Source organism: Diadema antillarum, unplaced genomic scaffold (assembly GCF_040938485.1).
Source record: "Diadema antillarum isolate AM-2024a unplaced genomic scaffold, OU_Dant_1.0 seq00001450_RagTag, whole genome shotgun sequence".
In the NCBI taxonomy this organism is placed as follows: Eukaryota; Metazoa; Echinodermata; class Echinoidea; order Diadematoida; family Diadematidae; genus Diadema; species Diadema antillarum.
This window is the reverse complement of record NW_027272196.1, coordinates 32,642-160,000: the sequence shown is the minus strand read 5'-3', so window position 1 is coordinate 160,000 and position 127,359 is coordinate 32,642. Positions and strand designations below refer to the sequence as shown.

Genomic DNA, 127,359 nt, shown 5'->3' with positions numbered 1-127,359 from the left:
TTTTTGTGTTAGAGCCGATTTTCCGCGACACATTACGTCTATTTTGGACCTTGCAGCCACTCAGGAATGCTGTTATATCATACGGGGCCGCATGAGGGCGGCATTTTTGTAAAATTTATTATTTTTTTCTCGCACGTTAAAGGCACAGAAACATGAATTACACTGAAAAAGAGGCAAACAAATTGTATAGGGCTAGTCTGGCACCTAAAAGACCCCTCCTCAGACGATAAAAGAGTACATAATTGCACATAGCCGAGGCCATATAGCCTATTGTTCATAATTGTCATAGCCACTACTGTAAACATAGCTATTTCCACTGCGTTACATACTGTGTGGACACCTAAATACTTCGATCCTACTCTTGACATATGCAGATAGAACGTTATACACCAAAACACAGAGATTTTATTCTCATCGATCACTCGTTAGAAACAAAGTCTATTGCTTTCCGGCCGCTCAGCAAAGTGTATAGGATCGCAGTTTGTGAATCCGATTGCAGGTGATTGTCAGACATTGCTCGCGTGATCCTCATCGGACGATCTTGCCTCATCGGATCATGCCTGATATGTCTGACATTGACCTGATAGGCGACCAATACAAGTCGGATTCATCAGACTGTGATCCCATACACTTATGGGTTGTCGGAAGCAAAAAAAAAAAAAAAAAAAAAAAAAAAAAAAACAACCTTTGCTTCCGACGACTGATGAGAAAAAAAAATCATTGTGGAACGTGGATGAATTAAAAATTTCATATGATAGTGATTCCGATGAATTTTTCATCCAAAAAAAAAAAAAGCTTTTCCAAGTATTAAACTTTTATACACGGCAGATTCATTCTTGGCTGCTAAATCATAACCTTTCATTTTCCTGATTACTGACTTCACAATTTGTTATTTTTCCAGTAAAATTAGACAAAATGGTTTTTGCGCTTGTAATCATGAATTGATATGGCATAGGCCTAAGGTTATAATTATGAAGTAGAGAGATAAGAACTATATCGGAGATTGATTTTATATCGCACATTTTATTTTATGTCCTGCTAGAATAAAGTGAATAAATTCACCCAAAAGTACAGCGTTCATACATCATAAACTTATTTTGTAACTAGTTTACATGGACAACAGTATCATTTTGCAGTACGTGTGTAATATGGAACTTTCAGCATAAATTCGATTCTTTTAACGAAACCCGAATGTTTACACACTTTCTGTGACATGTAAGCATCGTGTATTCAATGGTAGTATATAAGCAGTGTCAGTGAATGTGAAAAGATAAATATTAATCTTTAAAGAAAAAAATAACAGCCTAGGATTTGCATTGCTTTATTCGTCATTTACACAGATTTTTGGTAGCCAATGAAAAAACAGCATCACAGTGACGTCATATGAGTTTGAAATTATGTTCAATCAATTCTACGCCCCAAATTACCCCTAGACACCAAATTTGGGTAAAAAGAAACCACGGAATATAATTTTGGCGCACTTTGAGCTCATTCTGGCCCACTGTGGGGCGTCCTGAATGATTCGAACCATCACCGCATTGCTTCCATAGCCATTCCGCAGGATAACACTGCCCACATACTCCGTGAAGTAGTTGTTTACTTGGATATGATCTCCAAACAAAGCAAAATTCCAAGATAAAATGATTCACCACGGTTTCAATAGATCAAGAAATGAAGGAAGTGATTATTGATAAATAGATAAGTAATAATCACAAATAAATGAAAGAACTATTGTAAGGTACGTAGGCTATTGCCATTACCTTATTACTGTGGTGAGCTTGCGGATATTATCTCACAAAAGAAAAAAACAGAATCCTGCAGGATTCTGTTTTATGCTTTTATGCTTTTTATGCTTTTATGCTTTTATGTTTTTTATGCTTTTATGCTTTTATGCTTTTATGTCAGCATAAAACATGTTTTATGCTGACGAAAAAAGAATTAATTACACTATATAGTCAAACGACACATCACTTGAAAAGCAACCCCCTAATCGCCGAAAAGAGTGAATAACTGATTATCATTACTATCATGGCCTATTGTTATCACCATAATTACTACTATCATATTTAGCTCTACTCCGGTGGCATTATAGGCTTTATAATGGCAACGAGAACACTCTTGAGAGACGTGCTGAAGATGAGAAAAAAGAGCGCTTGGCTGAAGTAAACTAAATTTTTTTCATCCCGAATCTTTCCTTAGAAGTTCGTCTTCATCACCAACTCTCTTACTCAAAACCCCATCCCAAAGGATTGACCAAAAATTTTTTAAAAAAATCTGAAAGCCAGAGACTTGCCAAGCAAGCTCGGTGTACGTTCCTGCCTGATAAAGTTGGATTCTTACAGCGTAGAATCGCATCCTGTAGTCGATACGCTGTCATTGAAATCTGCTCGGGTCAGAGGGCAGCGGTTGTAGCGCAGGGTAATGTAGGGTAATCTTCAGACCCAACTATGCAAGAAAGGTCTAAAATCAGACATACAACTTGTAGTTATAAATGATGTATGGTAGTTTTGACTATCCCACAGTGATTCTATTAAAAGAATGGAAAAGTATTCGTCTTTAAGATTGAACCGGTGATTTTATCAGCCAATCATGGCTAATATCAATCAACATCTTGACGAGAAATTATCTTATGTGATAGGAGAAGGGACCAAGGAGCTTGGAAGAGACTAATACCACTGGTAGAGTCGCAGTGAGAGCGATGCTGAGGGTCTCTGTGGTGTTGGGTGTGGGAGGCCAGTGCGGCACATAGCGAGTGAACTCCCATCAACTACAGTTCTGGAAGTTGGCAACTCCTGACGACAAGCGACATTCAGGGCCAGGGCAGGGATGAGAAAAGGTAAGTTCGTACTAATGATATTGATTTGAACTTGTTATGTATAAAGAGTGTGAGAGTGGAAGGAATGAGTCTACGTACTCAAGTGTAACATTGAGTCTCTTAGCATAGTTGGCGTCATCACTTATGTACTGGTAGTCGCCCACTCTCGGAGCAGACTCTGCTGGTAACCTAGGTGGTTACAGTTTTCCCCTCCCCTCTCTCTCCTTCTCGCGTAAGCACTGCGCTCCTGCACACAAAACTCTGCCATCTTACGACTTATCTTCCAAAATCGGCGGATGAAGTGTTAGGTTACGAGGTCGGTTTGTCGCATACCAGTTCTTTTCTATCGCAATACACATCTCGGATCGGATTCCGCTGCCACTCCCTTTTTAAGTGGTGTCTCCCCGAGGCCTTTCTCCCTCTCATCAATGCACATGTCTGTTCTCGACTACCTGTCCACTGTCTGAAAAAGCATTTTTTGTACAAGTTACCACGGATACGTTGATCAGGAGAGGAATGAAACTTTATATAACACAATGTCTGCAGCTGTATTACACCAGGGAGGTGAGCACCTCCCTGATTGCACGTATGAACCCGTGTCAGAAAAGAAAGGCCACCTATTATGAACAAGTGAACTCTCTGTAATGGTAGCGCATGACTATGTTGGCATAAACATTCTGAAATCAGAAACTCGAAAGAAACGTAACTCTGGACGTTTGAAAAACGCAGGGAAATGACTTCCGCGGAGTACATGAATAGTTCTAAATTTTAGGCGAAGGGAAAGTTTATGAAGAAAACGGTATCAATAGTCAAGAGATGAGGAATTGTGGCCCAATCAAGTTCTAAAATGACTACGAAGACATGAATATTACGTGATGTTTACAATGCTGGTCATAAATCAACTACAACTTTTCTTGAGTAACAATTGAACTCTCTCATCATAAACTCTGCTTGTCGTAATTGAAACTGCTTGTATTTAAGATGATAAGGTATCTGATACCTGATTACTGTTGTGATCACTTGCAATTGGTACGGGAATCTCCACATTTTCTATGTTTCATCACCATGATACTGAAATATTTTCAGGGCTGTTGTCTCCGTGAGACGCCATCCTCTCTGTGACTTTTGATAATCTTATTTTTTGGAATTCCATCTTGTCTGGTACTGGTTCCAAAGGAGGAAAGGTATTTTGGTGTAAGCCTGCATTGTATGAATGAACCCGGAAGATGGTCGAAGAGCAAGGTTTTCTCCTCCCCTATCCCCACCTCCGTGTAGTGTATGAACTTTGAAGTCCATCATACCACCTATGAGAACTGTTATTAATCCTATAAGGCTGCAACAGGCATGCATCTTAAAGAGATGGTCTACAGTTTCGGTTGAGATGGGGCTTCAGGTAACTTACAACTTTTTTTAAATGATAATTTTTTTGAGATAATGAGAAATCTTTTATGAAATATGAAAGAGTATATAGTTCTAAAAGGAATTCAAAGTTTATTCGATAAAGATTGGTTTTGAAATGGCCGAGATATCATTCATTCATTCATTCATTCATTCATTCATTTTTCATTTCCAACAAAAACATATAAATATATTACAAAAATTGAATACAGTGCATTAATTTCATCATACAAAGTAAAGGATAAATTTACAGAAAACTTGTAGGTATAGGAAAATGTTGGAAATATCCGAAACAAATCGATCCTAATAGAAAGTGTATGGGATCAATGGCTTTCATTTGGGTTGCTTTGTTTTACTTTGTTTTTGGATATCTCAGCTATTTTTTTAAACCGATTTTCATCAAATAAACTTTGAATTCCTCAAAGAATTGTATGCTATTTAACATTTCATAAAGTTGTTTCTTATAGTATCTTGCAAAAACATAAAAGCTGAATCCTCGCCTCTATCAATACGATACCATCCCTTTAATGAGAGGATGCGAAAGAGCTAATGGGGTGGGGCAGTGACTTCAGGCTCCCATCAGTTTGTTATCACAAACACAAACATCGTCAGGAGACCAATTAGTCCTCTCTGACATTGACATCCACAAACCATCGAGATAAAGTCAAGCGTGCGGCTTTTGAGAGGATGAAACAAAGGAGAGAGAGAGAGAAATAGATGGATAATAAATGGACGGAAAACAGCGCGTGTATCTTCAGTAACGAATAGCAATTGTGTTAATTCTCGCTTCATCACGCCGCCATTGGCTCACAATGGCTGCAGTTTGTTGACCTTCCGTGGTTCGTCTGCATTGCATAGAATCATGTAGTTACTTTCTAGCTCCATCATTGAATTAAAAAAAAAAAGAACACGCCAATGCACATGGGAGCAAGTTCTGCTCCCCCCCCCCCCCGGAAAATGCAGTATCTGCATACAGCTGTATTGGGTCTTCATTTTCATCAATAGCTTAAAAAATAATAAAAACACAAAATGATATTTGTATCCAGGAAAACCGATAGCTAGATCTCGACTATACATAATGAGGGAAGGAGTACACGTTCTTGGTTTATTCAAGGAGGTACTAGGCTTGTGTAGTACTTCCTTGGTTTATTCATGGAGTTACTGGTCTCGCCTATACCTCCTTGGTTTATTTGCCACCAAATTCACTTCCGTCTTACTCGTTGCACACTCATTTCTGATGCTGGTACCTATAACGAGGTTCCTCATCAGTTTGTTCATGATAAAGAGAACCGTTCGGGAAATACAGCTGTATGCGAAAAAAAAAAAGAGAAAGAATTCTGTTAGGAATAATGCGTCCACTTGCATCACTTCAAAAATGTGGGCATTCGCATCATCATTTCGAGGGGTTTTCTATGCTCTTATGAATGTCAATCGCTTCCGCGTTCATCTCTGGCGATAAAGTAAAATCCATCATGTTCACATAGAGAAACATCAATCATTGTTTTCAAACGGAATCCCGCAGAAGTTTCTTCTTCTTCTTCTTCTTCTTCTTCTTCTTCTTCTTCTTCTTCTTCTTCTTCTTCTTCTTTCTATAAGGTTCACTTTGCGAGATGTCGAAAAGAAAAGATCAGGATGTATGAACGTACAGTGACACTGAATTTTCCCTAAAGCACTTCCTAGGTTGTGAAAATGTATTTATTTCTATCAAAACACTGTAATATGTCGTGTTAGTTGAGTGATTATCCATGTAATGGGTCGTTTGCTTCAAACTCTGTCACTTCGAACAGCATCATTGGCTGTCGTTAGGCGGTCGGTCAACTGCCTTTTGACATCATCCGGCAGTATTAAGTACCTCGGGCGAAAAGTTGACATTCAGGAAATAAACTTTCTCAATGTCTGCTCATGTGGGTTGAAACTCAACGTACACTCGTATTGGAGCGTATACTGCCCCATGCGGCTCCACCAATTTATTTTCTCTACATAATTTACACTCCTTGTAAATTGAATCAACTAGGACCCTGTGGCGGTGATATAATAAGAGCTGTTCAGTTGATATACATGATGTGTTTTATTTCCTTCTGAAGTGGTATGAGTATGAAAGAAAAACAAACGAATAAATCTAGGCAGTGTTGATCATTGTCTAGCTTGTAGATTTATCTCGTAATGATAATAAACATTCTGACACAACTTGTCTTATAAGCAAGCCGCTAAAAGCCGTTTCAAATTACCTCGGTTCTTGGCATTTCTCTTGGTCTGTACAGCAAACTTCATATCTTACATAATCATATATTATATTTCTCTTTCTCTTTCATGACTCATCAGGGAAAAGAGGTTCACCACAGGGGAACAAAATCACTTAATGAGATTACAGTCATCGAAATGAATGGATTAGAATGAAAATGTTTTTGAAAGACTCATCCAAGAACATCGTGATGCCGTATGTCCAACTGAATTTCTGAATTTTGTTATGTAGCCGCCAAAGAAGCAATGAATGAATGTAAGCGTGCCAGCAACCGCGAGACCCACGGCTGTATAGATAAGCGAGAAAGTTCATATGAAGTGAGATTTTTTTTCATTGTTTGTTGAAATTTTCACCTTTTTTATCAGAAGAAAGGAGGGAAAGGGGAAGAAGGAGAATTCTTCGCTCAAAAATAAAAAGAAGATGTAAATTCGTTATCATGGTTTTACGATCATATTATAAGGCAAAAGATCTTGTGTCATGTCAAATTTAGTGAAGATTTCGGTGGAGGTCAATGGAAGCTGTAGTGAGAGGAGAGCATCATCACCTCTGCCAATTAGTTAAGTCTGTGATTGAGACTGATCACTTTTATGGGGATGAAATAGTATAGGACCTACCTTATATCCGTATCTTTTTCATTCTTTTCAGCTGATTGCACTATATGTATTAACCAAAGCCAATTTGAACATGGTTTTGGAGTTGCCCTTTCTATGCCACGTTTGGACGGTGTGTACAAGGCTCTGTTTTTTTTTTTGTGCCAAGCAGCTGCACCCGAAGCATAGGAAGGGTAAAAGATATTTGGGTGCCCAAGATAAATTTCTCACTCCTTCCCCCATAAATAAATAATTTTTAAATAATTTTTTTTGAATAAATAGTTTCATTTTATAAATAGTTTCGTTTTAAATAAATAGTTTCCTTGTCTAAATGGTCAGCTTGAAGGCCTGATCTTCTCCACTAGCCACAGTCGGCCCACTCCCAATGCCAAGTGACCTTTCGGAGTAACAAGGTCAATGGTTTTTTATTCCCTACTCGCAACATCGGTCTTAGCATGAATGCACATTGCTTGAATATTTTTCAAGCATTACGATATTGTTCATGATTTGGTAATCTGCGTGATACACAAAACGGACGATGAATCCGGGAGGTGGGAGCTAACTCCCTGGTTGAATGAAGCACAAACACACTACTTGTGTGAAGATGTGAAGGTTGGGAATAGTACCTGACTCTTTGGTCTGACAGGATTCCCATTCTTTTATTTAAGACTTATCACGAAACAATATTTCTTATTTTGCGTTCGGTTTTTAAAGAGCCATTGTGTGACAATGACTGTTTTTTTTTCCTCGAATGATGCCTTTGTGAAGGAGAAAACGTATCAGTTCTAATGCTCCCGTCTTTTCTCTTTTTTTTTTTTCGGGAGGAATTTAAATTAGAATTGGATTCAATTATACAAGTAAGAATTACATAATCGATTGCCACAATTGGATCGTTTCGTGTTTCAGTTAGGAAGTTTTAAAGGTCCTACTCTGCGAAAGAATTATACAGGAAAGGCGTATATTTTTGTTCACTATCTTCAAATTATGCAATTTTGTTACCTTGCACAGTAATATCAGTTGAGATTGCTGTCCTAAGTATTTTTTTTCTAAATGATCAAAATAAATAAAAATAAAAATGTGTTTGTGGAAGTGTGTACGTTTTGTATTGTTTGAAATGAATGGTTTGTAATAGTTATGCTGTCAGGTAAGAGTGGTATGATGAGAACACCCCGTCTTTCCTCATACATCGAACAATTTTTGGACCATTGCCATTGGCTCCCCTGTGACATCGAACACCACTGTTTACATACCAAAAATGCAAGTTAATCGGAGAGAATGGAGCAGAATTCAAAATAACCCACAACAATTATGTGTTTGTGTTGAGAGAACCTTTTTGTAACAATAATACGAGATGATAACGAACGCTGTAACAGTTCCCTGCTACTCTGTTTCTTTTTTTCTGCAGGAATTCTGTCATTATTTGATGATCTTCCCTTCGTGAAACATGTCCGGGATGTCGACCAAGTTTGGTGCCTTTATCCTTGTCGTATTCAGCTGCCTTCTCCCGCCTTCAACGGCTGGTAAGAATATTGAATGAATACAGGGGCTACAATGAACTTGCAAGTTAATCGCTATATTCTTGTCCATCAGCCATGTACCTTAAAACGGTATTTTCAAGTCAATGTTTTATGTCTTTGTATTGTGCAAACGGAAACGCGACTCACTCATTTTCTGTTTTTGCACTGCTCTCACTATTTTGCAACATTCTAGAATGGTGCTATGAGATACAACTGAAAGACGAAAACATAATTGGCAAGGAAATCCACCTCCGTCATGTTGATAACTATTTCAATGTTTGTTTCAGTCCCTGTATATAGGCTTTCCGTGCCCTATCTGTTCGATTTTAGCTCTCACCTTCTTTCGCCGTATCTATCTCATTGCCTGAATTCCCTGACACAATAGCCTATTTTATTCTAGTTAGAAGTAAATGAATGAATAAATAAATCGGTCCTAAATGCTTTAATGTATTCATATTTAGTATATACATGTATTATATATAGTTATCATATACGATATATCAATTACATAAATCATAACTATATGTAATTGTAATGTGTGAGTGGTGTATGCGTATACTCTCCACAGTTTTGTCCCCAGAGTGAAGTTGTAACATCGTAAGCAGGACGCGTCGTTTCAAAAGGCAGTTCACACACACACACACACACACACACACACACACACACACACACACAATGCGATATGTAGAATACATAATTGCAGTTTCAATGAAAGCGGCTGAACAGTCACCAGTCAGCTAATTTCTTAGTTCTGCAACTACAATACTGCAACTTTCAATGCTTGCAAACTTGACATCCTAGATTATCCTATTTTTTGTTTGATCCAGATTGTTCAACGAACTAAACGCTATTATCGCTGTATAATGGGAGAATGATCCAACTTCTGAAAGGGTCCCCTAACGTCATTTTGCTGAATTGCAAGAATCAAATTACCATAAAGACCCTTGGCATATTTCTAGTCTCTAACCGTCATTTGTGCCTGTTATTGGTAGCACATTGAAATAATCAATGCTTACTATAACGACAGTGAACAAATATTGAGGAAAATAAATGAATTAGGGCCATTCTCATTTGAACAGAAAATCAAGATGTTAGAAATCGAGCCAAGTTACAGTGAAAGTTACCTTGCAATTAGACCTATTGTATTCCAAACTCCACCCGAACCTTCGCAAGAAAACTCGTAAGTCAGAGTGCGATTTGATATTGCGAGTGAATCCTTCGCTAAGGTTTATTATGAAACACTACGCCAAACGTCATATCTAAATCACCAGTTGCTTGCAGAAGACACATTGTGTAATTGGGCTCTAGTGGCATATCAAGCGTAGTAACATTGACTTATATCGTCCTTGACTTTTCAACGATGTCTTCAAAGATGGAGGTAAGGCGTTGACTTTGCTTCAGGGCACCCGCTATCTTTGTGACAATTAGCGAGCCCCGCCCGGTCCCGACTGACAGCTCCTTGACTGGTGCGTCGCTTCGGCGACGATAATGTTGGGCAAACATTTCGATCACAGTCATGACGTCCGTAAAATTCTTGATGATTTTTTGATGTCGCATGCACATGTAGGGGACAATGATGGACAAACTACAACTCTTACAACGACAACGACAGGTTCATGTTATACGTAACATACTTTGATATAATTTATTATTATTCTTGGTGGATATTTGAGGAATACCAACAATTAAATCGCGTCAAGGTGCTTTCGTTTGTCGGTATACCAGGGCGCTTAGTCAATGATTTTGGTACTTATATTTTGTTTAAAATCATCCTGTAAAGACGCTATAGTGGTGTTTTAACCCACCAAGCTTCAGAAATCACAGCGCTCCAAGTGGTTTAAGTCCTTTTGTGTGTATGACTCAGTGCCAGCAAAACTTGTTTTTAATTTGAGCCATATTCTGGTCGCATGTCATTGTTCATGTCAGTTATAAAGTTATCAAAAGTCTTTAAATGTACTCATGGTCCTTTAACTGCTAATAGTTGAAATATGAGATGCGGTTAAAATGGACGTTCTGTATTAAACTAAGGGATGGTATAGTAGTGGTTGAGGTGCCAGTGAGGATTAAGCTTTTAACTTTTTGGGAGATACAACGATGACACTTTAAAGAGCATGCGTTTCTAAGAGGAATTTTAAGTTTATTTGATGAGAATCAGTTTTGAAATGGGTGAGATATCCAAAAACAAAGTAATACAAAGCAAATGTTCTAAAAGGTGGGTCCCACCTTTTATTACGATTACTGTGTTTTGGATATCTCGGCCATTTCAAAACCAATTTTCATCAAATAAACTTTGAATTCTTCTTACAATTATATGCTCTTTCATATTTCATGAGAGGTTTCTCATTATCTCAAACAATCATAAAAAAACACACACAAACAAAAAACAAACAAAAAACGTAGGAAACCTCAAACCCCATCTGAACCAAAACTGTACGGTAACCATTCCCATACCTTGGCGTTAGAATGTGTGACAGATTCGTTATTCCGAAGGTTCGCTTTTCCGAATTTACACACGAATTTTGTATAAATACCAAGATGATAGTTAATCCGAAAATGAAATAGGGTTTAATATTATTCGAACATTGTGGCCGCATTCCGAAGGTTCATTATTCTGAATGTTTGTTACTCCAAATATGAAATAAAGTTCAGACTAACGAACCTTATGACCCATATGATTTTATTCACCTTATTGTAATACAGTCATTTGTCACTTCACACAACGTATATGTTACTTTCATTCAATTTGGTCTTATTATTTCGTTCGTATGTGAAATGACTACTAACTGGTGAATATCTTGATACAGTGCATAAGTAAGGAATATTCACCTATCACGCTACTACGGAGCTACTACGGTGTTTAGTAGCTCCATGGTTCAACAGACTTCTGCTAAGTTACTAGTGAGTAGGACGCCATTCTCTCTGCCGCAGGTGTTCTATCGCATGATTAATGACTTCTGAAGATCACATCGCATAAGCGCGCCAAACCGATATTTCTCCGGACGTGTCAGTATGCAATATGTGTGTATTATAAAGATATCAAAAAGAAAATCCTGTGCCAGGAAAAGACAAAGAACTGCAAAGGTGTGCTTGAAGTTATGCAGTACAGTCATGATGTCTCTCCCCCACCTCCCTGGTACGTTTGCAACTAACTGGGTAGTAATAAATTTCTTGTCCTTGAAGCCTTACTCACCATTTCAATTATAAACTTTCCGTGGATATTGTCACATTGTTGATGTGTTTATGATTTAAAAAAATTGGCCCTTATAAAAATAATTTTCCCCAGATAATAAAAGAAAAATGGGCCCTTATGAAAACAATTGTCCCCAGATAATACTGGCTTCAAATCAGACAATATCGTAAACATTAAACATTATTACAGTGGACTCCCGTTATAACGGAATCCTTGGGACCGGCAGCTTCTTATCGAAAGAGTGCACTGTATGTGACATGGGGTACTATGATGTAACTAAGCATGACAATGTAATCATAATATCCAAGGAGGTAAATGCACTAAGCTTGCCTAGTAGCTCCTCACTAATACTAGTCATTTGTGGTAACGTACACGTATAATGTGCACCATGTATACGCGTTTGCCCTCCATTTGCCGGCGCTCTGCAAACTCATATTTCCACTTTTTCTCCATCCAACCTTGAAAAGAAATAAGTTTATCATTAATTTCCAAATATTAGGAATGTGGTTTCCTTTCACCACCTGTTCTCGATTAACTCGCCCTTGACCCCGTGTACGGTGTATGCCAGACTAGATTCGACTGACGTGACCGCCAGTATGTACTTCTTCAGTCGTCAGGGTACATGCTCAGTGGGATGTAAGTCAGTGACAGACGACGTATTGTCTTGGTTATTTTCATGAGCCCATTTAACCCCCAGGACCTCTGACTCATAAATATCATGGACATGTAGTACATTGTAGTTTCCACTGGTGATGACAGGGTTAAACCACGACATCATCCCCGAAGCAGCGAAAACCTCAAAGTCATAAGAATGTCACGAGGAGTTTCAGATCTTGAATGTGTTTCAGCTCATCATGGCAAGATGCAAAATAAATGTTTCATCCACTATGAGCTTTTTCCAAACATTACGAACAATATTGAAAAGATATGCCCAAGGATAATGCAACGATATGATTTGATATTGTTTTTTATATTGTTGTGATTAAATACAACAATTATTGAGCCAGTGAGGTTTTAATGTTTTACAGTAGTAGTAGTAGTCTTATTTCTAATAGTGTAGTTATACTTTGATGATTGTTCATTCATCACGCTTGAAAGGGAATTTCTCACTGTTACCACGCGTAAAAAGATTTTGTTGAATCTCTATCCCTGATATCCCATTTTACTCGTTAAAGGAAAACTTGAATTGGTGAATATATCGGGAAAATAGAAAGAGAATTACTGACATAGATATTAATCCCCTTGTTTAGAGGTAAGACTTTTTTTTTCATCATTTCAGAAAAAAAGGAAAACATAGAATTCTCTTTCTTTTTCAATTTATATTGTTCCAAAATCCTGCTATGATGTTACGAGCTGTTGCAGCCTTTTTATTCAGCGATGTCGGCACGAGAACTTTACAAATTCATTGGAACTTTTGAATGGATTGTCCAATTTTCTTCAAACTTCACTATGCGTCCTACGAAAATTGCTGTATTTGCTGCGTTTCTCATATAGGGTTAATTTCTCTGTACTTGTACTAGTAAATATGTGAAAGATTCACACGTCAATGTGTACGAATGTAGGCCCAATAAGGCTCAACGCGGACATTTTGTTGTGGTATAGTTGTTGCCAGAAAATAAAGGAAAACACAAACAATTTAATCATTTGATAAAACATTCAAATAATGATAATCATGTGCAAATTAGCAGGTATTTCGAAGTGCTTCAGATACCCCGGTACTGTGATTAAGAAGTAAGGGAGAAACCCATTCAAATTATATAATGTAATAAAACATTAAACTAATTATAAACCACGACAGTTGCGACAGGTATTTGAAAATTGATTCAAATAAAATACCACATGTATAACTATTAGTAATTCTTTAAGTCTTACGTACAATTGAGGCATAAACATTATTTTTCCATGACAGTGCACATAATATCAATGAAATGATTATATTTAACATGATGGGTATACCTAGTCCTATACAAGGTCACTAATTATTATGATTATGTTGTGATGAATTGTTGAGGTCTGATGAATATTGATATTGATAACTATGTAAAACGGATTTTCGGAGATTAAAGTGTTATCATTAACTTGTAAATGTTGTGTGTGTGTGTGTTTGTGTGTTTGTTTCTTTGTTTGTCTGTTTGTTTGTATGTTGTTGTTTTTGAGGGAGTGTTTGCGTTGTAATGTGGGCAGGAAGAGATACGGTGATGATGGCAGTTATTAAGACGAGAAAAAGTAAATTCCCGCATTCCCGTATTTCCCCTTTCCGTAAGGTTACTGACGGAACGGGCAAGATAAAGGCTTTGTCCTATCCACTATAATTATACTGAGCGAATGAGCATTGCTGCTTCCGTCATATTCTTTCTTGTGAACATGTCGTCAACTTCTCTCCCTTTACAATCGGTACGTCATTATTATTTATTTTTTAAGAAAAAGAAAAAGAGGTAAGCGCGTATGAGCTCCCTCACTTCAATCTCATCTGACTGTTATTGTATCCTCCAGTTTATATTATTCTTATAAGGGAAAATTACCGAAGACGAATCCACGACAAGTTGTTTCTAAATGTAGCCTTCCCTTCCAGAACTCGCACATGTATTTATTTGCGGGGCAACTTGGTAATCTCGCATATCTGTACTGTAGATAAATTCAATGTATGGATGCCCATCTACCACAAACATGCATCCAAACTTGCTGATGTCCGGAGAAGCCTCTCAGTGAGACACGTTAAGAGACTGGTACGTCCACCTATGGTATCTCGTGTTACCCTTTTAGCATATTTAGCGTTGTTCTAATTTAATTGTAAGCTGCCGTTGACGCCGGCAGCGAATTAGGTTACCAATCAATTAGGATTAAGCCCGTCTTCTCAACTTGTTTACGCCTGACTTCGACGGTGACCGATTATCTCCGAGTGGAGATTGATGCATCGGCAGATGTTCGGAAATGTTCTTCGCCATCTACTGACGACCATCTTGGAAATCTTGATTTGAGTTGGGATTTATATTAATTTTTTGTCTGGCCAGCAGTGCACCATTATGCCATTGGAGATGCCATGTATATGAGGCTATTAGCCTATAAAGCTCATTGATTATTCAAGTATAGGCCAACGCGATGTTAGGTACCATCATGCTATGCATGCCACTATATATACAGCACATCTACCGACCGAGGACATTAAGAAAGGAGATATTTCCACATCAAAATTGCAATCCTTCACCATAATATTAAATTTGACTGTACTAACGATATTGTAAAAAGAGGGGGGGGGGAATCAGAATTCGTTTTAAGGAGGAAAATGAAAAATATGCTGAAAGTGAGTAGTCAACTTCCAGTGACTGACTTGAAATATGTCGCACAACATGGGTTAGACTCCGTGCTCACACTAACCTTAATACTTTCTGAGTTCGCGATTGTTTGCGAGGAATGTAAACAGTGGAGATGATACCTGTGGACCTGCAATGCGATTGGTTGGCAGCTGAGGAGGGTGGTCGGCCTATCGAACGTTTATTGTTCCTAACGATGAAAGTGGCCATAAATTTTGTTGGATTCCGATGATGTCGCTGTAAAGAATGCATCAAGAGTTGTGAGAAAATGTTTTTCAACACTTAATAGTTTATATTAAATATGCCACAATAATCATACTACATTGTTGATTCTGAGACACCTTTTCTGTTTACAATAGTTTATCTTTTCTTTCTTAGTTCAAAGATAAAAAGGAGAAAATTTGCAGAGTATTCGTGGAAGAATTGTCCAGTTGTGGATGTGTATGCTAGTGTCTTTGGTGTGTTTCAAACGCAGGAGGGTGAATGTTTTATGTCTTGATAATGATTAGGTGGACATCCATTGTAGAATGTGTACTTTTCAAGATGTTATATTTAATATTTTGCGTATAATTGTTTAAATGTCTACAAATCAAGTGCAATATGTTCAACAATATGAACAGGGAGGCGAAATCACCTCCCGGTATAAATGTTTGTGATAGTATAATTACATACAAATTTCGTTAGGAGCGTTGGTTTGCATCGACTCGCCCCTTACATCGTTGTATTGAAAATCTCTCACAGTAGCTTTCATCTCGTTGATAATTATGTTTATTGTGTTGTCTATTTCTTTACTATTGAAAATTCAAATATCGATAGATTGCTCAATAATCTGTGAATAGGCTAATGCTACCACCTATTTTGTAATCGTAGTTTTAGATTGTAATCAAAGATATGTTATTACACAGATTGACAGAAGAATTAAATATTCCAGTTTGTTGAAACCCTTGTAAAGTAATAAAATCGATTCTTCCAGGGAGTATAGGATAATGCTGACTGACATTCTAGATATCAAATAAAGAAAGTGGAAGGACACTCTCTTTTTGAAGTTGACCAAAATGAGTAAGAATAATTGCAAACAACGCGGAAATCTTAAAAGATTCACTAAAATCGCCCATAAATCAGACTACGGAATTTTAACATCCCAATGTTTTCATGAAAAGTCCAAAAGCTTATTTGATATGCAAATCAGATGAAGTGAAGCTTTCATCACTTTACCGATCTCCCACTTAACAATATTGCACATTTTCTCCCGCCATCGCTGGCATTGATATTGCTACCCAGAAGAATTTGGTTGTTGGTTTGTTGGCTGATTGGTTGTTGTTGTTGTTTTGTTTTGTTTGTTTGTTTGTTTGTTTGCTTGCTTGCTTGTTTGTTTGGGGGAGGAGGCTTTTTCTGCCGATGAGTCATTTCGATCTAATGTATACATCATGCATACCGTTGTGTCTAACGTGCATGTTTGTTTTTTTTTTTTTTCGCACGTCGATCTTACGGTCTGTCTGTTATAGAAAGTACTCTCCGATCATTTTCCCGATCATTTTCCCCATCATTTTCCCCATCATTTTCCCGATCATAAAATATATCATGCGGGTGTGTCTGCGAATCAATTATGTCGCTGTCCATCACTTGAATTGTAGATCAGCTGAAAAGCACCACGGAAGTTGGAACAGACTTCGAGGAAGCCACAGTGTACTTCGTCACTCAAGATGTCAGTACAATGGCGGGAGATGAACTGGGGCAAGCCGAAACTACTGTCGCCATGACGACAGTAGACGCTGGAACAATGGACCGAGGTAACTTGAAAGGGATGTTATTGGTGGAGATGAGAACTGGGCTTTAAACTCTTTGCGAGATACTAAGAAAACACTTGTGAAATAGTACAGAGCATACCATTTTAAGAGGAATTCAAAGTTTATTTGATGAAAATCGGGTTTGGAATGACTGAAACATCCAAAAACAAAGTAAAACAAAGCGATCGTAATAAAAGGTGGTTCCCACACTTCATTACAATCGCTCCGTTTTGGATATATCTCAGCCATTTTAAAAACAAATTTCATCAAATAAACATTGAATTTCTCATAGAATTACATGCTCTTTCATATTTCATAAGAGGTTTCTCATTACCTCACCAAAAGATGTTAGAAACTTGAAATAAAGTCTCAACCATAACTATACAATCCCTTTAACTAGCAAATAGCGTTACGCCGTAGTATTTAATGATAACACTTACAGGGGAAATACACTCCGTGTCATCTTAGCATTCAAGAAATCTATACAAAATCATATACAAATGGAAATTTCTCAAAATAAAACTGAACTGAATTGAACTGAACAAATTTCACAGAGTGATATAAAGTTACAGAATTATACTTTCATTCTTATTTCTACTTAGATTCTTTTGTATGATTATAATTAGTTCCTACTCATATGTTATTGTTTTAATTGAATTACTGATTTTCTCAAAGCAACGTTGTCGACCACATTTATTACAGATGCTATAAAACAGAAACCAATGCATATTTTCATGGATACGTCTTGCACACCCTCGGTAGTCAGTGAACAGTAAAACGAATAACAGTGAGTCCAAACGAAAGGCAGTCCCAGAATATGAATATTTTTTCAGTTGTTTCTGTTGTCGGAGAATCTGCTATTTTTATTATTGTTCTCATTAGTTGATACAAAAACGTCAATGATTACATCCGTCATTCAATTAGACTAGTTCATTCAAGTTTTCGAAATTCAACGTTTTTAATACTTGAAACTAAGAAAATTTTAAAAATCTGTTCCTTCTTTCGTCCTATTTCAAACAGGGTATATAATCGTGAATGGTTGTACGCTGTTATTCATATAGGGGCCCTACATGACAATATAACATAGGAAGGGGCCTGCATCACAATAACATAACATAACGACGAGATAACTATTTTTAATGAATGCCGAGGGGTATGCTAAGTCCGAGGCCATGCTAAAACACGCATTTCCCTAAACAGTTGCCCGACTATACTCGGGACCCGTAACCAACGGGTTAATTAATAATATATTGTGTGTAGCCCCTGTGAATTGAACTCGTAAGGCATAAAGGATGACGTAATTTCTGGCACACGGCTTTGTCCTCGAGCGGTCCGATATACAGCGGCGGTTGTCTTTCACCCTTTCACAATATACTGGGAGACTTCCTCTCGAGGATGACGCATGTGTATTGTTTATTTTCCTGCATAAATTTACAGATGGCGACCAAAATGAACCAGTATGGAGGAACCTCAGAACTAAATTCACTTTGGTGGGAAAGAGAGAGAGCTCAGCTGGTCCCCTTTTGAGAAACGTCATTACATCCTCGGTAAGAACACTTATAGTCCTATGGATAAGATTCCTTTTTTTGAGCGGCCCTTTCCTCTGTTATGAATGGAATTTTATTTTGTTGCGGCCCTCTTGGGTTGATTTATCAGGGGCATCCCACGAGACCGACACCCACGAGTCATACGGTCCACGAGACCGACATTAATAATAGGTCCATGAGTCATACAGCCCACGAGTTATACGGCTCAGGAGTCATACAGCCCATGAGTTCGACACTACGCACAAAAGGCTCATGAGACCGACACTAAGCAAACATAGCCCACGAGACCGACACTAAGCAATAAAGGCTCATGAGACCGACACTAAGTAAAGAAAGCCCACGAGACCGACAGTAGGCAAAAAAGGCCCACGAGACCGACACTAAGCTAAAAAGGCTCACGAGGCCGACACTAAGCAAAGAAAGCTCACGAGACCGACAGTAGGCAAAGAAGACCCACGAGACCGACAGGATAAACAGCGCCATCTACATGTCAATCACCTGTACAGGGTGTTCCATGAACGGAAAAATAACATACTGGCGGTTGTAATTTGTAAATTTTAATGAACGACATCAAGCATGTATTTCTACATACTTCTGGGGGGGGGGGGGCAAGTGTGTCAGGGAGCGACATTGTTATCAAGTAGAAAAATAGAATTGTATTCTTCATGCCCCCCCCCAAAGAAATAGAAGAATTAGTATTCTTCATCACCCCCCCCCCAAAAAAAAAAGAGACCAAAAAAAAACCCCACAAATGAATTAAAAAGAGGGCAAGAACGATGTACGGATTAATTTTAGAGCTTTGATAATGCCATCGTGCTATTTTAATAGGCTTTCCCAGTTTTTAGCTAGAAGATGGACAGGATATAATTTTTACCTCTTCTCTTTCCCGATTCACTAGTTACTTATTCTATTTTAGATTTTCTACCCTCCTGCTTGGAAGTTTTGCAGTAAGATCTATTTGTAATTTTCTCTGTAACTGTAATGTAATGCTACTGATTAAAATGTTTTATATCGGAAGGATTCACCTCAATTTGTGGCTTGTGTTATTCTCCTCCAAACAGTACATTTTTTCGTGAAATACAATAGCTGTTTTCATGGATGCATCTAATTTTTTCCGAATCCCTTACGCTACCTTAATAGACTATTACGTTATTTTTTATTTCTAATTAATACTAATTCAACACCCTCGCAGGTTTACTATGGAAAGATCTGTAACACACTTTTACTGTACTTTGTTCATTTTTTTTTCACAAACAAACACCCATGCAAACACAATTAAAGATCCTGATCATTTCAGGGGGGGGGGGGGGGGGGGGAGCAACTGATGGGGTTACACCCTGCCGGAGATGGCAACTCTTCTTTCCATCTCTCATATCTTCCTATGCTATTATCAGGACACCCTATACAATTTATTGGTCCATAGGTGGCGCTGTTCATCCTGTCGGTCCAGTGCCGTATATAAAGAGAGTCTGGCCAACTCGGTTTTCGGCATATGAGATTTGAAGCCTGTGATTGGTCAAAAGCTGGTCCCATGATCTACAGGCGCCATGTCGTTACCAAAGTCAATTACGCGGGCGCGAGCATAGCTCACACGCAGTGCCCATTGTTCATTTCGCGCAGCTACGCGCTAATGTTGCTTGCCTTTAGGACGTCCCCAATATTGGTCACGGTGCAGTGGGTATAATAATTGTCATTGCCGTTGTCTACTTTATCGAAGTAGAAGGTATACACGAAAGATATTTTGATATTATTATCTTACCGCGATAAACTAGGGAGGTGACTCCCTGGATAAACTGAAGATTCGTCATGCCTTCCTGCGCAGCATGGCGTTGCATGAAAGAACCTGGCACAAGTGTAATTGCACACCGCTTTCCGACAGATCTAAAAGGAAGGAAAAAGTGGGAAATCGGAGTGCGACGAGAAAGCAGATCCAAACACAAAAGGAAGGAAAAAGTGGGAAATGAGAGTGCGACCAGAAATCTGGTCATCGAGTAGCAACTCGTTTCTGTTCCAGGTGAGATTCATTTTACAGGTCAAAGGATCAAAGTTAGGAAAATGTTGAAATTCTACTATCTACAGGTGTGATCTATTGTTGAAATATTATTACATAGTTCCTCCATACCTTGGGGATTACCCAATGTATATAAAAAAAAAAACAGTATTGGCATGCCACCATCACTCCAAATTGACACGTACGGAAAGGTTTTGGCTATGATGGTCAAAGGTCAAGTGAAATACTAACATGACAGGATTTTCCCTATATTTTTAAAATGACCGCTCAAAGTATTTGAATTGTCATAAAGATAGATTAGTCAAAGTAAAAATGCTCAAATTCCTTAATACTTGCTCAGTCTGCGAGTCTTTAACAATAAAATTCCATCCATTCACACCTAGTTTAAGGAAAGTAAACACTCGACGCATTAAATTTTGTGACAAACACGCCATTTTTTTTTCTACCAGGTATGTGAAACTTTCGTGTAACATTGGAAAGACGTACTCCAGACCTGTTAAGAGAACAATATGGCGGAGGTCTACCAGTCGCCGTTATCTTGTATAGGACATTTTCATTTGTTTTTTTACTTACTACATATCTATTCAATGATCATGGCAGTGTAGTTCTAATTTGGTGCGGGTGCCACCGAGGATATCCCTCATAACGTAATCCAGGTACTGTCTTGTGCTTAGTTCAATTTCAGATCTTTCTCTTAACAATTATTTTTAAACAATTTGAGATCATTTTACATACCTTAATACGCACTTATCGATGACGTTGCCATGTTGTACATTGTACATAAGTGTATTCCTTTTGAATTACATACTAATGTGTACTAGTAGGCCTTCATGCCAGTTTCATACATATGGGAGTAAATAGGATGGTAATTGATGGTTATGTACGTGCGAATCATTAACAATTGTGGAATTCGTCTATCGTCTGTGCACAGCTAGAATTGTAAATTTATATATCATTTTGTTATACAACAATCTTGTTACCTGGACAACTTGCTAAATACAATATATTTATAGCATACAGTCTGGTGACAGATAATGACCCCGCCATTGTAACTTCCTTTTTTTTTTTACAGCAATTTATCATGATATACCTATAAAGGAATTATGCCTATTATTCATCAAGTTTATGTACCTTTGTGTTTGTGTCTATATGAATGTGTAAGAATGATTGCCATGACAGTTGGCTTTGTTCAACATGGTTGGAATGAAAGAATGTCCCTCCCCCAACCTACCCCCCCCCCCCTTCTCTCTCTCCCTCTCTAAGAAAAAAAAAAGTTAAGCATTGCAGACAGTATGTCCCTTGCGCCTTTGGGACGCCTGCGCGTACACGCTAGTTCCCCAAGCGCACGCGCTAAAACCTTAAAGCGCACTGTCCGCTGGGTAACGACATGGCGTCCAATTCATGAGTTGGCCAGACTCTCTTAATATACGGCACTGTGTCGGTCTCGTTGGCCTTCTTTGCTTTGTGTCGGTCTCGTGGGCCTTCTTTGCTTAGTGTCAGTCTCGTGAACCTCTTTTGCGTAATGTCGGTCTCGTGAGCCTTGTAAGTGTAGTGTCGGTCTCGTGGGCTTTGTTTGCTTACTGTCGGTCTCGTGAGCCGTATAACTCCTGGGCTTATTTTACTTGATGTCGAACTCGTGGGCTTTATTTACTCAGTGTCGAACTCGTGGGCTGTATAACTGGTGGGCTGTATGACTTGTGAGCTGTATGACTCGTGGGCTGTATGACTTGTGAGCTGTATAACTTGTGGGCTGTATGACTCGTGGGTGTCGGTCTCGTGACGTGCACCCAATTTATCAGGTGTTTGTGAATGTGGAAGAATGCAAAAAAGAACCAGTTTTAGTGCAAGGGTCTTATTAAAGGTTAAAAGTGCATCACAAAACGCGTGGCTGAAAAGAAAATAATGACACTGTAAAGATTTGAATAATGTCACTTCCCACTGGCTGGTTTGATTTTTGACTTCTTTTTTTTTTCATTTTGAATGTGTCTTCAAATTTTACCACCATGTGGAAAGTTTAGACATTGTTTGTGTGTGATGACAATCATGGTAACGTGTATTCATAATCATCATCATCATCATCATCATCATCATCATAATCATATTGTATATAATAATTGTTTCATGTACATGTGTAGAGTATTTTTCAGTTCTTCGATTTCCAAAAGACTTTCATATTACGATCCCATAATACGTAGCAGTTCATGCATGTGATGCGGGGCAGATCAGGGTGCATGGTAGTTAGAAAAAGCCAGCCCTATGGTATGTGACGAACAAAGAAATGGTTGATAAAAGATTTACGTACTTATTCTTTTTTTTTTCACTTTGTGTTTAATTTTGTGTTTATTGGTTTAATTCCGGTAGAATGTCGATAGATCCAGTAGGTGGCATTACACTTTGATTGATTTAAACATGTAAGCGATGGGTTAAAAAAAAATTATAACAAAGGCCAAGTCATTGCAATGGTTGAAACGTTCGCGAAACCTAAAACCTATACAGCGTACGAATACTTTTGCGCGCTTTGGTCACGAGTTCACCAGAAGAGATCAAAACAGAAAATGTTATTCTTTGCAAAAGCTTGTTTTTGATCAACTGATATACAGGAATGCAGCAGCAATTATCAACATTTCCTCGAATTACTTGCCATCAGAGAAACTACAATAATATACCGATACAGTTTATCCTCTCACTTTGGAATATAGTGCTTGAATGGAGAAGTGCATGCTATCGCATTCTTAAAAAGTCCCTATTCACCATTTGCAGATGAAAAAAAAAAGCTTTAGTGCTTCAAAATAGTTCTAAAATGTGACTTAGAGATAGAAACATCCAATGTAATTTTTTTTGATCAGTATAATCAATATTAAGTATGGTTACATATACAAAATGTGAACGATAGTTTTATCAAAATGGTTTTCTCGAATTATCTACAGTTATGGTTTCATGAGAAAATTACTGATATCTCCTTATATTTTAGGAATAAATGCGAAATTTTATATGGTATGATGTTTTGTGATCCAACTGAACTGTACATATGCATCAGAATGTGATGATTCCATAATCGGTGCGCTCAATGATAAACAGTGTTTACCCTCAGGACCTAAGGCTTTCTTGCCTACCCTATAGTATAGTGTCAGGATAGGGCGCGGTAAGCCAAGAAGGTCACCCGTCTAGCCCTTGAGACCTCGCAGGTTGGCTAATACGTTGGATTAAAACAATGTCACGCATGATTATACCACCCCTGTTTGTAAGGGACCCATCATGCAGCGGGCGCAAAAACAGCAGTGTTCTACCTCAGTACTTCCGATCTCTCTTCGTGTATATGGAATATGTACGTCTCCTATTTTCAGCGTATGAAGTGTAGTGACGAAGCAAATGAAACAAGAAAACTGTGTAGGCTTACCTGTTGTAGTAGCCATCAACCTACAACCTGGTCAAGGTTAAGCTACATGGAAACGTGGGGACTTTGTCTGTGAGCTTCGAAGCAAAGGTCCGGGCAAAGGTTACGCCGTATAGGGCCTATAACATTGGTATCGTGAAAGTAATGAGGGCATCTTCCCGAGTGGACTGGTAGCTAAGAGAGAAGGCCACTTCAGATAGCCAGGGTCTGTAATAAACATTCATAAGCAGATAGTCTCATCCCAGTCCTACAATCAAACTGCTGTACTTGTTCCATAATACATGCTTTGATGTATTGTTTCTTGATATTGTACAGCAGTGCTAACACAAACACAGCGCAGATACAAATTTAAAAGGATAAGATAATGGTAATGATTGCATGGTATACTCATTCCCATGTGACACCTAATACCAAATGATATGAAATTGAAAGCCTGTTAATCTTTACTCATACGAAAAAGACTATGAATTTAACTTTCTTAAGAGAGAGAGAAAGCTTTGCGTTATACACCATCACGTTATGATGTTACCACAAACCCCTCCCCGTCATTCACTTCACCATGCAAACCTCCAAACAACACATACACAGTCTTACTGTGGCCAATAGAACTCGACGAATGGTTGTTAGGTTGTTCAATTCGTTACCACAGCATGCAATGCTATCAAGTTGCTTAAGAAAGTTTAATTCATCTTTTTCGTATGAGTAAAGATTAATCTACGAGTGCGTCATCATCTCTCCATGCCGGGACAAAAGGATCTAAGACCCTCATTGTTTCATTTCATTACATTTATTTTATTTCCACACAGTCACTTGTTTCAGCGACAGGCTGTTCTTCCACAAGTCCGTGCATCTTAAAAACAGTGACATCACAATACTGTAACAGGAACACAACATAATCCACAAATCATACAGAAAAAAGGAAATATACAATAAAAAAACACACAAAACAACATCAAAAAGACAACATCAACAGTTGAGCTCACAGGCTACCAATCCCATTCCCTATACTTCCACCATTGTTGTTGTTGTTTGTTTGCTTCTTTTAAAAGATAGTTTTCTCAACTGAAATACATTCATTTTGTGTGAATGTTGGCAGCGCCTATTTACATTGATGATGTAAAATTATTGGTGTTACATTATTGATGTGAAATGACATTATTCAAGTTCAATATTTACAACTTATGGCCAGCATTAAAGGCAGGTTGCAATGAGTAGATTCTGAGATATTTTGTCTATTTCTTTGTCTTCCAGCTGGATGCTATATTGAGGGAGCGGATTCCCAACTTCAATACTACCTCAAACGTTACTGGGATTAGGTGAGCCAGTGTTTGATTTAATTCGAAACCGGTGAACCATATAACAACTGATTTACACGATGTAATTGCCCATCTCTTCAGAGGAACGTTCGTGATTTATACCTGTGATGATTTGTATAATCTTAGTGTATTCCCATATCGGTACTAACTTTGATGAATTTCACTCTTTTGATGAACACTTGCCACTATTAGATAATAAGGGGTTAATTTTGTTCATTGCTTTATCTCATGCAAGTATAGCCAACAAATAATCCACATAAGAACTACAAGGAAAGAACATTGGTTATAGTTACTATTTATCCAACTATACGTGATAACCACCTTGTAACAAACTTTATGAGAACGAAGCAAACCATACGAGCTTTGCACTATACACTCGTGGTTATGAGAACCAAAGGCAGGTGTGGAGACATTTTATGAATAAAGTAGATTTATTTGCAAACTCATCATTCACACTGTTATTTTGACAGAAAATCATTGCTTTTGATTAATTTTAATGTATTTTTATCTCTGAACATACCATGCACTCACTATGGATATTCCTTTTCACCTAAACCGACTCCATGTTACAGACATTTTCCCGAATATATTCTGTCTTGAATTGGGATGATTTTTATCAGACAGACTTTCTTTAGAGTTAAATCTGCTGTGGCTGTATGGACTAACTAATGCAATAACTTATCCATTTCTCACATCATGTCGGGTATGATTTTGTAAAAAATACATCAAATTAGCTAAAAATGACCGCAGAAATGTGATGATCCTTTCAAGTAAACGGATCATGCTTTAAAAGATACAGAAAGTAATGTGTTTCTTGGAAAAACATATTTTCAATGTTGTACAGGACATCCCAGAGCAATGGTAAGTTCGTATAGTTGGCGTTGTTTGAATAATTATTGTTCCGTCTCACTTTCCCTTTTGAATTGGTTCAAGCTCTGGTCAAGACAATCATCTGATTGCCTTTGTGACGTTGGAGTTTAAGCCTCATCTGCCCGACGATGAGCGAAGAGAGGTGATTAAAGTCCTTTATGAGATCGTGGAGCGGAACCACACCCTTGGTACCTTGAATGTCACTGAACTTCACGTCAGTGCACCTTACTCAGGTAGAATCCTTTGCGTCCGTGTCATTATCATTATTTTTCAATACGTGAAGGAGACCACATGGTAGTAATTGCATGGGCAGTATACAGACTAGACTCTCCTAAAAGTGTGCACGTCTCGAGACCGACACCCACGAGTCATACAGCCCACAAGTCATACAGCTCAAAAGTCATACAGCCCATGACTTATAAAGCTCACGAGTCAGACAGCCCACGAGTCATACAGCCCATAGTTCGACACTAAGCTAACAAGGCCCAAGAGACCGACACATTAAGTGCCATGTTGTATCTATCGAAGTCGTAGGCTATTTTTACCTAGTGTCGAACTCATGGGCTTTTTGCGTAGTGTCAAACTCATGGGCTGTATGACTCGTGAGCTTTATGACTCGTCGGTGTCGGTCTAGTGGGATGACCCCTCCTAAAATGGTTGCTTGTTGATAACAATTTCCGTTATTATATGTGTGTTTGTGTATGTGCATTTGTGTGTGTGTGTGTGTGTGTGTGTGTGTGTGTGTGTGTGTGTGTGATTTGGCTAGTTAATACAAACGTAAGTTTTGACTAATTGCACAATCGTTGACTCATCCCAGGGGCGGATCTAGGGAGGACCTCAACCGGCGCACCCCCCCCCCCTTTATTTTTTTTTTTAACAAAAGAAATAAAAAGAAAAAAATGGGGGAGGGGTGCGTGCGCCCCCCCTTTAATTTTGCAAACACGCCCCCTCTTTACGGAATTCCTGGATCCGCCCCTGCATCCCGACATTCTTGCGGATCGTGATGTAAACACGCATACTATATTCAATACAGATGTGGTTGTGTGGAGCACAGTTTCTGTGCCGAAAATGTCATAAGCATTGGATTTACTAAATGAACGTTAACTATAGATCCTACTCAGAAACTAATGATTACAAGGAACGTAGACAGGCCTTTAATATCTCATAGAGAGACAATCATGCCATTATTACAATATTGGACGTTTATCCTGCATACTCATTGCACTTGTATCACACATACTCATCGTGAGAAATTGATTTCACATTCACACTTAAAGAAGAAGAGAAATTGTCTGTAATATCATTTTTGTAGCAGGGTAAATTGGATTGTCATCAACGATCTGCATGTTTTCTTGAATACACGTCACAGCCAAATTTGTGCGGATAAGCGATGCCTGCAAGATCACGGGCTGCCCGCGGGACATGAGCTGCACGTCAGTGGGCAACGAGTGCATAGCCATGTGCGCCAACAACACGAACTACTGCCTCAACGATGCTAAGTGCATAGACGAAAGTTTCCCTGTCACTTGCATGTAAGGCTCAAAAACGTCATTATTTAGAGTGCAGAGAGCTTTGAATTTCTTTGCAGTGCAAATACTTTAAGAGAGGAACCCAAATCATGTACACCATTTGGGTGAAACCTTAAAGGACAAGTTCACCTTCATAAACATAAGGATTGAGAGAATGTAGCAATATTAGTAGAACACATCATTGAAAGTTTGAGGAAAATCAGACAATCCGTTCAAAAGTTATGAATTTTTGAAGTTTTTGTGCAATACCCGCTGGATGAGAAGACTACTGCAGTGTATGAATAACTTAGATGTCACATGCGTACAACAATATAAGGAAAATATAAAGAGAATTTCACAAAATTCCATCTTTTGAAAAAAGTACACATTCCCCTTACTCGTTACCGATAAATGTTATGGGTAATATTATTCCCCCTGCCTTTAGAAAGAGGCAAGTCAATTGCTCTTTTATTATGCGAAAAAAGTGAAAATATGTTGAATTTTCTTTTATATTTTCTTTATACTGTTGTACGCATATGACTCACAAGCTGTAGTAGTCTCCTCATCCAGCGGTTCCAACACAAAAATTTAAAAAATTCATAACTTTTGCATCGATTGTCCAATTTTCCTCAAACTTTCACTGATGTGTTCTACTAATATTGTTGCATTTTCTCAATCCTTATGTTTATGAAGGTGAACTTGTCCTTTAAAAGTTCAATGCCTTTCCATGTTTAAGTGGACTGCAATAATTTGATTAAAAATGAAAATCTATAAACCAACACAAGTATACAAGAACTATGTTAATATAAAACACTGAAAGTTATGGTATTAGTATGTAAAGTTCACATAATTTCTAGCAGTGATGTTGGTCGAGGCCACTTACAGTATGTGAATTGATGAAATGATGTCATCACCACACTAGCCTCCCGATGATCTGCACACATTAGTCAATTCTTTTTAAAACAAAATCGAAAATTTTCTGTATCCTTCTCATCATGTTATTATAGTGTTGCAATAGCATGAATGACAACTTTCAAGGGATTTGCAGTTTTATTTGTTAATTATTGACTAAAAACGTGATTTCTTTTGTTTATTTGTCCCTGTTCGTGTAAAGCTACTATTCAGTTCGAGAGGAATTACTAAATACATGTATAATAAGGAAGTCCCCCTTCCCCCGTTTTTGTTTTTCTTTGTTTTTGGTTGTTTTTTAAGTAAAATTGTTGATTAGAGATTGTTTGCGACATTAAATTTTACCTGTTTTATCTTGCTTCTGGAATTCCTTTCGTTACATCGTGCAGGTGCAGAGAAGACTTTAGGGGACCGCGTTGCGGACACAAGATGTCGGACGATGACCATGCCAAAAGTGAGAGCAGTAATATACCAGCTTTTAATATTTCAAAATGTATGAATGCCTATTTTGAAAGATTAATCTGCCAAACCAGAAAGGCTTGTCCGAGCGTGACGTTTGCCCGACATAACGCTTATTCGTGCAAAGTATATTTGAGACCTGCAGTGCATTTAGTAAGTATAGATGGATGTATAATAGCTTACTACTCGGTTAATAGAGGAAATTGGTATTCATAAATTTGAATGCGTTATACTCGCCTATAGAAGCGTGAAAACATATCTGTTGCACAATTTGGATTAAAATGATAGAAAATATATTGAGTAACATTTTGTCGATATCGAACATAATTCTGGTAGTAGACAAATGGATAAGACGCCATTTAGGTTTAGTGTTCGAATTTGCCGTCTTGGTTAGGATTTGCTAATGGCGCTGGACATTTTTAATTTCAAAAGTTTTAGAGATTAATTGCAGACTGTAGGAACTCGTTGATCGCAAAGCATGTGTACAAGTGCAAAGAAGAGCTTATAATAAGTATTGTCTCGCAGTGAAACTACATGAATACGTCAGGAACAGTCGATAAATTATATGATGTCAACATTTCTTTTTCGTGTTTTCTTCGCTCTTGATGGTCAGGTTTTCAACCAGTCAATTCTAGTATAATAATTGTTAATTATTCGCTTTCTGTGCAAATGTAAAGACATTTTTTTTTTTGTCAAGTACATTTATCAGGAGTTTATGAAGGTATATACACTGTGAGATAAATGTTAAGGTGAATTTTGAAAGTTGTTGAATGTTGAAGCCTCGTCCATTACATTATTGATGATTCTTCTTTGATATGCAGGGATATTGAAATTATTCATTTTTTGCGTGTGTGTATGTTTTCCGCAGCAAATCTCTATGTTGGTATCATCGCGGCGAGCTCGATTGCAGGCATCATCGTTCTGGCCATTATCGTTGCGAGTTGCATCAACCTATTCAACAAAAGGGGCGGCCGAACCGGAAAGTATGTCTTTCATACAGTTCACAGTTCAGAGTTAAAACGGAGACGTGACAACTTATGAAATGATTTTCATTGTTACTTTTAATATGACGTTATTTTCTTTTGTTATTTTGAATGTAATTTGTTAAATTTGTTTTTGTGATAACGTGATTGTAAAATGGATTCGAGTTATTGTAAAGCGTGTAGGGAACATTGATTTGTTATATGTTTTATTGAAGCTTAATTATTGTTATCATTATTATTATTATTATTATTATTATTAGCTCACCTGAGCCAAAGGCTCAAGTGAGCTATTGCGATCGCCCTTCGTCCGGCGTCCGTCGTCCGTCGTGCGTCGTCCGTCGTGCGTCGTGCGTCGTGCGTAAACTTTTTACATTTTCATCTTCTTCTTGAAAACCTCAAGACCGATTTTCATCAAACTTGGCAGGTAGCATTTCTAGGGAGTTAGGAACTCAATTTGTTAAAATGGGCACCATGCCCCACCCAGGGGGCCCAAACCCCCCAAAATTAAGGAATCTGTAAAAATCTTCTTCTCTAGAACCAGAAGTGATAGAGCTAAGTCAGGGCTCGACACTAACGGTGGCCCGGTGGCCCGGGGCCACCAAAAATGAAAGTCGGGCCACCAAATTTAAAAAAAGGGCAAATTTGGTGGCCCGCCTCGGGCCACCAAAATTTTTTGAAAAGTATATGTCAATAAATTCGTAACTTTTTGCGCCGGAAATTAGCAGTTAATTTGTTTAAAGGATGGATGAAAAGGACTGAATGAGTGCCCGAGAGTGAGTGTTGCAAGTTTGTTGAAGTTTATTAATGAGTAGATATGTCCAACTTCTAATTCTTACTATCATAAAACTTGAATATTTGACTCATTAAAAGACTTTTAATGTTTTTTATTGTTTCTTTTTTCGGGACACCAAATTTTTCTCTCGGGCCACCAAAAATTTGAAATTTAGGATTTTGGTGGCCCCATCGGGCCACCAAACAAAAAAGTTAGTGTCGAGCCATGGCTAAGTTAATACTATGAGTTAGTACATTGATGACTGTTGTTTCAAGTTTGTTCATGGCAGAATCAGGGATGCCCCCCTTGGGACCCAGGGGAGGGGGGTAGGGAGGGGTTGTAATGGGGCCTAAATTGCACATTTTCATCTTGTTCTTGAGAACCCCATGACCCATTTTCACCAAACTTGGCAGGTAGCATCCCTAGGGGGTTAGGAACTCAAATTTGTTAAAATGGGCACCATGCCCCACCCAGGGGGCCCCAGGGGGCCCAAACCCCCAAAAATTTTGGAATCTGTAAAAATCTTCTTCTCTAGAACCAGAAGTGATAGAGCTAAGTTAATACTATGAGTTAGTACTTTAATGACTGTAGTTTCAAGTTTTTTCATGGCAGAATCAGGGGTGCCCCCCTTGGGACCCAGGGGAGGGGGTGAGGAGGGGTCCTAATGGGGCCTAAATTGTAAATTTGTATCTTCTTCTTGAGAACCCCATGACCCATGTTCACCAAACTTGGCAGGTAGCATCCCTAAGGGGTTAGGATCTCAATTTGTTAAAATGGGCACCATGCCCCACCCAGGGGGCCCCAGGGGGCCCACACCCCCAAAATGAAGGAATCTTTAAAAATCTTCTCTAGAGTCAGAAGTTATAGAGCTAAGATAATACTTTGAGTGAGTACATTAATGACTGTAGTTTCAAGTTTGTTCATAGGAGATCCAGGGGTGCCCCTCTTGGGGGCAGGGGTGGGAGGGGGGTGGTTGGGAAGGTCCAAATGGGGGGCTGAATTGTACATTTTCATCTTCTTCGTGAAAACCTCATGATGGATTTTCGTCAAACTTGGCAAGTAGCAGCCCTAGGGGGTCAGGATCTCAATTTATCAAAAAGAGCACCATGCCCCACCCAGGGGGCCCCAGGGGGCCCCAGGGGGCCGCAATCCCCCCAAATTAAGGAATCTTTAAAAATTTGGGCCCTTATTGTACATTTTCATCTTCTACTTGAGAATGCCTGGTCAAATTTTGGTAGAGCTGTGAATAATTTAGATTAGTGTCTGCGTGAAAGGTGAACTTGCGATACTCAGGTGAGCGCTAGACCCGCGGGTCTCTTGTTATTATTATTATCAGAGATGAGGACGTAGTAAGTTTTCTAAATTGAATATGAAACAACAAAATATTGTCCTTTTCATCGATGTTGATCATGTATCCCCATTCCTTCATCTTCAACCACAAGATAAAGAGCGCGATGTATAACCATGATTCACGTCAGTAATGATTTTGCATTGTTGTTGTTTTTTTTTTTGTCGAAATTTGCTTTATCTTCCAATCAAATATCCCAGCAAATTGAACGATACTTTCAATGAAGAAAGTCCACTGTACTTTTACTGTATGTAAATATTTTGTTAGGTCAGAGACTGTAAATAATTCTAGTGAACCATCTCACTGTGTGGTGGTAGATCTGACGAGCTGTTCGGCATCGAGAACGTGGTCGCTTTGGAGCTGAGCGACGAAAAAATTGAGATCGACGGAATCGGCACCCAAACAGACGAGAGTTTCCTCCTTGCGCGATCCCACAAGGATGGCGTCCCGCCAAAACAAGGCTACGCCCACAAGATCATGCAGACAAACGATTCATTCCTGTTGACGAAGGCACAGCTGCTCAGGTCCCACGGAGTGGTATCTCACAACAGAGGGGCGGGGTCTCCGGTGGGCGTGGTCAGCGCCAACACGGGCCGGTTGAGTGGGCCGAACAGCAACAGGGTGATAGAGGGTGGAGCTACGCCAAGTACGAGTTCCAGCAGCGCAGGTGAGCGCCATGTCACATCAAAAGTACCCGATGTTCTGACAAATACTTCAACATTTCATTACTGTTATTGATTGTTGATTTCAATGTAGAATGCATGTATTTACTTCATATCGAGTGTACTATGTTTGCTTGTTCTTTAATGTGTGTGTGTGTGTGTGTGTGTGTGACATGAAAATATTGCCTTTCGATTTATTTATGCTGAAACTTTTCCTTTAATCCGTTCAGAGGATGCAGACTCCAATTCAAACTTTCACCACAGAATTCTTTTTTACTGAATATTCTTTTTCTTTCTTTTTTTTTTTTTGGTCGTTTTTAAAAGTGATATGGCTACAATGTTCTTTCATACATAAACGTTATTGTTTGCAGCCAATGGGAAGCCGAGAAAGGCGTCAACCAAGAAGGAGCGCGCTCCATCTTCACCCGACGGTGATGCATCCACGTCGAAATCTGACGCTAGCACAGTCCCAACCAGCAGTGGGAAAAGTGAGCAGCCGACACCGAGCCGAGAAAGCGCGCCCATTCGCTCGGATGACAAGAAGGCGGAGCATCGCGCTGACGAACTGACCAATGGTAATTCTCAAAGCGGGGCGGAAAATGATGTCAAGAAACCTTCCCAAGTGAACGCGGATCAGTCGAATGTGGGTGAGCTCTACCCGGGCAGGAAAATTCTCAAAGTTTAACAATGCATTGCCTCGCTAGCTGTCCTCCTTGCTACCTTGAAACATGTGGAAATGTAGCAACCAGCACATGCTAGTGTGCCTCTAGTGTATGTCATTTTACTTTCGCGTTCGCTCCTCATACTACTTACTCACACATTGTGGTGGTTCATGTTTTTGTGTTGTTTTTGTTTTATTCCGATACATTTGTTTCAGATGTACTTTTTTTCTTATTCGCTTTCAACAGATTGACTAGAAGACGTTCTGTATTTGTATATCTCATCATTAGTTTATCCATAGAACGTTGCTCTTTTCAGTACTTTCAGATTCTGTGTGCCAAAGACGGAAATTCGATGAGTTTTTATATGAGAGTTATGCGCGTGGTTCGTTAGAGCAGTGGTGTCACTGAAGAGACAATATCACCGTGATTAAAGAGGACCTTATCATTATCATTATTGCATTGTATTCTACAATGTTCTGCAGCTATATTTGGCGCTCAAACAGACAATGGTTGACCGAAAGTAGAACACTTTGCTCCGTTTCTTTGTCGTTTACAGACACATGCCTCTGAAGGCAGCAGTGTCCTTCTGCATGTGTCCTATTTTTCTCTGTTAGAATAAAAACGAATAGAACCCCCAGCGGTGTTCATGTATTTTCATCTTGTCTATTCAGTATATATCGCAAGTGTGTTTTTGTCGGTCTTCTTCCGAAACCACAGTGAAATGTAGACAGCATTATTTTTTTTTTCATGTTGTATCTTGGCACATCTGAAATATTATTTTGATATCAGTGTTTCAAAATTTTTAAAACAAAATTTCCATAGTTTGCTCACTGTTATAGGTAAGATGCTGTATCGAAATTAATAAAGTAAGATCCATTGTTACTTCTGACAAACCATCCATCGGTTTTTTTTTTCACTTAACCCGATGATCATGTTTAAAAAAAAAATTCTTTCATAAATGTTTTGAAAATACCATTATTACATGCTTTGCACAGACGAATTATTCATCCTTCAAATTCAGTCAGGTAAAATTGAGAAGTATAGAGTACTCCAACGTAACGCAATTTTATAAAAGATTCATTTTCGTTCATACTTCTACCCGATTGGTAGATCATAATCATTAAGAACATATGCATTATTTGTGATGATTCTAATGTGTGTGGTAGATCTGCTAAATGCCATTAACACAATGTATGCCATTGCATTATGTAACTTTGAAGAAGGTAATAGCTTGTCTTATTTCTGTCGGGGTGCGTATTCCGTAACGAAACTTTTGATGCATTGCCGCGTTACAGTCTATTCTTGCCAAGTGGAATATTAACTTTATTTCCGACTCGCTATTTTTTAGACTCTGGCGAATTTTATGCTAATAAAGATGTGAATGTGCCTTTTTGTAACATTCAGTATCTCACCACGTCCACCTATCGAATACAGTGTATGTATGTAAAATATGTTACTTTGTGTGTATCATATTCGTTTTGCGATAGTAATCCAATTTCTTTCCATGTACTTACCACTTGTAGTTTCCGTCGATACATGTATATTACGCGCGTTTTGTATTTGGATATACTTAATTTTCATATTGCGTTTTGCATGGTAATTATTATTTTTTCTTTTTGTAATGCAGTACATGATTTTCCATAGAGTAGTACTTGATCTTTATGATGACCAAGCTGGAGTTTTGTTGCTGACGTATTGGCAACTAAATTCAAAATTTACGTACTTACGAACGAGTTTTGTTCCAAAGTATTTTGATGGCTTGTTATGACGATCATGTATATACAGTGATCATGATACGAAAAAGTTCTTGTGTGTGTGCTGGGATGGGGAAATTACTTCTATGGTATTTTGTTAAGACTTTTGATATGCCCTATGAATGAAATATACAGCATATAGGTCAAGGTCAACGCGCAATGCGTCAAAGTAAACGGCTTCCCAACAATTTGGCAATATTGACTTTTACTGATAAGACATTCGCCTGGTGAAAATACCGCACTGATAAGACTAAGAACTTTAATTAATACAGTATATTCCAGGTGACAGAACGGCGTCTGAAAACCGACGTCTATAGTTTCCTTACTCACCTTTTTTTTCTCCGTTATTGTCTGCGCCTTGTTCAGCCGAGCTTATGCCGTGCACCCTCACTAGCGTGAAATTAGTTGTTATCAATTTTATTTGTTTAAATACTGACTTAAAAAACAATCTTGAGCTTCTGTGATTGCACTGTAACAAATACTTTTACTGATTTAGAAAACAAACAAACAAAAAAATGAATGTATATGAGTGAGACAATACAATAAAGTTGGGTAAAAAGAAAGAGTAATACTGATGTGCTTGTCTTTGCTTCGTGCTCCACCATATCCATTGATAGCCGCATAAAATGTGAGCCACGTACTGTAAAACGAGGAATTTTCGCGTGCATTTTAATTTCGCGAATTTCGCGAGCGCCGAAATTCGCGAAATTAAAATGCACGCGAAAGCCTCCCCTTTGCATTACCATTTAAAATAGTGTGAGCCGTCATGTATTGGTTGACTTCGTTAATCTGCTCCCTCAGGGTTTATTGGTAACTTCGTGAATGCATTTGTGAATAAAGTGCTGTAGATAGAATCGCATGTTTATACATGATCATTATGTTCCATGCTCCCTTGATCAGATAGGCCTAATTGGGACATTTTACTGGATTCGACCACCACCTTTTTTTTTTTGGGGGGGGGGGGGGAGGGGGAGGGGTTGTTGTTCCTTCAGTGCATTAGTTCTAGAAACGAAATCTAATCGCTGAAATTTGATAATACTGTTTCCCCAGGGAGTCTCTTTGCCGTATCGATATAAAAATAAGTTCGTATGTCGATCTGATTCATTCATATAGAAATTTTGATCTCGACACAAATTATTTTTTCCCGCTGTAACATGCTGCGCTCTCACGGGACTAGACGATGACCCTGAAGCGCCGTGCCCTTCTAGGGTATAATAGAAAATCTTGTTATTTAAATGTTGGTACGTGTATAATATATACTGTAGGAAAAAAGTATAACATTAAGGCGAAAATAAAGGTCGTTGTTTTTCCCCCTATTTTGCGCGCTACATGGCGCCGTATGAAACCAGGCCGTGGAAAATTGGGCAGCAATTGTTTCTTTGAATACGACCCAAATGATAGATCATGGCGTGAAGATAATCCTGTTTTCTCGAAACAAAGTTTGATGAATGGGGTCACAGTCACATTATGCACATTTGAGAGAGATGTGATGTATTTGTGTAGCAACTTTTTCATTGGTTTATAGTTAAGAACATGTCAGTATTTGGGCAACTTCAATCCTCCTAAAAGAAGCGATCAATGTTTTTAAATGACTACAACTCTAAAACAATGCGATAATGGAAGGGTTCGTATAAGTATTTCGGAGTTCATTTCATGATTTTTTTTCTCGAAATCTGGTGAGGATTGCTGGGCAAGGACAACGGGCGACATGCGAGATGACGAAGTCATCCTCTTAGCTGATTTGAATATTCACTGTGATTGTGACCGACATCAGCGCTTCCTGAAAACAGACAAGACTTAATCAAAAGGTGAATAAATTCCTGGCCTTTCTCCGACATCGGTGAAACTTTCGTTATTCTCTCCGATGTTACTCTCCATACTAAAGAGGACAAGAATAAAGTAGTGTCAGGTTTCTGTTAAAATTATTTTCCGAAGTAAAGAGTGAAAAATTGGAGGAAGACATGGTAAGGATCACCTGAAGGGGAAACAATGATCAAGAGTTTCCAGTGTCTCGATTCCCACACATCAGGAGTGATATAAACACATACACACACACACACACACACACACACACACACAAACATACACACACACACACACACACACACACACACACACACATACACACGTACACACATACACACACTCACACACACACACACACACACAGACACGCATTAATTTACACAAGACAGACATCAAAGACAGGATTGTGCATATTGCGAACATTAAACTTGAACTGTACCTGCATCATGCAAATGTGAGGGTTGCTGATAGCTTGAATGATATACAGCGGTACAATGCAGTGCCATTACAGGGGCTCTCCATCCGCACAAGAGAGGAGATGTCGGTACCAGCACATTGTACCACTAGTAAAACACTTGGAAAGCGTGACGATACGAGCATTGGGACAGGTATATAGCAATATTGGCAATTCTTTTTGCACGAAAGGGCAGTACATGTATTTGCATCGAAAGGTGCGTTTTCAAGCATTCGTTTCTACCCACTTGAAAACAATACCAAGGGTTTGTTGATAAGATGGCGACCAGTCGGCGGTGGTGGCCTTCCTGTCTTCTTCTTCTCTGCTGCCTCGGCATTCTCTTGAACCTAACATGTGGGGAGAATCTCTGCTCAGCCCCGTTGATACGAACTTCATCAGGAGTCGTTCGCGGCACGTGTACAACTTTCAGCGCAGACGACGTGTCTGTGGAACGAGATGTAGCCATCTACAGCGGTATGCGCTACGCGGAACCCCCTACTGGTCCTCGTAGATTTGGTCCACCGGTCTCTCGGGAACTGGCCAGGGAGGTCGATGGTTCGAAGCCCGGGATGAGCTGCCCACAGGGACCACATCCAGTGTATAACACCGAGTGGGGAACAAGTGAAGACTGCCTGTTTCTCGACGTCTTTGCACCTCTACCCTTGGTAAGGTTAAGGGTCAAGACGAGTTGGAAGAGGTCATTGCACTTCCCCCAACGCCATCGTAATTATAATCTCAGCAGTTGGCAAACATGTGACAGTTGACCACCTATGTCCACATGTAGGCCTTAGAAATGTCGGGTTTCGTTAAATACCGTTTTTATGTCTTAATCAATGATCTGAATCAGCACCCCTGTGTCACGTTATGGTTACAACTTAATCGTTTGCGATTCTTACATATTGTCATGAAGATAGCCTTTCACGTTAAAGCTATAGGTCCAGAACACAATGCATTTGAAGATACAAAATTGGAAAGCCATCATAGGGGTCGCTCTTCGTGTACCGGTATGTGTTTACTTGCTACGCACTCGTGTAAAAAAAAGGTGACGTCAGGGTCTGCTTTTAGATATAAACACGTCGTCGTCGTTTGTGGATTAGATACAATTAATCTGATATCTGTTCTTTAATACGCCATCTAGGCATTTCTGAGGGGTTTGGACCCGGGTGGGTAGCACATTTTGTCTACCCCCCATGAACCATGTCGAATGATCGAATGATATTACTTTATGTAAACTCACTCTACTAGCCCGAAAGCGCTCCAGTTATGGTGTGGCTACACGGTGGCGGATTCATGTTCGGGGCTGGGACGGTCGACATGCTGTCACCCTTGCCATTGGTTGCCCTTGGTGACATCATCGCAGTGACTATTAACTACCGCATCGGAGTTCTTGGGTTTCTTACAACAGGTGAGTAGCTTCTTTGCTTTATTATGCCGATATACCAATTTTACAGACAATTATTAATGCATTAGAGTGAGCTGATACGCAGTTGACTGGTTAATTTTCAACGTGGCCCTAGCTCGTCATCGAATAAATATAGGTATTGAAGAGTGCAGCCGATATTTAGGAACCCTTAATTCGTTTTCGCATACGTGATATCCCTATACTGGCTTTCTTCTGCACGACGGACTTTACCTGGGTGGAGCAGCACGCTGAAAGTTATTATACCTGCCACAATATCTCACCTGCCAACGAGACCAACTATACAGGATAGTATCTAGTCCGATAACAATTATCTATTATACATATTCATCAAGTTTGGGGGGGGGGGGGAATGAGCCGTAATGCGGCATACAGGAATGCTCGACATGACTTTGTCAATTTTTTGCTGAGAAGCAAACTGACTGGAAATGTGGCTTAATGTGGCTTGATTAGTGTTCAGTTCTCCTCGTTTGCGACTGACGATTAGGTTCAGCAAGTACTTCATGTATTGCAATATAATCTTTCATGACATAGTGAAAATGCCACGTATACTTCCCGACACGTACCCTCTAAGTGTCAATAAGAGCCTGATGGTCTTTGTCGACGGTAATTTCCGTTGGTGATATGACATACCAGGTACTCTAATGTTAATACAAATTAAAATATTCGGTGATATTATATTTTGCAGGCGATGATGAGATCCCACCAAATCTAGGCATTCTGGATCAAATTGAGGCCCTCCGATGGATCCAGAAGCATATATCATGTGAGTAATGTGAGAAACGTCGAAAGAATAAATTGCAAGCCTAACAGCGGTAATAAATTTGGTTATACATGTAGTTTATCGGAAAACAAAGACAAGGATAATCAGTACACAGTGCATTAATGGGATTTGTATGATAATACGATATGCTGTGGTTTCAATGGGGAAAGAGATTACTCATTAGACATACCGAATATTGAAATGTGAACTAGGGCCAAGACAAGAAATGAGAAGAACAGTGGACTTTATGTAAGCAACCCAGTGGCATTTTTTTCGCCTTCAAATAATTATTATTCGATGCGTCGAAAAGGATATTGCAGTTCAAATTACATACACTTTGTATCTACATGAGCTAGAGTTGTCGAAGATACATACTGTATTGCCATTTGCTTCTCAAATCCGTTCTTCAGCCGATGTCCTTATCTTTAATAGCTGGTTACAAAATCAGTATCATGATGGATTGATGGCATGCAAGAGGCATGAGAGCAGAGGTGCCAGCTGTACACCAAGTTGACGTAATTACCATTGTCAGAGTAGTGGGGGGGGGGGGGAGGGGGGAAGTGTCAAGAATCGAGCTGTCGACTTGTTATTGAGAAAAGTATGAAGAGAAGTGATATCGTAATTTTACCTGCATGTGTGTATGTAGGTATTTTCTCTCTTCTGCTTGTCTACCTCTATAACTCTTAATTCTCTCTTTCTCCCTTCTATTCATTTTGCTGCCATCATGTCTTTATATATATAATATATATATTATAATACATATATAATTATAATATATCTATATGTATATATATATATATATACATACATATGTATATATATATATATATATATATATATATATATATATATATATATAAGGTCTTATTTATCCTGGGTAGCCTCTTCAGTGTTGCCACTGCTCTACCAGAGGGCCCTGCCATTATCATTACCCTAGCGTACCTTATATCCTCAAACAAAAGCATGTGATAATTTGTATCATAATCGAACCATTAAATCTGTACTCTCAATTTACAGCCTTCGGCGGAGATCCCAGTAGGGTGACGTTATTTGGAGACAGTGCAGGGTCTTCCAGCGTCCACATCCACCTTATGTCCCCCATTAGTAGTGGACTCTTCCAGCGTGCTATAATGCAGGTGAGGGCTACCGTAGCAGCGTCGAGTCTACCGTATATCGACACGTTATGTGATAACATCACTGATCATGTGCGATAGCCACCGACAATATAGTAACCTACATCCTTTTTTATTCTTCGTGACCTTACTAACTTACTAGCTACTGAGTTGCATTTGTATGGAAGCTTATGAGTGCCACCGAGAAGACAAGAGATCTCCTCTCCTTCTCCTTCTCAACCGTTTCGGGTCCGAGAATGCGAGGAGGCGAGATCTCGTGTTCTCGGGTCCGAAAAGGCGAGGAGGGGGATCTCGTATTCTTGGGTCCGAGAAGGTGAGGAGGGGAGATCTCGTGTTCTCGGGTCCGAGAAGGCGATGAGGCGAGATCTCGTGTTCTCGGGTCCGAGAAGGCGATGAGGCGAGATCTTGCGTTCTCGGGTCCGAGAAGGCGATGAGGCGAGATCTCGTGTTCTCGGGTCCGAGAAGACGAGGAGGCGAGATCTCGTGTTCTCGGGTCCGAGAAGGCGATGAGGCAAGATCTGGTGTTCTCGGGTCCGAGAAGGCGAAGAGGTGAGATCTCGTGTTCTCGAGTCCGAGTAGGCGAGATCTGATGTTCAAGGGTCTGAGAAGACAAAGAGAGATGTGTTAGATCTCGTGTTCTTGACCTCTTGGATCCGAGAAAGGGAGATACAATACAAAGATCTTTTTGAGATCTTGGATTTCACTTTCTCAGCATGCTGCTCTTACCATTAAATCACAAATATTGTATATTTTTTAACGTAAAATATTTGCGCTCATACGGTGGTGTCACATAAGTAAGCTACTATAAAGGATCAATGCACAGCTATGAGTATTATGTAGGCCCAGTTTCAATGTTGACGTGTTAAATGCACAACACAAAATAGTCAATATAATCTTAGCTAACTGACCCGGAAGTATTAATACCAACAAAAATGTTGAATATTCCATGTTTAATGTTTCCTCAGAGCGGGGCGGCGACATCTTCGTGGGCCCGAGGGCCCAGCATGGAGAGAGCGAAGACTCGAACGAGCGTGTTGGGCACTCTGCTTGGGTGTGACACGGTGTCTCCGTCGGCTGAACTCAAGGCGTGTCTCATGGGGGTTCCTGCCGACGACTTTGTTGGGATGCAGCAAAAGGTCAACAGTGACTTTGACATTCGTAACATATCTGTCACTATTCACTGTTTCTCTCACGTTTTGACAAACATTATGCACGTATTTTGTACTATATCTACATTTCTACGAGTGGAGAAATATTAACAAACGCTGAAAAGAGTATACCAGTAACAGTTTGGATGTAAAAATGTATGTACAGTGTATCTATTCATGCGTGTGTAAATATTCGACCGCTCTGAAGAAATATGCTGAATGCAATATTAGTATTGGTGTTGCTTGTTAGACTTTGGCTCTGCCGTTTCTGAATTGTTCTTCTGATAATTGATGGATGAACAGGTGGATTTTTGTCGAATTTAGACCACACCACTCAAAGGTGTGAATAAACTCTTTTGCACCAAAAGAACTGCATTAAGAAAAATATCCTATCCGAGCTCAGGGCAACTATCCTCCAATACGTCCGCCAATACGACGTTGAAAATGTTATGTGCAACAGCACTGTTCGAATGCTGAATTTTGTTGTTATGGCATTATTGTAACGACTGTAACCAATCATTATATTTTCGATCACATTCAAGGTCCTGGAAGAGATGGGGGATACAGCTGACATAGCATTTGTTCCCGTCGTCGACCACGAGGTGATTCCGGACTGGCCAGACGTCATCGGAGAGGCTGGTAGATTCAATAACGTCAGCCTTCTGATCGGCGCCAATGCCGATGAAGGCATGATGGCGATGATGACGCTTTTTCCGAACCACAATTCCACACCAGCCGTCAACTACACTCAATTTCGGCGGCATCTGTCCAACATGTTACGGGTTGACGATCCTGCTCTTCTAGATTTAATCGAGGTGCTGTATAGATCGTTTGTGCGTGACACCAGTTTGGCAAACGCGGGCCTGTGGGACAAACGTACCAATGATAACTACGATAGCAATGACGTGATACAACGGGATTGCAATGGCATATCGGATGAAGAGTCTTGCCATAGCTGTGATCTGGATGAAACTACGAAATTCTCTAAAAAACACAGCTACCAAAGTGAAAATCCTATCCAGAGCAACAGCGGTGTGAAGAATGTCGACGGAGTCTTTCTAAACAATGGCTCTGCGTTCAAAAACAAATTTGATTACTTTGACGCACTCAACGAAATTATTGGAGACATGAGTATGTTTTGCCCAACTCGTGCTGTCGCAGATTTTGCTGCAAACGCTGGTTTGGAGGTCTATCAGTATCACATGACACACAGGTAAGAATATTTTATCGTTTGAAATAAGTCTAAATTATATTTTGTCATTTTTTTATTTTCCTCCTTAAAGATAAAGGCATACACTGTGTCTGGAAAAAAATGCAAAGACAGAGACAAAATGAAATAATAACCAATCATATTTTCTTTGAACGTACTCTGTTATGAAAAGTTTCGTTCATTCACACAGAGCCATGCAGGTTAGGTCCAATTTTATACCACCAGAAAACAATTTGGACTCCATAGCCTGATAAACAAATATACTACAGTCAACCTAACTGCCTAAATCGAATCCAAGGCGGAAATTTTCGACTTTCGTGAATTTTGACTCACACAATAGAATTAACGCATGTTACTATCCACCCGGGGTACAACTTTTATTCGACTTAGCCAATTTTTCGACTTGTGCAAGGGCGACTTATGACTTTCTGCTCGCTTGTTTTAGGCCCAGCGAATCGTTTTGGCGCCCTCTAACATGGACGCGAGTTAACCACGGTGAAAATCTCCTGTTTGTCTTCGGCGTACACTTCATGCCCAAGCTCAACTGGACCTTGACACCAACCGAAGTGGATATGACGTTGCAGGTTATCCAGTATTGGACCAACTTTGCGTCTACCGGGTGAGATTGTTCTATCATGCAAAATATAGCAAGTGTTTAGCTGTCTATTATCCTTCCCTGCAGTTGGACTGGTGGAAGACGGGACTGGCGAACTAAGTTCGTAAATGATGACGTCCAAAGACTTCGTGAGAGTCCGCAGAAATGCAGTCTATCCTGCTAAGACTCATCATAAAATGTTTACGTGGTAGTGACGTCGGGGGGGGGGGGGGGGCTACAAAATCAGCAGACTGATTTGGTAAGAAATGTGTTAATTCATGTGCCTGTGAAACTTTCGGATATTTGAAGTGTGCAACTATTTCCTCAATGATAAGGAAGATGTCAAGTTCAAGGGAAGAACAAGTTCCCATTACGACTTATCGATCCCGACCGATCAGAAGTGCACCCAGTGCTACAAGACAACTTTTTTTTTTTTTTTTGTAGTCTTCTATTTTCCAACAAAAAGACTATTATCTCCTTTTACTATAATTAATGAACATCTCCAGCGGCATTATGCCTAAATACAAACATGTCTTTTATAGATTGTAACATGCAATTTCCACCTAAGGCCCTCTAAACACAGTGTGGAGCATATAATGCAGAGTAATAGTTCGACGTCCTTTGAGATGCCTTTCGCTTCCACCCTACTCATCATTGCCGATCTCAATTTCTATTTCTAGAGATCCGACTGGAACGAGAGATCACAAACGCCTTGTATCCAACTTGCCGCCCTGGCCACGTTACAACACACAGACAGAGGTCTCCAAGAATCTCTCGCCTGCGATGACGAATGACGTGGGTGTTAAAACGATGATATGCTGGTTTTGGAATTCCATTTTGCCACGTTTACAAGCGCAAATGAATGCAGAGTAGACTTTTAAGACGATATCCATCATTTGTCATGGAGTGACCAGAATGTAGCGAAACAATCTATCTCTACCACTTTATCCTGAATGAATCAATCTACCATTTTGTATGTATATATCAGAGAAATTTTGCATAGATATGTACCTAAAAAGTGGTGTAATAAAAGTTTTGTTGTCAGTGGTTAAAAGATGACATATTAATGGAGAAAGTTTGCTCAGATTATAAATTACATTCTCTATGCAAGATATTGTCAAGTATAGGACCAACGTTGGCTTTTGCGAGTTAAAAAATAAAATTGGGAATTGACAAGAGATGGAAATACAAAATTGTAATATTTGTGTCGACTCCTGTGCATCTCTCTCTCTCTCTCTCTCTATATATATATATATATATATTATATACTAGTATATGTCTATCTACCTCTCTCTCTCTCTAATATATATATATATATATATATATATATATATATAGTGTATATACTCAACAAAAAAGTAAGTTCCCCTACAATTTTTGGATATATCTCAAAAAGTATTTTACCGATTTTCATAATTAAAAAGGGGATGGATAGGGAATTTTAATTCTCATAGCAGAATAGCTTATCATTGCCACCAGATATCATTATTGATGTGAAGAAAAAAAAACTTTTTATGTCAAAATGCATAGAAAAGGAAAAGTTGCACTTTAGTGACTTGCATTGACTTTTGCACAAATAATCAAACAATCACTCATGATTCTGAACTTTCAAGCATTTCCTGAAACTTTGCTCTAAGTTTCCTTACGGCATTGGGCGAAACCCCTAGTCTCCTGGCCACCTCCTTGACCGGAACCCCAGCTTCAAGGAAAGCTGTAGCTCTCCCTCTTTCAAAAATTTGCAGACGCGGCATGATGAAAAATGGCCATAAGCACATTAATGTGATCAACCCAAATTGGAATTGAAAGCACATGGCTTCGATCAACATTTTCATATTGAAAAGGCCTATTGTTTAAAAAGTATGCATAACATCTGTTTAATAGGTAAGCACATTGTACTTGAAGAAATTCCTGAGAATTACATAACAATTTAAAAGGGTCATTTGCTAACTTGAATAGGAAATGTACACGATATGCTTCATATTACCTTTAAGTGCAACTTTTTTTCCCATGCATTTTGACATAAAATGCATTTTTCACACTAATAATGATATCTGGTTGCAATGATATGCCATAAATATTATGGGTGATGAAATTCCCTATCAATTTCCTTTTGAATTATGAAAATCGATAAAACACTTTTTGAGATATATCCAAACGTGCTAGGGGGAACTTAATTTTGGTTGAGTGTTTATATACATGTATATTATATAGTGTGCGTGTCACACATGTACTGAAAATCCACAGAATAGTGGTGGAAACGAGAAAGAAGGTTGTGCTTGAGTAGAAGTGTGTGTCGAGCTTAAAAAGGGAGACATTTTTAGGAGTGGATAAGGTGGATGAGATTTCACACGAGTAGAGGATTTTTAAGTACAAGTAGTGTAATCACGAGGAAACCAGCAGCATGGAGTTCTCCGTAATTTACTTCCTACATAATCGATCACTACAGTGATTTTCATACACTTCGTTGTTTGTAGGATTATGATACATGATACATGATACATGTATTCCTTGGTATATGAACTATAGTGTATTAAATATGTGACGGATGTTGTGCCATATTGGGGGGGGGGGATTGGTGTAAGGAGGTATCGTCATACTGTAGTCCATGACTGAAACAATCTACAGGGACAGATGTATAATTGTGTAGTGCTGAATTACATGAATAGGCCTACAATGTACGTGTTGTGTGATTTTGTGATGGCGGTGAATACATGTACCAAATAAGAGCTAATTACTGTATCTGACTACACCGCTGGCAAAGTGTTGCAAGTGGGCGGGTCATTTGTGGTGTATCATCATGAAACCCCATCTATCAACCCCACCGTGTTGTTATGCTGTAACCAGCGCACAACACACCACACTTACACACACATCACACTCCCACATGTCAGAGACTCCAACTCTCCCGTTCTCGACGGGAGATCTCCCGCCGAAAGCCCATTTTTGCAAAATCTCCCGTTCTCCCGCTTGAGATTTGATTTCTCCCGCCCTGGCACTGTGTCTCCCGGTGGAAAGGATTTCTTACTTATTGCTGTCGTATGTTGAAGAAATAAGCCTTAGATAGCACCAGAGAACATCTAGAACCCTAGGAACTTCGCGCTTCGCACACATCAACTTCGAGTCTCCCGTTTGCTAGGGGTTTCGGGCGGGAGAATCTCCAGATCAGAAGGTGCTTGGGGTTGGAGTCTCTGACATGTTGAACAGTACCTTTCATCATTGTATCAAACATGTAAGGTATGTGAACTAATTGATGTCCTTCAACAACTGCTTTGTTAATCACTCCTCCCCCCCCCCCCCAAAAAAAAAAAACTACAAACAAACAAACAAACAAACACAACTAGAGAGGGGCCGTCAAAGGCGGCAGACCCACGCCTAAGTACAAAGTCGGGGTAAACATAATGTGCATTCGGTCATCTACCAGAATTCGGCCACTTAATTGCCAGTGTGCTTTATCACCAGCCAGTGAGTTCTACCAAAGATCGTACACTGAAGTGTACGATCTTTGGTTCTACAGTCACATCACACGCAAATCACATAATTACACATACGGTATTAACACTCATTCACGTACAGGAAAGTCCTTAAGTCTCCTCCAAAAATCCATCGAAAATCCCAAATTCCACCGTCAAAAGTGCAGAATCGGAACTTTTCCAAGCGCGCGCGAATTAAGTCCAGTTTTAAGAGTATTGTCTACGCGACGGGTCGCGGAAAAAGCGCTAAAAATCGAGAAATACGCCGTTTTCTTGCGGGATATTTTGATTATAGCAAGCCGAGAGTGTGATGATATCAAAGGTCGTATGAGTGTACGATCTTTGATGGTATCCACAAAAGCGCAAAAGAAAAACAAAATTTACGTACCCCCTAGGCAATTACCCCTATGATTAGTGTCTACGGGAATTATTCAATGCAAGGGTTGAATGCAAATGTCTACTGCACCAGTATTCGGCCACCAACGAGCGCCGCAACGTCCCCGGTGCAATTTTGCACCAACAGTGTAGAGCGCGATGCATTTTCAGCGGCCTTGCACACGCATTGACATTGAGCACGCATATCGTGCAGTGTGACTGCGACCGAGCAAAATGCTCCTCCAACGAAAAAAACAATCAATGTTAATTTGAAAAATCATCAAATATCAAAGGTCGTATGAGTGTACGATCTTTGATGGTATCCACAAAAGCAAAAAAGAAAAACAAAATTTACGTACCCCCTAGGCAATTACCCCTATGATTAGTGTCTACGGGAATTATTCAATGCAAGGGTTGAATGCAAATGTCTACTGCACCAGTATTCGGCCACCAACGAGCGCCGCAACGTCCCCGGTGCAATTTTGCACCAACAGTGTAGAGCGCGATGCATTTTCAGCGGCCTTGCACACGCATTGACATTGAGCACGCATATCGTGCAGTGTGACTGCGACCGAGCAAAATGCTCCTCCAACGAAAAAAACAATCAATGTTAATTTGAAAAATCATCAAATATCAAAGGTCGTATGAGTGTACGATATTTGATGGTATCCACAAAAGCAAAAAAGAAAAACAAAATTTACGTACCCCCTAGGCAATTACCCCTATGATTAGTGTCTACGGGAATTATTCAATGCAAGGGTTGAATGCAAATGTCTACTGCACCAGTATTCGGCCACCAACGAGCGCCGCAACGTCCCATGTGCAATTTTGCACCAACAGTGTAGAGCGCGATGCATTTTCAGCGGCCTTGCACACGCATTGACATTGAGCACGCATATCGTGCAGTGTGACTGCGACCGAGCAAAATGCTCCTCCAACGAAAAAAACAATCAATGTTAATTTGAAAAATCATCAAAATACGGGCCAGTTTGTGATGACGGAGAACGAACTTTCATAAATCTAGAAGGACATAGTCCCTCAAATAGGCCTAAACGTAAATTTCGGAATTCTTACGAACATTTGAGCAGCGAAGTCGGATCGTTGGGGAGTTTATGTCTTCGTATGGTAGCGGAAAATCGCAAAGTGAGAAACGGGAAATTTTCGGAATGGTCACTATACCATGGGGTCAAAACTTCAAGGTCACACAGAATTTGCAAGGGTCAACCGATTATCACCAAAATCTAATCGATTCTTTCCTGTCATTATCCAAACATTCCCTGAACATTTCGTGCAAATCCGTTTACCCGTTCTCTTGTTATCTTGTACACAAACAAACAAACAAACAAACAAACAAAAAAACAAACAAACAAACAAACAAACAAACAAACAAACAAACAAACAAACATACGGAACCCTTTACATAACCCCCTGCCGATTTTCATCGGCGTGGGTAAATATGAAATTTGTTCATCAAAGTACATGAAATATGTCACAGTGCCTTGCAATCACCCCTGGAACTTACGGATAAAAACTATTCTCAGGAAACAGATAATGTCTACATTGTACAGTGCACTCCCATTATAACGAAGTCATCAGGACCTTAGGTTTTCTTTCGTTACTCTGAAATTTCATTATAACCAAATGGTAAAGAATAGAAAGGAAAGATGTAATGCTCATTACTTTGGGACCTAAATTTTTGCGTTGTAATGAGAATTTCATTTCGCTTTTTAATGGGAATGCACTCTAAATTACGTTTGTTGCGACACGGATTGTCGCCCCTACACGGATTGTCGCCTCCTGCTCGGGGCGACAATCCGTGACGGGCGTTGGCGGCACGGATTGTCGCCCCCGTCACGGATTGTCGCCCGCCCTCGAAGCACATTTTGCTGGGTAATATCGTTCTGGACATAATCATTGAAATACTAACACATAACTTACATGGCTACATCCATGCAAACATGGCATGTAAAAAGTCATGGTGAGGTTTCAAGGAAGTGTGTATGTGCGCGTGCACATGATAATTTAGTGTCCGTTTGTGCGTGTGTGTGTGTGTGTGTGTGTGTGTGTGTGTGCCGATGGAAGCGTATGCCGATGGAAGCGGACGTGTAGCTGCTTAGCTCCTCAGCCGACGCCCCAAAATGTCACTTTTTACACATCTTGCTTAATTTATCAACGGAATTGATTTCATCTATGTTTGGATAATACGCCATTTTAAACGCTTGCTTTGCATATCGGCCAAGTTTCCGGAAATTTTGTGACAATTTGATGACACAAACTGAGTTGTAGTAAGCTTGAAGTTATACGCAGCAAAGAGAAGCGGCCATGATGACTCGCACGAAATCCATAGCAAAGAATAAGTCAGCGGGCGGCGCTGGAATGGAAGCCGCTGCACATGGCGCCACTGGATCGGAAGCCGAGGACTCGGCCGAGGAATGCATGGCCCCGCCCAGTCAGCTGGACCAGCCCACCCTCAGAGACCTGCATCAGAGTATCGTGGATTCCAAGAACTTTCTTACCACGAAATTAGACAAGATTTCGGCTGATGTGGTAGCCATCAATCAGAAGTTTGAAGAACTTAAAACCACTGTGGATTTTAACTCAAACCAAATCTCAGACATTGAGAAGAAAAAGTTGCCGGAGTTAGAAAAATCGCTTCAGACAAAGATTGCGTTATTAGAGGAGAAAATCATCTTAATGGAAATCCATAATAGGAAATCTAACCTGCTATTTTATGGATTAGAACAAACGGAAGGAGAAAATGTGTTTGACGTGCTTCAAAAGGCTTTCGTGGCCCTTGGAGTTGATGCCTCAGCGGCCTCCGGAATAGCGTTAGCCAACGCCCATAGGCTGCCGAGGAGGGAGGATGGTTCCCAAGCTGCCCGGCAGCCGCCTGTTCCTATCATCGCCCGATTCGCTTTTATGCACGACAGAAACCGGATCTTAGCGGCCTTTGAAGACAAGCAGAGGAGGCGCACGAGGGATACCGCCCAGCCTGGAACGTCCGCTAAACCCCAACCCCCAGCCCCCAACCCCCAACCGCGGGTTACCGTTCGGACGGACCTGCCGCCCAGCATGAAAGCCCGTCGCGCAATGCTCGCCAAAGAAGCGTACAAGCTCCGTAAGGAAAAAGGCCTCGCAACCAAGATTTTTGTGAAGGGAGTAAGTGTCATCCTGCAGTGGAAGGAAAGAGGAACAACCAGATGGAATGATTTTACGGATTAATTACATCAATGTGTGAGTAGATAACATCTTTAGCACCAATTGGAACATTCATTTTCATGCAGCTTTCCATAGTTCATATTATTGCGTGGTAACTGAATTACTGAAACTTGAAAGCAAATTTTACACTTGGAAGGAATAAGGCATTGCAAGTGAGGCTTAATCTCTATGAATAGTAGTTTGTATGATCTGAAAATTTCATCATGAATATGACTAAAAATTGATTTTTATTAATTGGATTAAAATGGCAGTGAATTTGATGTGAATATATGCAGAGATTAAAAAAAAAATATATACATAGAAACCAAGTTGGGAGTCACCATCTACTATTGAATAGGTGCCTGTCGAAATTTGCATTTTTTTTTTCAGATATATTATGGTGTTGCTTTATTTTATTTAATTTTGACACAAAGTTTAACTACAATTTGCCGAGTCATGACAGCGCCAGACTGGTAAACCCCACTGCCACAGACTCACTTTGAGAGTCTGCATGTATGTATCCTTATTTCTACTACCAACAATGTGTTCTGTAATTTAGGCCGACTTATTTTACTAACCTGGTTATGCCTTAATTAAATCTATAACTATTATAAAAGGTGTGGAATAGAGAAGTCTGGATTTGAGCGAGGATCAAGACCGTAAATATTCTGATTGGATGTAATGAGATAGATTTTTAGATAGACGAGCAGTTGGTTTGCGGGCATAACCGTTATTAAGTATATTTTGTTGGTAAATCTCCAATTTTTGTACCCAAGGAGCTATTTTGAATGAGTTCATGAATATGAATACAAAAAATGGATCTCCAAAGTAAATTGGGTCATTGAATTATAGTTTTTGCTTTACGGAAGTTTTGAAAACACACAGTTTCATGGAGTACCTTTTTGACATAACCATCTTCGACTGATTTTATTTGTGTGTATAGCAAGCAACTAACTGCGTATGCTGATTATTCTTCCTCTTGAGAGAAGGCGAAGAAATATGTTGATAATTATATGATCACTTTTCTGTATTAAATTGGGCTGCATAACATGCATCCTGCATGAGGTCTTTATTATACTCTGAACTGTCACCAAAATGGCCAAATAATGATATTGGTAGCTAGACTGTGTCAATATGTCTATTTCAAAAGAAAAGAAAGGAAAAAACCCTTTCTGGGTTTTTTCTTCTTTTTTTTCTTCTTTTTTTTTTCTCTTTGATTCACACTTCACCTCGAGAAAATTCAGGTTTGACTCATACTTGACTGGTCTTTATTTCAATAGGTCGATCATTTGGGATCCATGTTGGGATGCGAGCGATGCAGGACTTTGCATTGGAATGTTGATAGCATTGTTGAAAGCATTGTTGCCATGCTCTGGCGCTCCAATCTGCATCCTTACTTTAACTGCATTCTAAATGCTTGTCCTGAAACACTTTTATAGATATCTGTTTATAATACCAAATTTCGTTAGAATACTGAGGCATAATCTCTACGTTCCTTATCATTTTTTTTTCCAGGACCTTGATAAAATATGTGCTTTTTTGACAAAATTGTATAGAATCTGATACTTTGTATAATGCTTTTGATTCAAATTGGCACTTAGACCAGAGTGGCATGTATTTGAAGGACCTATAGACAGAAGCTGTTTAGCCAAAGAAAGCGACTATAATATACTTTGCATGTTTATGTAAGTACACATTCTTGGAAGTGGAATGGTTACCCATCAGGACAATTGATATTCAAATGAAATCATGTTTAACATAACAAAAGTTATAAGTTGTTATATGTGTAGGAGCAATGTGATTTGGTCCTATTTAGTAGGTACAACTAATACGTGCTGGTTACAATGTAGGTCCCAGGTGCATGCCTGGAATGTATTTGGGAGATGGGTCGGTCGAATGACTCCAGCCCGACTAGAAAGGTTCAATTGGTAAATTTGAGACCCTGGAAACGCACATATCTCTGTCAACCTTTTATTAGTGTGCATCCTTTAGGTGAAAATGTGCATGAAAAGATTGATGCATCATGAACTACAGCAGTGTATGTGTGCAAAGGTATTGCAACTGTAATTCTTGGCACAGGGATGGCGGGTGAATTTTTTACTTTTTTTTTCTTTTTTTGTATTCAACCAACTTGTGCCTGAAAGTGTATTATACATTAATATTGAACTGATGTATAATGGGCAACCATAAAAATGTAACTATTGTTTAGATTTGAAAAAAAAACGGTAATGACAGTGCGACTGGGTGTCATTCTTGATAACCCAGGTTATGTATAAAACACAAGCTCACTGGGTGTACCTCACCGATGAGAGTGTGTTTGTGTAATTATGATTTTGTATTGCATGTTGGTTTTCTTTTATATAGAGGGCAGATGTTTAATGAATTTTACATTTTGCATTTCAATGCGGCACACACCCAATGGTTGACTCTGCAGTTGTTTGCCCCTTTCTGTATAATACTCATACCCCCGTTTACTCAGTGCGGTACTGGGCGGAATTTGTAGTGCATCTGATGTGACCGTGCACCTCGGGGTGAACATGGGGTCGCACACGCTGTTTTTTTGCGTGGGGACTGAAAGTGAGTGGGGTGGGTCGGCTTGGCCGGACTTGATTTTTTCATGAGGGAGCGGGTCTTCTTTTGCATCATGCTAAAATTTGGTATCGTGGGAAGGGCAGGAGGGTGTGTTTTTGGCGGTTTGTCTCGAACATTTTTGGTAGAGTGATGTGATTGGGTGTGTTTTTGGAATCCCTTTTTCATTTAACATCTAACATAACAGAACAAAGTCTATTTGGTTTGAGTTGTACATCTTTAAGGCTTAGGGTCTGCTCTTTCAGAGTGGGGTCTTATGTGGAAACTCATGTTCGCGACTTTTTGTTTTTGTTTTGAGGTGCAGAGTCACATATTTTATTTATTGCGATTTATTTCGATTGGAAGGACATTATAAATTAATTAGTTTTTCCTTTGTTCTGCTGGTTGAAATACATGTATTGTTTTAAAAAATATTTGCTATTGGAAAGGGTTGACGTACTTGAATATCATAATGAGATTTACTTCATTGCGGTATATAAACTACGTCATTACCATGTCCTTCACTACTATGCGGGTTTCGACTTTCTTTCTATTATCTAAGATTTTATGAGGTTTAGTTTTGCAACTGTCATAAGCTATCTAGGCTATAGGCAAGATACTCATAAAAATGAAAATTTTGTTGGGGCGGGTAGGCTGAATGTCAATGCAAGTCTGCATATATCGCCACTCGCCAGCTACATATAGTTTTTTTTTTTTCCACTTTTTTTTTCCTCAATTTATTGGCTGGGTTAGGGATCGGTATCTAGGGATATGGATAGGGCGTGGTTGAGGTATGTTAGATGTTGTGTGTTTGGAATGTTTGTACCACATGTGCAGTTGGAAGGAGACATAGGTTCCTTTTCTGTGATGGTTCTGCTATTTGCTCGCACTCAAACTAATTACATGTTTATACAAATCAGCTTTGCTCTCTTTGTACTCACAACTCGTTGGAAATTCTTGGAGAGGCCTGAACGGGAACGCATGGGAGAGGACTTTGTATTATTCATGTCTTGTACCAATGCACGCTTTATCATTCATAATGAGAATCTAGTTATATAATGGAAACAAATGAGCATCTTACGTTAATTTCTTTGAATGTTCGGGGAATAAGGGATAGGGCTAAGAGGAATAACATTTTTGCATGGTGTAAAAGCAAAGGAAGTGACATTGTTTTTCTTCAAGAAACTTATAGTACTGTTGATGTAGAGGAAAGGTGGAGCTCAGAGTGGGATGGCTCAATGTTTTTCAGCCATGGATCAAACCATAGTAGGGGAACTTTAGTTTTGTTATCCCCAAATTTAAAGTTTAAATTTGAGAATGTTTTATTAGATAAAGATGGGCGTTATATATTACTGAAGGGAGAACTGAGAAGCGTGAAAATATTAGTAGGTAATTGTTATTTCCCAACTAGAGATAAAGAAAAAACACAGTTTGAATTTTTGGATAAGCTAAATACTAAGATAGCGGAATTGTATGATCCTTCTCAGTTAGTAGTTTTAGGGGGAGATTTCAATATACTCATGAATGGAAAATTAGATTATATGGGGCAAAAGAATATTATAAAAACTAAGTTTAATGAGAAATTGGAAGAATTTTTGAGAAGGTATGAGCTAGAAGATGTGTGGCGAAAAAGAAACCCGGATAAAAGGGAATTTACTTTTAGGCAAAAGTGGCCAATCGTTCAAAGTCGTTTAGACTATTGGTTTTTTTCCTCTAATGCACTTAATTTGGTTAATAAGTGCGATATCATTACGTCAATTACACCTGATCATTCTTGTATTTTGTTACAACTTAAGAATCTAGCAGATAAATTTTCATTTGGTAAATCTTATTGGAAATTTAATAATAGTTTATGTGCAGATCTTGAGTTTGTTAATATGTTGAATGAGAAAATTTATCAATTAAGGGAACAATTGATTCCAGAAATCCAGGATAAATTACTTTTTTGGGATTTTTTAAAGATGAAAATGAGAAATATTATAATCAGTTATTCGAAGGAGAAGGCAAAACGAAGGAGAAAGGAAATAGAAAAGTTAGAATCAGAAATAAGTCATTTACAAACTCAATTATTGACTTTACCTGTAAAATTTATAACGGATGAAATTGAAGAGAAAAAAACAGCACTAAACAATTTGTATGATTATTCTCGCCAAGGTCTGAGAATCAGGTCAAGAGCAGAGTGGTATGAAGAGGGAGAACAGAAAACACAGTATTTTGAACAGTTGTTGAAATCTAAGAAAAGGAAAAGTGTTATTAAAGAAGTATACAATGAAAAGAAAGAAATAGTGTCAGATAAAAATGAGATTTTGAAAATTATTAGAATATTTTATGAAAAATTGTATTCTGCTTGTGATATCCTTGAAGATGAAAAGTTGATGTTTTTATCTGGTATTCCCAAATTAAATGAAGAAAGTAGAAATTTATGTGAAGGTGAAGTAACTAAAAATGAATGTTATGAAGTTTTGAAGGAAATGAAAGTTAATAAGTCTCCGGGAAATGATGGATTTACTGTGGAGTTTTATAATACTTTTTGGCCAGTTTTAGGAGATATTTTAGTTGAAACGCTAAATGAGGCATATAATAGGGGGGAACTGTCTACATCTCAAAAGCAAGGAGTAATTACACTTATAGAGAAGGAAGGTAAAGATGGTATGTATGTTCAAAACTATAGACCTATTACTTTGTTAAATGTTGACTATAAGATTTTATCAAAAATATTAGCTAAAAGGATTCAAAAGGTGTTACCGGAAATTATTCATCATGATCAAGTAGGCTATATGAAAAACAGAAATATCGGAGAAGCTGTAAGAATAATAGATGACATTCTTTTTCATGCATTGGAACATCCTTGCGGTTATCTAGTTGCGGTGGACTTTGAGAAAGCATTTGATTCGGTAGCGCATATCTTTTTATTTAAAATTCTGCAATTATTTGGTTTCGGGAATTCATTTCAATTTTGGGTTAAAGTCTTGTACACGGATATCAGTAGCTGTGTTATGAACGGTGGAAACTCAACGGGGTACTTTAATATCAAACGGGGTGTGAGGCAGGGTGATCCTCTGTCTCCATATATATTTTTATTAGCTATGGAAACTTTAGCTGGAGCTATTAGAAAAGATAAGGATATTAATGGAATTAAATTTGGTCAAAATGAAATAAAACAAATTTTATACGCGGATGATATTTCTTTGTTTGTGAAAGATGAGGGTTCAATTAAAAGGTTACAATTTTTATTTGATGAATTTGGGAAAATAAGTGGTCTCAAAATAAATAAAGGGAAGACTAATTTCTTATGGCTTGGGGAGGAAAAAGATAGGCCAAATATTCATTTGTTTGGGAATTTTGTTCAAGAAATCAAAATATTAGGAATTTATTTTTCCTTAGATGTTAAGGCAAAAGAGAATTTAAATTTTAAAGAAATATTAAGTAAGATAAAAAGTCTTTTAGGATGGTGGAAAGAAAGAGATTTAACACTTATGGGAAAAATACATCTTATGAAAACATTCGCCTTGTCAAAATTGAATTATGTAGCATCACTTATTGTTGTTCCTCAGTGGGTATTTTCAGAAGTCGAAAAAATTACCTTTGATTTCTTATGGCATGGCAAAGACCGTATAAAGAGAAATATTATGTATCAAGATTATGAATTTGGGGGTTTAAGAATGACGAACTTTCGGTTATTTGTTAAGGCACAACGTATTATGTGGCTAAAACGCCTTCTATATGGAGAAAAAGAAGTTGGGTGGAAATTATTTTTTGACTTCTGTTTTAGTACTGTAGGAGGTAGATTCCTGTTTATGTGTGACTTTGATTCATCTATTATGACAGATAATGTACCACCGTTTTATTCGGAAATATTGAAGGTTTGGCTCGATATCTATAAATATAGACAATTGGAAAATGAGGTTGTAAATCCAATAATATTTAATAATAGGAGTGTACGCATAACAGGTAGGATGTTTTTTCATAGAGATTTATTTGATGCAGGAATAATTACAATACAAGATATATTAGATAACGGTCATTTGAGATCTCAGTCACATTTTCAAAGCTTGGGTCTTGGTTTTAAGGTAGAAGAATTGCTTAAACTGAATGATATATTTAATGCTATACCCCAGAAATGGAAGGATTCTATGAGAGCAGGTACACTTCAGCAAGTTGATTCCACAAACTTTGACTTAAAATTGATTTTTTCTGGTCAGAGAGTAAATTTGCAAGTTTTAAAATCGAGAAAAATATATGAGGCTATGGTGGAAGATTTACAGTCATCTTATGTTTTACAAATCAAAGATGACCACAGTAGCTATGATTATACAAACAAAGAAATAAAAGATCTTTTTATTAAACCGAGTAAGTGTACATTGATAAGAAAATATAGAGAATTTCAATTTATGATGTTACATGGCGTAGTTTACACTAAGGAGCGTTTAATGAAGTTTGGTTTTGTAACAGACAGCCTTTGTTCCTTCTGCCAACATGAGCCTGAAACTTATCTGCATTTATTTTTACACTGTGTTAAAGTGAAACCGTTATGGGAATTCATAATTAATTATTTTGATATAAATGAGTTAAGGAATATGAATTGGAGAGATATATTTGGGGGAATTTCTGGTTATTCAAATAGATCAAAATGTGTAAATACTTTGATTATCTTAACAAAATACATCATTTTTAAATCTAGAACGGGAAATAAGTTACCCACTGGAGAAAAGATGCAAAAGATTATTGTTGAATTAATAAATGAGGAAAAAATCCTTGCGACCAAGGCTGGGAAGCTACATGTACATTTACAAAAATGGGAATATTTTGAGACTTCGTTGAATAAACCAGTCTGAAGCTACGTGCAACGTCTGTGACTTTTAAGAAAATAGTAATGTTTCCATAGTATTCCACTCTTTCTTTTCTTCATTTTTTTCCCTTTCCTTCATTCCTCCTCCTCTTCTTCTTCTTCTTCTTTTTTTTTCTCTTGTGTTGTTTTGTATTTTCTCCCCCTCCTTTCCCATGCGTTCCTGTCAGCCTGTTGGCGGGCTGATTATATAACTATATTTACTATATTGTGATGTGTAGGCAAGAGCAGTTAACCAAATTAGGTGCATGTGTATGTGTGTGTGTATGGGTGTGTTTGTGTGTGTTTGTGTGTTGCATGTGTACAGATAGGGGTGGGGGAGGAAACAGGAAGGGAGGGAACTGGTGGGGGTGGTCATAGGGACTCAGTAAGGGATATGAGTTAGTAGGTGTATGGGCGGGTATTGGTTGATAAATAATATGGTTCCATTATTTATTACTGTATAATTTTGCTGCATAATTCATTTCGATGATTATTAAGATTAATGCTAGAAGAATTGAATTATCACTGTTAAATTTAAGCAATTTTTTTGAGAGCATAGGGGAAGTGACTGTATGTAAATTGATAATTGTTCATGAAAATGTAATTTTTGTTATGTCATTATGTACAGCAATAGCAAATTTGCTATTATGATCACAAATGTATATTTTCGTCATTTCAATTGTAGCAAATGAAAATTGTTATTTTTTTTCTATTACTTTGAATGGAACAGAATAAACATCGTTGAAAAACAAAAAAAAGTGTGTGTGTGTGTGTGATGGAAGAATGTGTTTATTATGTCAGTTTTTTGCGTATGTGTTTTTTAGCTGCGCGTGGGGAGGGATACATAGTAAGCTGTTGCTGGCATAAATGTTGATATTGATTTTATCAGCAGCTTTGAATTTGATGAGTTTGTTTGGCAGATTTGTATATGAATTCGGAGTGGAGCTTGCGTGCGGGCGGATGCTGCTTTTCTGCATACGGTCCATTATGTCTTATTTATCAACATTGGGAAATCGTTTCATCAGGAAGGAATGTGGTATCGGTTCGGGTGTGCGTCGGTATGTGGGAAGGGGGTTACATTTCGTTATTGCAAAAGTTTGTTATTCTGAAGGCTCATTCGTCCGAAGGCTCATTCGTCCGAAGGCTCATTCGTCCGAAGGCTCATTATTCCGAAGGTTCGTTATTCCGAATTTCATTTTTGGATCAACGAACCTCTAGGTATAGGGAATTGTGTGTTTCGGATAAATGAAGCCTCGGAAAAAACGAAACTTCGGAATAACGAACCTTCGTGTGTGTGTGTGTGTGTGTGTGTGTGTGTGTGTGTATGTATTTGGGTTGGTGAATGTGGGTGTGGGATGATTTAGGTTTTGTTTGATCAGGGGTTGGTGGGTTGGGGATTGGATTTGAAGAAGGATAGTTATAAATGGTATGACAGATGTTGGTAGGATTTAATATTTAGGATAGATGTAGGCCCTAGATTTGTTTCGGTTGGGGAGGGGAGGGGGTGGTCGGGTTTTTTTATGACTGATTTCATTCTAGATTTGTGTAATGTATTTGTGTTTTTTATGTATATGCCCTTGTAAGTAAGAAGGTGTTACATGATCCAAACCAATGTATTCAAGGAATATAGGTTTGGTAGGGCCCTACATGTCAAAACTTTCTCGTGAAGAAATTGTTAGTAGGGTTGGTCTATAATCGAGTTATCTATGTTGAAGTGAGATTATTTGTGGTATAGATTGACAAGTGGATTTGTTTGTGTTTCGAATTGCCATTTGTAACTTTTTTTGTTCATGTTACACCCAGAATGGGTCGATTTATGAATGATTTGAATGAAATCAATAAATATCAAGGAAAAAAAGTGTTGTTGGTTTATTTGCATTATGAGGATTTGTTTGAGTGTTTGTTGATGTTTGTTTGTATTACGTATGTATTAGCGGTGTGCAATGGCAGTTCGTTTGTGCTAAAATCAACCAACGATTGACAAATTTTTTACGGCGTGTGGAAATTATTCGCTCATGCATAAAGCATGCCAAACCTATTCTGGGAAGAATAGTGGTATGGACGTTCTAGTTTATAAGACTGATGGAAGAAAATGACTGCAGTGAAAAATAGAACAAAGACAAATAACATTTGGGGAGGGTACCTCCCTCGTATGTATTTTCTCTCGGTCTCTCTCTCTCGCCTTGCCCGCCTCACCGCTGATATTGGTTGACACACCCTTACTATTTTTAGATCAACGCTGGTGTGAATTTTTCAAACACGTGCTCATACACTCTGAAGGCGTTTGTATTGCCACAGTAGCGCCACTATATTCCACATACACACGTAAGCATACAGGCACACGTATACACACAGACAAACAAACCACTACCACTATACAACCACCACACATGCACAGTTTCTACATATTGTATTATTATACTCCAAACACACAACAAATCATACACATCATATATCATGCAGCTCACAATACACACACACACACACACACACACACACACACACACACACATACGCATAACTTACCAGTCATACCCATCCCACCAAAGCTTAACACCGGAGGAACCACCCCGAGCCCGGGGCGACAATCCGTGACGGGGCGACAATCCGTGTCGCAACAAATTTTTTGCCAGCACGGATTGTCGCCTTCGAGGTCAAAAACTGGGAACTGCGACAATCCGTGCCGCCAGCGCCCGTCACGGATTGTCGCCCCGAGCAGGAGGCGACAATCCGTGTAGGGGCGACAATCCGTGTCGCAACATACGTTCATGAAACAAAGTTCTGGTACAGTGGACTCCCGTTATAACGAAGTCCTCGGGACCGGCAGTTTTCTTTCGTTATATTGGTATTCCATTATAACCGAACAAACAAACAATAGAAATACATAGAGTGGATGACATTGCAGCCCAAATTTTTACTTCATTATAACCGGACTTTTGTTATAACCATGTTCGTTATAACGGGAGTACACTGTAGTAATGCATTGCTTGACAGAAAAGTAGAATGCATGTGTAAGTACATGCATGGAAAATTTCTTAAATATGAAAATAACATATCTCATTCATGCAACTCATTCAAGATGTGAAAGCCCTTATACACACACAAACACCAAAACATTCATGGACATTGCATACCATATTTGGTGGTACAAGCACAAATACATTCATTCACATTTACACTGCAAAGAAAGAAATTTTTTGTGGCATGTAATTTTGCAAATCTTGGCTCTCCCTAAATTTGCAAAATTAAAAATGCACAAGAAAAAATTTCTTGTTTTACAGTAAGCCAGCACATTCTATCTCAATGGCCCACTATCACAGTGCCTGATCAGCCCTGTTCCATATTATCAAACAAGTACAATGTATGTTTGAAATAAGATGTTGTAATATTAATTGACAGCAACAACATCCAGTAAAAAAAAAAAAAAAGATCAGTTTTGCCTGGCTGAAAAGGCTATATAAAACATGTGTTAGATCTGCATCATTTTTTTTAAGTTTATGTAACAGGGCCAAGGACTGAAGAGCATTTCAACAGATTGAAACAAACACCACACAAGACAATATTACTCCAAATAATTTCAAAGTAGTCTGTGTGTTGACATCAAAATAATTTTCCCTCCAATAAATTTAATCTTCATCATTGTTTCCCCCCACCCAAACCCTCATTATCAGACATAATTGGCATCTTTAATAATAAACATAACTTATAATCCTTACTCAGTAATAAACAAACCAATAAAAAATAATAACAACAAGAGAAGTGAAGCCAAAACATAAGTATTGGAGTGATAGCTTGGGCAATGGCTTGAGAGCTCTTCTCACACACATATTCAGCTATGATACAAGAATAGTACCATCTATTACATTTCTGCAGGTTGCCATTGCAAAGTCGAATAGTTGCACTACGTGGCTACAATCGCAGCACATTATACCAAACTACATTTTACTACGGACAAAGGAAAAAAAAACTAGATACACTTTCATACAGATGTGATGTTAGTCTTGCTAGAAAAGTATGTTAAACCATCAATATGTCTTATCAAAATCAATTGTTACATTCACAGTCGGTGAAATCATAGCAACATGCATTCATGGTATACAAAATTAAATCTATTCCTACTTCCACAGCTGTCTGGCTGCAAGATTTCTTTAGATGTTTCGAAGGTATGCTCTTATCTAACAACATAAATCATTTGCATTCCAGGAATTCAAACATCCATTCCAACTACACATCAGTTATAAGTGGATTTCTTCACTGGCCAATCAACAGTTGCTTTAATATCAGTTATTGGACAGTCAACACAACCGTAGATAAAAAGTAAGTTGCTCTTGAGTCATCTGTAATAATACATGTGAACATGAACATCAGTTCTTAACTTGCAATCAAACTTTTTGCCTGGAAATCACACAACACATCCAACCTGACCCCCACCCCCTAAAAAAGCAATTTATAACAGAAAATGTGATTACATATATATATAGCACTAAGACAATTGCAGGTGAGGTTCAGTGTTGTATGCATATTGTTTCGATAAACTAATAAATGATCATAGACTGGTCGATATTCTTCCGTTTGTAAGTGACTGTCTATACAATGTAGAGTTGAGATTTAACGGAATATCATAGGAAAAAAAAGCATGATGCGAACTTGTAACAACTGAAGTGATGATAAAATGATTGCTTGTCAACAGTTTCAAAAGACATACAGACATGACCAAATTTACTACTGTATCAGACAGAAAACACTACAATGAAGTCTGGAATAAGGCATGAAGATGTGTGATCTCCACTAGCTTATTTCTCTTCTTCCTCTTCCTCTTCATCAGACTCTGCAAGAGGAAACAATTGGAAATGAAGAAAGGATTATTCCAAAAGATGAACGACAATATAACAAAACATTAAAAGCTAAAAAGCACTACATACTCATACCATGACCACTAAAATATCTTACACCGATCTGCAAACTATTACACAAATCATTACACATTCAAAGTGGAATATTTTATTTCTTTCCATAATTACTGCTGTTATTGTAAAATCTTGGCCTTTGACCTCTTAAATCAACATCTAAATACACACAGTCTGACAGACTAATGATATGAGCAAAGCAAGTGGAAGCTCCACAGCAAATGTGGGACAGAAGCATGCTGATATTAACAAACTTTCATCTTGTCAGCACGAATGTACAAATATTCCTTCATTTCCTCCTATTGTTATCATCAAATTTTTCATGACGGCCATTTCTCCTAGATCAAGTTGGAAAATAATTGTCCTTCATTAAAACAAACAAACAAATAAACAAACAAGAGACCCCATGGGTCTAGCACTCATATGAGCAGCACCCTTCACCTTCATGGCATTCCACCTGAGGCAAACAATTAACTTAAAACAATTTAAGAATAAAACTCCATATTCAGGGATTGCTGTGTGGCTGCTGGGCAACATGCTTCCAATTTGGGATTTTGGGGATACACTCTTGGGGCCCCCTGGGGTCAATAGGGTGCACCACCACCATTTGTACAAACTATAATCTCCTCTCTCCATTAATTAATGTTCAGTCAAAATTCAGTCACCAGTTTAAAATTGAGGTGAAATGTGAAAAGGATTATGCACAATGCAAGACAGATGCTGAACACTGCAACATATCACATAAGCTTAAAGTGTTGCTTGAATTTGGAAGGAAGCTCATACAAACCTTCTTCAGCAGTATTGAGCCATTCGACAAACTTTTTCATCTGTTCCTTGAAGTGCGCCTTGCCTTTGGGGTTATCATTGCTGTTGTACCACTTCAGAATCTCGTCCTCTGACAGAATGTCGGCTGCAAGCAGTGAAAGACAGAAGGGTGATTAAAATACTAAAAATTCCCTGAAATTCAGGGCCTGAAACTGGACACTGTAGAACCCTCTATGACTTTGTGTTGCCTTTTCTTTCACTGTAATCAAAGTTTACATGTACAAGGCAAAAGATAAATCCTTGTCACACAACAATGAGACTTACACAGACAAGCCTTCATCCAGAGTAATTGCTATATGATACAAAGTGATCACAGTAACAGAAAATTCCTAATATACTGAGCTGAACTTCACATCTAATATGACATACAATCAGGGACACACTATTCAAATTGATCTGGCATGAGCCGATATTACATTTATCACTATTATTTGTTTCATTTCGCTTTGTTTTGTTTTGTTTTATTTCATTTATTTATTCATTTATTGTATATAAAATGGAAAAGCTTTGTGAATCAAGAGTCATATAAGATACACATATTCATTTCATTTCAATTATAAATGGAAAAGCTTCATGAATCAAGGGGCATATTAGATAAACATTTTCCTGCAAAAGCATTTTAATGTTATCAGAACTTTACTATCCTTCATTGCACACAATCAAGACAATTCCTTCTATAGCATAACAATGAATAAAGTAGAAAATCCCACTGCATATAATCATATAAATTGTGCATTTCCTTGCCCTTACTAACCCTATAACACTTAACAGTAATGAGGACAAGATCTAACATCACTTAGAATACTGTAAAACATGATATATTCGCGGCATGAAATTTTCGCGAATTGGAGCCGACAGCCTTTTTCGTGGCATGAAATTTTCGCGAATTGCCACTGGCGTTCAATGCATGTAGTGTAGACAAAAACTTTCGCGTGCATTTTAATTTTGCGAATTTTGGCGCTCGCGAAATTCGCGAAATTAAAATGCACGCGAAAATTCCTCGTTTTACAGTATTACCTTGGTAAAGCCAAGTGACCATCTTTGTGAAGACCTTGCGCATGACAATGTTCGTGTGACAGTACTCCTAAGACACAAGAAGAGAGGACAAAGGTTGAGTGATTACAAAAACCTGCGAACTACAATACAATGTATATGAATTCTCCCCTTACTACAAAGACACGATACATTTCTGTGAAACCTTCAAGAAGTTATAGTGCATCATATTCAACTGGATTCTGTGTACGAATGGAAGAAAATAACAAACCAAACGATACAAATATCAGCACCAGTGCTGGAGACTAGCTCAAAATCAATGGGCATGGATCATTAACAATTTCTTCTGAAGATAGGTTCTGTAAGTGCTCTGTTATGAAAGCAGTGACCAATACCTCATTTCACATCAAAGTATCCCCACATCTACTAATTAAAAACGACAAAACTCCTTGAGAATTCTTATATTTCACTTGACAAATTGATTTTTTTTTTCTTTTCAATCTGCTACAATATTACTTTCTCAAGATGTCCTGTATCTACTACAAGAGCAATCTCGTTATGCTACAAAGAACTTGGTTCCGTCCAAGAGAAAATTCCTCTAATATCTGCATTTTGATTGTTTAACTTACTTGCATCTTCAGCAGCAGTTCAGCTTCTGTGCGGTTGTGGGTGACCAAGGTCTTGAGAAGAGGTATGTATTTCTGTTAACACAAACAAACACAAAAATAGACCACAATGACTACGGTTTCATAGGGAATTTTTTAATCCTTCTTGCCTTTCATACAAATTTCCAAAGTTACATCTGCCAAGTCTTCTGATTACTCAAAATGCAAATATAACATGAAAACCTAGTTCTTGCTTGAAGTTTTTTTTTCTCTCTTTCATAAAAAGAAAGGGAAGAGTTATATAAACACATTTAAATCTTGCATAATTGGCAGTAATAAAATGGTAATATTCCATTTCTACCATGTAAGAAGTTACATATCACTAATAAGTTTGATGCTGCTGCATACTTGTACTTCACTGCCGCACAGCTTGGTTTTCGATGGTGGATACAAACTGTATTGTGATTGACTTACAAGCAGTGTTACCTACTGGATTTGCATGTAAATTCTTAGTTTTTGTCACTGTTATGCGTGGAAAAGTCATGCCTTTACAGTAATTTAGCTACAAGTCAATTAAAAGAAAAACAACCATAGATTTGTCAAACAATTTACATAAAAACAAAGCTTGGCATTTTCTCTATAACTAATAACTAACTATCATTTTAGCTTTACAGAAATCTATAGAAGTAATGTAGGTTTGAAAGCAGAATGTTTTCTCAAAGCATGACAACGTTGGTGTCTCAGAATAATATGGCACACAGGGGGTTTCCATCATGGCACATAAAGAGTTCAGCAAAAAACACAGACCTTGAAACACCGTCCCACTTGTTCAGGAACCAGATCCTCCTTCTTGGGCCATTCATTGGAGTTCATCACCACTTTGAATACCTGGAAAAGAGCAAGAAATACTTTGTCAATTGCCATGGACACATATGCACTCAAACACTACACTGGCATCGGGAGCTTTTTTCACTCCGCCACTTGAACTACCTATCTCTCCAAGTAGTCAAATAACATTTTGAGGACTTAAATAATAGCACAGGCAGATACCCACTTAACTTTATATGACCAAACACAAATCTAACAATTGCAATACATATCTTTTTTTTTTAATGACCAAAAGTGAACATGTTTGGCAATTCCCTAATCACATACAAGCACAACTATGCGTAGGAGGGAAATCAAGAAGCGCTTGAATTGTTTCATTTTTTTAATGTGACTGCTAAAAGAGACAATGAATGCTTGTGGGCAGGCAACCACAGGACCAACAGCTTCAAGTCGCCTCTACAGGACTGCACAATGATGATGAAGTGCCTTGCCTAGGGCACACCAGTTGAAGCCAGGGGACTTGAACCATGGACCTTGTGATTCATAGTCCAGGACATATTCTGCAAAGTAACAGCCCCTCATTCAAAGTTCAAAGATCAAACTAACAGCAATTAAAGGCACATGGTCCCGGTGGTTTAGTCAAATGCGTACGCAGGCGCACGGCGAAAGTTTCCTATAGAGACCTACGCTTTATCGACTCCTCTTTAGCGCTTACGCGGTGACCCATTTCCCCCGAGTCCGAAGAAGTCCGATCCACTGTAGTCAGTGGTCCGATCACAGTTCGGTTCATGATTCGGCTGAGGAGGATGACAGCCTGAGCAAACTTCTTTTGTGATGTCATAATAAGAAGCACATATGCACGCACCCTGGCATTACTACAGATTGCGTGATGCGCAGACAAGACAGCGAAGGCAACGTTACTTAGCAACACCTTTACTCTTGATGACAGCTCAACTTCGGCAATTTTCATATCAATGCTAACGGTGTTCGGCAGTATCATCAACAGCGCCCTCTACACTACAGGGACTATGTGCCTTTAACCCTTTCTGTGCAAATGAGTCAAATGTTTAGAAGTATCGCACACAAACCTATGAGCAGGTATTATGATGTGGCAAGCAGAGGGTTAAATTTGAGACATGGCATTCTTGCTTTGGGCACACTACCATAAAACAGCTGGAAAAAGATACTCACAACACCAATGATGTCCTTGCCAGTGAATCCGTTCTTCTTCATCGTGTCCACGATAGTGTTCTCCATCTGTGACAAAAAGATTTATTACATGAAGTGTCAATACCCAGCCATCCTTTGAAATCTCATGTACTGATGACCATTAATCCATCTTCAGACTTAACTACTACGAATTAGACCAAGTCCATTTCATAACAAGCAATTTCAAGATATATGTGAACTATTTCATGGGACACCTCACAATTACATACTACATACAGCATACAGCACAGTATGAAACAACATTACAAAGCCCTTAAGATAGGTTACTTTTCAGTAAGCTCAGTAAACAGAGATCATACGAGTTCAGCTACAATTAGAGATGTCGGCTCATAAGCCATCCAAATAAGTTTTAGTGCAAGATTTACTTTCAAGGTAACGATGTGTCACTGAAATGATTCATACATTATTTTTTTTTTGGTTCTGTTGTTGTTGTTGCTTTTTTTTCTTCTGGAGGACAAAGGACGGTGAAATGTCACTGAAGGTCAGGGAATGATGATCACTTTATTTTTGAAAACCTTGAGGCAGCCAGAAGCAAAATGTAATCCCTGGCTGATATTTCTTCAGGAAGGAGAAGCTATTACCCTTTCTCTTAAGATTATATTACCTCTTTGATGTCTCCAGTGTCATGGATGATCTCAGACAGTTCTTGGTACAGCTCCTTCTTGCTTTCAGCATGAGCTCTTGCACGCTAATGGTACATCATGAGAGAGGAAAACAACCAAACATCCCACATAAAGGTTATTTTGGATTCTAGACTCCATAAAAGGGTAATTGGCAAAATGTTCTTAAACTTCATATGGATAATAAAACAGATGTTATCGTTTCATGAAACTGCAAAAATAATGTGCTGTTTCAATTCTTTTAGCAATGGAAACATTGGATACCTATCTATATTAAGAAAGTACAAGCATATTCCTATTAAGTGAATCTTCATTATAAAGCAAGTATCAGAAGGGATAATAAGGTTGTATTTCTGTATTTCTAAAAAGCTACTACAGTCGAACCCGTTTATAGCGACCACTGTCTATAGTGACCACCTGTCGTATGCGACCATTAAACCCAATTCCCGTAAGAGAAAAGCCATAATAACCACCCTGTCTACAATGGCCACTCTTTAGTCTCCCTTGGGGTGGTAACTCTAGACAGCTTTGACTGTACTTCAGAACATTAGTCAACACGATGAATAACACTATTTAAATCCCAGGAACACATCAATTTATAAGTCAAGCTTATGCCATGATGTCATACACAGGAAATTATCTTGTCAGGTGTTCTTCTCATGGCATGATTCAAGTCTTATCAGATTAAATCAGTCACAAGTGACTTCCACATTACAAGTCAAGGCTCTAGATACATCACTTAAGACTTGAACACAACCACTTCATGAGAAAATAAGACACCCAGAACAAAATGCATGGGGCAATTACAACTTGCATGTAGTATTGTGCATGACGTTCCATTTCTAAGCCTTTCAAAGCCACTTGTGAGAAAACTAAGCGATCAACATAACTTCTGGTGATGTTTTGATACTCTACATTACAGGCCCATATGTTTCAGCACAGTAGCCCTGTCATATCCCACTTATCTACTAGCAATTTCCTTCAAATAAATGTCTTCTTCTGGTGTTAGAAGCGAAACACATACAAAGAGATTTCAGACATATGTACATGAAAAGAAAACTCTACTCATTCAAGATAATAAAGATTACACAGTGCACTCCCGTTAAATCGAACACGGTTGTAACGAAATTCCGGTTGTAACGAAGCAAAATTCAGGCCGCAACATTATCCACTCTATGAATATTTATAGCTTATTTGTTCTGTTATAACGAAAATTTGATATAACAAAAGAAAACTGCCAGTCCCCCAGACTCTGGTATAACACGAGTCCAGTGTACTGCAAAAAAAAAGTATGACATATTAAACCCTCAGGAACTTTACCATACAAGTTACTTTATTTGACATGCAAGCATCACACAGGATATGAGTAGCCTTTAGAGTCTCCTAAAACTATCCAATCTACTGTAAAACCAGTAATTTTTGTGAATTTTGCAAGCCTAGGTTCACGAGAGTAAAATGCATGCAAAAGTTTTTGTCTACACAATCCAGCACATGCAGTATACTCATAATTTTTTCGTGGTTAGCAATTCGCGAATGTTTCATGTGGCGACAAAGGCTGTCAGTTCCCATTTGCGCAAGTTTCAAGCTGCGAATGTTTCTGGCATTACAGTGTACACGTTGTGAAAATGAGAGAATGCAGCAGAGATTTATTACCTGGTAGTTTGCGATCTCCGTCAGGCCAGCTTCACTGAAGATGTGCTCAAAGTTGGCTTCACTCCTCTTGGAAACTGGCATGAGTTCCTAGATGTCGAGAGAGAAAATAGCCTGGTGTGTCACTCCCAAAATGACTCGAGATTTGGATGCCAGTGGAATACAAAAATATGCAACTTGGTAATCTGAGGTATATTGATTTTCTAACCCTTCAATATTGTTCACATATCCACTTAAAATCATTATTTCATGATACCTTATGAAACACAGCAAACTAAACCTGACGCTTTACTTTAATTTTTGCATCCCATCAGCCTCATTAAATCAGTTTTAGTTATGTTGACCTTCATCCACAGATGTCAGGTCAAAGGAGAACATCATTTGGGATGAGCAGGAGTCATATTCATTGGCCCTGCCATAATGCCTGTCCTGCCGAATACCTTCAATTTCTGACGCAGCAAAGAAGCATGCAGTCTTCTCCTCCCCACCCCCCTCCCCCCCCATGAGAAATATTGCACGTAATTGCGAGCTTGCTATTTTATCGCAACTCCATGTTATCTAAAATGTCGTCACAAGACAGATTTCTCATGTGTATCTGTTCATAATTCCACATTTCCCCTGAAAATAAGACGACAAATGAAAATATGCCATGTGTATTCTTGAAAGTCTACAGTGCAAAATTGTCAAGATTAAGTTCATACTCGGCAATTTTCAAAACGAATCACTGTGGGATATTTCTCTAGCCCTGTTCACTTGAAATGAATAAAAAATGCTTCCTGCTAACCTTCATGAGATGCTGAGAAAATCATAGACCCTTTGCTCACAAATACTGCTAGTATTACAACTACTATGTAAAGAAACTGAATCTACACCACTTCATTCTGTGGGTAACATTTATGTGTTCAGCACTCAAACAATTAGAACATTCTAGGAACGTGCAGACTTAAAATCTGAAACATGAAATTACAGGTTGGTGCGACATACAAAGCTGCCAAGCCTAGAATAAAAAAATAAAAAAAAATAAAAAACAAGATAAAAGAAGTCACACTGCCATTCTAAAGGAAGGCCAGAGCGCTATCCTGCTGTTGACAAGTACATAATCCAAAGTTCGGTAATCATCATAACAGCGGATATAGGAATGTCAGGAAAATACGGTCCCTGAGCAGACAGGAAAGCTACGGCTCCTACTATCTGACAGATGTGAATGCATACCAGCAGTCTGTTGTCAAGTTGCGCCTTGGTGAGTGTTGCGATGACGCTGTTCATGTCTCGCATCTCCAGCCACACAGTGAACATGTCCACAGCAAACTGTAAGGCAATGCCTGTCAAGCACGGAGATAGGAACATGCAGGGTGAGATAGATTAGGATATAGATACTACAACTGTATGTGACCCTACCTGAATAATTCATCACTGTCCAGAACAACAAACAGACTGATTGTCTACAGGCTAATTAGGAATAGGATCATGTATGAAGACTACTATTTAGATATGGTAAATGATCTGTTGACACACTGGTCATCTCTGAGGAGAGAAATAATCAAGCAACACATACACTGTTCGTACCACTGGAAAGAGCTTAATATTTCCATTACTAGCGCCAAAATAAACATAAACACAATATAAAATATCAATAAACTTACTAACAAACTTTATTTCACTTCACTAGTACAGGCGAGATTTCAATATAAAACGTTTATTTTTCAAGATATAATGACAGAAATTTTTGCACAACCCTCTCATAATCAAAGACATGAAATGAAAAACATGTGACCAACCCATCCCATTGCATTTGGTTTGTCACACAATGGATTTGGTTTTCCTCTCACAACACGGTGCTAAATCTCTACATTTGACGTTCTTCGCAGTAGGCAAGTCCTCATCACACATTCACCCTGATGACAAATTTTCAAGTTGCAAAAGATAAATATGAATGGAAAGCCACATGCAGAAACTCACCATCCTTGACAAGATGGTCATTGAAGAGGCTGGTAAGGCATTTGGCATCCACCAAGTTTCTGGCCTGGAGGACGCCAGTAATCATGGCTACCTTCTTACGCTCAATCTCTGAGAACCCTTTGAGGAACAAGAGGATCTGCACATAAAGAGAAAGTGAAGAAACACAGTGTACAGTACAGATCTTGTAGAACTTTATATCTCAATCAACTCTCTTTACACAGTATTCTAAATTAAAGACTGCTTGTTTGCATCTCTGTATTTTGAGTCTGCTACTTCTCTCCATGGTAAGGCATTTATCCCATCAGTCTCATTAAATCAGATTTTAACCTCCATTGATACATGTCAGGTTAAAGAGAAACATCACATGGGATGCACACTGCACATGAATATGCAAATTAACTGGAAGTTGATAAGAAACCAGAATAATATCCCTCATAAAAATCTACATCTTTCAAAGTTTTGTCAATTGAAAATTTGTATTGTTTCACAGGCAAAGATGTGTTAATAGCAATCATGATTGAAGGAGTAAGTCATGATTTTGATAAAGATCAGAAATGCTAACATTTTGACAGAAGATGATTCAGAATAACTGACATATTGGTTGAATGGCGAGGTTCAAGGCTGGTGAGGTGAACAGATAATACACCATGGGTAAATGACAACTGCTGCAGATTTAATCATAATGCTCCTACACTCAAGATAGGCAAAGCAGGGAAGAAAGAAGAAAATCTTTTTAAAAGGGTGATTTCTTTTTTTTTTTTGCTTTTGTTGTTTCATGCTGGCCATGGAGCAAGACATGTTTTTGTGGCTGATGCCATCATAGGCTCTGTAATTTGAAATCTCTCACCTTCTGGAGTTCATCTTGCAGTTTCTTCTCAAGGTACTTGTATCGTCTAGTCAGCTTGCTGAACACCTAAAATGCAAAAGGGCAAGTAACCATCTGTATAACCACTGATCATAATGATGGGAGCTCTCAATAGCCGCGATCACACTGGCAGAAGATCGAGAAGTTCAAGATCTGGAAGATTTGCCAGTGTGATTGCAAACTTCCTGCGTAACTTCTCACGAAACTGCCCACTCCAATTGAGGATATTTCCCCCATTCCTGCCAGACTTTTAAATATTTTTCCACTAGTGTGACCACTACTGATACTTTGCGATCTTTGCAACATGACCAGTCCACATGTTTGTGGGCGGTGCCTCTGAAGCCATTGTGATGCACAGGTGTTCATTGTTACTTCACAATAACTAGCCATCAGACAGCACACCTTTTTTTTTCTTACGAACGCGCACTAGTGACCCAAACTTCTCGACCCACAGATTGAGAAGTTTGGCTGCCAGTGTGACTGGACGAAAAAAGATTGCAATTGCGAAGACTTCACGATCTTAAACTCTTCTATCTTTTGCCAGTCTGACCTCATCTATCGTTTCTCTTATGGGCCTCAGTGATACATACACCGTTTGTATCTCTTTCTAGATACAACATGTGAAAGTCAGACTTCATTATGTAAGCATGAGCTTCCCCAATACACTTCTTAAAATCTGCATACCAGTATTCAATATCAAGTAGAATCACTCGTGGGGACTACTTTGCACATTACATTCACTGCACACTACCAGCCATATCCCGAGTGAAAGATTGTTTGATTAAAGAACATTTGTGCATTTGTGTGTTATTTTTTGGTTTAATTTCAGCTACACATGATTTGATTTTCTGAAGCAAATGCTATCTATACACATGCAAACTTCTACTGTGCTCCCATGACTCAAAGCGACAGCTTACCTCACCAAAGTTTTGCATAGCCTGGGCATTGTCTTCGGTGGTGAACACGCAGACCTCGCTGCGGCAGACCTTGGTCTTATCAGAGTCTTCAACTACTGATCCTCCAGGGGCTGTCATGGTTGCACAGGTGATGGTGGGTAAAATCAATATGAACATTTGTTGGTTTAAGACTGCATGAAGGAATGTCACATTTACCTGAAGAAACAACAATTTCATGTGTGTTTCTTAATGAAGTAGATTATAAAATGTCCGGAGATGTCAATGTTTGTAAAACTTCATTAAGCCTGTATTTATTTTCTGTAAGAACAAGCTTACAGTCTTGCCTTACAAGAAAACAGTGCATTCTGGTAAAAGAAAACATGACCTTGAAAAAATTAAGTATTCAGCACTTCACATGAATTGCCATACATTCGTAACTAGATAACAAAGAGATCATCTTTCCAATCAGTATTTTTCATCATTATAAATAATTGTAAATTCCCCCTTTTTTTTTTCTTATTCAAAGAGTTTATTTTATTTCTTTATCGTTCTCTTGCTCAGACTGCATCAATACTAGATAGAAATTGACACAGTACAGTGCTTAGAATTTAAAAGTTCAAGTACAAAGCACAAAATAAAGCACATAGAATTCACACACACACGCACACACACACACATTACAGACCTCTGATTGGAACTGTAAAGTGAAGTTCTCTTTTTACATCCCATCAGTCTCATTAAATCAGTTTTTAGCCTCCATTGCAATGAGTCAGGTTTAATGGGAAACATCATCTGGGCTTCCGTATCACTTCACATTCTGAATGTGATAACAAGAAATGCACCTACCCAGGATTCCACCAGCAAACAAAATGTCAAAGAGTGTTTCAGCATAGGACCGGTAGTTCAACTTAGAACCAGCGCCATCCAAGAATTTGGAAACTTGTTCCAAGTCGGTGCCTGCGTCGTTAAGACCTTGCAGGATGTTATCGCGGAACCCGATTGGGTCGTATTTCTCTTTTTCATCTGCAAGAAACAGAACGCATGATACAACATCTGTTAGTCAATCTTATATGTAATTTAAGTTGTCACCAAGACAAATCCATCTCAACTTGCAATCATGCAGAATGGATAGAAACACTTAGTTTCCTATTTTCCTATCCCAGAGCTAAGACTTGAAACAATGCTTGTAATGTTTAGCCAATGGTAATTGTACAAGTATGAGCTTCAGTTGGAAGCTTTGACAATTTCAAGAATATCTCCGATTGGAATTCATACATCTGTGTATATTCTCTCCAGCATTGTCTCAAGTACATACGGAAAAAAAAATGACATTAAAAGTCCACAAATGCACACTGTAGATTCTCTTGAATATTAACAATACTGTTAAATGATCAATTAAGTTTGAAATTACATTCTTCATTAATACATATTACAATACAAGAGATACTCTATTTAGAGTTTTTCAGCGTATTCATCCAGATCTTGACAATGTACATACCCCTCTTTCGGGTCCGAGTTCGCTGGCCCGTGAGCGTAGGCTTTTGCTCCTTTTGACTCATAAAGTTTTTCTGAAAGAGAATGCAATGCAAGTTTATTAGGTCAAGGTTAAAAAACCTAACATTGCTTTGACAGATTTCTAATGTACTAAAACTAGTTGAGACGATGGAACATGTATAGGCAGGTATCCTATTACCGAACAGTATCCTATTACCGAACGCGTACATTTTCAATGGAAGCCCATAAAAACAACTCGTATACGCGCGCATCCATTGTACTACGCACGCGCTGTTATCTCACAAGGGAGGCCGGTGCAGAAAATTGCTAAACTGCAGCAAATACAGTACCAATTTCAGTAATAATCGCTGAAATCTCGATGTTTGTTATTCTGCGTTAATAACATTGACCGAAAATGCAATGCCTAAATCTCCCCATACAGAGGGGGCATGTTCGGTAAATACAATACGATTTGCGTCCGTAAAAAGACACAGTTTTTGTGGAAGGGGTATTTGAAATACGGATTTTGTCAAGTGCGTGGCTTACTTTTCAAATAATACTGTTACAGCTACATTTATCAGAATTTCAATTATCTTCTGGGAGATCTTTAGCTAAATTTAAGCATAATGTTGCCCGTCTGGAGAAATTAAATAAAAATCGTTCGGTAATAGGATACACCTCCATACTGTACTGGTACACAATATATTCGCGGCATGAAAATTTTGCGGATTTGAGCCAACAGCCTTTCTCGCAGCATGAAATTTTCGCGACTTGAAACCGACATCCAATGTACATTGAGTACGGAAGAACTTTGGCGTGAATTTTAAGTTTGCAAACGTTGCTGCTCTTAAAAGCAAGGAAATAAATGACAGGAGCCGGAATCATTGACTTTGTCTTCGGTCTGTATACGGAGGGGATCCGTGAAGCCAGACGCAGTCTCCGCGGAACATTCCCCGACGGACAGATACAGACCGATCTTTCGGTCAAATTTTGGATATTTTCTATCAAACCAAATAACGGCGGCACGGCCCACAGCAGCTGCCAGCCAATTCACTTTGTCTCAGTCGCTCAAATCACTCTCGACTTCATTCAATACCCGGGCCGTGCCGCCGTGGACCATTGCATTGCCATTCGACCATATCCACACCTCATTTACTAGTGTAGTAGTAGCCCACCACACGCATTTGCACGCACGCACTGCACGACAGCGACATGACCGCGGCATGCAGCACACCGTTGTGGACAATACAGTACTTCATGTACGTACAACGTGTAGCTCACCATCACGTTCATATCGCCTACCCACCCTTCCTCACTCGTGCCATATAACACTTATTTCGAATAATTCCTTCAGGATAAACACAAACATACGTACATATTTCGAATAAACTAATCAAAATCTTCCAGTCTACGTACACAAGTCTCTACTTCTGACAGCTGCGTGCAGTAAAATGTACAGATATTGAAGACAAACTTACGCGAATACTCTGTACTTGCAGAAATATCAGGTCACAACAGGTTCATTACCCGAACGGGGGTAGAAGACCTACGATTCAAAGCATGTCACAAAATAGATAAAAATTGATGTTTGTAACTTAGTGTGATTTAATATACAAAATTATGACTCGATTCATTCATAATATTAAATAAATTCCATGCATGGAACTACTAGCATTTTAAGAATTTTCACTTTTTTGTCAACATATTCTTTATTATGAAGAAATGAGCTTATACCACTTTTTAACATAGAGTACGACCCCGTATTTAAGACTGTATCATGTGTCTCATCCAAAAATTAGATATTTATAAAAATTTATTAACTAATGTTTGGGCAATTAAAAAATTGTTAAATTTAAATAATATTTTTTAACATCAGATTTTATGGAAAATTGCTTTTTATATGTAGAAAAAATACCTACTTCTTGTTTGCTAGTAAATCAAAATGTGCTCACACACTTCTGGCCCATTCGTGTATTGTTTTGTTAACCGGAAGTGTATGTAACGTCATACTCGACGGAATTGCAACTTTCAGGTGCAACATCCCGTGTCGTGTCCTCCTACTCATGTGAGTAAACCAGGAAGTTCTTGGAAAAGCAGCTTTCCGCGCTCACACGCTGTGCTGGACAGATGGAAAAGCAAAAGGAAGAAAGAGAAATAAGAAAAGAACAGCCAAAGGCTACAACTCGATGTAAGATAATCAGGAAGTTCCCTTTCAGCGATAATCAGAAAAAAAAAAGAATAATAATGCGGATATACCACCATTAGCTCGCTCTTTCAGCTGCGAGAGCCGATTCATTACTATTAGACAAAGTAGATATAACAAAACAGGCAAATCAGAAATGTTAATGTCACCATTTCATCATAAAATATTAGTACTACATATTCCATATTTTCGGTGACGATAGCAATAGGATTATTCTACAATGATAAAAATGGTATCCATGGCAATGATGATGATGATGATGATGATAATAATATTGATAGTAGTAGTATTAATAATAATAATAATAATAATAATAATAATAATAATAATGAAAATGATAATACTAATGAAGATAATAATAATAATAATAACAATGATAACAATAACACCAATAATATTGGAAGCCACACTATATAGATGCCAGGTATGATGACATGAGTTTTGCATTTTATGGTGTAACCCAGGCATAGCACAGTTTTGTTTTTGTTTTTTAATGTGGGAAAGTATAATAAACAGAAGTACTCTAAAATTCCGTAGACAATTTAGATACCGCTTCTCGGCCTTTTGGCTGAGATCATGTGTAGAAGTTGGTCTTTATGAAATTTTCTATTCCATTTCCGGTGTAAATTTGAACGATGGTGTTGCGCATGCAGTAACGCTTCTCTAACTTTTCTTGGGTTGACCATGTATGTGCAGTGTGTCTTGAGGGCGGAGAGTAATCAAACTTTTATGAACTTTTTTTTTTTAGATCTAAAAATTATATTTGTTTGTTTTTTTCCATATACTCCCAGATTGTGATCAGTGTCAGAAATGCTTTTCACTGAAAAACTGTGATAAGACGACATTGCAATATTCCAACCCACTGCCAGTCAAGTTATACTGGCTGTCAAAAAGCCCTGTATCTTTGGGGCAAGCATCAAGTATACGATGTATGTCAACATAGATTTGGTGCAATGACTAAAAAGTTTAGTTACGTGCAGACACGATTGTCTGTGGATCACTGCGCTGTCGATTCTTCTCCACAGTCACATTATCGCAGTATAGCATGCTTTATGATCGTCTTTTACATTGTATAAACAAAAATAGGTCTACTGGATAGTGTAACTGCATGGGGAGGGGTATTATTGTTTTTCTATAATGATTCATTCCGGCTTTCTAGGCGGTACATTAATACTTCATAGTTTATGTGTACAAAGATTTGTACTATGTGTTTGATCCATTATTCAATCACTGCAATCTCTATGTATACCTCCTAAAAAGTCATCATCGTTTTGGTTGCAACCTTGATACTTTGGCGCAAAAGTTTGTCATAAAAAGACACGTTATGAGATGAAACATCGGCTCCTCTGCTAATTTGCAAATAAATAACCCAATCACTTCTAGGGGAACTATATAGTATTATGTAAAACTTCAGAATTGTATACAGACCCTATTTTGTTATTTCAGATCCGATTTTACTTTATAAACAACAACAGAAGTGATGGAAGCAAGGTTGATGAGTATAGGCATAAGGCTGTTTAGATGGTTGTGTTGAGGCTGTGCTTGTCCCAAAGCTATCCTTTTGAAATCAGATCCCGGAAGTCACTAATATCGGTATTGCAGATAACCGTTTGCTACGGGAAAAAAGGGAGGGATTGGACATGAAATGTCCCAAATTGCTGCGATTTGCAGAGATACTTGACCGATTTTGAAAGATGCGTCTATTTCACTTTTAGCCCAATTACTCCGCTGTTGAAGTGTGAAAGCAGAAATGAAAGGGCGCGGAACGTGCTTGCTTTTCTCTATTTTGCGTGCGTGTGTGATCCAGGGGAGGGATGGGGTCGGCCGGGTTGGGGCCCGTGTTTTTTATCTTGGGCGTGGGCAGGAATCCGGTGAAATTCTTAGTCATTGCCGTTTGTTTGTGTGTGTTTTTTTTTTTTTTTTTTTTTTTTTTTTGGTGTGTGTGTGTTTGTTTTGTTTTTGTTTATGATGGTTTGCACGGCAGGGGTGAACAAAGAGGTTACGGAGTCACAATACTTCGATATCCTCTTATGATAAAAACACACTAAAAATGGAAATGGGGAGTGTAAAACAGAATGGGCACACCCCAGTGGTACACATATACGCGCGCGCGCACACACACACACACACACACACACACACACACACACCCTTTTTTCAATATCAATCATTCTTCCACATTCAAACAGTCCAATGTAATATTATTCATCACACTATATAGATATTTGACACTTGGCATTCCAGTCATCAAAATTAATCATTGAAATGAAAAATAACAACAACACACGAGTATTGTACAACAAAACATTATGGGAAGAATAATGTTATGGGAAGAATAATAACATTGTGGGAAGAATTATTGCTTTGACTACAGTCTTACTTGACCTCAAGGTCCCTCCTTTCATCTACCACTGAGAAGGACCTGGGTGTCACGTTCGACAACCAGCTGAAATTATCAATCACGTAGATAACATCACAGCAAGCTCAAATCGTATAAAGATGGGAATTATCAAAATTATCGTTTTCTTCCCTAGATCAACGACCATTCATCCAACTCTACAAATCTGTGACCATAGTACGCCCGTCACTGGAATATTGCTCCCAGATATGGCACCCTTGCTTGAAAAGGGATACACAGGAGATTAAGAAGATACTGAGACGAGCAACCAAGTCAATACCTAACCTCACTTTATCTCACATATCCGGATCAGAGACTATAGCAGAACTGAAATTACCTTAATTGAGTCACCGCAGACAACGAGCAGATCTCATCCAAACATTCAAGATTATGAATGGACTGGAAGACTTAAGTCAAAGCAAGTTTTTTTTTTTTCAACTTGAGAACAGACAATAGAACTAGAGGGCACAAGTACAGGGTAACGAAGAACAGATGTAAAACTCAAAAGCGGTCAAGTGTCTTCTCACAGCGCATTATCACTGAATGGGATACTCTCCAGGATTATGTGGTAAACAACACATCACTCAACCAGGGAGGTGGAACCACCTCCCTGAGAAAGTATGGAAAACAAAAAAGAGGACAAATACAACCCTGAGCAGCAATTTTCATGCCCATGTTCTCAATAAACCGCACAGCACAGAAAACATAAGTTTGAATAGTCACGGCATCCAGACAATGGAGGAGCAGAGAAGCAAATAATTTCTGTATAACTTTAATGCACAGAACGTGGTCATTGTATATTGACCAAAAACATTCACCCCCCCCCCCCCCACAGCTCTCCTCAACCTCTCCCTCTCTTGCACCTGACGACTCCCCCGCCCCCCCCCCCCCCTTCCCAGCTTTCTCCACAAACACCTGACACAAGTCATACACGCACACATACCACAGAACTCTACACACACACTACACGCGAAAACTAAGAATAAGAAAACACACACGCACACGCATGTGTTGTGCATGACCGTAAGTCGCAGTCACGTCAGCAGGCCAACAGGGTGTGGAATGCAGACTAATCACCCAACTGTAGAAATGGCGATCGTTAAGACGGAAAGGGTTGTTATTCTTTTATCCCTGTTGCATATGGTAAGTTATTGACACAACTCTGTACTAAATTAATTGGTTGGTATATTACTTAGGCTCATGACTGTGCGTAATTTACATGTGTTTGATGAACAATTTCGTCGAAAAGGACTTTTTATTTACTGTACCTAATTAGTCATCGGCAGGGATATGCTGAGTTAGCTAGTCCCATACGTTAAGATCTGTGATGGTCGTGACCTAGCACTCTACAGTACAGATGACGACAAAGACTCCTTAGAAGTTAGACCTAGTCTTACTAGTCACAATTATAACATCGTTTCCTCACCAATTACCTTGACATTGTCTTTGCTAATGTTCATACCATGATGTTGTATGATTTATTAATCTTCCTGCATTTGTACTTGTGTTGTACCTAGACTTCTAGTACTAGTAGGTAGTAGAATATCTACTTGTTTTAACTTTTATTGCTCAGCCTCAGCTCAGTTCTGTTTTTAAAGTGAGACTGGACTGAAACTAAAAGCAGCCATAAGTTAGTTCTGCGGCAATTGTGCACTTAACGGCCCTATAATTATCGGTGCAAGATTTTACCCTAATCGAGCAGTACGTGTGAATACAAGTACCTATCAGGCACCGCAGGTTGACAGCGGTCTTTCGGTGCTGTACTGTGTTAGTGTACATACAACATGTAATATGTATGTCATGTTGAGATTTCGCGTTTGGATGCAGTGTGTGTGAATGTGTCAACGTGCGTGTGCGTGATGACGGCTCTTATATGGTACACCACAATTAAATACCCATTTAGAGTCCCCCTGTCTAGGAGGACCTCTGGAGGACATGCTAGATGAAAACTAGATCTAGATCTAGACTCTAGTCATTTTTTATACAAACTCAGTGCAGTGGGTGGTAAGAGAGACCCCCGTTTAGAGTCCCCCTGTTGTCTAGAGTGAGGTCCGTATACATTTCTATGGAAACCAGTGGAAGGGCATTTTTCCACCACAAACAGTGCTGGTCACAGGAAGTGTTTATGCTAGTCTGGTTTTCAGACCGTCTTCTCACACCAATTTCCTTTTCAGAATATCAACACCTTTTTACAACAAAAGAAGTAGCAGGTTTAGCTGATGGGCCTTAGCCTTTGGCAAAAGCGGCAACGTCGTTAAGGGCGGCAACGAAATCCGCAGAGGGCGCATTTTGTAATAGGAGTACAGTTGGCAAAGGGTCTGAAAACCAGACTATGTTCACGCTGTGTTTGTGCGGAGACCGTTTAGAATCCCCTACACCTCGTCTGGCGTGAACACAGCACAACCTTGAGAGGTTGTGCTAGACTCGTGCTAGGCTGTCTAGCACGATATTCACCCCAGACTCACGCCAGACTCACTCCAGACTCGTGCTAGATGCTTTGTGCCGACACCGTTTAAGAGTCCCCATCGTCTGGCATGAAGACGGCACAACCTCTAAGAGGTTGTGCCGTGTTTGGTAAGACTCTAAACGATGTCGGGGTATGGCCCTTTCCTGTGCGGTGCGGCGTGATCGAGTGCGAGCAGACCCTAGACAAACAGGGTGCTGTGCATTGGCACACAACGGAACGCAACGAGTGGTAAACTTCCGTGCTTCAATCATGATTTTAGATGAATGAATTTTGCGATATACCTTAAGCAGGGAATCATTAATTAACCTATTGTGGAGGACATATGTCCACTCGCGGCCTTGGCGAAATTATTCTGTGAAATGATAATAAAAAACCCTGAAATCTTACCCCGATTCGTCAGTCTGTCATGGACACACACACACACAAGCCTCGCCCGCGTGGTTGGTTTGCGTGATTTTTGATAGGTTCGGATCGGGATGGATGAAGAGGCATGAAAATATTCACGTAACTGTTGTGGCGAGCTGGCGCAAGCTTAGCTAGGATGTTCAAAAATGGAATCTTTTGTATCACAGACTACTGCCAACTTTCTCACACTTTGCGCCATGATCATGGCAATTTTCTGCGATGCAACATTGTATGTAAACTTAAAAGCTCGATAATCCTGCAACGGAGAGGAAAGGCACGTGAAATCGCAATTGCACATGAGTGTTCAATGGGTGATTTCAAGTTCGGTGCTAGTGCTAGTGCTAGTGCTAGCCCCCGAATAACAGCGTTAAATCGAGCTCCAACACCGACGGTCAGATTAACGAGGCGATACCGATCAAAATTATCGATCACCAGCACTAGGTGTTGGAATCACAGCACCGCTAGCTCCGCAGGAATTGCGCGACGAAAAAAGTGATTGCGCGTGATTACAGTCAAATATTAAAAGATGTAGCCAAAACTGCTTAGTTTTAGGGACATAGTGGGGAAGAAATATTAAAATGCCACAAATTTCATCCACTCCCCAAAATACAACTGTCTTAATTTTGCTCCCAGGCTCAGATTTATGAAGCCATGTCGAGAGTGTTCGTGTACGTTACGTGGGCGACCACTGCAGTAGCATAGACTTTGCACGTAAAACGTGCATCTATTACGGACGTGAATAAGAGTTCTCGCACTGGTAACGCTAACACCAGCACCGAACTTGAAATGACGAAAATGTTAATCTCTAGGGGCTAGTGTTAGTCTATGGCGAAAAAGCACGTAAATCGCTAACACAATCGGCGGGGCTGGGTTCAGCAGACGACATTCAACACCGAGCCCAGCACCAGCAACCGGAAATACGTCATAATTTTGAGGTCAACTCCCAACACCGACGTGATTTCAAGTTCGGTTTTATCGCAGGTGCTAGTGCTGAGATAGCACTAGCACTAGCACTAGCACCGAACTTGAAATCACCCAATGTGTCTGCTAGCTCCACAGAAGCACAGTGAGTGAGGCGGGCTTTTAGTGACCTTATTACTTGTCAAACTGCGTTCCATACAGCAAGAGAAGCTCGCCAGCTGCTCAGTGCGGGGTGGTTCATGGGATATCACCTTAGCATACGGCGAATGAGGTACCAATGATATAGGGCCGTAAAGTGCACAATTGCCAGTTCTGCTTCTGGGCAGTTCTGGTATTAGATTAGTGGTAAGGGTTTGAGAACCATCTTGCACCATTTCATATTTGCTTCCAGTATATCAAAAGAGACCAAGAAACTTACTTGGCTGGTGTGATTTGCTGGGATGATGAGACCCACCTTTTATTACAATTGCTTTCTTTTACTTTGTTTTTGGCTGTCTGAGCCATTCCAAAACCAATTTTCATTGAATGAACATTGAATTCCTCTTAGAATGGTACGCTTTGTACTAGTTATTTCATAACTAGTTTCCTGGTATTTCACAAAAAATGAAAAGTTCAGTCTTCATCTCCACCAATATTATGCTTTCCCTGTAAGTCAAGACAATTGGCTACAGAGGTAATAACTGTACTTGATTAAATCGATGAATCATCAATCAACATTACAACATTTAAATGCAATGTACCTTGTAAGTTCCCCATCCCACTAGTTGAACATCGCAGGAACGTTATGAAAGAAAATATCTGTCGATTATATTTCTTCATATTTCTGGAGTACCTTTCTGATTGCTAATGGTTTGTTTTGATTTATAAAGATAAGCAAATTGCCACTTGATATTCATTGATGATGAAACATGCCCACAGTTTTGATGTTGAAGAGGAAGTTACAGTTGTACATATTGAGCAATTATTACAAACTATAAGAGTTCTTATTTAATGCCTGACGCATCACTCAGAAATTTGCCAAGAATATTCTAATAAATGGTTTGTGGGACATGACTGTCACACAATATTAAGTGATGAATAATCAGACCACATCATCATTATCATCTTCCATAAGTCATCCATTTTTTTATCCAGGTTTGTCCCCTCTAATGGGGATGACTGGATTTACCTCAGTCTTGCAGCAACCGCTATCACACCTTCTCTCCACCTCGCCGTATTTGGGGTGTCCTCCTTTTTCAAGCAAACCTTCACAAGCTCCTCCTCCACCTGTCTCTTCCATATCTTCTTCAGTCGTCCTTTCATTCATTGCTCGACAATATCCTTAACAATAAGACAATTCTTTTTCATAAAGATGTAAAGGGGGAATTTATTGTTGAGATAATGATGGCCTCATCATGTATTGTTATCCTTATTTTCTTTTTCAGATTCATGCCTACTACGGAATTCTCTCAGTGAAATACAATGATGGAAGAAGTAGTAGAGAATACTGTATCACATACGACCCTGCACAGTTTCGTTTAGCCAAAGAACTTCAGCCAACTGTAAGATTATATTACTATTCTATCCATCTGTGGAACCATTGTTTATGATTAATTTACATATTGTTGTGTGAAATCTAAATAATGATAATAATGATAGTATTTTGATAAAGTTGCAATAGATATGTTGAACATTGCTGGAATGTTTGATAGAAACTTCAAATTACTCAAGGCTTAGTCCAAATAGAAAGTTTTTGATATTATGAAACAAATATTACCCAAGTTTCATTTGTTGACAATTTCAAATGATCTTCTATGACAATAGAAGATGCATGCCTTGTTATTTCTTTGTACATTGTATAAAAACATACAAGTACTACAAAGAAAGTAAACCTCATCATATTCTCATGCTCATGATATATCATATTTCCTCGTATTTCTTTGTACAGTGGACTCTCGTTGAAATGTAGTCTTTGGGACCGGCAGTTTCCTTTTGTTGTGTCGAAATTTTCTCATCAATGAACAGCTTAACAATAAAGAACATAGAGTGGATGATGTTGCGGCCTGAATTTTTACTCCGTTGTGACCGGAATTTTGTTATAACCGTGTTCGTTATAACAGGAGTGCACCGTATGTGTAAATGTTATAAAAGTACACTGTACTGCAAAGATACAATTTTCATGCTCATAATCTTGTTTCATTAAAAGGACTACAGACCCTTGGCGGATCTCCTGCCTTCCCCTGTGTGTAGCGCCCCCAAGGTCTCCCTAGAGGGCCACATAGCTGCCATGCTCAGGGGAAACTGCACCTTCAGTGAGAAAGGCTTCTATGCGCAGCAGGCCAAAGCTGAGGGGGCAATAGTCGTCAGCAAAACAGGCACAGTGAGTTTGATGTCTGATTGTATGTGGTTCAAATGTTTCATCAACCATAAGTACTGTATTCCACGAATAGGAATTTTATTTGAGGTAAAAGATCAGTATTTAGGAATCAGTAAGAAGCACACTGGAAAATGACTTGGTAGTGCCATTATAGACCTCCTATATTATCAATTTTTATGGTTGAATTATATGTAATACTTAATGTAAAACTACAAGGTACCCATTGTGCATGATATTCATATCATCATGTTAAAGTAGTACACTTAGTGTATATTCCTAAGAATCTTGTGTGGTTTTCATGGTAATTATGATATGGAAGAATTTATTTCTGTGAGGATGATGAAGCACAGGATTATGATATGACAGCTCATGTTCATTTGAAACATGCTCTCAGGCAGGAAGATGTAAAATAGCAAAAAACAGAAGCCCAGCACTTGTAATGTTATCAGAAAACATTGTGCCAACTAATTTACAAGCAATTGACACAGATCAAGGAAAGTATGGTTCTCTTTCTTTTCCCTTCTACAGACCCCACCATCCTTCAATGAGTCCATTAAGGTCAATATTCCTGTTGTCATAGTGGACTACAAGGATTATACAGACATAAAGGTAAAGTGATTCAAAGTTTCTATCCTCTGTGTGTATTGAATACTTCTGAAGTAAAGTACGTCACATACTTATGTCCAGCAGTTGAAGATGAGGTGCATTGGATGTCAGTTACTTGTATACATTATCATCACTTGATAATTCATAATAGCCAAGGGCCCAGCAAATGCATGATATATCATTAGACAGTATTCATATGCTTTAAGTGCGATAGTAATAGGTTGCCATACATTCATTGTGGAATTAATATGTTATTGGTACACATAAAGTTGAGTATCCTCAGAGTAGCATTATGGCAAGCATGGACATGGACATGCACTTGATCTCTGACAACTACATTGTAGATTCTTAAAGAAAAAAGAAAAACATCTATGACATTTGTAAAGTAAAGATGGTTAGTTTTATATCATAGGAGATACAGAACAATTGTAATTCATCACCACAGTGAAAGGAAACGGCTGTAAACTTCTTAACTTTCTCTGCTGGCATACAGGATAGAAGCGCCAGCCCTCAAGCAGCCCTATACAGCCCGGATGTGCCCGAGTGGGACTACAATATCTTCGTCATCTGGCTGATGGCTACTGGTACCGTTGCTGTGGGTGGATACTGGGCTGGTATCCTGGGATACAAACAGTATGTGAAGTCATCATCCGTGATTTTTTTTTTTTCATTAGAGAGTTCCCTGCATATGTATCCACTCTCATTAGCTACTGTAAAGCAAAATATTTTCGCGCATTCGATTTTCGCAAATTGGAGCGGACAGCCTTTTGCTCATGGCATGAAATGTTTATGAATTGCCACTGGCATTCAATGCATAAAATGTAGACCAGAACTTTTACGTGCATTTTAATTTTGTGTATTTTGACTCGTAAAATTCGCAAAATTAAAATGCATGCAAACATTTCTGGTCATACAGTATCACATTTCAACCCTGTATTTCACCAAGTGAAAATCTTGAAATGAGATAATGGCCATGTAGCAGAGACCACAATTTTTTTTTAAATGAATATATGTCAAATGCACTTCAATATACCAATCGATATTCTCTACCCATCGAATCAAAATGTATTGTCTTATATAGCTCATCATGCCAGTTATCAGCACTTGAGTAATCAATCCGAAGGTAATGTCAACCCACGGTCCTTGAGATCCCATGGAACGGATGTTCAGACCTGATCATGTGTAGACGGTTTTTCCAATTGATTTGTTTGAAGCTCTCGCTAAGAAAACATCATACGTGAATATTACATCTCAGACGATACAATGTAGATCTTCAAATGTTGTTCTATTTGTCTTAGTCTCTCTTTTCCTTTGCTCTGAATTTCTCACAAAAACTGACTTCGATATACAAATTAACAACTCCTTCATACGTACATGCACACACAAATGTTTCCAGAAGCATGTACCCATGCTCCAACACTGCACTCTAATCACTAAAAATCTCTTTTCACTACACCCCTTGTCTATATCACTGATAAAGTTTAACCTCAAGTAAGGTAACTAGCCTCACTCAGTCTTCCTTGAAGCAACTATTTTTCAAGCATTACATACTATAATTTGTATACCAACAGTGTACATTGTAACTTCCAAATGGATAATAAGGTCATAGTGTGATACCAGCTGTGCATGACCTCCTTACATATATCTGAGTTACCTCCGCCAAGGAAGGAGGTTATGTTTTTGTTACCGTTGGTTTGTTTGTTTGTTTGTTAGTTAGTTTGTCCTTGTGCAAAATAACTCAAAAAGTAGTTAAGGGATTGGGATGAAACTTGCAGGAAAGGTTGAGAATGACACAAGTAACAAACAATTAACTTTTGGTAGTGATCTGAGAATTTTTGGGGAATTTATGAAGGATTTTTGATATTTTGGCAGGTAGGGTCAATGAACTTGGGAGTTCAGGCTGCGCGTATTTAAGGTTTGCATGCGCCCACTAAAGTGCGTGCTCTAGTTTCTGCTAGGGCGAGGCGCGCCGTGCAGCTGAGGGTTTATGACGTAACAAAGGCTTCTATATTGGGAAATCGGGCAGCTTTCAGCACACAATGCTATAAGTACGTATGGGTGGAAATCACTGATATCTCTGTGGAAGACCAAGATCAGTGGTGGAAATGAGCTGCATGCTTGGCGGAGGTCTGCGCTCTCAGAGTGCTTCTCTAGTTTATATATGTTTTTGTGTTCTTTCTACTGTTTTTACACAGATATAGGAGAGAAAAGCGCCACGAACGGCGCGATGGCCAAGGACACTACCAAAATGTGAACAGCGGCGAGTCCAGTGAATCAGATGAGGAAGAAAGTGCGGAGGAGGAGGCGGTGACCATAACCCCGCCCATTGTGATCTGCTGGGTCTTTATGATCATGGTTCTCCTTCTCCTCCTCTTCTTCTTCTATAGTCCAGTTGGTATGTATCAACATGCGGCCTTAATACGAATAATCTGATTTGGTCTTTAAACTGAGTTTTAACCCAGGCAAATGTCTGAATAGTTTTCACAATTGTCGTCTTAGTCAAGTGGGATTTTCGAAAAATGTGACTGCTAACAGCATTTCAGATCAAAGGTTGCAAACTGGATTTTTTTGTGTGCATATTTGGAGTATACTGAGTCCAAAAAAAATCTAGTTTCTAAGCAAAATTCGTAGTGTAAGGCCATTTAATTTGCATAAACAAAATGGCTGCCAAATCGTCACCTTTTTGTTTCGTTCTTGTAGGCTCTTACTTTTTTGCAAATTTTCAACAGAAATGATAAATTACCACTGATGTCATCCCACAATTAGAAGGTGGGGCTGCAGAAAAGAAGTTAAAACATTGTCATCCACAATATTCATTAACATGCAAATTAGGAGTTGTCATGCATATAGCTCAGTAAAGCATTTGGCCCATGTTTCATTATTTTAATAGTTATAGTAAACAAACAGATAGTGGTGTGTTCATAATAGTGTCAAGAAGATCATGTACAACGTCAACACATTAGGAAATTAATAATATCTGCAAATTTGTGTGCAAATGAGGATATGCAAGAGGTTAAACTACTATACAGGTTTCAAAATTTTATGAGGTCCGATATCTTTAATCTGCATTGGCTGGACGATGATCTCATGAAACCTACAATGTAGTGACAGTCAATAGACACACACACAAAAAAAAAATGATTATACACTTTCTCATGTACATATTACTGAATCATGTACCATTCTGTGTGCATTATTTTGTCTAACATTTAACTCTTAAAGCTGTTTCAGGGACTACTGAACAACAGTAGATCTAACACTTTACAAGACAATCTCTCGTATGATTTGCATTATATGTATTCATTTCATGTCACAGCCAAATATGGGAATGAGAGACCTAAAAAAGGTACCTAATCTTATACCTTAAAGGTATATAATCATATGTGGCTTTTATTTTTTTAATAGTGAATGCAGGCATACTTGTGAAACACTCAGTGAAAGCTTAAGGAAAATCATGTACGCGTAAAACAATTGCATTCGCGTTCGGCACAAGAGCATTCGCATTTGAGTTATGTATACTGCCTACTGCTGTGGGAAGGGGGTAATTTTGGGCGCTTCCCACAGGGTTGCCTTTGAATGTGCCCCCTTTTGACTTTTTAGTATCGTAGAGCAGTGTTTCTTCTATATTTCCTTGACATTTTCATGAAAATATAAGTATCTTTGCTGCATGGCCAGAATTACTTTTTTAAAAAGGCATATATTAGCTCAGAGCAACTGTATGCATTTTCATATAGTGCATGTTTTGCAAGGGGCCAAGGTGGAAGGGGCGACTTTGGACACCTCCCAAAGGGTTGACTTTCAATGTTCATTCATTTGAATGTGAATCCTTTTCACTATATGATATTGTAGATCAGCGTCTCCCAAGCTGGCGTCTCCTCCATTAATTTAACTAAATATCATGAAAACATAAGTGTCTTTACTATGTGACCTTCACATGTTTTAAAGGTACATACCCATGGAACATATGTATTGGGAATTGTATGCTGCATATTCTGTAAATTGCTGTGAGGGTGGGGTAAGTTTGGGTGCTTCCCACAGGGTTGCATTTGAATGTGCACACTATTGACTTTATAGATATTGTAGAGCACTGTCTTGTCTATCATTCCCCTGACTTTTCATGAAAATAACGTACAAGTGTCTTTGCAGTAGGGCGGAATGACTTTTTAAAAGGTATGTAAGCTTAGAACAACTGTAATTGCTTTCATATAATGCATGTTTTGCAAGGGGCCAAGGTGGTAGGGGTAACTTTGCAGGCCTGTAACTAGGATTTTTATGGGGGGGGGGGGGGGGGGGTTCAGAATTATAAAAAGTGGACCCTTTTAGTTCAAGTTTATGTTCAGTTCCATTATTTTACATTTTGGGGGGCGCAAAAAAAACAACATATTTCTGGTGCCACTTCTGGGTTTCATCAGCTGATTAGCAAAAAAAAAAAAAAAAGAACAGCACCATTTTCTTGTGCCACTGTATGCAGCGAACAAAGATGATTTCTTCAGAAAAATCAAAGGGGGCGCACATGCCCCTTTTCATTTTCTTTTTATGCCTCCGCCACGAAATGTTGCCGGAGGCATTACGTTTTCAGGTTGTCCGTCCTTCTGTCCTTCCGTCCGTCTGTCCGTCCTTCCGTCAGTCCGTAATCGATTTTGTGGACAGCGTAACTGAAAAAATGTTTGAGGTATCCTTATGAAACTTGGCATGTGTGTGTATGAGTGGGCGAAGTTGTGCCTATCAACTTTTGGATGCACATGCTTGAGGTCAAAGGTTGAAAGGTCAAGGTCAAGTGCTCAAAATTTCAGTATTTCCCCCATATTTATGCAATACCTGAAGGTATTTTCTTGAAACTTAGTGTATACATGTACTACCAAATGAAGATTCTCAGTACAGAGTTTTGGGTAATGAGGACAAAATTAAAAGGTCAAAGGTCAAGTGAAAATTTTGAAAAGTCCTTTTTTTTTCTCCATATCTCGAAAGTGGTTCAAGGTATCTTCATGGATCTTAGTACATATGCATGTACTGACTGGAAGTGATTATCTAGGGAATTTGGGGGTCATGGGGTCAAAGGTCAGGGGTCAAAGGTCAAGATTAACTCCTCAAAATTTTACTTTTCCCCCTCATATTTGTGCAATGCCTGCAGGATTTTTCTTGAAACTTAGTGTATACATGTCTTACACAATAGAGATTCTCTGGGAAGTCTTTTGCCAAAAAGGTCAAAGGTCAGAATGTCAAAGGTCATGTTGAAGTGGTAAATTTAACTTCTTCCATATCTAGGAAGTGGCTCAAGGTATCATCATGAAACTAAGTGTATATTTATGCATGTTCTGCCTGACAGTGATTCTCTTAGGAATATTAGGGTCATAGGGTCAAAGGTCAAGGGTCAAAGGCCAGAATAAAATGCTAACACTTTACTATTTAATACTGAAATTATACTTTTTCTCCATCCCTTGAAAATTGCTCAATGCATATAAAACTTATAAAGAGTCAAAAGTCAAGTAAAAATCCTCAAATCCCCAAATACATGCTCTTTTAGAAAATATAGCCATTCATCCAATTGAACTTAGTTCAAGGAAAGCGAACATTCAACACATTTGTGACAATCATGTCATTTTGATATTTTGCTAATTATGTTAAACTGTCATCACATAGGCCCGAATTCACGAAGGTGGTACAAATGAAACCATGGTTTAAACCATGGACAAAAACCATGGAGCGCCAAGTGTCGCATGGAATATTTCGTTACGAAATCAGTCATTTCGTCGATGAAATGATTATTTTGTAACGAAATGACAATATTTAGTAACTAAATGAACATTTCGTCCACGAAATGATAATTTCGTTAACGAGACGGTCATTTTGTCGACGAAATATTTCATGCAACACTTGGCGCTCCATGGTTTTTGTCCATGGTTTAAACCATGGTTTCATTTGTACCACCTTCGTGAATTCGGGCCATATTGTCAAGACGAACTATAGATCTCTTAGGAGAATCATGCATTATGGTGGAGGCATACCAGTCGTCATAGTGACATTTCTAGTTTCTTTTTGTTTGCTGCTGGCAAATGGGGGTGGGGGCATTCCGCGGAACCTCCCGTCTTCCCTCTATGAACTCCATTACATTTCATGAAAATAAAAGTGCCTTTGCAGGAAAAGAGAGAGAGAGAGAGAGAAGAATGCTGAAAAATTAGGTTTCCACTGCCGATGCTACCTATTTGCATATTTGAGCACTAATTTACATATTTATGATAGATATTACTATCCTCAGAAATAGTGGCCTATTCATCCATAAAACAATATGCACATTCCATTTCATGCATAAAGACTGAAAGTCAGTTTATTCAGCTTGATTTTACAGATTTACTAGAAAATCCATCTCTCAAATTGCTATTTCTGATGATTCAGCATCCATTTTGTTTATGCAAATAAAATGGTCAAGATCAATGAATTTTGATTGGCAGCCATATTTTTTGGATTCAGTATGCTCAAATTAGGTAAAAGAGTCTGATCCCCAATTTTTACTAGAGAATGCCACTAGGACCTTAAAGAGAGCCTTTTTCCAGAAATCCCACAAGACTATCTCTTACATAATTCATGGCATTGTATGATGGGTTTCTCCTTTGCATTATTGATGGGTGCAAAAAACTTTAAATGATCTTGGTTATTTGCAGTCTGATATCGGATTGTTGCCTAATCAAGGCATTTAATAGAAGTAAGTGTGTATATTAAACAACTGTTGACCTTGTGTGTTGGAGATTATTGGTAGTATTGCTTAGCTGAGCTTAGAACTGAAATCTATCTCCAGAACCTCTTTGTCAAACTCTGGTCATGCTAAGTCCACATGTGGCACAACATCTCAGAAACATACCATTTTGATATGTGCCCACTGTGAATGAAAATTGTGGTGTTAAAAATGCAAAAAATGGCACAAATACAATGCAAGCGAAGCATGAAATTCGCATTGAATGAAAGTGGGTGAAAGCTGTAGTATTCTCTGACATGAATTGACTCTAATGTCCACATGTTTTGCTTTATACAGCAATAATCTATGCTATGCAATTAATCGGTGAAGTAACTAAAACAGGGAGTGGAATTGACATGACCTGTCTACTTAATAAGACATGTTCATTGCAAAATTTGGATTCTTAAAGTCAGAACATGTTATGTTTATTTTTAAAAAAAAATAAATAAAAAGAAATCTGTATATGTTTTCAAAAGAATAACCACCTGACAAATTGTGGGTTTGTTTAAGTCTGTTTGATGCCCAAAGCCAGGCATGCAGGTGGGAATGTATTATATTACATACTAAACACAGGTGTTTGAGCTGCCTCCACCCACAGTTGGTATGTCATAGAAACAGGTGTTATGTGTGAATTACACTCCCTGTCAGTAAACAAGAAACATACAAGTAATCAATACTTCTGCTGTCAATCATTTTGCTGACAAAGGATGTGTCAAATTTGGTAATGATTTCACCTGTCAATGAATAAATAAAGCAGGAAATTTACTTTGTTTACTGGCATTCTTTACAAACAACTCTTATCTTGTAGTTCATGGTTCATTCAAGAACCAGTTGTTGAGAAAAAAATTAGTGTCACCTGACACTTCAATTTTCATTGCATCGTAGATAAACAGGATTTTCATTTCAGTCCAAATCAAAGTTCTTAGTTAATTTTGATTTAGTCCACACACAACCTTGATACAGATTTACTTGAAGTGTATGTCTGATATTTTGTTTTAAAAAATGAAAATTTAGATGTGAGCGATCAGTGTTATAAAGTACGACACATTTGTGTATGTGTACCTACAAGTCCCATGCACTTTATGAAATGGGCTGTTTTTTTTTTTTTATTCAATTCGAATTTGTCTTTGATTTCAGCACTTTTCATTGGTTTATTTATGATCCGCAATGACTTTTCTTTCCCTTCTTGCAGTGTACATTGTCATTGCCCTATATTGCATTGGTGCTTGGTCTGGTATGCACACCACTGTCTTGCCTGTGGTCAACTTTGTGTTCCCATGCAGAGAGAGGTAATCATCAGGCTTCAATTTTTACTCTTTGTCTTGACAAATACCCTCCTTTTTTTCTGGTCATATGCTTTTTGATTAATTGTACTTTTGCTGCATATTGTGGTAAAATATTTATGACATTCATAACATTAATCCAGACTCAACAAATCATCAATAACTTGTAGTGTTTTGTTTGTGCTTCTGTGGTACCACTAGAACCATGCAGCTAGTCAAACATTTAACATGTCTAACAGATAGCAGATGCTTTATGAATTTAATTACCATTGTTGCATAGCATAGCCATATCCTATTCAGCTGTATGGTGAAAATATTATCTTCTTTACATGTGTGAGCAATAAACCATGGAAAATATGATTCAATCATATTTTCCAGCAGGTTGTTACATCCATAGACTTAAGTTTGCACATTGGCAACATATTACTGTATGCATGAAATATAATGTACTTGTAGCTATTTGAATGAAACTCATTATTATCTTACACAGGAAAAACCAAATTAAGCCATATTTCTATTAAAAGTCTGTAGAAGGTTCTGGAAAAAGGCTGTTTGAATTGCAGCATTCAAGATAAAGCACTACCCTGTGTAGCTTAGTAATCTGCTACTGTATACGCTATATATTTCGCGTGGGTTTTGTTTTCGCGAGTCGGGAGCTATTCGCGAAATTAACAACACGCGAAAATATTACCTTCCAAAATGAATCCCTTGCCTTGATGATACGAACATTTCAGTACTAGTATACCATGTCACGGCTTACTGAACAGACCATACTGGCTCAGCTTGTTTACGTTTACGCACGTCCACGTCTACTTACGAATACTGTAGAGAGCCAATCCATTATTGCAAGGGGACCACTCGTCAGAAATCTAGCGCGATGGACTTAACCACTTCAAAAATGTTGAATTCTAACTTACTAGTTCGCAGAGCTTGGTAAGTTTTTTCGTGCAGTGTATAACTAGTATCATTCTTATTTGCTAGTAAGTTGAAAATTCACACTTTCTTTGCCACTTCATATTTTCTCTGGTCCCCCAATCGCGAATTTAACCACTCGCGAAAGTGTGTGACAGCGGCAATTCGCGAAAATTTATGTACGCGAAAATTATAGCGTATACAGTAATTCATTCCTTACCCTTCATTCTGTCCTGACACCAAACAAGGCTGCCCCTCATTCCCATCATTCACAAGCGGCCCACCGTCACCAGTGCCATATTGTGGCTTGGCTGCGGAGCCTTCGTCATGTGCTGGTTCTTCTACCGCCATGAGCCCTTCGCCTGGATCCTCCTTGACATCCTGGGTATCTGTTTCTGCATCAGCGTGCTCAAGGTGGTGCGCCTACCCAACTTTAAGGTGAGCCATGGAGGCATTTTAAAAGGAGTGGAAAACTCTTTGTAATGCAAGTAAACACATTTTATTGCTACTGATTGACAAATTGCTCGTCGTCAACATAAATGAACACAGATTATTCAGTGTTTTAGAATAATAACCATTATAAGAATCATTGGCATATGGTACTGTACTTGACACGACATTTACTCCTGCGACAGATGCTCTGGTCTTATTTTCTCTAAGGACTTAGGATTAGGGTTGTGATATTGTTTTAGGTTTAGTTTAATGTGAGGATTATGTTAGGGTTATGTCTGTGGATATGTTTTATGTTTGGCTTAGCGTGCAGATATTTCATAGGAGCAATTGTCATGGGAGCAAATGTCATGGAACCAAACCAGGGAGATGTTATGTTGTAGGAGGGGAAACTCTTTGTAATCCAAGCAAACACATATTTCATTTCAACTGATTGACAAATTGCCCACCATCGACATTACTGAACACAAATTATTCAGTGTTTCAGAGTAATTACCATTATAAGAATCATGGGCATATGGTACTGTACTCCTGCAACAGATGCTCCTGTCTTATTTTCTCCAAGGACTTGGGGTTAGGGTTGTGATATTTTTTTAGGTTTAGTTTAATGTGAGGATTGGAATTAGAGTTAGGGTTGTGTTTGTGGGCATGTTTTATGTTTAGCTTTAACAGGGTGCAGATATTGCGTGAGAGCAATCGTCGCCGGAGCAAGTATCAATGGCTCATAGACCATGATCTACGTCTTCCTTTTATACAACTATTTTACTTTCATTATATGGCTGAAATATATTTGAATAAGAAAATCTTATTTTTAATCTTAAATAAGATAGACCATGTATGGTTATTTCATTGTGATTTGATGCTCTGCCAAGCTAGCGTTCGATGTTGAGTACATTTAAATACTGAATATATTCATTAATCAAATCTGTAATTCACTAATGTTTGCTGTTTCGTTCATTCTTGACACAGACCTGTGTTTTGCTGCTCTCTCTACTTTTTGTGTACGACATCTTCTTTGTGTTTGTAACTCCTCATTTAACAAAGGTAAGAAAGCATTTACTGTGCAAAATGTGTCTGTTTTCCAGGATTCTTGTTACAAGAGATTATACATTTATACATAAGAAGTATGTGTCAGGAACGATTTCATTATGTGAGCTTGAATTTATTCATAAAGGGAGTATGAAAATGGTAAATATTCTGATGAAAGAAGATTTAAAAGCACACCTACATCGGTGCAAAACTTCTGACTGCATGTAGAGCTATTATCAAGGCAAACATCAGCACAAAAACTTTTGTGATATATACACCATGGTATTAAATAACTCCTTGACAATTTAAAGGTTATCATCCCTGAACCAGATGGAAAGTAGGAATCATTATACCCACTGGACATGTAAACATGTCATAAGTCACCAAGTCATCAGATTAAGCAATTGTGATGCTGTTCACAGATTTTAAACAGTTTTCGAGGCCCAAAATAAGTCACTTTAATCATTTCACAAAAGTTTATGGAGAACGCAAGTCATACTGTGTTTCATCTGACATTCAGTGTATTGACAATGGTCTATCAGAGCACATTGATTTGAAATACGAAAATTCGTTGAATTAGTCGGTTTTTAAATCGGCATTTAAGAGGTGCTACATAGTCTGAGATAGTGATCTCAGTTTGAAAGGTTTGTAAGCTTGTAAGCCTCCCTGCATCCTTTTTCCCCCCTCTCCAAATATGTAATAATGCCCTCGCAGCATACGACTTTCATTTATGAATAAATTTCCATCTTTTAACTTATAGACTGGAGAGAGTGTGATGGTGAAAGTAGCTACCGGTGGTCAGGCGTCTTCAGAACAGGTAATTGCATGATCTTTCTTTGGCCTCCTGATTTGGGGGCACTTCACTGAGTCCCAGTATACATTTGTATGGTTCTCTCATTTGATTAGTTCTAAGCCAAGAGAGGCATTTCTGGAAGTCCATGCAAAAAGCCACAAGAATTCTCTGTGGATTCAGCATAACGTGAAAATATTTCAAAGTGTAAGCTTCTGTTGAAATCAATAGCTTCTAAGATATACCACTGTATTATAGAGAAATTAATAATGAAAATGGAATCACAGTGTAGTTCAATTAACCGATCTCTACAGATACGTCTAATGCACTTAATATTGAAATCAACTTGAGTTTCCCTATTCAGAATTTTAACAATACAATTCTATTTGCCAGAATCAAGTGTTTTTGCCACAGCATATCAACACATTTATGTAGGTACATACCCAGTTTTCTAGAAAATTCTCATTTGTTCTCCTTTGCCACTAAACTGCCATGTCATGGACACACTACCAGTATCCCTTTAAAGGGGATGGCTAGTAACTGATCAGTGGGAATCAGTGGGAATGCTGGAGGATGATTGTTCCAATCCTTGTGGGATTCATTTAAGAGTACATTATGTATCTACTGTCGTGTGAAAATTATTTGCTTCAGAATGGTCTCATATTCAAGTAATGTGCAGTTTAGTGTTTCCAGGTTAGCGTGCCTGGTCAGTGGCGGGGCATTAATCTGCACATTACAGTTGAACCTCTCGTATCCGGACAAGTCGGGACCGGGGCTCATCCGGATAAGGGATTTGGCCGGATACGGAAGACTCAATGCTTTATACATGTACATATACATACACATGTACTGATGTAGCCCATTGTAGTACCACATGTAGTAATGTGTATACTGCAACCTTTTCATTGTTACACTCAGTAACAGACCCCAAAATAGAGGTTCGTGTTTGCAAGAATGAAATCATTTTCTTTTATAAATTCTTGGGATGATTTACCTAAATAATTATTAAGAAATGTATCAAGTATATGTAATTCATTGTGTTTGTGTAGGAGATCTCAAGGAGTTGGGAATCCCCCTTTCCTCCCGTAATTATTAAAAAAATCACGGCGAGATTGCGTCCGTATAATAGAGAGATCCGGATAAAGGGAGGCCGGATAAGAGAGGTTCAACTGTACTTGAATATGAGACCGTTCTGAAGCAGATAATTTTAACACAACAGTAGATATATAATGTACTCTTAAATGAATTCCACAAGTATTGGAACAATCATCCCTCAGCATTCTCTTTGATTCCCACTGATCGGTTACTAGCCATCACCTTTAAGAGCAAAGGTTGCTTGTTTGTCAGTGTTCTTTATCATTTTCCGAAATTATAATCAGATGATGTGGTCATCAGTCCATTCAAGGGCAAAAGTGGTTAATCAGTGTTAGCCTTACTTCAGACAATGCATAATTCTTAGAGCTTTACACTGGCGTGCTGTAGTGTATGTTACAGTAAAACTGAATGTCAGAAAATGTCCTACTTTCATAACAGCAGATAGATGGTATAGAATTCTCTGCATGATGCTAAAATCCAAATAGAGAATGAATAAAAATGAAGCACATATGAAAGCACTTAACACATTACTTTTTTTTTTCATATTTCTCTGCAGGCACCCCGTAACCCAAGTTGAAATTATGAATTCAGGTTTACATGTAGCACAGAATGATCAGGATTGTGCAATGTTTCATGCAAAATTCAGAGTAGAAATTGATAATGGTTGAGATAAGAGTGTTTGAAGTCATAAAGAGTTCTTCTTCCACCCTTCTAGATTCCTGTCCTCCTGACAGTGCCACGTTTCTGTCACTCTGCATTCTCTGTGTGCAATATCTACTCCATGCTTGGCTTTGGAGACATACTTGTACCAGGTAGGACGTCTCACACTGTTTGCCCTACCTCTCCACAGTTTAGTGTTACTGTGTAGGTCATGTATCTAGGTTTTTTTTCCCCATTTTTTTTTCACGAATCAGGACTTAAGGACAATGTCGTTAGTGGTTAAATTTGCTATTGTGGAGTACAGTAATGAGCAAAGAAATATGCGATTGCAAGTCACTGAGTCACAGTCTTGTTGGGATACATGTGATTGCATTTGTGAATAGCACCTGACTCGTGAAATTTGCAATTATAAATATCTTGCAATGTAAATATGTGACCGTGCACCACAAATCCAACAAAAGTCGCACACCCCAATCTTATGTGAGGACTCAAAATAGATGACATGGATCAGCCTAGTCAATCTTATTATTTTTTTTTGTGTGTGTATTTTCTGAAAGAGTAATTCTTCAGCATTATTTTTGCGCAAGTTTTGGTTCATAAAACAAATGGGAAATTTCATTTTTCTGCAGTTTTTCTGAAACACCTTTTTGTAGAATAATGGAGGTAAGTCTTACAGGCCCCTTTTCATTTCTTAAAAACCTTTCAATAAACACTCTTCACTTTCAACTCTAGTAACTCTTGAAAGGATGTTGCTACTGCATTGAAAGCTGGTATTAGTCATGAATAGAACGTGCCAATGGAGTGTGCCCAATTTAAGCTGAACTGATAATCCCTTCATTGTGGTTGTTATGAAGTTTTACTTCCTGTTTTTTGTCCCATTCACTGCACAGAGCCCAATGTTGTGCAAGATTAGGCACCCTGAACTTCACATAACTTCAGATGTTGCTGGTCCAGCTACTGCATTGAAAGCTGGTATTAGTCATGAATAGAGTGTGCTGATAGAGCGTGCCCAGATAATCCCTTCATTGCAGTTGTTTTGGAATTTTACTTCCTGTTTTTTGTCCCATTCACTGCACAGAGTGCAGTGTTGTGTGCAGCAGGTTAGGGACGTGAATAGACCCTAAACTTCACTTAGCTTTTCTCAGTATACTCTTAATCAGAGTGTGTACTTTCTTTCTATTATTTAGGTTAGGAAAGTCCATAATGTACTGAGTTATACATCATTTTAAAACTTAGAGTCTACTCTTTCAGAATCTACTCTCAACTTAAAATCCATGTCTGGGGACTTTTTGTTGGGTTTGTGATGCAAGGTTACATATGGCATATATGCAGTAATCTAGTTACAAAGTCACATCACTACATTTGATGGCCGCCATGCTGAGAGAATGATCCTGACATAATAGGACATCAAAGCTCATTATGCAATGCAGTTGAGAGTGGATGATAAAGATGTATTGTAAGACAGTGGTAAACCAGATTTCCTACAATTCAATCATATTGCTGCAACTACCGGTTAGGATCAGAAAGGTCCTGCCGGTTCTCTCCATTTTCTACAAAGATTTTCTGCAGAACATAGTGTAACTGAAAATGAAATTTTTTGAATTCATCCCTGACGGGTCTCATGCACTTGATCTAAGTATTTAAATCTATAGATGTATTTGAGTTTGAGTCTTTGATTGAGAAAGTGTACAATTCTCTTATGTACTCACTCAATTTTTTCACATTTCATTTGTTTTTTCCCTTTATCAGGTCTTCTGGTTGGCTTCTGCCATACCTATGATCTCAAGATCAAATCCTCAAGGATCTATTTTATCACATCTGTGATAGGTAAGAAACAATCATCTTTTACTCACTTCTACGGCAATCATTATTTTCAATTTGTTGGTTTTGCTTGATTTTTCCTCTTGTTTGTATGTCCTTGGTACATTTTTTTTTTCTGTTTAAAAGATACGAGAATACAGTGGAAATGGTAACATTGTGTAAAGGATATACAGTAATGCACTTTCACAAGATGCTTGTGCAGGAATGCTGTGTGTGTGTATGTGTCTATTTAGGTGCATCTTTCTTCCCATTACTCATACATGCATTGTCTTCATAGTGTCCGGGACAATAGAAATAGAGCCACCTGTGTTTAATGTTTTCAGACAATACAGTCTTTGTATCTAAGAATTTAGACCAATTTCATTACATTGACAAATGCTACCATTCTTTGAACCGTAGGAAGTACACAGGCAGTAGCATGCAAGCATATGCAATGTTATGACTCTGATTGCATAGAATTAGGCATTGCTTTATATTTGAATAAATTATGATTTGATCTTTGTGAGCAGTGGCCTTCACAGCTGATTAAGCAGATATTTCTTCACAGGGAAACTCAAAGAATAAAGTCTCACCAAGGACAGTAATCTTAGGTCATTAAACATCTTGCATTTAAACATCAATTGTGCCATTCCTCTTCTTTGTCTTTGCCACAGCATATGGTGTTGGTCTTGTCATGACCTTCATCGCCCTGACCCTCATGCAGACCGGTCAGCCAGCCCTCCTCTACCTGGTCCCGTGCACCGTACTGACCACTCTGGCCGTGGGAACGTGCAGGAAAGAAGTCAGCGAACTCTGGAATGGTGGACCGGTGAATAACCATCACATATTGTGAACGCCAATAGGGGGGAAGGCGGTAGAGTGTAGGAAAGGAGGAGCTCAAGAGAAGAGGTCAGAACGACAAGATTTATAGCGCCCTCTGTGTCAGCCGTGTGTCTCGGTGGTGTCCTTGTTTTGCAGTGACTTTCATGCTTTCACTTTGTAAAGGCTTATCCCTCGCACACTATACTGTCAACTTTGCTGTGCAATTCATGTTTTACGTCTGCCACTTGCAAATAATACAGCCAATGATGTGAGATTAGCCTAAAGATGGCGCAAATGAGGCTTCTCATTTTCATAAGTGATATCACATCATACTTGTCAATTCAATGGCATCAAAAGACTTGCTCTGCACCTAAAGGCCCGAATTCATGAAGGTGGTACAAATGAAACCATGGTTTAAACCATGGACAAAAACCATGGAACGCCAAGTGTCGCACTGAATATTTCGTTTCAAAATTGGTCATTTCGTCGACAAAATGTCCATTTCGTTGACGATATTATCATTTCGTGGACAAAATGTCCATTTAGTTACAAAATGTTGTCATTTCGTTACAAAATAATAATTTCATCAACGAAATGACTGATTTCGTAACGAAATATTCCATGCGACACTTGGCGCTCCATGGTTTTTGTCCATAGTTTAAACCATGGTTTCAATTGTACCACCTTCGTGAATTCGGGCCAAAGTGTTTAGATTGCAAAGTGGTGTCACAAAAGCATTTCTATTTGTGTCTCAGTCAAATTTTTCATTTGAGACCTACCTTTAGATATGAAAAGGCCCTAGTAGAATATGGTATCGCAAGGTGTGTGATGTAACTTTTCATTCTGAACTGCTTTGCCGCAAGAGCGCTTCTTAAGTCTGTGTTGTCACAATGTCATGTGCTACCATGACAAAACTCCTAAACACCATTTGTAATTCTATGACTGCTATACCTTTTTTGTTCTTTCAAAGGAGGTCTATGTGCTGTGAATTTTTATCACAAATTCAGCACTGTCCACAATTAGTACTAATCAGAAATTCAGAGTTTGTGTGTGGAAGTAGAAGTAAACGTACTTTAAACTACACAAATACCTAAGTTCAAGTCATTTCCAAAAACAGCTATTGAAGTCCATCTCAGCTACTCAGTATTCCTTTTTAATCCCATAAACATGAATACGTACCAAGCCACCACATTTGACTTCCTATATTTCGTATTGGTTTTTTTTTTCTCTTTTTTTTTTTTTGGGGGGGGGGGAGAAAGTCCTATTTGCAAGTCACATGAACATCCCATGAGTAAATGAGTAAATTCATCATTGCAAACAGTAGTGATCCATTTACATCTGTTACAATGCAGTGTTCTTTTTTTTTGGGGGGGGGGGGTGAATTTATGGACATTTACAAGTGTGGCATGCTTGAATCAAAGATACAGTCAAGCTTGTTGCATGTCAGTTAGCCAGTATGCTTTTCAATTCACTTGAATGCATGTTCAGTATGTGCAAAAACCTTTTAACATCACATCCTGTCAGACAACATTGTGTCAGCTCAAAAGCTCTGGTGTATAGTGTGCCTTGATGTCTTGTGTTTATTCACTTGAGTTGTCATGGCAGGGTGTGTAGAGCTGGGATTTGTACAAATGTCTCACCGGGATTTGTACAAATGCTGGGAAATGTACAAACGTCTTGATTGGAAATGTGCAAATCTTTGAAATTTGCATCAACGAGAAATGTACAAATCTAAAAAATTGCATCAATGGGAAATGTACAAATGTCTCGCTGGGAAATGTACAAACGTGTTGATTGGAAATGTGCAAATCTTTAAAAATTGCATCAACGAGAAATGTACGAATCTAAAAAATTGCATCAATGGGAAATGTACAAATGTCTCGCTGGGAAATATACAAATTTTCAATTTTGCCGGGAAATGTACAAATCAAGCACTTCAGTGGTATTACGTACTGATGGTTTATATGTGTAGATGAACTCGATGTCTAACAAAACTGCTCATGAACCTTTACCGTTTTCATTTTCTTGTAAACCCCACTACAGATTTTCACCAAACTTGGCAGATAGCTTCTTTATAGTGATACATCCCCCCCCCCCCCCCCCACCACCACCAAAGGGGAGGGGGGTGGGAGAGTTTGAGGCTTCAGCTTCCTTAAACTCTAGATTTGGGGGGAGGAGGAGGGGAATTTTCCACATTTTCAGCATCTTCTTGAAAAATCTATGACACATTTTCACCAAACTTGGCAGATAGCATCTTTATGGTGATATGATCTTGAGTATGAATCTGTTTAAACCCCACCTCTCTCTCCCCCCCCCCCCCCCAAAAAAAAAAAAAGGGGGAACTTGAAGCCTCAGAGTCCTAATCTCTGGATTTTTCTGGAGAACCCAAAAAGATAGAGCTATATTAGAGCTATTAAGACATTAAATACTGAAATTTCATGTTTGATGATCGGTCACTCCGTCGTGTAAGCCATTATCGTTCACTCCTTCGTTGCGCTGAGCCGTCATCATTTACTCATTCGCCTAGGCCATCATCGTGCACTCTGTCGTCTTAGCCACCATTGTTTTACTCCATTGTCTCAGCCATCATCGTTCACTCCTTTGCCAGGCCATCAGCGTGCACTCTGTCGTCCAGGCCATCATCATGCCCTCCTTGTCTAGGTCGTTAACATGCACGCTGTCGTCTAAGTCATCATCGTTCACTCTTTCGTCGACTGAGTCATTATTGTCTTCTCCCTTGTCTGAGCTTTATTCATTCACTCCTTCGTCTAAGCCATCATCGTTTAATGTATCACCTACAAAGTTATCACTGATGTCACCTTCAAAAACGATATGAGCACTGTTTTGGATGATTCCGAGTACCTGCTCTCGATTGCGTGTTAGTGACAAGTAGTGCTTTTCGTTGCCTTCTGATAAGTGTCGTAACACAGTGTATGGCAAATCAAAAGTGAAAATATCGTCATCATTAATTTCTAATGACCAATACCTGGATGTTGTAGATATCTTAAATCATTTATAAAGTGAGATTGTCTCCATAACTTCCATTGTGCAACATACAAGAAAGGTAATCCTCCGGTATTTCTGTAAGAAATGCCAACTGTTCTCTTCCGTTCTCAAGGTATAAGTTGGTTACCAGGTATCGATCCACTTCTCTTGTGAGAGAAAAAGATTCCCATTGTCGAATTGTAACTGATCAGATATGGCACCAAATTGGCAATTGCCATCTTCCTTTGGATTTAAATGTACAGAGTCCTGAGTCTTTGCATAGCTGTTCAATCTGCAATGTCTGAGTTACAGGTAGCCCGATATGATAAGATCTTAAGGTATTGGCCGCTTGGAAAGGTGACCCATTCACGTCTGTGTTGATTGGATAAAGTGTCAGCAGGTATGTCCACCAAAGGAAACCATTATTCAGCCTTCGTATTCATACACTGATGTGTAATAGCAACCTGACATTTGTGTTTCTGTAACTTCCTTTCAGTAATTCAGCCTGGCAAGATTGACATTCTGTTCATCACTCTCAAACGTGACTTCTTCGCTGGAGTAATCTCAATCTTTTATTTTCATGCTTTGTTGAGACAGAAGCCTGTTTTCTGATGAGGTTCACTTTCCTGCGCTATTCTTGCATGTCATTTGTTACACTCGTTTTTTTAAGGCTTGAATTATCATGGTGTCGGTCAAAGAAAGTATTCGGGAAAGCATAGTCGGGAAGTTCACATGCCCAAGTTACACCATGTCTTTTAGAAATGAGGTCGGATTGTATCTTTGAAGACGTCAATTGCTGTCAGTACATACAATTGTATCTGTAATGCCTTTTCTTGTATGTAGCTGTGGTTTTCATTTTGAGAAGGTCAACCAGGTTCCTGTCCATCATGCATTTTGCTGTTATGGGTATATTCGGTGTCTTGTTCGTAAATCTCACATTCATGTGCCGATGAGTTGAACACTGAGATAGTATCTTTCAGACAACTTCTGAAATATGGAAAACTTGCTCTTCAGTTTAAGATGATAATAATAATGATAATAACAATAATAATGATAATAATAATAATAATAATAATAATAATAATAATAATAATAATAATAATAATAATAACAATAACAATAATGATAATGATAATAATAATGATAATGATAATAGTAGTAGTAGTTATAATAATAATAATAATAATAGTAATAATAATAATGATGATAATAATAATAATAATAATAATAATAATAATGATAATAATAATGATAATAGTAATAATAATAGTAATAATAATAATACAGACATTTATAATGCAAAACGTATCCACTCAAAGGTGCTCAAGGCGCTCACAATTAATGTTTATAACCAAACACACAGTCCAACAGTGTATTACATATCTAAGTTCCTACAGCTTCAAGCATGTTCCTCCTCAAAGAAAAGTGGACCAAATGTGCAATTTTAGCTTTCCCTTGAAGTCATTGACAGTGTCACAATCCTTCATGGAGTCCAGGAGTCTGCCCCATAAGCGGGGAGCTGCTGACATAAATTCTCTATCTCCCCATGATCTTCTAGTTTTGGGGTGAGATGACTAGAGGCTTTAGAGGAGCGCAATCCAGATTGAGATGGTTATGGAGGCTGAGCAGAGATGAGATGTATTGTGTGAAGAGAACTTCAAAGCCAGGTATATGATGGGGAGGACCTTGTAGGTGAGCCGTTGTTTGACAGGAAGCCAATGGAGTTGTTGGAGGACTGGTGTGATGTGAGTTGATCTCCTCGAATATGTCACCAGACGGGTAGCAGCATTTTGAACACGTTGGAGCTTTTGCACTTGACACTTGGGGAGGTCATACAGAAGAGTGTTGCAGCAGTCTATGCGGGATGTGATGAATGCATGCACCAGCTGCTCGGCAGACTTAGGAGTCAGATACTTGCATATAGCACAAAGATTGTGGAGGCTGTGAAATGCAAGTCTCACAGTGTTTGTCACTTGCAAGTCCATTTTCATATTGGAGTTAAAGATTACTCCAAGATCACGAACCTTGTTTCAATACAGGGCGAATTGATACTGTCCCAGTATGAAGACTGGGAGTTTTGAACTTCGCAAGCTGCTGTTTTGAGCCAAACATGATCAACTCAGATTTTCCATCATCATATTATGTACATTGTACTTTTGATGTACTTAAATGTACTTACTAATAAAGCACCGTATTATCCATATCACTTTTGGGTCAAGACGAGTTTTTTTTTTGTTTTTTTTTAACAATCTCTTAATATGGGCCTTTGTCTCCCCAAACTCCACCCCTCCATCCCCTGGACTTGTTGCCCCTTCATACAAAGTGGGATTTTATTGTCCCCGCCAAACGAGTTCGAGCAGGGGACTATGAAACGGGCTCCGTATGTGTGTGTGTCCGTGTGTCTGTCCGTCCGTCCGTCCGTGTGTCCGTGCTAACGAGAGTATGCTTGTGTGGCTAGGAGAACAATAGTGCACAATAGATGGCCTTTATTCCATCAGGCTCGTGTGGCTAAAATTTTTGCTTGTTTGTCTATTTTAACAAAAGGGAGAACAAAGGGGTAGACACACAAGTATATCACCGTTAGGTCGTACGTGTGTGCGTCCGTGTGTGATCAAAATCTTCAATTTGCTACTTCTCTGTCATTTATGAGCCAATTTTGATTCTGTTTGCTTTATATGATAGCAGTACATGGGAGCTTTGAAACTTCTACACAGAATTTCAGTCGTGACCTTTGACCTTGACCTTTGACCTATATTGTACATTTTGCTACAAAATGCTACTCCTTCGCCATTTCTAACCCGATTTCGATTCCGTTTGCTTTATGTGATGGCTCTAGGTGAGGGCTTCAAAACTTCTACACAGAATTTTGACCTTTGACTTCTTTGACCTTTGACCTTGGATTTTTTGACCTATATTGTACATTTTGCTACAAAATGCTACTCCTTCGCCATTTCTAACCCGATTTCGATTCCGTTTGCTTTATGTGATGGCACTAGGTGAGGGCTTCAAAACTTCTACACAGAATTTTGACCTTTGACTTCTTTGACCTTTGACCTTGATTTTTGACCTGTATTGTACATTTTGCTACAAAATGCTACTCCTTCGCCATTTCTAACCCGATTTCGATTCCGTTTGCTTTATGTGATGGCACTAGGTGAGGGCTTCAAAACTTCTACACAGAATTTTGACCTTTGACTTCTTTGACCTTTGACCTTGATTTTTTGACCTATATTGTACATTTTGCTACAAAATGCTACTCCTTCGCCATTTCTAACCCGATTTCGATTCCGTTTGCTTTATGTGATAGCACTAGGTGAGGGCTTCAAAACTTCTACACAGAATTTTGACCTTTGACTTCTTTGACCTCTGACCTTGATTTTTGACCTGTATTGTACATTTTGCTACAAAATGCTACTCCTTCGCCATTTCTAACCCGATTTCACTTCCGTTTGCTTTATGTGATGGCACTAGGTGAGGGCTTCAAAACTTCTACACAGAATTTTGACCTTTGACTTCTTTGACCTCTGACCTTGATTTTTGACCTATATTGTACATTGGCTACAAAATGCTACTCCTTCGCCATTTCTAACCCGATTTCGATTCTGTTTCCTTTATGTGATGGCACTAGGTGAGGGCTTCAAAACTTCTACACAGAATTTTGACCTTTGACTTCTTTGACCTTTGACCTTGATTTTTTACCTATATTGTACATTTTGCTACTAAATGCTACTTCCGGCGGGGACATATATTATGCACCGCGTAATTTCTACTTTTCCTTGTTATCGTGGGGATGCTACCTTCCATGTTTGGTTATCCGTTATAGATTTTTGTTCAAAGATGCTGAAAATGTGGAAAATCCCCCGCCTTCCCCCTCATGTTTGGTAAAAATCTTCATAGATTTTTTTCAAGAAGATGCTGAAAATGTGAAAACTGTGAGACTTGAGGTCCCCCACCCCCACCCCCTTTCTTGGGTGAGGATGGAGGCTCATTTAAACAAATAAAAGTCATATCACCATAAAGATGCCAGCTGCCAAGTGGTAAAGGTTCATGAGCAGTTTTGTTAGACATTTAGTTCATCTATATACCATTAGTACATAATACCATTGAAGTACATGACTTGTACATTTCTTAGCAAAATTGAACATTTGTACATTTCCCAGCGAGATGTTTGCACATTTCCCGTTTATGCAACTTTCGGGATTTGTACATTTCCTAGCGAGACATTGGTACATTTCCTGGTGTTTTGTACAAATCCCAGCGAGACATTTTCACAAATCCTGACTTCACAGGGTGCTCCAAGCATGTTGATTTACCGGCCCCAGTCTGCAAAATACAGCTGAAAGGAACATCAAGGTCATAAATACCACCTATTAAGTCCATTGATGTCATCCTGTTGCCAAAAACAAGTTAGAGCACAGTCTCTCAGGCTATGTGGAGTACTGTAACTACTGAAAAGTTCAGCATGACATGAATCCATTCCCCTTGTATGTTTTAGCCACACTACATGCCCCTGGGGCCATTGCATGTACATGTATGATCCAGGCCATTAAACCTGGTGAATTCCTGTACCTACATGTATGTAGCACTCTTGTAAGCATCGCAAGTTGAAATGTGCACTGTGAATGTATGTTTTGGTATGACGATCTATTGCATGGAATCTTGATAAGCGTAAAAGTGTGGCATTTCTCATTATCTTATCATCTGATATTCATTCATTTCTAACCGTCTCTCAGTCGCATTACTTGTTTGTATGTCTTGCAGTGTACAGCCATTATAAGCTCTTGATTTATGTTTGTTTTGTGTGTTTTTGCAATATTGTTTGATTTTCATTTCTAGATTTTCCCTTTTCTTTTGAATATATAATGAAAAGAATAATTCCTTTACTGATCATAATTAAAATAGAATAACACAATTGTTTATGTACTAATCCCATTTTGTGAAATAATGTGAATAAAATGTGGCCCATTAGGTATTACGTATAAAGTGTCTACCAGTACTGACTTAAATTAAAGTTTGTTGTTGTTCCAGGTATCTTTACAGTAAAGGTGATTGAAAAATTAATAATAATGCACACAGAGTATTTGTTATATCATACATACAGAAGAAAACCACAGATGCAGCTTGAATATGTGTGAAATGTGTGAAATGCAAAAATAAAGCAGAGATCTGAACAGAGTATTTAATTGAAGGTCTTAACCTGTATTCATTTTAGTCCCAGATGTTTGTGACCATTGATCCTCAGGTGTACTTGTTTTGGATTGATGAATGTGCAACACTATCATGCTTTGACTGGTCTTTGATTTTGCCAGACAGTTAGAAAGCATATCATAACAAGCATCATGCTGCTAGAACATGATAGATGCATGCATGAAAGTGTGCATGATATTTGCACATAGCCGATGACACGTGATGTATTTTTTATCCGTGCAGAAGGAAAGTGTGGGGTCTCCAGCTAGCTCGAGAGCCTCAGCAAATGTTGATTCAAGTCAAACAGCCCAGCCGCGTACAGACGAAGGAGAACCGAGTGAAGTTGAACGAATGATTCATCCTGTTGACCCTCAAAGCAGTCAGTGTGTGGGCAACAAGGAGTCCGATGATAAAAGCAAAGAAGGTTAACAAAGGTTTTTTGTTTGTTTGTTTTTGGGTTGTTTTTTTTTTTTGTCCTTGTGTGGCAAACATCAAGAGTTTGGGTCGGCTAAGAGTTGTGCTTCTTTTAGCATAGTGCCCCCTACGAATCTTGGAATACATATGGATATGATTATCAGTATGCATTTGTATATAATATAATCTTGATACTTAACAGTCTAATGCACGGCACTTCTATCCCTCATGCACATAGTAAAGTTCACGTACAAATTTACCAAACCACTGTTTATATATTGGCGTCTGACATTTTGTTGTCTCACATTTGTGTTCATTTACCAAGGAAGTGAGGTTATGTATTGTTTATATGTGGAGCTGATATTATCATGTAAAGTGGATTAGAGAGTTCACCGTCAATGCAGCAGTAGAAAGGTGTCCACTCAAATTGTGTTCTCTTGTTGCATTGTCACACACTTTAGATGACAGCAGTCATCATAATTCTGATTTAGTGTGTATTTGAAAGGCATTTTTATGATGCTGCTTAGGCTGTTCCATGGGGTGTTAGTGTGAGTTTAGCTACTCTACACAATGACTTTGGTTTTAAATTGAAATGAGAGGGACACATTTTCCCTGCAGATTGAACTGCCCTCTTCCCCCCCCCCCCTCCTCCAAGTTCCATCTAAAGCGGGGTTCCCACTATCACGATTGGCGCCACGATTGAAATCGTGGTCTTAATCGTGAAGGAATCGTGGTGATCTTATCAGATCTTGACGTCGGTCGTGGCAATCGCATTAATCGTAGAAAAATTTTGGACGGTTCAAAAATTTTCTACGATTTACACGATTAATTGTTGATCGTGATCATCGCATCAGGTTGTCTTGGATCGTATCAAAACGCAGCAAATCTCATCTAATCGTACTTCTTAATCGTGTTGATCGGGATCGACTTTTTCACTTCCCTCCTACTTATATACATATATTTATTCTTCTTTTTTTTATATTTGCCCTTATTTTGCTCCAAGATCGTACATATTTTGTATCATATATTTTTATACATATCATTATTATCACTATACATTGTTTTACCATAACACAGACGCACAAAAACGGAGTTCCCCGTAATCAATTTGGGATAATTTTTTAACAAAAAAAAAAAAATAGCAAAACTAAAATGACTGTGGTATGTCTGCACGTATTGACTAAGGTCAGTATAAAAATGAGAATTATTTCCTGAATCGTGCATGAGTGAGCACACATAAAAGGCAAATTTGATTACTTTTTAGAACTATACTACAGTAATTGTTGTTGTTGGGTTGTTTGTTTGTTTGTTTGTTTTTGTTTTTGTTTTTGTTTTTGTTTTTTTTGTTTTTTTTTTTTTGGGGGGGGGTAAAGTATTGTTTCTTGTGTTATCAATCGCTTTTGTTGTTTCATCATCCATCATTTGACCCCTTCACATCTATTGTAACAATTTTCATGTTTGTTTGTTTTTTTGTTTGGTTTTTAGAGGAAAATAGCTGTGTCTACTCTTATTAAACTGCAAAATCCATTTAGTTAAGGATTGTTGTCAGATGATGCAGCCAAGATCTAGCACCCCATGTCAAGAGAACATAAGAAAGAGTAGTTGTGTCTTCATTGAGTAAGCATGTACACTTTAAAGATGGAGCAAAAACTGCAAAACTGTACTTTTGATATTGAATAGGGGAGGGCTGGCACAATGAATCCTAAAATAACACCATTGAAAGCAGAATGTTTCTCATACCCCACGAAAACTTTTGTGACTTTTGAAAAGTGACCATTGTCACTCATACATGACTATAAAGATCACTGTCATTTTTCACATAGAGGTTAGTTGATAAGACGTGTAACAATACCCCTGCGAAATAATTTTGCTTCAAACTTATTTTGTTTTAAAAAGTGACATTAGGGGAGTTACTTTTCTGTTGTGTGTATATCGGTTTTGTTAAACACTGTTGAAAAAAACTATTTATCAAGCTAAACCCACCAAACTTTCAACACCCCATGAGATAACGACATTTTGAAATAGAAAGGCATATATACGGACTATGCGAATATGAAATCAAACACATAAACAATACTAAGTTCGGTCAACTTTCTTACACTGAGCCTATAACACATAATAATGTCAGCATTCAAAAAGATCCAATCCTCTTTTTAAGCTTCCATTTCATCATATTTTCTTCATGTGTTTCAAAGGAAGGCAAAAACATTTGTCTTTATCTTTTTTCTTTTTTTTTTTTGGGGGGGGAGGGGGCAATGATTTGATCTTGCGTATGCAGTTGTTTTAGGTTTTTTTTAGGGGAGGGGGGGTGCTGAGGCCGAGCATGTCGATTCAATAATCTTTAGGTTGAATTAGAAAAGGGAATTTCTGACGTTGTGGCTGGCCTAGGCGCTGCTTTCTCTCTGATGATAACGTAATTGTCATTCGCAATATTGCAAAGGTCACGTTGTCGTCATCCTCAGTCAACCCTTGCCATCATCAATGGTTGTGGATAAATAGGCCTAATCACTCTTAAGAAGTTAGAGAAATAATGAAAGACATTGTCAGTCGGACTATAATATTCCCATTTGGGTCGAATCGCGCCTTAAATCGAGTCGCTTTTGATCCCGATCGTGAAAGATATCGTATCTTATCTCAACAGCCCGCATTGCTTCGCGGTATTCGTACTGGAACGTATCAGAACACAGCTGCACGCACCAGATCGGGGATCTCGATCGTAATGATCGTGTTAGATCGAAACCAATCGTAGACTCAGTCGGGACAATCCTATCGGGTCATATTTGAATCGGAGACCACATCGTGACAGATCGTATTGCTTGAAATAGACCAATCATGACCATATCGCATCCCAGCGAACCAACACGTATTGACTCGCATAACCTCATATCCAAACGTGAAATTTCAGACGAGTTGAACAAATTTTCCACGATCAGTTACGAATGTCCAATCGTGGCGTTCGCAATGGATCGCACGATAGTGGGAACCCCGCTTAACTCTCAGACACAGAATTGTGTGGACACAAACAGACATTAATCATGCATTTGAATGTATGCTAGGCCTGTGAGTTTGTAAGAGCCAGGCAATAGTAGAACCTAATTCTTATTTAGTCATTATGCGAGTAGCACTTGACTGCACATTTGAAGTCAATGTAGGCCTTTGACAAATTGGACCAACACTGAGGACCAATCAGTGTTAGGTCATGGATGTAAGAAATTTATCATCTGTGTGTGTATGTTGAAGATTTGTTGTGTCTTTATTGAGTTGGTTATACTGCTTCTACAGTTTGTTCACATGTGGATACAAGTGACTTTGAAGCACTTACAATGCTGAGGAATGTAATAAATGTCTAGCTGTTTCCTTTTTTTCTCTTTCTTGTCTCCCAAAGCTATAATTAATTTTCACTGTATTCTAAAGAGATTTAACTCATGCTGTCTGCTAAAATGATACACTTAATGACTGTAAACAACAACAACAACAACGACAACAACAACAAAAAGCAAACAAACAAATAAACAATAAACAAGGAACAATCCTGGAACCACAGAATATTTGTCTGGGTGTACGATGTGACAAATTTTAATCCTGAAGTCTGAAATGATATGAAGATAATTCGATGAATCAGTCTGTCTTACTCAATTCTAATTTCACATTGAAATGACTTCCCCCAGTGAAATGTGTTTTTGGCATGGAAAGAAAGGTCAGATGCCTAATATGTGCAGAAAAATAAAAAGAAAAGAAAGAAATGTTTTTAAAGAAATGAATATTTTTTTTTTGTCATCACGACAGTTTCCATTTTTGTATTAAAAACTGCACTCACATTTGATACTCTTCTTCTTCTTCTTCTTCTTCTTTTTTTGCGTGATGTACCTTAAAGCAGTGAATTATTTGAGTATGATACTCTTTGAGGTATGTACAAATACCAATGATGAGATTTTGGAGTTTTTTTTGTGTGTTTTATATCCTGTACACTGTGTGCATTATGTGCCATAACAATCCATTTTATCATAGTTGCAAGGTATGTGCAAGAATATGTACAGTTACAAGCTTACTTCCCCAAAGTCAGTGTATATGTATGCTCATTCAGGCACATTTTGTTATTTAACACTTTGTGCAAAAGTCCATAGTAACTTGTTGGTTGCAGGACACATTTTATGTGATCTGAACCAAAACACGTTATGTCCAGCTGTAAATTATCTAAGTGTCTAAGTACTGTGAAACACGATATTTTGGCAGCATGAAATTTTCGCGAATGGGAGCCAACGGCCTTATTCGCAGCATGAAATTTTCATGAGTTGCCTCTAACATTCAATGCATATAGTGTAGACAAGATCTTTAGCTTGCATTTTAATTTCGCGAAACTCGGCTCTCGCTAAATTCGCGAAATTAAAGTGCACGCGAACATTCCCCATTTTACGGTAATCTATGGTGTCCAGTGCATTCTGTAAAATTGTTCAATAATAGTTGCATGTTCCTTTCCGTCTACATATTAGTTTACAATGACATTTTTTTTGATATTCTTTTGAATAATCACTGCCTTTGTATAAAGTTTCCTGAAGACAGGATTGGTAACTTTATCACTGATTTTTACCAAAATGGTAATACCGAAGGGACAGATTAGTAAGTATGAAGAGATAAACAAGAATGTCGCTACTGTTTATTGTATCTGCATGTCATGTGTGGGGCCTCACTGGCCTTTCAAAGACTTTTTCACTTTGTAAACAAACTGACAGCATTACCTTTATTTAATATGTGTTTATTTTTTGGCATTGTCTATCCTTGAGATTTTTTTTTTTAAATTCTGTCCATGATACACCTAGAGCAAAGTCATGGACAGAATGTTTCTTTTGAGAAAATGTGAACTTCATTACATTGTATTTGAGAAAAGATACCCTAACAAGATGTGTTATGCAAATGATGTGATAGTCACGTTATTGCGGAAGTTTTTATCCCATGTCTGCAAGATTTTTTGACCCTTGGTGTGCTGTGAGTATGAATTGGCACAGAAAACCCCATTACACTATACCCATGTACACATTGTCCAAGGTACATGGCAAAGAAAGCATAGATAGCTTCTAAGCTTGAGACGAATTGATGACATTCAGTTCAAATGGTCACAACATTGAAAACTTTGTTGTCTATGTTATTTATGTTTCATTACTTCCATCCCTAACACCTTTTTTTTTTCCTTTGAGGTAAATTCTTGCTGAAATTGCTGTGGTTCCATGTTGATAACAATATTTGTGTACATGTTTGTTCTTTTGTACATCACTTGTTAATAATCACTAAGTTTTACCTGTATATTTTGGAAGAAGAGTATGTTGGTTAAAAAGTAGATTATTTAGAGGCTTTTTTTCCATTTGTTAGGATTTTTTCCTCCAAGACTAGGTCATTAGCCAGTAAGGTTGTCATATTCATTATCCAACCATCTATATCAAATTCAAGACTTATGTATTATGGTGTAGATGTAGGATTGATGCGGAAGTATGCAGTACAATGATAGCATGAGTTTAAATTCTCCCAGGAGAGTTTGGATGATAATGGAAGGCAATTCTTTGTTTGCAAACTCAGAAGACCAACACAGAGCATTATTTACTGTACTAAGATATCCATAAGTCTCAACAGGGCATTTTTGGTAGCATTTATCAAGAAGCTAACTCTAGATAGTAAGCCAAGTTGTTTTCCTCGAAATTTAGTGTGCAGTCTGTAGCTGAAGGCGCAATGTTTTTCATATGGTAAAGGAACATTTACAACAGTGTTAAACCTGGTGTTTGTGCCATCCAGATTGGGCTGCATTTCCACAGAAAATTGAATCCTAGTTTTTCAGGTAGCAGTGATGTGAGGGATTTGTGTATTTTACATTAGTCCAGATTAGCATAAATAAGTCCGCCTACAAAAGTGGAGTGAATTGTTTTGTTCATGCATTCTGGAAAAGAGATGAAACAGACTTGCAGATTAATTATGCAACTTAAGGAAGTTCAGGGGAACTTGAGAGAAAGAGGAGAATGTAAAACCTCATTTCTGAACATTTCTCTACCTCTCAACAGATAACTTGTAGCAACGTTTGCATGGTAATAAGACTGCTGAATAAGACCGCCAAGCATGTTAAGAACAGTCGTTCATCATGTATACAAGCGATATAACTTACATGTATGTGCGTAATGCAAAGTAAATTCTATGTCAATGTTCATAATGTTGTATATCACCTTCTTTTTGCAAAGTTTGTCACGTTAGTAAGCACTGTGAATAACATGTTTTTTTTATTTCATTATTTATGACCTGTCAAAAAAAAATAAGTGATAAGTAAAGTAAGTAACACTTAAATGCAAAATAAGTATGATGGACTTTGTGTTTTGTTAACATTTAGCTATCTGTCTATGTGCAATGTGCAACAAAAGCATGCAATTTTTTGTGTAAAGTATAAATGACAGCAGAACAAGTAACAAAATACAAAGACAGGATCCAAATGCACTCTTGTTTTCTCTAGTTTTTATGTGTGTGTGTGTGTGTGTGTGTGTGTGTTTGGAATGTTTTAAAATTGAAAGTCACGAGAAAACTTCCCAACAGCCTGTTACCCAATACATCTGTACCTCAAGTCATTGCATGAATATGTCGCTCGTGATGAAAACAATCGAACTTCATTCCGAGGAATCACAATAGAGTGGGGTGCATATTGAGGCACTATAAATGGGTCCTTCTCAGGATGATGTCAGAATGCAGCGCAGATGATGTTATGTTTCAGGGGCTCTTTGATGTTGTGTATTCGTGTATGTGTGTGTGTGTGTGTGTGTGTGTGTGTGTGGATTGGAGGGGGGAGGGTGAGGTGAGGGGGTAAAGGTGTTAGGGAAAGTGGTCCAGTCAAGGATCACCCCACCCATGGAAAGTCGATGGTCTTCTTGTGTTTGCTATTATCCGAGTGTTTTAGAGCAAAAATAGTGTGTGTGTATGTGTGTGTGTGTGTGTGTGTGTGTGTGTGTGTGTGTGTGTGTGTGTGTGTGTTGGGGGGGGGGGCAATCTAATCCCAGCCCCTTCCCCTTCTTCTGCCCTTGTGCTTTGTGGTTAGTTTCGGTATGCACCACGGGTAGAGTGCTATATGAATACAATGTAATGTAAAAAGAGAAAAAGAGAGGGGGGGGGGGAACGAGCAGAGCTTAAATGAAAAGGAAAACAAGGATGATAGTGCCTTTATATCTTCCAGTATAGGTAACATCCTTCTGCGAAGAAGTGTTGCCCAACACTGACTCCTTATCTTGGTCAAAAAGTTGATGATTAGAGTAGTGATGACAATTTGATTTTCAAAGAGTTCTCTTTTTTTTTCGTTTCGTTGGATTAAGAATAATGATGCAAGTTGTTGCCCATCCGTTAAGCTTAACCAAATTCCGTCACCATGCCCCAATCATGTCATTGTTCTCTCTGTGCGCAGTGATGTATAATGCAATGTTCTATCTATTCATACCTCTTCCGTCATTTCTGATTCCCCCTCCCTCTTTTTGTTTATTATGTCTGTGTAGATCTATGTCATATGTAAAGAGATGAGGGAGGTCATTGTTCTCTCAGACCCCCCCCCCCACGTCTGAAATGACTAAAGAGTTCGTGAGGTAAAATTCAAGTCTATATGTGATGACGTCATTTTCCGAATCTGTGCATCTGAAAGTGGGCGGATGACGATGTATGAAGATAATGAGGAATGTCTTCTATAGGTAAAATGAAGTGAAAAAAAAATTGTGTGTGAATAGCCTTTGTGTTCCATGAAAACTCGTGGTAAACTCCCATTGTAGCGGGTCTCATAATCCATATTTTAGAAGTGGGGATTAATTCTATTATACGAAAGGATAATATGTTAAAAAAAAGCAACAACAACAGCAACAATTTGCAAAGGGGAAAGGTAATTTGTAAGTTCATGTCCATATAGATTAAACACATCCTTAATACTGATATGAGTATGAATTATAGTCTTACAAATGCCATATTTTCTTAAGTAATACTGTACGTGAAAAGTCAAACGAGTAGCGGTTACCTACTTTACTTTGAACTGAAGATTCGTAACACATAGTTTACAAATTCTGCAACCTCCTAACTCTCGGGTTTTCTTTCTGTTATCTACTTATGAGATGTCTCCTAAAGGGTCGGAAACGCCAAGAAATTTGAATAACTTTTTAAGACAAATAATTGTCAGTTGTACAAAAAGGGGGAGGGGGTAAAATGTCTCCAACAAAACTAGGCGAAAATTTGTTCAAGATTTCTAACAAGTACATGTATTTGCAGAATGAGGCTTTACATCTTTAAAATCTCGGAGTGGGAGTCGAGCACAGACTAATAGATCGTGCCAGCTCGGTTGGGGCAGTTTTGGGCGTACACGAGCTCGCTCGAAAGGTCACACTGATGGAGTTGATTGATTTCGGAAACTCTTGGGGGAAACCCGCGGTGGGCATTATTTCTAAAATAAGCCTGATCCGGCGGGAGAATCCAGGCAACAAAGGCGTAGACGAAGTGTTCGAACATCGGTTGTGGCATGTTCAACGTCAACTTCGAGCGGTAGTAGTCAGAAAGAGGCCACCCGCTCCTATTTATTTTCGCTTCAACTTTCGCTTCAACTTTTCCCTGACAAAGTATCAATCTGTATTAGAACTCAACTTGACAAGAAAAGCTTAGCGGGTAGTTTTGTGGTTGTTTTTTTTTTTTTTTCCGGCAACTGCTCACGGAAACCGTTTTCCATTAACCGTTACAATTTCGTCCTGAAAAACTCAAAATATGTTATACAGTTATGGAGTTGAACATTTTATAGATTATTACCGGCCCCTGTAATATAATTAAAGATCTCCACGTTTAACTAAATTCTGCAGATGATCTGACGTCTTGAAGGTAATTGTAAGAACATTGATTTTGTTAGCTATTTAAAGGATGCCACTGCCTGTGTGTTCTGCGAGCATGTCGGAAGGAATCTGCCCACTCCGATTATGTATAGCTGTCGTCTGTTTACTCATGGTTCCAGCCATTCTTGGATTGAGCGTGATCGACTTCGACTCCGACGATGCACGGTCTGACTCTAGCAGCTATGCCGATTATGACGACGTCATCGCAAAATCGCTCAACCAATCGGGTCCCCATGTCTGTCGGAGAACAGAAAGGTAAATTGCCTATATTTTTATAGCTGCACACGATTATATAATACAGATACTTTGGAAAAGTATGCTACGTTTTCCCACTCACAATGAGATCAAACGATATTCATCAATTTGATATCATACATCATATCTATGAAATTTTGTTGTTGAGATTAGATGAAGTATGTTTTTAAAAAAATGATATATTAAGCTGAGATGATATGCCTGTCTTCAAATGCCTCTTATATGTGAGTCCAAATGTCCGCAGAATGTCTAGGTAAGTGGCATTATAGACAGTAACAAACATTGATATAGAACTATTGAAAAACAATAAAGAAGAGGAGGAATTCATCCGCCAAGGATCCCGTCGCTTTCCTTAAGTTAAAAGCACAGTGTGTATATAGATCGTCTTTCAGTGGTCCTCATACCGAAACTATACTGTTTTCAAGTCGCACTTCATGACTTATAGTTTACCGTTGATGCCAAATGTCAATTCATGCTCTTCATTTTTAGCTAAGGTAATAGCTTAAATCAGGAACGTGGGAAGATCTCTCCCAACCTTCCTGCATGCTTTAGTTGCCTGCAGTGAACCCCCCCCCCCCTCTCTCTCTCTCCCTTTCTCTCTCATACAGATGTGATTGTCAGTTATCGATGAGATCATGTTTATTGCTAATCATTGCTTTCTTGGTCATTATTAATCATGTACGTTGTCAGTATCATCATCATCATCATCATCACCGATAAAGTCTAGAACCATCCTTATTACAATCATTACTACATCAATCATTACCATATCGTTCGTGAGCCCAACTCAGAGAAGAATTAAAAGCATCAGGGATGTAGGACACATTATTTCGAAAGCTCCGGACATGTTGATGCTGGATTTTTATCATTCCGTTTAGGCGCCTTTCATATCCACCATTGATTTCAACACTTGGTGACAAATCCATTTCTTCCTCCATCCTATACCACTACCAATTTCACTGCATTATGTTGTCCATAATATATACTTTTCATTGCCTACTTTTTTTTACTGGGGCTAGTTGTACAGCGTTCATTATTATCAGATTTCTGACTATTTATTCCTATCTTTTTTTTTTTTAATTTCTCAATTTCCCCTCTATCTTCTCCGCCTTGACTGTTAACAACTCGTCACCATGGTAACCCAGCTACACAACAAACGTCACCATAACGCAGAACAAGCTGTACACGGAAATCTACTTCGTTCCGTGTGTCAAATTTATGTCATGGTTTAAATGCACACGTAAAAGGTGAGTATATTAATGGTGCATGCCCGTAATTCAACATCTTTTCTGTCAAGAGAGAAACAAAACATATACCCAGGGTTTAAGCTGGCGCGATGGCGCACACCACACACACACGCATATACACAAAATTTTCCTAACTCTGATGTCTTTTATCATCACCTTAATTGATTTGTCTTGCCATTTCTATTAAAAAAAATGTCTTATCACGATTTTGAACAAGATGAGGGCTACATTTCTAAATAGATATCACATTCATCAGCAGTAGCCCCTATGTGACAGAGTATACAGCACTTGTTATAAATTATGCCCAATGTTTTCTTATCTTCTGTATTTTCTATATTCTGTATCTAAAATCAGCAGTCACGCTATATTCATATCGTTAAAAATTGGTCAATATTTCCTATGTTATATTAACTGGTTGTATACTCATCTTCAATATACGACGTAGGAAACACAGACATGGCTGAGAGGCGTGTTCTTTCTTCGACTGCGTCTCGCAAATTCCATCACTTGTCAATCCCAATTTTGAAGCTTCCTCAAACGTTTCGCATCATGAAATTTACGATGGTTTCTGAGACAAAACATTTTCCGTAATTATTTTTGTAGAGACGTATATCGTCTGACTTATCGACTGGAACAGAGAACGACCTACCGTCACATCCGGGTATGTTGCAAGGGCTATTTGCAGCAGGGACAACTGTGTCTACGTAAGTCAGCATGACTGTTTCGTCTGAGATGCTGTTTCATTATCTATCAAAATATACGCTCTATTGGCTTAAAACAAGCCTTTGATCTTTCTTTCATGAAAAAGGAAGTAATTTACCAGTAAATGATCAAACACCTCGAACTCAACTCTCAAATAATCAGAATCAAGGAGCACAATCATTACACACACAAAAAAAAAAGGAAAAGGAAGATGATATACTAGACCTGTACAGCGTAGATTGACATGTTTCAGGATTCAATGTTGTGTGCGCAACAACAGATCTTCAAAGCATAAAGTCTGATTTGGATTATGACGATAATGACAAATATTAGAGATAATCATGACTGGCTTATAATAAAAAAAGATAATTGTCAACACAGCTACTCGCATCTATGAATACTTGTGGTTATATATAGAACACTGTAAAAACATCGGTGTTAGATTTAACACCACGGGTGTTAAATCTAACACCGATCAAACTTCAATAAAGGACCACACCCACAGGTGTTAAAAATGCACTGTGATGGTGTTGAAAAGTGTTCACCTGACACTTCGTGGTGTTAATTTGACACTGTACCTGGTGTTATTTTGACACTGCACTGGTGTTAATTCAAAAATGACACCACATGGTGTTGATTTGATATTTGCTGGTGTTAATATCAATGGTTTAACACCCGTCCAGCTTCAATAAGGGACCACACCAGCTGGTGTTACTTTGGTGTAAATTTATTTTCACATTTTTTCAAAAATCTAGTATTTTAATGTAAAATTCTTGATCGTCTTGTTTAAATTAAAAATCAATAAGAAGTGCAGTTACTAAGAAACTCTTCAAAAAACAGTTTAAAATTTGGAAATGACACCCGTAGGTGTTAATTTAACACCATAAATGAGCACCGAAAATTTAACACCAGTTCGGTGTTCACTATTCAACACCGGACTTTTTGCAGTGAAGGTTTAGGATGAAAATTAATTAACAATTTTATATTTTTTTATTTTGATGAGACAGTGAAAGAATAAAAAAGATGTCTCCTTTAAAAGATATCACATTTCATGACTTCTGAATAAACATTGTTGGTTTTGTTCTGCAGAGGCATCCGGAATGACCTCCGGCGGAAAGGGACGATCATGGCCAGAGCTCTCCCTCACCGCCAGTACTTTGGCCCTGGTGTTCTGTCTGTTGTGTCGTTAGGAAACTTAAAGAAAACCAAAACCCAGAGAGAAATGTGGATTAAGGGAAAGCAGCAACATTAGTAGAACACATCAGTCAGAGTTTGATGAAAATCGGACAATTAGTTCAAAAGTTATGAATTTTGAAGTTTCTACTCAGTCAGTGCTGGATGAGAAGACTACTATACAGCTCGTGATGTCACATGTGCACAACGATATTAAAAAAAAAGAGAAATAATATTATAAAGAAAATTCACCATTATTCTCGCGTTTCTAGCATAATAAAAGAATAATTGAATTGCCTCTTTCAGAAGGCAGGGGGAATAATGTTACCCTTAACATACACCAGTGGCAAGTCGAGGAAATGTGCACTTTTTCAGAGAATAACGTTTTGTGAAACTCTCTTTTTTTTTTCTTCCTTTATATGTTACGCATGTGACATCATACACTGTAGTAGTCTTCTCATCCAAGAGTGACTACGCAGATACTGTAAAAATTCATAACTTTTGAATTGTCCAATTTTCCCCAAACTTTCACTGATGTGTTCTACTAATATTGCTGCATTCACTTAATCCACATGTTAATGAAGGTGGACTTGTCCTTTAAGAAGACATTGCAGTCATGTCATACGAGTGTGCATTACGACGTGCATGCATTGATGATGAGCGAACAAATCATTACAAAAGGACATGTTCTGTGTTGGAGCTGCTGAAGTTTCCCGACAAAAACAAAACAATGGCCATAACAGAACAGTAGTCAAAAGTTGTTCAAACTTTTCTTATGTTCATAATTGAAGTTACCGTGGAACCAATTATGAGAAGACTCATATACAGTGGCGGATCCAGGGAGGACCGCAACCGGCGCACGCCCCCCCCCCCCTTATTTTTGTTGAAACAAAAGAAATAAAAAGAAAAAATGGGGAGAGGGGTGCGTGCGCCCCCCCCCCTTTAATTTTGTAAACGCGCCCCCTCTTTACGGAATTCCTGGATCCGCCCCTGCATATACCATTGGATGTTGTCCATTGCTTCTGTAACTTGATTGAAGTGAGATGTGTACACAGTTGTTCTTCAGATAGACAGTTATTTTATGCTAAGGCAGTGAAATGTTGTTATAGACCAAAGACATTAATACATCCAGGCACATTATGTTCACTGAAGTTGAATGTGATATGTTACAAGTTGCTGAAACAAATTTGAATGTGTTTTATAACCGTTAAACAAGTCGACTTGCACCAGAACTGGTCTTTATTTACTTAAGATGGATGGAAATAATAAAAGAAAATAATCAGGAAAAGTCGAGTGAGTATGACATAAAATTTTGTAGGTCAAAGGACGTCGCCTTTTTTTCTATGCACAAATCAATCATTTTTTCTTCTTTGTTTTGTAATAAGATAGAATTTGAAATGACAAGTAGATGTCTTGATATCCTTTATGTAATGTAGGCCCTACTATTGTGTTTGTTTGTTCTAGTTTGTTTGTTTTTTAATCGGAGAGAAAGAGCTGAAAATTATTGTGGCATGTCTGTCCGTGTATGTGTCTGTGTGACTGTGTGTCCATGTAGGATGATCTTTGGACTGATTGTCATGCACGTGAAGTAGTGTGGCGGAGCAACGAACTGTTCACTTACAATGCCAAGAAAAAAAAATCCTATAGGTTGTCAAACTTCATAGGCACCTATCCCATACATGTGCCTGTGCCGTATTTATTACGGTGAAAAGACGGAGGGGCGAAGCGTGCGGGACGCATGCGTTTTAAGGGTATGTGCTTACATTCATGTGCTATTGAATATGAATGATGTACCCCGAGATTCGACTTCATAGGTTCATTGCAAATGGTACTGCATACTGTATAGAAGAGTGTATTCCACAGAGCGGTCATACATTCATTGATGTATCATGGCTGCTGCAGTCGGGAAGCCCCTCTCTCTTATTGCAGCTGCTTGCACTAGCAATGGGAAACTGGGCATCGGTCTCAACGGTGACTTGCCCTGGAACCTAAGGTAGGCTTTATTTTCATGTCGGAGAGGCTTTAATAAAAATTGGGAGAAAGCTAATAAAATATCGTTGTGCTGAAGAGTGAAAGTGGTGCTACAATATTGTATGAAGAGGAATGGGATGATGGGGGGGGGGGGGGGGGGGGGAGAAGGTGGGTGGCGGGGGATTAACATCATATAATTGACGAGTTGTCATGATTATGAATGACAGCATACACGTATCAATATCAATTTCATTTCATGATTTTTTCGTTTGTGTCATATAGAATTGTTTTAAGGGACATGTCATGCTAAATTTGTTGTTCTGTAATAAAACAATGATAATGATGATCATGATAATAACAATATTAAATATTGATATTGATAATAATAATAATAATAATGATAATAATAATAATAATAATAATAATGATAATAGTAATAATAATGATAATAATAATAATGATAATGATGATAATAATCATAATAATAATAATAATAACAATAATAATAAAATTAGTAATCCAGTATACATACCTTTCCAAAAAAGAAGCAGTAGATCAGAGAAACTATGACTGAAATTATCATTAAATTATTAGGAAATGATCAATTAAAAAAGTGTGTGCATGCAGGCCTTCATTGAGTATGATCGTCTGTCTCACTGTTGTTACGTAATCATGAAAGGGAAGAGATGGCGTATTTTTCGAGAATGACCAGTACGTCTACCGTGGATGGGAAGAAGAACGCAGTGATCATGGGAAGGAGAACATGGTTTTCAATACCCGCCGCCCACCGGCCTCTTAAGGACAGGATAACATGTTGTTCTCAGCAAATCTCTCAAGTAAGTTGACATTGTTTAACAAATTTTATTCAACAAACAGGAAGAAACTAAGTCTACGAAAAAAGGATGAAAAATGAAATTAAAGTCAAGTTGATTTTGATCAGAAAAGTGAAGACTGTGAAGCCAACAAATATTGTGAGAATTAACTTCATTAAATCTGACAAAACAAAGAGAGCAAACTATGAGAACGATATGAATAATTGATAGTAAACACGTCTTCGTGAATTAGTGATACAATCAAAATAAAGTAAATACAATTTAAACAAGGTGGTGTCATCAATACACAACCTTTTTTTTTCATTTGCTGGCACAAAACATATTTGACATAATTCATATTTTTCGTTGATAACTTAGCAAATCATAGGCTTTCTCCGTGACACAGCTGCCATTGTTAAATGGTTGAAACTCCAGAACGACGTAAAGGGTAGGCCTACTGTACTTCTCCTTCATGTGCAAAAATTGAAATTTAGTGATATTCTGTGATTGCTCATGAAAATCGTGTGATGCCATGACATCAACACCGCAACCATACTTTGCGTATACGTTGCTGTGATCAACATTTTGTTGTCTATATGCATTAAATGAATCAAGTGAATTTTCAAATGTAAACTATAGTTTCTCAATTCAGTCCGATTTCATAAAACTTTCATTCTCCAGTTAAAAATATCTTATATTATCAACTTCGCTTGAACATGCAGTAATTTTTCACTCCAACAAACGCAGATGAAGTGAACGGCGATGTATCTTTTATCATCGTTCATCATAATGATAACGCGAACTCATATTTTAGATACCTAGATGATAATTTCGATTTGTGTCATTCTGTTCTTACATAAGGAACATAATAATATTGACAATACCATCCTCGGTCGGTCTGATATTTAGATCTTTCCCATTTGTCATTCAAATGTTGCGATCATACAGTCATGTTTGAGATTTGTATTGTTTTGTTTTGTGTTTTTTTCCCCCAAATTTCGCCCTGCTCACCAAGACACACTGTACATTAATACAGGTCTACATTGACCCAGAGTTGGGAGAACGTTACATAGCTAGTACAATGTCATTACAGCAGTTCAACCAAAGAGTTTACAATACAAATGGAAACCTAGTTCAACTCTGGTTTTAACCAAAGTCATCTGTACCTCTGCTCTCAACAGGAAGTCGTGATCAGTGGGAGTCTGTACGCATGTCAGTGGCGGATCCAGGCAGGGATGCAAAGGGCGCCCCCTTTATTTTTGGTTAAAACAAAAGAAATAAAACGAAAAAAATTGGGGGTGGGGTGCTTGCGCCCCCCCCCTTTAATTTTGTAAAGGCGCCCCCTCTTTACGGAATTCCTGGATCCACCCCTGCATGTGTATGGTATGTGTGTATTGATGGCTCTGGCTTCACTGGTTTCAACTAGAGTTCCTTTCACTGCCTACGGTTATCGCCCTCTACAAACAGGGAATGTCCAACCGGTGCTGATCATCTTTGTCAGTCGTTGCCTGAGGCTGTTCAACTCCTATCGTCTCCTCCTCTGACGGATTCCATTGACCTGATCTGGGTGATCGGTGGGTTTCAGGTTTACAAGGTAATAACAAAATAAAATCAATTTACTTTACGCACTCCAGGTAACTATGTTCAACTTTCGGCTTTCAAGAATTGATACCATCTATGAAGAGGATCGGCGAAAATGTACGAGCTAAATTGACGAATGTGAAGAAACTGTAATCAAAAGTAAAGAAGTCATGATTATCTAAAATCCAGCTTCTATCAGGAATTGAAAGGAATTAAACGTCACGTTAATGCCTAGCATCATTTGTTGTTGTCGTTGTTTTTTGTGTGTGCTTCGGAAGATCAAGCAATAATGGATATAAAGAAGCTCACGTAAGAAATTTCCTCTGGCTGATTTCTGTATAATTTTCCCA

The 127,359-nt window shown here is 38.4% G+C and overlaps 3 protein-coding genes, 1 long non-coding RNA gene, 3 other non-coding genes and 1 pseudogene across 7 annotated transcripts; 4 read left to right on the top strand and 4 right to left on the bottom strand.

Annotated features, from left to right (window-relative positions):
• The first annotated feature begins 8,498 nt into the window (after positions 1-8,498).
• On the top strand, positions 8,499-33,314 carry LOC139709561 (uncharacterized; annotated as a pseudogene).
• Positions 33,315-37,583: 4,269 nt separating this feature from the next.
• Positions 37,584-44,447, top strand: LOC139709560 (acetylcholinesterase-like). The gene is made up of 9 exons (XM_071621521.1): positions 37,584-37,975; positions 38,559-38,710; positions 39,414-39,491; positions 40,506-40,624; positions 41,587-41,757; positions 42,312-42,598; positions 42,767-42,982; positions 43,425-43,598; positions 44,255-44,447. The coding sequence occupies exons 1-9, from the start codon at positions 37,584-37,586 to the stop codon at positions 44,445-44,447; spliced, it is 1,782 nt and encodes a 593-aa protein (XP_071477622.1).
• Positions 44,448-61,521: 17,074 nt separating this feature from the next.
• LOC139709554 (eIF5-mimic protein 2-A-like) lies at positions 61,522-76,386 on the bottom strand. Its single transcript, XM_071621511.1, has 15 exons — positions 76,364-76,386; positions 74,890-74,959; positions 74,238-74,414; positions 73,413-73,522; positions 72,478-72,543; positions 71,631-71,766; positions 70,884-70,993; positions 69,675-69,761; positions 68,006-68,089; positions 67,363-67,428; positions 66,151-66,231; positions 65,368-65,439; positions 64,763-64,829; positions 63,708-63,830; positions 61,522-62,841 (listed from the first exon to the last, which is right to left on the bottom strand). Exons 2-15 carry the CDS (start codon positions 74,948-74,950, stop codon positions 62,807-62,809), a joined length of 1,275 nt encoding a protein of 424 aa, XP_071477612.1. The 5' UTR covers positions 74,951-74,959; positions 76,364-76,386; the 3' UTR covers positions 61,522-62,806.
• LOC139709571 (small nucleolar RNA SNORD57) lies at positions 69,979-70,057 on the bottom strand. Its single transcript, XR_011709408.1, has one exon. It is a non-coding gene; the product is annotated as a small nucleolar RNA SNORD57 (small nucleolar RNA).
• Positions 71,929-71,999, bottom strand: LOC139709570 (small nucleolar RNA SNORD57). Its single transcript, XR_011709407.1, has one exon. It is a non-coding gene; the product is annotated as a small nucleolar RNA SNORD57 (small nucleolar RNA).
• LOC139709569 (small nucleolar RNA SNORD57) lies at positions 74,117-74,188 on the bottom strand. Its single transcript, XR_011709406.1, has one exon. It is a non-coding gene; the product is annotated as a small nucleolar RNA SNORD57 (small nucleolar RNA).
• Positions 76,387-80,568: 4,182 nt separating the features above from the next.
• Positions 80,569-110,403, top strand: LOC139709567 (signal peptide peptidase-like 2B). The gene is made up of 14 exons (XM_071621525.1): positions 80,569-80,629; positions 84,704-84,820; positions 85,465-85,638; positions 86,164-86,249; positions 86,740-86,874; positions 88,437-88,636; positions 94,164-94,260; positions 95,415-95,604; positions 96,586-96,660; positions 97,406-97,462; positions 99,246-99,342; positions 100,940-101,017; positions 101,665-101,899; positions 110,228-110,403. The coding sequence occupies exons 1-13, from the start codon at positions 80,576-80,578 to the stop codon at positions 101,841-101,843; spliced, it is 1,539 nt and encodes a 512-aa protein (XP_071477626.1). The 5' UTR covers positions 80,569-80,575; the 3' UTR covers positions 101,844-101,899; positions 110,228-110,403.
• Positions 110,404-124,399: 13,996 nt separating this feature from the next.
• LOC139709566 (uncharacterized) lies at positions 124,400-127,023 on the top strand. The gene is made up of 3 exons (XR_011709405.1): positions 124,400-124,638; positions 125,296-125,452; positions 126,896-127,023. It is a non-coding gene; the product is annotated as an uncharacterized lncRNA (long non-coding RNA).
• Positions 127,024-127,359: the final 336 nt, after the last annotated feature.

What these genes read in the sequence shown, in the direction of transcription:
- LOC139709560 (XM_071621521.1), top strand. Translation starts at nt 37,584, where the DNA reads ATGGCGACCAGTCGGCGGTGGTGGCCTTCCTGTCTTCTTCTTCTCTGC. An exon ending in GCACCTCTACCCTTGGTAAG is followed by an intron (nt 37,976 to 38,558) that starts GTTAAGGGTCAA and finishes CTAGCCCGAAAG; the next exon opens with CGCTCCAGTTATGGTGTGGC. An exon ending in ACCAACTTTGCGTCTACCGG is followed by an intron (nt 43,599 to 44,254) that starts GTGAGATTGTTC and finishes TTCTATTTCTAG; the next exon opens with AGATCCGACTGGAACGAGAG.
- LOC139709554 (XM_071621511.1), bottom strand. Translation starts at nt 74,950, where the DNA reads ATGAGTCAAAAGGAGCAAAAGCCTACGCTCACGGGCCAGCGAACTCGG. An exon ending in CGGAGATCGCAAACTACCAG is followed by an intron (nt 68,090 to 69,674) that starts GTAATAAATCTC and finishes ATGTACCATTAG; the next exon opens with CGTGCAAGAGCTCATGCTGA. An exon ending in AAGTGGGACGGTGTTTCAAG is followed by an intron (nt 65,440 to 66,150) that starts GTCTGTGTTTTT and finishes TTGTGTTAACAG; the next exon opens with AAATACATACCTCTTCTCAA.
- LOC139709567 (XM_071621525.1), top strand. Translation starts at nt 80,576, where the DNA reads ATGGCGATCGTTAAGACGGAAAGGGTTGTTATTCTTTTATCCCTGTTG. An exon ending in GTGTTCCCATGCAGAGAGAG is followed by an intron (nt 94,261 to 95,414) that starts GTAATCATCAGG and finishes ACACCAAACAAG; the next exon opens with GCTGCCCCTCATTCCCATCA. An exon ending in TAACTCCTCATTTAACAAAG is followed by an intron (nt 96,661 to 97,405) that starts GTAAGAAAGCAT and finishes TTTAACTTATAG; the next exon opens with ACTGGAGAGAGTGTGATGGT.